Source organism: Schistocerca nitens, chromosome 6 (assembly GCF_023898315.1).
Source record: "Schistocerca nitens isolate TAMUIC-IGC-003100 chromosome 6, iqSchNite1.1, whole genome shotgun sequence".
NCBI lineage: Eukaryota > Metazoa > Arthropoda > Insecta > Orthoptera > Acrididae > Schistocerca > Schistocerca nitens.
In genome coordinates, this window is record NC_064619.1 from 530,482,283 (window position 1) to 530,626,461 (window position 144,179).

General features: G+C 42.1%; 1 protein-coding gene and 1 pseudogene across 1 annotated transcript; both read right to left on the reverse strand.

The window, feature by feature from the left end:
* Nucleotides 1-733: 733 nt before the first annotated feature.
* LOC126262312 (alpha-tocopherol transfer protein-like) lies at nucleotides 734-116,879 on the reverse strand. Its single transcript, XM_049958863.1, has 7 exons — nucleotides 116,766-116,879; nucleotides 110,063-110,132; nucleotides 90,029-90,185; nucleotides 32,009-32,261; nucleotides 18,012-18,122; nucleotides 10,194-10,299; nucleotides 734-2,108 (listed from the first exon to the last, which is right to left on the reverse strand). Exons 2-7 carry the CDS (start codon nucleotides 110,130-110,132, stop codon nucleotides 1,957-1,959), a joined length of 849 nt encoding a protein of 282 aa, XP_049814820.1. The 5' UTR covers nucleotides 116,766-116,879; the 3' UTR covers nucleotides 734-1,956.
* LOC126263967 (5S ribosomal RNA) lies at nucleotides 31,639-31,756 on the reverse strand (annotated as a pseudogene).
* Nucleotides 116,880-144,179: the final 27,300 nt, after the last annotated feature.

Consider the following 144,179-nt stretch of genomic DNA (forward strand, 5'->3'; position numbering starts at 1 on the left):
ATTCCGGTGTGGAGGAGTGGACGGCAGTTGGTTTCGTCGATCCAGGGAGCGCAGAGTGGGCTGCAGTCTAGTGTTCTTAGCTGCAGTGTACATTCAGCTACGACGGTGAATCCTAGCAATACCAAGGCACTTTCCGTAATGCGCATTACAAATGAGGGTTGCGTACTTTATGCCCACCAAAAAGAAGATTGTTAATTCTTGCCGAATTACATTAGCAACAACTTTTTAAAGAGTTTTTTTTGTAAGTAGGCTCCAGAACCTGACAATACTTTGTAGCACACTCTTAGACTATCAATGTACTTTCAGTAACATGTTCTGCAGACTTTATGAAAACGACAAAAAAAAAATATATAAGTTCCGTTCATTGTTGTTCACTTTCTCTGGGAATACTTTTTAAAGATGTGCAAGATAGACCCTGAACCTCAATATATTGAATACGGTATTCATTGGGGAAAATGATATCTACTACAGAAACTTAAATTGTTAAGTTTAACAGAGAAGTTTAAAACATATGTGTAATGTGGTGGAAGAATTCATTAAAAACAATAAATATTTTTTTTCAAAATTATAAAGTATAGTGCAGTCGTCTAGTAAAAAGGAGTATGGCTGAGGCTGGCCAAAGTATGTTACCAAAAGATCATGCTTTTCAACTACAGCCACTCACTTGTGGTTAGTGCAGTAACACTGGAAAAGTTATTTTATGTTCTTGTGTTCAGTGAAATTTCAATCTCACCTTTTTGTCGGCATTCACTGCTTCATTTTTTTTTTTCATTTCTTACGTACAGCAGTGGGTAGCTTGGGCTAGTGTGTTCGACAGCTGATTTTAGCTCTCTCGTTAAACACTTGTGTATTGCTAGTTATGTTGTCAGCTTTAGGTTGGATATATTCTAAGCTTTGGTATGCCGAATGAAACTGATTATTGTGTTTTCCTGCTCTTCTTTTACGGTTGTGTTATTGTTTTCGGTAAAATACAAAATTGGCCAACGTTATTGTAAAGTTGGTGAAATCCAAGGGGGCAGTTTATTTCATCGTTTGCTTCATTGTGTTAGAAATTCAGCTTTTGCGTTTAGGCAATTTGAGCGCTGAGCACCTAGCGTCGGACATCATGCGCATGCACTCGAAGAAGCTGAAATTGGTCAATAAATAAATGTAAACATTGTTAAGGAATTACGCACCCGCCAGGTTAGCAGAGCGCGCTAATGCGCTGCTTCCTGGACTCGGGTAGGCGCACCGGCCCGGCGGATTAACGACGAGGGCCGATGTGCCGGCCAGCCTGGATGTTGTTTTTAGGCGGTTTTCCGCATCCCTCTAGGTGAATACCGGGCTGGTCTCCACGTCCCGCCTCAGTTACACGGCTCGCAGACATCTGAACACTTTCGGACTATTCGATGGATTACAATCGTCGCAGACTGTTGGGGTGCACTAATTCCTTCCGGGGGGGTACGGGGTGGCGGCAGGAAGGACATCCAGCCACCCCTTCAACTATTATTGCCACATCCGATTAACCATGCCGACCCTGCGTATCCACGGGAAAACCGTCATAAGCAAAAGAAAGAAAGAAAGAAAGAAAGAATGTTTAAAGAATTACGCATACCAACATCCTGTCAGTTGTCACTCTCACCATTTCCTGCGCCAGGTAATTTTGTTTCCTAGAATTTTGCTACACTTCCCATTTTATTTTTGTACAAACTTTCTTTTTGTACAAACTAGTAATGATAACATATTGGTGTGTTTAGAAGGGCGACTAGATAATCTTGAGATATGCGGATATCCAACCACTAGTGAAAGCGAAGAATCGTGATTCTTGTTGAAGTAATTCTCCTAAGGTTGATGGTGCACTAGAATGTAAGCCGTCTCAGGTTATGAATGAGCTGGGCCGTGCCGGTAACTGGCTACAGCGGAAGCGAGCGTGGTACAGCGAGACAGCGGCAGAAGGCCGAGTGAGGCGCGGCGCGCTCAGTCGATGGAGAGGGCGCGGAAGGAGCCCTCCATGCCGAAGACGTCGGTGGCGGTGAGACCGCGCCCTGGCCTACTGGACTCGTCCACCCGCAGCGACTGCTCCGACAGGAACCACTCGCGGTGCTCCTTCAGCCGCTGCCGCGTCTCGTCTGGAACACAGCGGCGGACACTTGTTACAAAAAATGGCCATTCTAAGTAAGAATAAAACACGTTTGTTTCTCCAGATGTTTTTATTCTAGATAACGAAGTGAAAATAAATTTTTTTAGATGTTCTCTATTGATGGAACTTTTCCTGATTATCGGACGAGTCGTGGCGTCGTGTAGCCGCAACGTTTCGACGAGTTTCCTACTCGACATCTTCAGGTGAAGTGTCAGGTTCTTGTCCAATTGGTCTGTTTGTAGCCGCCGAAGGCCTAATGGGTGGACCAGTCGCATACCTCCAGAAAAACTGTCGCAGCTGGCAGTGGGAACCTCACGATGGGCTGGAGGTGGGTTTGAGCATCAAGGACTCCTGTTACTGCCTGTCTGTTTCGCCCGCTGCTTCTACAGCACCACGAATCGACGCCTGGACCCCTCACTAGCCCGCCGGGGGCCGATACTACCGGCATACCTCTTCCGGACGCAAGCTACTGGCCCATCCACTGACTCCTCGGAAAAGGATTCTGTAGTATAGACGCTCTAATAGAATTGAAAATGAACCTGACACTTCGCCTTAAGAAGACGAGTAGGAAAATTGTCAAACAGTTGCGATAGCAGAACGCCACGGCTTGGCTGACATCCCGAAAAAACTGTCTCGATGAAATTCCCCAAGAAATCCTGTGTTTCCAAATCTTAGGTATTTTTCTACGTAGTCGCCGTTTGTCTCAGCTCTCCACAACATTTACTATGCCTTCTGCATACTCAGTGGCCACCAAATTGGCAAATTAGTCATTAGTGTCCTATCTCATTTCTCCGTCGTTTCCACAGAGCTTTCTGCCCGAAAGATCCTTCAATTGGGAAAAAAGATAGTGATGAAATGGGACCATGTCTGGAGTACATAGTGGATGCTCAGCAACGTCCAACGTACACTGCTGAAGACAATCCTCCTTCAAAGCATCAGAATGTGGGTGAGCGGTATACTGAAGAAGCACAATGCTGCTGGACAACATTCCACGCCCTTTGTTTTGAACGGCACGGAGTTGTCTCTGAAGGTTCTGACAGTACACCACTGCACTTTGGCAAGGAAACACTGCGGCCATAACCTTTATAGCGCTAAGATTAGCCTGACATTGTTTTTGTTTTGTTGGGTATCGTGAGTGACACCATTCGGACTAGGGCTTTGTTTCTGGACTTTTATGGGAAACACACGTCTCTCCACCGGTAACAATGAGGATCAAAAATTCCTCACCACCCTTGTCGTACCGAGTGAAAAATAGCAATGGAGCTCCCACTCGTAATTTTTTTGTGTTAGTCTGCCAAAAGTCGAGGAACCCACCTGGAACACACTTTTATCTAATCCCAGTCACCACCAACATTTTTAAAAAGAACTAATCGTGAAACGAACACAATACTGAATTTTTTTCTCAATAATTGTTTTGCGTTGTTACAGCTGAAAGGTCGGCATGATCGTTCTACACTGTTTTCGAAATGCAGCTTCATTCATAGCATTTATATAAACTACTATTATCTGTTTGTAAATTTCGGTATGCTAGATTCTTGTTGTATTCAGAAACTGTGTTATACGACGATCCTCACAGTTGGTGGAATGTAATGTTTTGCCACACAGCCACCGTTGTGGCGGTTCTAGGCGCTTCCGTCTGGAACCACGCGACCGCTACGGTCGCAGGTTCGAATCCTGCCTCGGGCATGGATGTGTGTGATGTCTTTAGGTTAGTTAGGTCTAAGTAGTTCCTTGCTGTTACCGTCACACTATGCCAACGATTAGGAAGGTCTATAAACCGTAACTTCCTGGGGGGGGGGGGATTGTGCGGCTCATAGATCAAAACGTTCTTTGCGTCTAGAATGCCACTCGTATATTGTCAAGCTCACAGATGTTTGGGAATAAGCGCTGGTCACCAATATCTACAAGTAGAACACTTCTTATGTTTGGACGCTTGAGTACAGGAAGTGACACTGTCCATACTCTAATGCAAGGGAATCCTACATAACTACTAAAACTTTTTCACGTTTGATCAGTTTCCATACCATTACCAGGTAGCAATTGCAATCGGATAAAAAAAAATAAACAAAAAGGAAATGTGGGAAACATGAGAGAATAAAAATGTGTGAAAACAGGAGAGAAAGCTCTCTTAGACGTAATAGAAAAAATTATCTTGACTCTAAGACTTCAGACTGAGACACTTCTTACACGTCTTACATGTTTGCTGGAAGTTGACGATGGTATCTGAATCATGAAAGACAGCGAAGGTGATACTGCTCTGCAAAAAAGGAAGAAGAAACGTCTGTGAGAACCACAGAGGAATAAGCTTTCTAAATGCGTCTTACAAACGGTACGCAAGGAATGTTAAAAATGAAATGAGAAAGACAGCTAATGCCGTCCTAAAATAGGAACAAAATGATCTTAGAAAGGGTGATCGTATAATAGGAGCTACTATACCGCGCCAGTTAATTGAAAAACGACCAGAGATACAGTACAACCTGGAGACTCACATCGAATTCACAGATTGTGATGCAACTTTTGACAAAGAGTGCAGAAGTTCGGTAGCCGTGGTCTAGGGGCGCCGGCACGGTAGCTCAGCGTGTTCGGTAAGAGAGCCGCTTGGCCTCTGTAATAAAAAAACTGAGTGGAAGGATCAACCACCGAACTTGAACAGGATGTCTTGCGACGTCCGCAACGACCTAACCAAAAAAAAAAAAAAAAAAATAAATAAAATTAAAAAAAAGGGTAGCGTCTTTGATTCATAATCAAAACGTGTTCGGTCCCGGGTTCGATCCCCGCCCCTGCCTAAATTTTGATAAATAATCAGCATTGGCGGCCGAAGACTTCCAGCATAAGAAGTCAGCCTCATTCTACCAACGGCCTTGTCGAAGAGGGCAGAGGAGCGGATAGAGGTTCAGGGCACTCTCTTGTCCTAGGGGTGGGATATTGCCCCTAAAGGCGGAAGAATCAGCAATGATCAACGACATGAGGATGCAGAAGGCAATGGAAACCACTGCATTAAAGATACGTAACGTGTATCCACAGGACATGTGGCCTGTAATTGAAGAAGTGTCATGATGATCTCTCCATTGGCAAAAGATTCCGGAATAGTCCCCCATTCGGATCTCCGGGACTGCCAAGGGAGAGGTTACCATGAGAAAAAGACTGAATAATATAGGAAAGGATAACGTTCTACGAGTCGGAGCGTGGAATGTCAGAAGCTTGAACGTGGCAGGGAAACTAGAAAATCTGAAAAGGGAAATGCAAAGCCACAATCTAGATATAGTAGGGGTCAGTGAAGTGAAGTGGAAGGAAGACAAGGATTTCTGGTCAGATGAGTATCGGGTAATTTCAACAGTAGCAGAAAATGGTATAACAGGTGTAGGATTCGTTATGAATAGGAAGGTAGGGCAGTGGGTGTGTTACTGTGAACAGTTCAGTGACCGGGTTGTTCTAATCAGAGTCGACAGCAGTCCAACACCGACAACGATAGTTCAGGTATACATGCCGACGTCGCAAGCTGAAGATGAACAGATAGAGAAAGTGTATGAGGATATTGAAAGGGTAGTGCAGTATGCAAAGGGGGACGAAAATCTAATAGTCATGGGCGACTGGAATGCAGTTGTAGGGGAAGGAGTAGAAGAAAAGGTTACAGGATAATATGGGCTTGGGACAAGGAATGAAAGAGGAGAAAGACTAATTGAGTTCTGTAACAAGTTTCAGCTAGTAATAGCGAATACCCTGTTCAAGAATCACAAGAGGAGGAGGTATACTTGGAAAAGGCCGGGAGATACGGGAAGATTTCAATTAGATTACATCATGGTCAGACAGAGATTCCGAAATCACATACTGGATTGTAAGGCGTACCCAGGAGCAGATATAGACTCAGATCACAATATAGTAGTGATGAAGAGTAGGCTGAAGTTCAAGACATTAGTCAGGAAGAATCAATACGCAAAGAAGTGCGATACGGAAGTACTAAGGAATGACGAGATACGTTTGAAGTTCTCTAACGCTATAGATACAGCAATAAGGAATAGCGCAGTAGGCAGTACAGTTGAAGAGGAATGGACATCTCTAAAAAGGGCCTTCACAGAAGTTGGGCAGGAAAACATAGGTACAAAGAAGGTAGCTGCGAAGAAACCATGGGTAACAGAAGAAATACTTCAGTTGATTGATGAAAGGAGGAAGTACAAACATGTTCCTGGAAAATCAGGAATGCAGAAATACAAGTCGCTGAGGAATGAAATAAATAGGAAGTGCAGGAAAAATGTGAAGACATCGAAAAAGATATGATTGTCGGAAGGACAGACTCAGCATACAGGAAAGTCAAAACAACCTTTGGTGACATTAAAAGCAACGGTGGTATCATTAAGAGTGCAACGGGAATTCCACTGTTAAATGCAGAGGAGAGAGCAGATAGGTGGAAAGAATACATTGAAAGCCTCTATGAGGGGGAAGATTTGTCTGATGTGATAGAAGAAGAAACATGAGTCGATTTAGAAGAGATAGGGGATCCAGTATTAGAATCGGAATTTAAAAGAGCTTTGGAGGACTTACGGTCAAATAAGGCAGAAGGGATAGATAACATTCCATCAGAATTTCTAAAATCATTGGGGGAAGTGGCAACAAAACGACTATTCACGTTGGTGTGTAGAATATATGAGTCTGGCGATATACCATCTGACTTTCGGAAAAGCATCATCCACACAATTCCGAAGACGGCAAGAGCTGACAAGTGCGAGAATTATCGGACAATCAGCTTAACAGCTCATGCATCGAAGCTGCTTACAAGAATAATATACAGAAGAATGGAAAAGAAAATTGAGAATGCGCTAGGTGACGATCAGTTTGGCTTTAGGAAAAGTAAGGGGACGAGAGAGGCAATTCTACGTTACGGCTAATAATGGAAGCAAGGCTACAGAAAAATCAAGACACTTTCATAGGATTTGTCGACCTGGAAAAAGCATTCGACAATATAAAACGGTGCAAGCTGTTCGAGATTCTGAAAAAAGTAGGGGTAAGCTATAGGGAGAGACGGGTCATATACAATATGTACAACAACCAAGAGGGACTAATAAGAGTGGACGATCAAGAAAAGTGCTCGTATTAAGAAGGGTGTAAGACAAGGCTGTAGCCTTTCGCCCCTACTCTTCAATCTGTACATCGAGGAAGCAATGATGGAAATAAAAGAAAGGTTCAGGAGTGGAATTAAAATACAAGGTGAAAGGATATCAATGATACGATTCGCTGATGACATTGCTATCCTGAGTGAAAGTGAAGAAGAATTAAATGATCTGCTGAACGGAATGAACAGTCTAATGAGTACACAGTATGGTTTGAGAGTAAATCGGAGAAAGACGAAGGTAATGAGAAGTAGTAGAAATGAGAACAGCGAGAAACTTAACATCAGGATTGATGGTCACGAAGTCAATGAAGTTAAGGAATTCTGCTACCTAGGCAGTAAAATAACCAATGACGGACGGAGCAAGGAGGACATCAAAAGCAGACTCGCTATGGCAAAAAAGGCATTTCTGGCCAAGAGAAGTCTACTAATATCAAATACCGGCCTTAATTTGAGGAAGAAATTTCTGATTATGTACGTCTGGAGTACAGCATTGTATGGTAGTGAAACATGGACTGTGGGAAAACCGGAACAGAAGAGAATCGAAGCATTTGAGATGTGGTGCTATGGACGAATGTTGAAAATTAGGTGGACTGATAAGGTAAGGAATGAGGAGGTTCTACGCAGAATCGGAGAGGAAAGGAATATGTGGAAAACACTGATAAGGAGAAGGGACAGGATGATAGGACATCTGCTAAGACATGAGGGAATGACTTCCATGGTACTAGAGGGAGCTGTAGAGGGCAAAAACTGTAGAGGAAGACAGAGATTGGAGTACGTCAAGCAAATAATTGAGGACGTAGGTTGCAAGTGCTACTATGAGATGAAGAGGTTAGCACAGGAAAGGAATTTGTGGCAGGCCGCATCAAACCAGTCAGTAGACTGATTACCGCAGATATTGAAAAATCATGGAAGAACGGACGTATACGGGCTCGACGACACTCCGACACGCGAAAAATAGGCCACAGGCCATAGGATAGAGGTGTCAGAAGAAGGGGTGGAATGTTCTTAGGAGGGGCTGCAACGACTTACCCGTGGTGCGACGCATCCCTGATGGGTCAGAACAGTGGTCAAAATTGGTGCCAATGTAACTTAATTAACCCACCTTACAGTTCACATGAACTTCTAAGCTGTGGTAGTTTTATGGCCTGTATCGACTCTTTGCTGTTGGAAGCTTCGCTGAGCCCGAGGGTGACGTCACAGGCGCCACGCTTTTGCACCATTACAGAGGAGGATTGTAGGAACTTTTGGCCAATTTCAAACTAATATGTCCCAGTTGGAAGCAGTTGAGAGCTTTTGAAACAATGCGCCGTGTATCTCGTACGTAGAAGATATTGTTAGACAGCAGAAACGGGAAGTTAATGTGTCACGTTAAAGCCAAGACCCACAATCAAATAAATCCTCTCTTCATTACCGATGACCAGCCATTCAGAAGACGGAACATGACTTCCAGTTTGCAATTCATAATTTCTATCAAATATGAATATCATTTAAAAATGTCCGTAAAGAGCTAAAGTAGTGGCGTTTAAAGGGAAATTTTCAATACACTCAAAAACAGTACTAGATGAACAATAAACAGAACAAAGTGTAGTAATACTATGCAAACAGAAGTTATTTTGGTAATATTTTCTTAGGCTACTAGTTTCGACGTTCCAAACACGTCATCTTCAGACCTGTCACATGAATGACACCACGTACCACTCGTGCATGTACAAGACTAGGTACCAATATTAGAATCTGGTTTCGTAGATATCCGAACTTCATGAACATGTGTGCTCTACACACATATGAGCTGTTGCCATATGTGTGAAGAGCACACATGCTAATGAAACTCGGACATCTCCGGAGACAGACACGAATATTTGTTAGTAAAAATCTTCGTATTTCAGAAAAGAAACGTGGTGGAAAGTACTATCTTCATAGCCAGTCACACAAAAGCCCTTTAGGTACTATCATAAGAATATAGCTTACTTCCTTTAACAATCCTAGCCCGGTTCTTTTTCCAAATCATCCCCCGTCTGGTGGTTAGTGCAGATTATTAACACAGTCTGGCCCTTATGCAAGCAGTTATTCGGCTTTATTCGGTTGGGCATTGATTGATAGAGTTGTTGGATGTCGTCCTGTCCAACTGGCGCGTCAGATCGTAAAATCATGAGCTGGTTGGAGGGAGATCTTTCTGGCAGACAGGGTCTGTCAGCGGCAAAAATGCTCGCCATGTGCGGGCGGGCATTATCTCGTTGAAATATAAGCTCAGGATGGCTTCCCATGAAGGGCAACAAAACTGCCTAGAATATCGTCAACGTACCACTGTACTGTCAGGAATCCGCGTATGCGAACCGAAGGGTTCCTGCTATGTAAAGAAGTGGCACCCGAAACCATCATTCTGCTCGTCGAGCCATGTGATGGGCAAGAGTCAGGTTGGTATCCCACCAGTGTCTGGGGCTTCTCGAGACACGTTTCCACAGGGCATCAGGCTCATTTCGAAGCGGATCTCATCACTGAAGACAATCTTACTACAATCAGCCAGATTCCTGTCCTGTCATAAGGGCCAGATGTCGGTCAAAGCATTTCTAACTTGCTCAATTTGTGAGACTCTTTCTCTTGAGCAAATTACCCAGTTCCTCTGTATTTTTTTTTTTTAGTCTTATAGTATAGATTTGATGACGATACGATTTCAGAAAGTGCATGTTGTGCTTTAACAAACGGGGTGGTTAATTTTCTGCTGGCTGCCCTGTGTTTGTACCTTGAGCTAGTTAGCACGTGGGAGAGGGTTTTGAGAAGGGACCGGGCTAGGATTGTTAAGTGAAAGTAAGCTATGTTGTTACCATGGAACGTAAATTGCTATCGGAGATTGTACTTTCTCAGTTGGTTTGTTTTCTGAGATTCGAGTATGATGCGAGGAAGGATGACGGAAATCAGTAATCAGAGACCATTTTCGCTGACGTAGCTGTTTTTCCATCAGTAACTTACTATGGTAGACTTCGAGGCTGTCCAGTTCACCACCATAATCCTTGGGCAGAACTGATTTCGGTACGTGTTTGTAAAATTCTTCCATGTCCTTTGAATGGACAAAAAGCTGAAAAATTAGTGCAAAGCATTATTGATAGTGTTTTGAATGCTTATCAATATGAAACTTTTATGTACAAAGCATTTTATAGTTGATATTTACACGATAATGTGTAATTAATGAAATATACTGTATAGAACACGTGAGGCAATACTGACCTGACGACTTATCTTAGAAGAAAGATTAAGGAAAGGCAAACCTACGTTTCTAGCATTTGTAGACTTTGAGAAAGCTTTTGACAATGTTGGCTGGAATACTCTCTTTCAAATTCTAAAGGTGGCAGGGGTAAAATACAGGGAGCGAAAGGCTATTTACAATTTGTACAGAAACCAGATGGCAGTTATAAGAGTCGAGGGACATGAAAGGGAAGCAGTGGTTGGGAAGGGAGTAAGACAGGGTTGTAGCCTCTCCCCGATGTTATTCAATCTGTATATTGAGCAAGCAGTAAAGGAAACAAAAGAAAAATTCGGAGTAGGTATTAAAATCCACGGAGAAGAAATAAAAACTTTGAGGTTCGCCGATGACATTGTAATTCTGTCAGAGACAGCAAAGGACTTGGAAGGGCAGTTGAATGGAATAGACAGTGTCTTGAAAGGAGGATATAAGATGAACATCAACAAAAGCAAAACGAGGATAATGGAATGTAGTCGAATTAAGTCGGTTGATGTTGAGGGTAAATGGTTCAAATGGCTCTGAGCACTATGGGACTTAACATCTGTGGTCATCAGTCCCCTAGAACTTAGAACTACTGAAACCTAACTAACCTAAGGACAGCACACACATCCATGCCCGAGGCAGGATTCGAACCTGCGACCGTAGCAGTCGCGCGGTTCCGGAGTGAGCACCTGAACCGCTAGACCACCGCGGCCGGCTGATGTTGAGGGTATTAGATTAGGAAATGAGACACTTAAAGTAGTAAAGGAGTTTTGCTATTTGGGGAGCAAAATAACTGATGATGGTCGAAGTAGAGAGGATATAAAATGTAGACTGGCAATGGCAAGAAAAGCGTTTCTGAAGAAGAGAAATTTGTTAACATCGAGTATAGATTTAAGTGTCAGGAAGTCATTTCTGAAAGTATTTGTATGGAGTGTAGCCATGTATGGAAGTGAAACATGGACGATAAATAGTTTGGACAAGAAGACAATAGAGGCTTTCGAAATGTGGTGCTACAGAATAATGCTGAAGATTAGACGGGTAGATCACGTAACTAATGAGGAAGTATTGAATAGGATTGGGGAGAAGAGAAGTTTGTGGCACAACTTGACCAGAAGAAGGGATCGGTTGGTAGGACATGTTCTGAGGCATCAAGGGATCACCAATTTAATATTGGAGGGCAGCGTGGAGGGTAAAAATCGTAGAGGGGGACCAAGAGATGAATACACTAAGCAGATTCAGAAGGATGTATGTTGCAGTAGGTACCGGGAGATGATGAAGCTTGCACAGGACAGAGTAGCATGGAGAGCTGCATCAAACCAGCTTCAGGACTGAAGACCACAACAACAAAAACAACTGTATAGAACACGAGAAGATCTGTTTGCACTGACATCCAGGAATTATAAAATACCTAAAAATAAAATATTTTAAATAAAAAATAAGGACTAGAAACGGGTCTTTTCCCACTTTTAACAAAAATGTTAAACTATTACCGGAAAATAAAATAATAACACTAATCTTCGCATTCTGAGTATATTTTATTTATGAAAAAGTTATTAGAACAAAAACGGTTCGAAAATTTAATGCTACCGCATTCAAACAGCAAGCAAATGTGTTGACAATGGGATTCTGAGCCAATAAAGATCCTTGAAAAATCTTGATAATTTCGGAAACCCGCTAAGTGAGACCTACAAGAGTGTGTTCACTGCTTCTATAGCTTAAGAATGTATCAAATCACTCCCATGCTTCTACAAAATATAGTCGACCTGGGCCTCATCTGGTAATCTTGATGGAAGTTCTATGTGTCCTCCGCCTTAGATTCACATTTCAAAACGCTGCTACCAGGTGGTCTCGAATGATGTTGCTAAAGCTAGCTGGAGTTCCGTCACTCTGGAGTCATATTGTTGCACGGGTACGAAACATGTTGTTACTGATAAGAACGTAACTGGTTCTCTTGCAGATCTTTCCAACTAATACTACCAACGAAGGGCTTCGGTTTCCGCGGGAAACGGTGAATGGCTAAATTAGCTTAGAAGCTGAGGTGAATTCCATCGTCGTGCAGCACAAACAAAGTATCTGTTCGTGCGTGCGTCGTAACCATTCGATATTTTCGACAGAATTGAAAAGTTATCTCTGTTATTGTATCAGAAAATGCTGCTACGCAGCAGTACTTGAAATTTAAATATTAAGCAACTGCTAACCTTAGGAATGAGTAATGAGCGTTTACTTTCAGTGATTCACATTTGAATGTACCTGTGTATCAGGTAATCTTACGTTCTAAGAGCAATGTCCTCCATAGAAATAGCTGAATACTTTCGACGTTTACCTCCTGGTCTAAAGCACTTTGGTTTTATGTATGTTTATCTCTCGCATTGTATGAAACTATGTACTGACCAGGGTTCGTCTGTGGCAAGTACGTTAGGGGATGACCGACCATACACAGTAACAAAGTTGTCGCAGATAGGTCTCCTTGATCTCTGTATAGGAGTCTACACTCGTAGCGGTGATCATGACTACGTACTGATTTACTCACAGGATCACAATCCTGATCCCATAGAGGACAATTATCTTCTAGATAATACCACAGTAAATGGATCTGAAGTCTATAATTCGAGCATTATCATTTACTTTTTGGTGCGGTACCCATCTTCGCCCCTTACTCCTTGACTTTTTTTCTGTGAGAAGATTTTGAGACGTGGCAATTTTTGGGCATTTATTAATTTAATGTAGTCACTCGATTAGTTCTTTTTTCATGGACCTTGTCCCGTACGGATAGACGCTTCATTCATAACTGATGCCGTTATTCATATTTCTATGCAATCTGCTACATCCTTTTACTGTCTTGAGAAAAGTGCTTCCCCCCAGTTGAATTCTAATCCCTTGTAAGTTTTGACACAGTATTTCCATACAACAATGTAGGAGTAACTGTGGGCTTACAAAATGTCAATGGTGTCTCTATATTTCACCTGTCAAGCCTCTGTTAGTTGTTCCACATGTATTGTGAATTTTGCTACTTCCTTCTCGTTGTTCTTTTCAAACTGATATGTAATATCGTAGCCTGCTTAATTAAAATGTTTTGCTTACTCTACCATTTTATTATTATTTCTTCTTACAGAATCTTTTCGCTTAAAACTACAGATTTAGTCTGTCGCGTTAATGTGTATAGGTTGCGTCCTTTAGGTGTTCTGAACAATAATTCGTTCTTATAGATGATCCTCTTTTGCTGATTAAAGTATAGTATTGTCTGCCATATAAAATAGTACGTCCTTTATTGGAATAGAGAGACAAAGCTGAGCTTTCAAATCTCATAGTCTATCGTCGAGAATTATTTAAAAAATGGGTGGTTCCCTGCGCTCTGTTCAGACTCCTTGCTTACCAATGTCCGTTAGTTTGGCACTTAAATTTAGTGAACAGGCTTCTGCGGACAACTATAAAATATTGTGGATCACCAAATTTTTAATTACGTTGCACATGATTCACGTTTAGAAAATATTTTACAATGTCTAAACATGAAAACTGGTTTTCATATTATATTGCATCTATTTCCAGGTATTTGTTTCGTCGCAAATACTGCCTATCGGTGAATCTCATCATTTCTAAAGCCAACTTGTCTTCACTTGTGTCATATTCAGCTATTTTTACCCTACTACTTAGAGTCTCAGGAAGAAAATTGTATGCAGTGTCTACCTGTTTCGACGACATAATTTTTCTATTAATTTTCTCATTAACGTTTTGAAAATGTCATTACAAATACTTCTAAGAAATCACCCCCATAGTCATACATTTCAGTGCTGTTTCAACATACAAATAAATAAAGAAGCAGCCAAATAACACGAGATGTAAGCTAGTATAATGACGACATGCTTCCAAATCCAGTGACTGGTACAGTAAGAACTTTGCTCTTGCCCTCGAATAAGCCGAGATGTGCACTCCTTAAGAAAACTCATTACATTTTAGTCATGGGAAATAAACATTATCTTACAAAACTATACAAGTAATAGGTAAATGAGTCATCCCTTGTAAATAACATAAAAGACAGCAAATTTATTAGAGTTATTGTGATATGAAGAGTCAAGTACAATATGTAAACAAACATGGAACCCGAACGCAAGAAAAGTTTAAGGCCGCTACTCACAGTCGGATAGTTCTCTTATTGCTAGTACACGGATTATTCAATTACTCCTGAGTTTGAGGTACACGTAAAACAATTATCGATTGTGATCGTGAAAAAGCATGATATTTAAGGGAGCCAAACAGTGGCTTACAAACCCATGCAAGTGTTCAGCAAGTCAGTCACTATTTTATTTCCACCACGGCTTTTGGAGGGTTAAACCTTCGTCATAAATCAGTTTCACGTACTATATGTACTCGTATCTTTCGTATGTACGCCATCTGGGTGCCTGGTAGCAGAAGAGAAGAAAAAACAAAACACTAATTCAGTACAAGTTTCCAAGTTCTGTGGAGGTCTCTGACTGCAAGTACAGGGTGACAATTATTGAACTATATGAAAAACAAACGTAAATTAGTTTAAACTACGGCCTACACATATTTTATTTAACATGAAAACGTCACTGCAGATGTTCGCATTTACGTTATGACATGTTCGATATACCTGCCATTATCAGCGATGATGTGACGCAGACAAATAGCGAAATTCTGCATGACCCGCTGAAGTGTCGATGACCTCCTGAATGACTGTTGTTAGCTTAGCAATAGTTTTGGGGTTATTGCTGTATACCTTGTCTTTAAAGTAGCCCCACAAAAAGGAGTCGCATGTGTTCAGATCCGGAGAATATAGCGGCCAATCGTGGCCCATGCAGCGGTCCCCAAAGGGCTCTTCCAGAACATCACTCCCCTGCTTCGATGGCGTCGAGTTCCGCCTTGCATGATCTACATCTTGTCGAAATCATGGTGACTTTGGATAATGGGGATGAAATCATCTCCCAAAAGCACAGCACAGCTTCGATAGTCACCGTGCCATCAAATAATGTCACACGATTATTCCGTGACTGAACACTGCATACCATATTATTACTTTATTACTTTCTTAATATATCTTCGTCGTTTACCAGCCATGGCTGGACAGACTGCGTCACAAATACAACGTTTATCAACTAATATTTATACAACACCATATACAAAATTTATATTACAAATAAAAGAAAATATTTATGCAGTGCACAAAAACACATAGAACAGAGAGAAAATGAAATATAACTAAACAGGAAAGTAAAACTTCATAGCAGCAAATGAAAATACCATAAAGCAAAATGTTTACAAATCATGTAGATTACACACATAAAGTTTCGTTTTGGCAAAATATGTACTTTAAGTAAAACACAAAATTAAATGTGCAGTTAACTGAGAACATAAAAAGAAGATTAAATTTAGGCAAAATTATATATAAAACATAACAATATTTATTATTTTGTCCATTCACTACAACCACTGTTGAAAAACTCTTCCAAGGAATATAGTGGATGTTGTTTCAAGTCCTGAGCAAATTTTTTCCGAAATAATTCAGGTGGCAGGGATTTCACTTATGGAGGCAGTTGACTGTACATTTTTAGGGCGACTGTTGGAAAGCTGTCTTGTGTACTTGATAGGCGACACCTTCGCACTTCAATGTTCCTCTTACAGCGAGTGTCTTGATTACGTATTTCTTGTCTTATGCTAAAATTCCTTTGATTTTCTTTTATATAAATGAGGCAGAAAAACACATACTAGCTAAAAACAGTCATTATGCCTAGCCTGGTGAAAATAGGCTTACATTGGTCCAGCCTTTTGCTAGAGGATATGATCCTGATGGCTTTTTTTGTAATAGCAACACATCTTTGCAGCCTGAGGAGTGTCCCCACAACAACAGTCCATAACTAATGTGGCTGTGGAAGAGTGCATGGTAGACTATTGTGAGAAACTGGTCAGTTGTTACGCTCCTCAGGTTCCTCAGGAGGTATATCACACGAGAAAGTTTGGTGCATACATTTGCAGTGTGATCATTCATGGAGAGTTTGCTGTCAGTCTTGAAGCCCAGTAGTCTGACAGTCTCCATGAATTCTTGCTCTTCAATGTTGGTTACGCTGCATATGAAATGTTGGGTTTTTTCTTCATTGTTCTTCATCTTATTTATGATGAACCATTCTTTTATTTCTTCAAACATCAAATTTGATGCACCAAGAGCCTCTGCGGCTGTATGTCCTTTGGCAATAAGGGTAGTGTCATCTGCAAACTGCAACATTTGACTATTACAGCTCGTATCATTGAAATATATGAGGAATAGGAGAGGTCCTAAGACTGATCCTTGGGGCACTCCATGTTCCAGTTTTTGTTCAAGAGAAGTTGCTCCGTGCACTGATACTACCTGCTTTCGGTTTTCCAAATAAGATTGGAGTGTTGATAGAACAACACCTCCAACACCATAGCATCTTAACTTGGCTATTGGTGTTGTGTGTGAGATGAAGTAAAAGGCTTTGCTGAGGTCACAGTGTCAGTGCCACACTCTCTCTCTCTCTCCCTTCAAAACTCTGTCTAATCGTTTTTAATAAGTCCAGTGTGGCTGTCACTGTTGATCTCCCTTTGTGTTGCAGGTGAAGAGGATTCTCAATCGCGAAATGTAGATTCTCAGTACCCCAAATGCACCCGTTTTGCTTATTGACAAACCCATGCCAATGAAAGTACGCTTCGTCGCTAAACCAAACCATACATGCGCACACTAATTCCCATCATGGCCCACGGCCAATCGTGCAGTTTCAAAGTCCTAACGCAAACCGGTCAGAAGTTATGACAATTTTATTTCATGCGGTTCAATAAGTATCACCGTGTATGCACAGTAATACAATTGTAAATAGCTCCAGCGGTCACAGGCGCCTTTTCCTATTGTGTCTATGTCACGTATACTTAGTATACACTGAAGTAAGCAAAATGTGAATATTAATACCCAATAAGTGCAAAGAACGTGCGAAATACTACTGCCAACAGTAGCAGTACCACCGTTTATAATAATAATAATTATTATTATTATTACATTTAACTGATATTGTGTGTATGTATGTATGTGTGTGTTTGTATGAGAGACAGAGAGAAAGACTAAGAGAGAGAGCACTGTTTTGATTATAACAGCGCTGTGGGTTATTAAGCATATTATTGCCATTTTTTCTGATAGGATAAATTTTTACATTTTAAGTAATAGATCAGCTCCAAACACTGATCACATTAAGCTACTGCTCAAGAAAATTTTTGTTTTTCGGATTCCGCTATATTTATTGCCTGTTCGTAAGCATATTTATTTTGTCGTAAATGTGTACTTGTGTGTGTCTTATGCTGCCCATTTGTTAGAGAGCAATATATATTCAAATAAACCCAACGTTGTGGACATGGAAGCAGCCGTAATGCCCCGCTCACAATATTCCCTTTGTATGCGTGACGGCGGGGTTCGGAAAGTGTGTTATGCAGGCAAAGAATCGTGTAGCGCTGCGGGGGCTGTTCCTAATACCTCAGGGATGGCTTGCTGTAGCTCTTTCATTAAATTAATAAAGCGCCGGCGACGTAGTAAAAGTGACGGCCCTTACCTTGTCGGAGAGCTCCTTCTTCATTATGGGCTTCATGATATTAATCAACGTCTCCGTCGCCGGGACGACGTTAACCATGTGGTTACCAATTACCTTTGACGGCAGGGCATCCTGAAACATTAATTAATTAAAACTTGCCTTTCGCTGCTCAGAAATTAAGTAGTCTCCTCTTTCGAGGAAGCGGGGTAAACCAGACGTGTACAAAATGTAGGTGCAGCGAATAAATATGATGAGTCTTTTCAGCAGAGCGAATCTGTTCCGCTGTATTTCCCAGTCTGAACTACAAGACTCGTGTTCCGTTGCACGTGGACTGTAATGAGCTGTTTGCCATAACGTATACAGCAAACAAAGCGCACTGCCGCAGAGGAACTCTACGACCAGCCTGTAATTCTGTTTTGTTATTACTGTTTGGTTCCATTTACCCGGAAGACTCTGGACTGGATCTGATCCGCATAGTCAAATATCCGGATAACTGCATAAATCATGGAAAGAAGCTAAATTTGTATGTACATACTGCTGTAATGTTAAGTTCATGACTACAAAATTATGTTACTTAGATTCTGTGCAGTACTTCACTTACACACAGTGTCAGTTCTTGAATATATCAGTCAGTGAAACTTCCTGGCAGATTAAAACTGTGGCCCGACCGAGACTCGAACTCGGGACCTTTGCCTTTCGCGGGCAAGTGCTCTACCAACTGAGCTACCGAAGCACGACTCACGCCTGGTACTCACAGCTCTACTTCTGCCAGAACCTCGTCTCCTACCTTCCAAACTTTACAGAAGCTCTCCTGCGAACCTTGCAGAACTAGCACTCCTGGAAGAAAGGATATTGCGGAGACATGGCTTAGCCACAGCCTGGGGGATGTTTCCAGAATGAGATTTTCACTATTTTGGTGCAAAGATCGAATTTTCGTTCACGATGAGAGATCTGTTATTACACTTGCGTATTACAATAAGATACCAGTAGATATTTTGTACTCGAAAGTTTTACTGATTTGATAAATAATTTCATTTTGGAGCAAAGCTCAGGTTTTAGAGATACTGAATGTTACTGTCTCTCTGTGTCGAAGGCTGTCCAGCTATTGGCCATGTTGTGCTTACATCTCATATTATGACCATTATGAAGTTATGAATCTGCCAGGAAGTTTCATACCAGCAAACACTCCGCTGCAGAGTGAAAATTTCATTCTGGAAACATCCCGCAGGCTGTGGCTAAGCCATGTCTCCGCAGTATCCTTTCTTTCAGGAGTGCTAGTTCTGCATGGTTCGCAGGAGAGCTTCTGTAAAGTTTGGAAGGTAGTGTAAGTAGGCTGTTTAGGTTTTTTTATTGGTAACGCCACCTCAGTATGAAAATCACCGGCTGTGCCGTGTGCAGTCTGTGGCTGCTTTGCATTGTTGTAATACTCAACCATTGTAGTGTTAGGCAGCTGGCTGTGAACAGCGCGTAGCGCTGGGCAGTTGGAGGTGAGCCGCCAGCAGTGATGGATGTGGGGAGAGAGATGGCGGAGTTTTGTAATTTGTCATGATATCAAGGTAAATACATTGTTTGTTCTCTATTAATATCTTTCATTTGCTAACTATCCCTATCAGTAGTTAGTGCCTTCCATAGTTTGAATCTTTTATTTAGCTGGCAGTAGTGGCGCTTGCTGTATTGCAGTAGTGGGAGTAACCAAGATTTTTGTGAGGTAAGTGATTTCTGAAAAGTACAGGTTAATGTTAGTCAGGGCCATTCTCTTGTAGAGAATTTTGAAAGTCAGATTGCGTTGCGTTAACAAAATATTGTGTGTGGAAAGTCAGATTGCGTTGCGCTATAAATATTGTGTGTCAGGTTAAGGACAGTCGTGTATATTGTTCAAAAGGGGACGTTTCATATGTCGACCCTTAGCCGAGGATACCTCACTGGAATCTTCTGATTTTTTCCTTGTAGTTTGTGTAATTAGTGTAGATTTTGTTTATTGCTAGCGCGTAATTATAGAGAGAATTTCCTTTGTAGTTGTAGTTTTTCATTGTTGTACAGTAAAACAGTTGTGGCATGCATGTAGATTTGCAGCAAGTATTTCGCAGCTGCGCTTGCAATTAACTAGATATTATTTTCAGTGCTATGTTAATGTGTTTTCTTATTTTTGCTCTTCAAATTGTGTTTTTCTGTGTTGTCGTGTGAAATACTGTGACAATAATGGCGTGTGAAAAACGTAACACTAGGCTCCAAAGCAAACTGAGAAATAATAGTGACGACGAGCGTAGCTTGCCAGCACCACTGTGTAATGAATTAACTAATGTTAAAAGTAGTAATTTGGTAACTGTGCATAGGGAAATGGAGCGGGCGGCAAACAATGGTGTAGACAGCGAAACAATTAGAGAACAGGGAAGCATTATCGATCGGTCGGTCGGCAACAGCTCGCCTCAGGAATCCGAAATGACAGGACACGATCTCGCAAATACTGTAGATTCAGGATTTGGGTCCTCACTGTTTTCTCAAATAAGTCAAGACACATTTTCTGCTTGTCAAAATGTGAATGTTTCCGGTGCAAATTCACTGCCGAAAACCACTGAGGAACATGTTTCAGACACCAATGCATTGTTATTACAATTAATACAACAAATGGGACAAACACAACAAAAGCTTCAAAAGTTAGACACAACGCTCGAACAAAATCAGAAACAAATGGGACAAAATCTTCAAAAATTAGACACAATCGAACAAAATCAGAAACAAATGGAACAAAATGAGAGTCAAACACAGCAACAGCTTCAAAAGTTAGACTCAATGGAGCAAACTCTTGAACAAACACGTGAGGATTTAACTAATGAGTTACATCACATTGAATCGAAATGTCAAAAAGTCTGTAACGACGTAAAAACACAAATTTGTGAGCATTTCCAACCTATTTTTTCGCGGCATGAAAATGCACTACAGAATCACGAAGTAGCCATAAAAGAACTGCAAACTACTGTTCATGAAAATCATGAGACCTTGCAAGCTAAATTTGACTCAGTTGCATCTACCGATTCGGTTACGCAACTTGCAAAAACCCAGGAAAACTTAAAAGACACAGTAGAAAGACACATGGAGGAAATTAGTACATTATCAGAGAAAGTAGTTGAACTTTCGGATCAGCTAAATAATTTATCTACGAAGGTAGATGATAATCTGAATGACACAAAACCGGTAGTCTTTAATGACACAGAAGAGTGCGAACAAATTAGGAAATTCAAACAAAATCAGAATCAAATTAATACGCAACACCAAAGAGAAATCCGCGAAGTACAAGATCAGCTGACACAGGTAGTACAAGAATTACGTATTTCGGAGGACACTCGCGCCCCAATACGGGAAGAGGGACTTAGCAATATGGAACAGCCACAAAATAATAACACAGGACACTTCGGAAATTATGACAGAAATTGGCAAGGCACACCGAATTTTGAGATGGAACCGCCGAAACGACGTAATAATGACCGATATGCGACTCGCCGACATGATGATTTTGACTATAAGCTGTTCATTACTACACGTAAATTCAAAACATTTAAGAATTCTGGTAACGACATTCATCCACAAGCATGGCTCCATCAATTCTCTCATTGTTTTCTTCCCAACTGGTCGTTAGAACACAGATTAGAATTTATGTGTGGCTACTTAGAGAATGAACCAGCTGTAAGAATGCGATCGGTCATTCAAGATTGCCACAGTGAAGGAGAATTTTACCATGCCTTCCTCTCAGCATATTGGTCTCAAGCCACACAAGACCGAGTAAAACATGGCATCATAATGATGAAACATTTCGAACAATCTGAATTCTCCAGTCTTGTGAAATATTTTGAAGACATGTTGCACAAGAATCAGTACCTGTCAAACCCATACAGCCCCTCAGAACTCATCCGCATTTGCTTAATCAAACTGCCTGAACATTTGCGACATATTATTTTGGCAGGACGTTGCAAAGACGACATTGAAGCTTTTCAGGGACTCTTACAAGAACTGGAAATTGACACTGACAATCGCGGAACGCAGGAGCACAACAATTACAGATTACATCCGTCGCAATTCCGCGATGAAAGAAATAATAACTGGACGCGACAAGGCTATTCTCACAACACAAATCGTGACCGAAACAGACACCACCCGTATAACAACCGTTGGCAGAGTAGTAATAATTACAGGGAAAGATCACCTCTCCGCGGTAATGACTATCACAGAGACAATCAGAGAAACAGACAATATGGGAACCAAAACAATTATTATTACGAGGGACAGAATAACTTTAGACGCAACGGTCCAGCGCGCAGTTACGATTCAGGGAGAAATTCTCCACCACTTAACCGACAAGAAAGAAACCACAGAAACTACCGACATGACGACAGACGATGTGATCGTAACGACAGACCTGAATTGCATCAGAACTGGCGGGATTTAAACAGGGCAGGGCCCTCTCGGCAAGGCGAATTTGTAGAAGTTCGGTCTCCTAATCCGAATAACGACGCGCGCCAGCAAAGAAACAGACAATGACTCGCACAGCAGGCAGCCGCGTGCGCCCGCTGGCTCCGAGAAAAATAACACAGACGCTAACCTTGAGAAAAATTCCAGTATTCTTTACCGACGTATACCACTTGATAATTGCGTTAAAGTTGAAACTCTGCGTACTAGGAAGAGCAAAGGTTTACACCACATTTCACATGTAACACCGTTTATTGAGAGATAATGTGCTTTTTTAACTTGAGATTTTAATGCAACATTTTGGTTTATTTGAAAATGCATTCTGGATTTAAAGTGCTTTCTGAGAGATACTAGATGACACAGTGGTTAGTTTATGTGACAGCTACAGGATTTTATCATGACGTTACTAATGAGTGACAACTTACAATGTTGCTTTTGCGGTGTATCTGTTTTATATCTGCACAGTTTTTCGGCATTATTCAAGAAATTAAAAAATGTTTTAGTAGTAACTTTTGTGGTATAGCTACAAGGAGACAGATTTTCTGTAGCACAACAATACGTTACAGCACAGTACTTTCTTCATCACGGCAATAAGCGTAATAACTAAGATATCTATACTCGAAGCATTTCACTTTTGTTTATCATCAGGTAAGTACATTGACTTCTGCAGAACTTGGCTTTCGGAGGACGATAATTACGACACTTCCACAGAATTATCTTCCAGCAAGACGCACATTTAGCGCTATAGGACACGTATTTGAGTGATTAATTTTGTACTTAAAACATTTATTTTTAAAGATATTTGAAGTACAATGATACGAAGTTTTTCCGTTATACATTTCATTCCATTGCAATAATCTGTAACACCTGAGGGTATAATTACATTAATCCTCAGGGGGGTACACGCTTACTTTGTGTACCATGTGTTTGGCACGCACAAGGAGCCCTAGCTAATATGGTATTTGCTTATACAACTTTACACATCGGTACCATATTTCTCTAACACAGAATTACACAGCTATCTGATTATTTACCTGAGAGAGACAAACATTTATTTTGCTACATCAGTGACAGATGTTTACGTAATTACACAGTTGGATAACTTCACACTTATGAAACTGTATTTTGTCTGTACTTTGTAAACTGTTCATATTTTTTTGGAACCATTGTGATACTATGAGAGCTTTGAATGATGTATTTGGTATGAGATCATGATTTTTAAAGTACGTTTGAGGTAGATGACACTACTGAAATGAGCAGAGAATTTTTCTAGGTTTTGAAATTATTGGAGGAAGCTACGACGATTTTGAGAGTTGACTGAGGTATTATGATGTTATTTTTACGACGACGATGTGTATTATGCTGTTGAGGTATGTTTATGATTAATAAGCTAATGTTATATGAAGAATTTGATTATGCTATGTATCTAATGATGAAGTATTGAAGAAGCGTCGACGAATTTATATATGTGTAATAAGGTAAGGAATAATGAATAGTGATTAGGGCACTCTGATTTGTGGAAAAGGTTGTTGGAAACCAAGATCGTACTTTAAGAGTTATGAAATGTGTGTAAATGCGTGAATGTATCACAATGCCGACGAAAATTTTTTTGGACACTGTTATATCAATAAGATTTTGTTTCTACAGATTGGTAACGCAAATTCTCACCCTGTGAATTTTTGTAATATAAGACTGCCATTGTAGTGAAAACTGCTCTCGTAAATATTTCCGTACGAAAGTTAAGTGACCACCTGCACGTAATGCGTCACGGGCACACAGCTGAGTCAGACGCCTGAAAAAAAAAAAGGGGGCCATTATTGCGAGCCCCTTTTTCAGCGGCACAGGTAAAAAAAAAAAAAAAGGGAGGCCATTACCCTTCCTTTGTAGAGAACATCGCAAAAACGACAGGGTCGAACTTGAAAACGATGAGAAACATTTCACGGCTATTGTCGTGCTAATTGAGAGAAATGCCATATGGCTAGTGAATGACGTTTCACGCCTTGCTTTGCCCATTTTGTTTAATATCTAGTTTCTAGCTGCACTGCAGCATTGGTAAAAATAAAATTTTATAGATGTATTAATGTAAATATTTTCTGTCTACAGATCGAGTAAATAAAAAAAAAACGAAGGAGCATAAAAAAAAAATATTTCACTTCACAGGAATTGCATACGGAATTTTCGTTTCAACTACTGGGTAATTTTTTTGTAGAATTAGTTTTTGTGGTGCACCACTTTAATTACATAGACATTAAGATGTGATTATACATTTCCCTTATCTGCATTGTTGTCTTTACTGTAATATTTTTCTGCTTGAGCGTTGTCATGTTTAGATATAATTTATTGCTTTTGTTTCTGCTGTTTGCCAGGCATAATGTTACTGAATTTGACTTTGTATTACGCTGTTAAGCCAGTTTTACTAATGATTATTTTATTGTTTGCTGCGCATTGCCTCATATTAGTTGTAATGTTGAATTGCTTGGTAATTTAGATTTACTGTAGCTTGCTTTGCCAGTTTGAAATATTTGTCATTGATGTTTATTGTTTTATGTGATGCTGCATTGCCTCGTCCCTTGGTATATATATCTGAGCTCAGTAGATTTAAGTTAGCTTAAGAGGGGGTAGACTATATAAGAAACTAACTATGATGAATTGGAAGAAATGCATTGAGAAGCCGCAAGAAACAGATAGGGCCAAAATGAGTATTGTACAATGAGCCATATTTATTTTGAAAGAATTATGGTTGGAATACAGAAAAGAGGTACAGATAGGACTTTTGGAAATAATGAGGAACGAAGGGAGATCTCCAAGAACAAAAAAAGTTTTGTTCGCAAGATACTGCAGTAAAAGAAACCCTGTCCTTTCCTTGTGTTATCCCACTATGTGTTTGTGTTCCCTTGTGTATTTGTGTACTTCCTATCTTTAGTTGTTTATCTGATAAGACCTATGTTGTAGAATTTTTCTAATACCATGTTATTTACTTTGTAAAGATGTTTATACAGTATTTGTTCTGTTTTGTTTTAATGCTCATGTGGAAGTTGATATTCCAAAAGTTATTCTGATCTTTATGTATGAACTTATGTCAAAATTCCTATAACATTGATGTATATGTTTATTTCTATTCTGTTGTAAAGTCTGTACTACAAATGTTATCTGTATTGTTATGTTCTTGAATGATGTATTTTGCACCTTTGTAATTGTATTCTTATGTTATAAAATTGTAATTGACAGCAGTTCATCAAATTAAGCAACTTGTAAGTTACATTTCACTGCACACGTTTTTGTTGGTCATAGTATATGGACAATATGTGACAAGTAGGGACTGTTAGTGTTTGCACGTGTGTTAATAATTCAGCAAGGGACTGGATAACAGCATTGCTTGTTCTAAGGACAATTCCAACAACTTTGTGAGTGCACAAGTGGTGGTTATGGACTTGTTATATTATCCGCAAGACTCTTCAATGGTGATTGTGTACCTGCACAGTCACAACAGATGGCTGCTGGCCATCTCTACAAGGACTACAGTGGGTCTGCGCCTCTGGTGGCCCACCAGTACCATTATATCTCTACAAGGACTGCAGTGGGTCTGCACCTTTGATGACTCACCAATACCATTATTTCTACAAGGACTGCAGTGGGTCTGCACCTCTGGTGGCCCACCAATACCGTAATCTCTACCAGGACTACAGTGGGTCTGCTCTGTGATGACCTACCCACCAATACTCTTCAAAACTTCGACTGACTCCGCTGTGAGTTTGCTCTCTTGTGGCCCATTACCTGTCAGCATGTCGAGAGTCAGCACTGTCTTTCCGTTGGAAGGACAACGATACTTCTTCAAGACTGCATGGAAATCCACTACTTCCGTGTGCATTTTCTTTTACTGCTCAGACTTTGAGAAAAACACTGCAATGTGATGAATGATCAGGACTGTCTTTATGGACTGTGAGAAAATTTTAGCTTTTGACCAACATTGTATCAATAAGTGTGTGCATTTGATTTCTTTGTTATTGTAATTGTGAAAAAAAATTTTAACAAATATGTATTGGCCAGTGCCCAACAAAATTTGTAAAATTTTTTGTGGGGAGCATGGGGGCTATGTAAGTAGGCTGTTTAGGTTTTTTTATTGGTAACGCCACCTCAGTATGAAAATCACCGGCTGTGCCGTGTGCAGTCTGTGGCTGCTTTGCATTGTTGTAATACTCAACCATTGTAGTGTTAGGCAGCTGGCTGTGAACAGCGCGTAGCGCTGGGCAGTTGGAGGTGAGCCGCCAGCAGTGATGGATGTGGGGAGAGAGATGGCGGAGTTTTGTAATTTGTCATGATATCAAGGTAAATACATTGTTTGTTCTCTATTAATATCTTTCATTTGCTAACTATCCCTATCAGTAGTTAGTGCCTTCCATAGTTTGAATCTTTTATTTAGCTGGCAGTAGTGGCGCTTGCTGTATTGCAGTAGTGGGAGTAACCAAGATTTTTGTGAGGTAAGTGATTTCTGAAAAGTACAGGTTAATGTTAGTCAGGGCCATTCTCTTGTAGAGAATTTTGAAAGTCAGATTGCGTTGCGTTAACAAAATATTGTGTGTGGAAAGTCAGATTGCGTTGCGCTATAAATATTGTGTGTCAGGTTAAGGACAGTCGTGTATATTGTTCAAAAGGGGACGTTTCAGTAGGAGACGAAATACTGGCAGAAGTACAGCTGTGAGGAGCGGGCGTGAGTCGTGCTTCGGTAGCTCAGATGGTAGAGCACTTTCCCGCGAAAAGCAAAGGTCCCGAGTTCGAGACTCGGTCGGGCACACGGTTTTTATCAGTCAGTGTCAGTTTTTCTGTATTCAGTCACTTTTGTGCAGCCAAGTTTCGCATCCGCTTTGCGGTGAGCAGCTGTACACAGGGTGAAAAGTACTGTATACTGTATTTAAACCGACAAACTCTGGGAGGTTGTAGGGGACATTAAAACAAATATTTTTCCCTAATGTCATTTTTTCCTATGAGGCCGTATTACGCTCTTCAGTTGTTAGAGGGCGTATTACGATCTTCAGTTGTTAGAGGGCGTATTACGCTCTTCAGTTGCAGGCAACTGCTGTCCACCAGTGTAGTAGTGCATTGTCTCTGTTTGCTAATGGAGCGATACACCTGGAGTGAGTACACTGATATGCTTGGTGCGTACTACATAGCGCACCACAACGGACGAGCTGCACAGCGGGTTTATCAACAACAATATCCTAATCGCCGTATCCCACGTCAAAAAATGGCTCTCAGCACTATGGGACTTAACTTCTGAGGTCATCAGTCTCCTAGAACTTAGAACTACTTAAGCCTAACTAACCTAAGGACGTCACACACACCCTAGCCCGAGGCAGGATTCGAACCTGCGACTGTAGCGGTCGCGCGTTTCCAGACTGTAGCGTCTAGAACCGCTCGGCCACTATCCCGCATCATACGACCTTTGCTGCTGTGTACCAACGTCTGCGTGAGTCCGGGTCATTTAGCAGATTACCTGGACAGGGACGCCGTCGCACAGTAAGAACGCTGCAGTTTGAGAGAGCTGTCTTGCAGCATGTGGAGTGGGATCCTTCAATCAGCACTCGTGCAACTGCACGTAACATGGGGACGAATCAGACGAATGTAAGAACAGTCCTTCTAGAGCAATTGTTACGTCCATTTCACTTACAGCGTGTCCGCAACCTGGAACCAGTTCATTATTAACCCAGAGCACAGTATTAGAAGTGGTACCTGGGACACTGTGAAATGCATCCTACATTTCCATCCTCTGTGTTGTTTACCGATGAAGCAACTTTCGGGCGTGATAGAGTCTTCAACATGCACAATTCGCATGTTTGGAGTGAGGATAACCCACATGCCACAGTTACTATCGCTCATCAAGTGCGGTTCTTCGTTAATGTGTGGGTCGGTGTTGTTGGGGACTGTTTAACTGGGCCGCACCTGCTACCTAGGCCATTAAATGTCAGGCACTATTACAATTCTATCATCAGAGCATTGCCAGAATTTCTGGAAAACGTCCCGCTCCTTACAAGACAACGCATGTGGTTCCAACATGACGGGGCGCCGGCACATTTCAGTCGTCGTGTGCGACGATTCCTGGACCGAAGGTTCCCAGAAACGTGGATTGCCAGAGGTGGTCCTGTACCATGGCCTGCTCGATCCCCAGATATGTCCCCTCTCGACTTTTTTGTTGGTTTAATTAATTTGTCGCCAGAGAAATCTTCCTCTACCGGTTTAAATACTCCTCATAGGAAAAAATGACATTCGGGAAAAATATTTGTTTTCATGTCCCCTACAACCTCCCAGAGTTTGTCGGTTTAAATACTTTTCACCCTGTATACTCACACTCAGGCTGCCGCTCTATCCGTGTTAGTGCAGTGTCAAGACACGCAAACGCCTTACTAGCTGACGGTTTCATATCTGTTTTAGTGGCCACATCATGCTCCTGGTTATCAGATTATTCTCGCACGTTTTGAATGATTTAATCGACACCGGTATTTTGGAACCCAGGTTCTGAAGAGTCAGAGGCAAGCCACTCATCTACATCCTCTCAATTGCAGTCGGAACGTTCTGGCATTTTCAAAAGCGTCTTTGTTATATTTTCAAGCGCTATTTCGTCCTCTGCCCCTTCTCCTTCTTCGCCTTACTTTTCACTCTTCTTCTTTTCATCTTCGTCTTTCTGTGCCTCATCTTTGGTTGAAATGTCTTTCAATTTATTCCAAGCTCCTTGTAATCTGGTTGTTTTCACCAAATTCCATGTTCCCACCACAACGTAAGAGCAGTCTTTTAAATTCGAGTTATGGCGATGAGCCACCATGACTTCTTCATTTTCGCCTTCTGTCAGAAGCTTCCTCAACAATTGCCTTCAGTAATGCCTCTTCAAAGTTTCGATAACCGACTGGTCCATTGGGTGCAGCAAACTCTTCACGTTTGACGGCAGGAACAGTGTTTTGAAATGTCCGTCTTCTCTATCAAGAATGCTTTTTGTGGGCTGGTTGTGTGCGCGGTCTAGAATTAACAACACCTCACTGCCTTCTTCCCTGTGACCTTTTCGTGTTTTTTTACTTAAGGTTTGACAATTGCCACGTATCATTTTTCAAAACAAAGCAGTAGTCATCCAGGTCTTTGGTTGGTTCTTGTAATACATGGGAAGTATTTAACATATTTGAAAGCCCGGGGGTTTTTCGGTTATCCTATCAATAAAAGGGGTATTTTGAGTTTTCCCCGTAGAGTTAGCAAATTTTGGCACGGTAACATGATTTATACTAACCATAACCACAGGAGCACTAGTTTCCCTTTTAGAAGCTAACGTTGTTTCAGGTAAAGTATTCCAAATAAGGCCTCTCTCAATGCGTTGTATAAGAATTCAGGATCATAACATTATGCTTCACTTTTGAATTTTTCAGTGAACTTTTCTGCTGCTGTAGCGTCTATTGATAGTTTTTTACAACTTAAATGCAATTCGCGATTATTGTGCCTTCCTTTAAAATGCCGTAGCCAGCCATTGCTCGCTTTAAATGAAGACAAATTAATTATTTCCTCGTTTTTTGGCCATGAAAAAGGGTAACCCAATGTTCCCTGCTGCAAAAACCATGCTCTTTGTTTTCCGCTGTTTTCATCGCTAGCCACACGGAGTGGCCGCGCGGTTTGAGGCACCATGTCACGGACTGCCCGGTACCTCCCACCGGTGGTTCGAGTCCTGCCTCGGGCATGAGTGTGTGTGTTGTTCTTAGCATAAGTTAGTTTAGGTAGTGTATAAGTCTAGGGACCGATGACCTCAGCAGAATTCACATACATTTGGACATTTTCGTTCATCGCTTTTCTCGATGAACTCCCATATTTATCCTAAAGGACAGGCACAAAGTTTAATGCACATTGACCGTTTTAGGAGGATCGTCGTTAATTCTATACCAGTAAATAGCAGTGTTATTGACCATAATTAATGAAGCTATAGCCCTATTGTTAGATTTACTGAAGTATTCAAAGTAATCAAACTGATCTCGAAGATGCAGCTTCTAGTGTTGCGTTGCTGATATAAATTGCAGGTTACTCTAGCTACTGACTGCTTAAAAGCTTAAACTGTGATAATTTTAAAGAATTGTTGGTTAGAGATGATATATTGACTTCTCAGTTAGACTGTATAGTTGCAAACCTAAGTGAATGCATTTTAAAATATTCAACTGAGGCACGAGTCATTTTGGTGCCATATACTTGTATCGTTTTAAGGAAACTATTAAAACATGAAAAAGAGAATTTTTTTTCTGATTTTAAGCAACCATTAACAGTACGTAACTGAATTTGTTCGTGAAGGTGTGCTGGAAACAGTAAGTTGTGTTGACAAAGTGACAACAGTGTGCAGGCCTCAGTGCTTTTATATGTAAACACTATTTGGAAATGTGTAAATGTTTTACAAAATAGTTACAGTACAATTTAAAATGCTCCAAATATTCTGAACATTTCATACCTAGGAAAACACGCCTTTTGCAAAGATGTGAGCAACTGCGTTGGTTTTTGTAATAGTATAAACGGTGATTCAGCTGCGCCTACCGATAGGTTTAATGCAGCCTGCAACACCTTCAAAAATTATGTGTGAGATTTTCATAGTCTCATTGGCTAAGCACAAACTAGTAGTCCTACCGAAGAAAGGAACAGGACCTTTATACAGGAAATTTAACGCAGCTAAATTTTGTACCAGGGTTGCGTTTTTGCTGGAGTGCACGGATTTCGATTAATTCAAGAAAAACGCATTTGAAGATCACTTTTGCATGTTTTCCTTGAATAATTCGAAAACTACAGCCTCTAACGAAAACGTATCCCAGTAAATGTAAGTCATTAAATTTCCTATAAAAATATAATTTTCATTTTTGCTTAGGACTGTGGTTGAATGTAGTGAGTGAGAAGACAATGTGAAAATCGTGTGTGTGGTATTTGAAGGCGTTGTGTTGGGACAGCTAAATCACCCTGTATATGACGTGAACAAAATAAATCGCACACTCCGTCTTCAGGCCACGAGCGGCCTACTGGGACCATCCCACCGCCGTGTCATCCTTAGGGAGGATGCAGATAGGAGGGGCGCGGGGTCAGCACACCACTCTCCCGGTCGTTATGACGGTATTCTTGACCGAAGCCGCTACTATTCGGTCGAGTAGCTCCTCAATTGGCATCACGAGGCTGAGTGCACCCCGAAAAATGGCAACAGCGCAAGGTGTCCTGGATGGTCACCCATCCAAGAGCCGACCACGCCCGACAGCGCTTAACTGCGGTGATCTCACGGGAACCGGTGTAGCCACTGCGGCAAGACCGTTGCCAAATAAATCGCACTGCTCTTGTGTTTTCTTAACAGTTTTAGTCTCATTTCTGCATAAACAAATGTATGTGTTGCCTCCGTTAACTAGCCTCATGCATATATCGAACAGAAACTCGCTCATTTTATGAGTCGCACAAGTCTTTTGGTGTTGGCTCCTTCATAATCCGATCGCCGCTCGGCTGTGGCGTCACGGTACAGTAGTTTGGGCTCGCCTGTAGGTGCTGTTTGTTACACGGGGTTCACCGGCACTCACCTGCGTGTAGACGAGGTACTGCCTGAGCAGCACGAGGTTGAGGCGCGCCAGATGGGGCAGCGACATGCCGCTCAGGTCGAACACGAAGAGGAAGCCGGCGTTGTCCGGGTGCTCGCGCAGGGCCAGGTCCTCGCACATCCAGTAGAACTTGAGCGCGTCCGCGTGCACGAAGCGGTCCGCCGTGTCCGGCAGCAGGCGCGCGAACAGCACGATGTAGCCGTCAGGGTGCAGCACCGGCGAGGCCGCCACGTGGCTGCAACGCCAACCACATTAGCTGCCTAGCTGTTTGTCCTTCACCGAGCTCTTCTTTGCACGGTAGACGTTCAAGTCGGCAGAGTCCTAATCTGTACTACTAAACGGCTAAACCGAGCACCCTATGCAAGTTGCAGGTTGCCTATCTAACGGGTAACGGAGGCAACTAAAACTTGATTTTCAGTGTATCTTGTTGTTATTGGCCGAATTTAATAATTATTAATGCTGTCATAATCTGTTCATTAACAGGTATAATATTACGTTAAAGGTAGAACACGGTAAGTCAAATGTTAAAGTTGCAGACTTATTACTATCAACAATCAGTCTTAGGTTGCACGGTGTTACACTACTGGCCATTTTAATTGCTACACCACGAAGATGTGCTAAGTTATAGGGGACTGATGACCTCAGATGTTAAGTCCCATAGTGCTCAGAGCCATTTGAACCATTTGAATAGACGCGAAATTTAACAAACAGGAAGAAGATGCTGTGACATGCAAATGATAAGCTTTTCAGAGCATTCACACAAGGTTGGCGCCGGTGGCGACACCTACAACGTGCTGATATGAGGAAAGTTTCCAACCGATTTCTCATACACAAACAGCAGTTGACCGGCGTTGCCTGGTGAAACGTTTTTGTCATGCCTCATGCAAGGAGGAAAAATGCGTACCATCACGTTTCCGACTTTTATAAAGGTCGGATTGTAGCCTAACGCGATTACGGTTTATCGTATCGCGACAATGCTGCTCGCGTTGGTCGAGATTCAATGAGCAGAATATGGAATCGGTGGGTTCAGGAGGGTAATACGGAACGCCGTGCTGGATCCCAACGGCCTCTTATCACTAGCAGTCGAGATGACAGGCATCTTATCCGCATGGCTGTAACGGATCTTGCAGCCACGTCTCGATCCCTGACTCAACAGATGGGGACGTTTGCAAGAGAACAACCATCTGCACGAACAGCAGCATGGACTATCATCTCTGAGACTATGGCTGCGGTTATCCTTGACGCTGCTTCACAGACCGGAGCGCCTGCGTTGGTGTACTCAACGACGAACCTGGGTGCGCGAATGGCAAAACGTCACTTTTTCGGATGAATCCAGGTTCTGTTTACACCATCATGATGGTAACATCCGTGTTTGGCGACATCGCGGTGAACGCACATTGGAAGCGTGTATTCGTGATCGCCATACTGGCGTATCACCCGGCGTGATGGTATGGGGTGCCACTGCTTACGCATCTCGGTCACCTCTTGTTCGCATTGACGGCACTTTGAATAGTGAACGTTACATTTCAGATGTGTTAGATCTGTGGCTCTACCCTTCATTCGACCCCTGCGAAACCCTACATTCCAGCAGGATAAAGCACGGCCGCATGTTCCAGGTCCTGTACGGGCCATTCTGGATACAGAAAATGTTCGACTGCTGCTCTGGCCAGCACATTCACCAGATCTCTCACCAACTGAAAACGTCTGGTTAATGGTGGCCGAGGAATTCGCTCGTCACAATATGCCAGTCACTACTCTTGATGAACTGTGGTATCGTGTTGAAGCTGCATGGGCGGCTGTACCTGTACACGCCATCCAAGCTCTGTTTGACTCAATGCCCAGGCGTATCAAGGCCGTTATTACGGCCAGAGGTGGTTGTTCTGGGTACTGATTTCTCAGGATCTATGCACCCAAATTGCGAGAAAATGTAATCACATGTCAGTTCTTGTATAATATATTTGTCGAATGAATACCCGTTTATCGTCTGCATTTCTTCTTGGTGTAGCAATTTTAATGGCCAGTAGTGTATTTATTGAACGGCGGTTGGGATTAGCCGACCGGTCGTAGGCGCTGCAGTCATAGACTGTGCGGCTGGTCCCGGCAGAGGTTCGAGTCCTCTCTTGGGCATGGGTGCGTGTGTTTGTCCTTAGGATAATTTAGGTTAAGTAGTGTGTAAGCTTAGGGACTGATGACCTTAGCAGTTAAGTCCCATAGGATTTCACACACATTTGAAAATTTATTGAACGACGCGTTTTAGCCGCGAAGAGCGTCACCAGCTTATCTCGGGAGATGGCGGTCAACAATCATGTCATTAGGGTGTATATATTGTGTGGGTGCGGATCGGCGGCAGCACTTTGTTCCGGGGTCATGGTTACAGTTTACGAGCTTTGTCTTATTCTACAGTGCTATGACTGACGACCAACGTTGCACCAGATAACTTGTGATGCCCAAATCGGATGAAACGCGTGAAAGGTGGCTACACTGAGCCACAGCGCCAGAGATCGCTAGAGAGCATTGTTCGCCCGCCTCCACTGGCAGAGTGATTATTGAGATGTCGTAGTAGAGTGCTTGTCGAGGACTCGTGGTAGTCAGTTCGTGTTCAGATGTGCTAGTAGGGAGTGCTTGCTGAGATGTGATGCTGAAAGGTTCTTGTTGAGATGTGGTAATAGCGAGTCGGTGTGGAGATATATTGTAATTATGAGAGTGATTTTGGTCAATATATGAAGGTAACGAAACTTGATTTATTTTTCATTATTTCCATGTTTTAAATAATGTGTCATTACAGGTTCAGTCAACAAAGCATCTGGCTTGTGTTCTTGGATTAGAGTGTAATTGTGGTTCTCTTGAGTAATTATGGTATTTGTATTTTCTTTAATTAATTCAGTATAAATGGTATTTGAAATTCTTGTCTTTTGAAGAAGAACCGTGCCAGATGTGTACGTTGAGTCACACTCCCACACACAGAACAGTGATACTTGTGCTTTGGTTTCGTAGGTTTTATAGTTGCTGGGGACTTAATTACTTAATTAATTAATTGTGTTAATGAAAATTTCCATTTCATTCCTTGTTGTTGTTCTATGCAGTCAGATAGCGTAATAATACTAGTCAGGGCCAACCGTTACGAGACTTCGTAAACGGACAGACAGCTGCTAAAGCAAGAAATCAAAATCATTTTCATTACATTTAATTAAGCCCCCATGCACGTGGCGACCGCTGCTTCGGATCGTCCCTTGGAATTCTTCTGATTGTAGAAATAGTACACAGTAGGATTGTTGTAGTAATTGTAGTTAGTAATTGTAGTCTATATTGCATGTGTAGATTTGGTAATTAGCATTCTTCTAATGGTATTTTTCAAAATTTAATTTTTATTGCCTTGTATACGCGTTTGACGATTTAGTGCAATTATTTCAATTGTTCGTTAATCGTGTTTGAGGGAAACATTTCGAGTGAATGATTGTTGGAGATAAAGTGTCATTGTGTGCAATTTTCATATAGTGACGAGTTTTGTATATTTTGTAAATGATTACGCGATCAATGAAAAAGGCAAAAATGATGAATAGTGAGAATGACGAAATTGTTAACATGGCGAACTCGCCAACAGAGGAAAACAGTGTGATGAATAATGAAGTGGAAAACAATGTAATAAGTCGGGAAAATAGTCCGGAACCATTTCAAAATTTTTCTCAATCAGAAAATTCACAGAATATGAGATTAACGATAGAAGATTCTGAAATAGTATCGAACACAGATAGCTTTACAGCTATGACGAAGGAAACTGGTTTTGCGGGAAATGTTAGGGGCGAAAAGAATTGCGAACCGGCTACTATGGAGCAGTTGATGGGTGCAATATTAAATCTGGGATCACAAATGGGAACAATGGTAACACAGATGGGAACAATGGAAACACGAATGGAAACAATTAAAACAGAGATAGGAACACGGTTAGACTCACAAGGATCTGAATTAAAAACAGAGATGGGAACTTTACGATCTGAATTAAAAACTGATATGAAAGCAATGACAACACGGTTATGCTCACGAATAGGGACATGTTTCAAACAAAGAAATTAGAGAAGTACAACCGATTTTGAAGGCTCACAATAATAGCTTAATTTCAACAGAAATCAGACAAGAGGAACAGGACAGAGAACGGGAAGAAAAAGATCGCGTGATAGTACAGAAATTTTCAGAGTTAAATTTACAATGTGCACACGATAAGGAAGAAATATTTGAGAGAATCGCGGAATCCGTACCAAATGACAGAATAAATAACTTAACGCAACAGTGTGAACAGTTAACTACTAAATGTGACAATACTGAAACCCGAGTCGCGACACTTACGGAAGACGTAAATAAACAGAAAGAGCAATTAGATGACTTATCGGAAAGAGTTGAGGAGATTTCAGATAAATTGACAAATCTTAGTTTAAATGGGGATAGAGATTCAGATGATACAACTCCATTACCATTTGCAGAAACCGAAGAGTACCAGAACATAAATAATCATGTTGAAAATCAGGGAAAGTTTAATGAACGCGTTAAAAGGGAAGTAGAGGCATTACGAAAGCAAGTCAAACAAATCGAAGGTGAAATCGTAGGAAAAGACAGCAGAAGAAATTTAGTATCACAGATAGCAGAGGGCTTTGAAGAAGATAATTTGTTTCATTTACGGGACGCAACAAGAGAGCGCCAGGCGCGCGAACTTGACAATAATCGACATTCAAACTGGGACAGACGCGGTAGGTCTTTGTCGCCACGAGGCGGAAGCTTTGACTGTAAACACTTCTTGAGTGTTCGGAAATTTAAGATCTTTTGCAATTCTAAAAATGACATACATCCATGTGCATGGTTAGATCAATTTATGTATGCACGTCCGCCAGATTTGCCACTGAGTCACAAACTGAAATTTATGTGCAGCTATTAAAGCCCTCAGGGGATTCACTACACTAAGTGAATATGTGCCGTAGCGATCATAGGGCCCCGAGCTGTAGTGGTGCTATTTCCCTTTTAGTTTTCTGCACCGCTGCCTACTCTTTCACTATTCCTTGCATCTATAAAAACAACTCTTGTACTATCCATCTATCTAGACAGTAGGTAAAGATTAACTGGATATGACGATTTTACCCAAAAGTGACTTTAGAAATTACCGTTTGGACTTACTATATTTTCTGCAGCATTCATTCGTAATTTAAACGAAATTTTTACCTGTTTATCTTCGTGACAATATTACTTCATATGTTGACGACATTCTTATTGCTAAACGTTCCTGGAGTGAGCACAACTAAATTTTGGATTACTTATTACGTATTTTGCAAGAGTTGGCATAATAGTGAACTTAGAAAAATCTGAATTTGGTCGTTCTGAGGTGAAATTTCTCGGTCACATTATTTCTACAGAAGGTATTCTTCCCGATCCAGAGAAACTAGATGCTATTCGTAATTATGCTGTTCCTACCACAAAACGTGATGTTCGTAGTTTCCTTGGTGTCTGTAATTTTCTTAGACGCTTTGTTAGATTGGATGATTTGGCCACACCTCGTTTACACATTTCAGTTATGCACACTTTGGTCCCAGAAAATGCTTTAGTAAATTACGAGAAAATTGTTACTTCAGTAATATGGAAAAACGTATTCGACCTGTTCTTGCCAAATGCAAATTATGTCAACAGGCAACGTTAAAATTTTTTTTTGGAATGACATACTTTAGAGAAACTAACAGCTACGTAAACATGCGGAGAATGCAAGAGTACCGCGCTGTGTTTGGCGGCGGCACATACTCAAAGCAACAGTCAGTCTGCGCGCCGCACAAGGCAGTCGTTGACCGCAAACAATCACTTCCTACGTCACGCGCCTACAGCTGATCGAGCGCTCAGTGCGAATGCACTGACAGCCGTAAACAAATACACAGTTTAATTTCTCCGACTAAATTCTGTATAAAGCTATGGTGATTTCAAAAATTATGTTATTAACGTTCAGTATTTTTCAGGATACGGTTGTATAAAGTATTTAAGACCTTCAGGTAAATTCTGTGCGTGTCCGACGTTAAGACGACTTGCTTTGGAGAAAATTTTCAGGAAGAAGGTCATTTCGAAGATGAAACTAATAAACTAAAAAGGGTAACTATTAATTGAGTTTATTTTTCAGGTAACATAATTTCACTTAGGTACGTACTTTAGACGTAATTTGCTGCTCGCGATTACGTGACTCATACTTTGTGCTAATTTCATGTTCTATGAATTTACTTGTGAAGCGACGTGCTTGCGCACATTAACTGATTTTGACAGTGATTGACTAATGAACAGGGTTGTTATTTGTGTATATTAGGCATCGCTTGGCTGCTATGCTTTTTCACTGACGTCATATTTTTTTTTATTATGTGCCTGCTGTGCTTATTAATTTAAATTATAATTGTCACCTGATTAATTGTGCTGATGTGGTTAGATATGTAAGTTATACTTTGTGATTTATCTGCTTGCGCCTTCATGTTTACTTATTAGGATTACATATGAACATTTATTTGCTTATGTCGATGTGATGCTAATGACCTGTTTATTGTGTAAGGCATGTTTGCTGCTGTGCGTATGGATTGCATATTTACACATTTCTGTTTTGTTGTCATAACTACTCTTCAATCTAGTATATAGAAATGCTGATATACTGTGTACAAATATAGAGTTTAGGTTACACTGTGGTATTAATTATAGATTGTTCACTTGGCAGAGCCTCGTTGTAGGGATTGTGCTGCATCCACTTGTTGACATTCTGTTCTCTTCTGGTATATTTACTCGCTATTGCATGTTTTGCTTACGCTCAGTGCCTTATATTTTTAAGATAAGAAAATGAACTGCTATAATTCGACGAACGACATTAGTAAAAGAAAGTCATAGAAGTCACATGAGCTGAGGTTTTATGGAAGCTGTATAAATTTATGCTAATAGGAAGGAAGCTAACGACATGACATACCAAAACTAGGTTTAGACCATTGACAGTTATTACACTGCATTCTTCGTGAGCAATTGAAATAGGAAGTGACACTTGACACAAAAAAATACTCCACATGTTTGCTTCTGCTATGATTCTTGAAGTGGTGTACACACTGTGAAATATTATGATCATTCACACTCCGTAATCGTACTTACTTACTGAGAGTTATTCGAACTAAGTCTGTTAGAGGTCATGTATGCATTTATTTATTTATAATACATAATGAGTAGAAAATTTGGGTCAGATGGATTACACAGAGGTTGTGTGTGGACACTGTGTCTTCGGATTGTATGGGATGATGAATTGAAGTTGCATTAGGATTTTATGAGTACTTGTTCGAGGAGACTGACTAGAGGAAAGAGTTATTATGGAAGTGAAATGATATTGGTGCTGAGGTTATAGGTATCGACGTATTGAAGATTTCTTATTGAGGTATTACTGAGATTATGTGAAGTTGAAGAGGTATTAGTGAAGTATTGAGATTATGTGAAAGTAAAGGAGGAGCATATTGTTTTTGTGGGTTTATATGGAACAAGGAGGATGAAGATGGCAGACTAGAACACTCAAGTAGAAAGAAGATTGCCTACACACACACTTTGTTAAATCAATAAGCAGTATACATTTTTTTTTGAAGAGAGGAAGTATTTGCATATCTTGGCTCACTGACAGTTGTTCAGCAACAGTACAATTTGATTTGGCTTGGCAAACATTGGTCTTGACATGATGACTATGACGTTGACTAACTATTATTGACTGTTATACATTGCTGCCACTACTACTTGGTACACATGATGAACATCAAATCTTGGACAGAGTTACATTTACACAGTTAACACTATTCAATTACACAGTAGCACTTAATGAGGATGAAAGATGAGTGGATGTGTTTTGTGTGTTTTCCTTTCCTAATCCTACCCACCTATCTCCTAAATATTATTTTATTTGTTGGTAGTGGCTTGCACTGACACCCATAAATATTATAGGTTACTGTAATAGTTAATGTGACAATTAACTGATATCATTTGTGTGTTTATTATGATTTGTATGTTTAGTGTAAGAGCATTGATTATATTTTGTTAAAGAAATTGTATGTGCATTCAAACTATTGTTCATGACTGAACTGTCTCAGTAGTTATGGTGAATAGTATGGACTGTTACTTGCACTTTTTCTACATGATTGGTGCCACAAGGACATGTTTAATTTCTGCTGATGAACTGTGTGATCAGTGATTGTAAAAAAATTATGGACTGTTACTTGTACCTTTTCTACAATATTGGTGCCACTAGGACATGTTTAATTTCTGCTTATAAACTCTGAAGAACAGTGTGGTCAGTGACAGTGTATTTTATGGAACTGATTCTGCTGAGAAATTTGACTTGTTGCTGTGTGTACCTGCTCAGCTTTGCTGGTGCCACTCATGGACTGCTTCTACTGAAATGGTGTTACTTGTTGGTGTCTGCACCTACTCAACATTGCGGGTGCCACTGATGGACTGCTTCTACTGAAAAGATGTCACCTGTTGATGTCTGCACCTGCTCAACATTGCTGGGTGCCACTGATGGATTGCTTCTACTGAAATGAAGTCACCTGTTGCTGTGTGCACCTACTCAACATTGCTGGGTGCCACTAATGGACTGCTTCTACTGAAATGGTGTTACTTGTTGGTGTCTGCACCTACTCAACATTGCTGGGTGCCACTGATGGACTGCTTCTAATGAAAAGATGTCACCTGTTGATGTCTGCACCTACTCAACATTGCTGGGTGCCGCTGATGGATTGCTTCTACTGAAATGAAGTCACCTGTTGCTGTGTGCACCTGATCAACATTGTGGGTGCCACTGATGGACTGCTTCTATTGAAAAAATGTTACTTATTGGTTTTTGCACCTGTTGACCATTGCTGGGTGCTATTGCTGGAACTGTCAACTGCTTATTCAGGGGCTATGGATAGCGTTTATGTGAATATTTGTATAAACTGATTTTTTTGTGTATTACTGTTTGTGGAAAGTTATGAGACTCTTACCTGCACATATTCGTCATTGCTGACGCTATTGATTGAACTGTTTAACCACATAATACTTGTGTAAACTATTATGTAAAGTCACATGCATGAAAGAATTTGTATTGCTTACTGTATTCTATATAATAGGTTATTGAAAGGTCAGTGCAAAGCCAAAATTTTATCTAGTTATATGGTATTTACGTATTAATATTATCTTTTATTTTTGTCTGTATTTTTTTGACGAATTTGGTGGTATTTTCACCACCAATGCTGGCAAAAATACCATCAAATTCTAGCCGTGGAGGAAGGGCATATGAAAGGTGGCTACACTGAGCCACAGCGCCAGAGATCGCTAGAGAGCATTGTTCGCCCGCCTCCACTGGCAGAGTGATTATTGAGATGTCGTAGTAGAGTGCTTGTCGAGGACTCGTGGTAGTCAGTTCGTGTTCAGATGTGCTAGTAGGGAGTGCTTGCTGAGATGTGATGCTGAAAGGTTCTTGTTGAGATGTGGTAATAGCGAGTCGGTGTGGAGATATATTGTAATTATGAGAGTGATTTTGGTCAATATATGAAGGTAACGAAACTTGATTTATTTTTCATTATTTCCATGTTTTAAATAATGTGTCATTACAGGTTCAGTCAACAAAGCATCTGGCTTGTGTTCTTGGATTAGAGTGTAATTGTGGTTCTCTTGAGTAATTATGGTATTTGTATTTTCTTTAATTAATTCAGTATAAATGGTATTTGAAATTCTTGTCTTTTGAAGAAGAACCGTGCCAGATGTGTACGTTGAGTCACACTCCCACACACAGAACAGTGATACTTGTGCTTTGGTTTCGTAGGTTTTATAGTTGCTGGGGACTTAATTACTTAATTAATTAATTGTGTTAATGAAAATTTCCATTTCATTCCTTGTTGTTGTTCTATGCAGTCAGATAGCGTAATAATACTAGTCAGGGCCAACCGTTACGAGACTTCGTAAACGGACAGACAGCTGCTAAAGCAAGAAACTAAAATTATTTTCATTACATTTAATTAAGCCCCCATGCACGCGTCGTTCTTGAATCAGCAAAGAACACTGTTCGACCGAGGACTGGCTTTTAATATTAATCAAAATACAAGGTTGCTGTGGCGCCTTGCCACAATGGATTGAAATAAATGTTAGAAACTATGAATATGTCTTCAGGTAGGGTACCTCACCGCATAGAAATTACTCTGACTATATTCTTCCAGCATCTGAAAATGAGGGCTCCTAGCGACTAACCAGCAAACTTAACAGATAATATGTTGAACACTGCTGCGTTTCAGCAATGGCTAGAGATCAGTAAATGAATCTAACACAGCCAACCAGTTGCAACAAAAGGTTGTTTTACTCTCGTTACCGCGTGTTTTACTCTATCAATGACTGATGCACTCATCTCTTTCATTGTCACGTACGTGTTCATGCATTGCGTTTTTTACTGTTCATACATGTACCTGTGGTCTTACAAGAGCTTTAATGTAAGTTAGCTTATTACTTGATAATAGCGTCCTCTGACACTCTGTATTTCCCACTGTTCTCTCACTGCCCTCCCACGCCCTGAATGCATTTTCACTTATTAGCCATTTATCCAGCAGCGTACTTTGATCTCTGCACACGCATCACCTGCCTTGTTTTCCTGGTGCCCACATTGTCCATTCCTTGTCAGATGGTGTCCTGCTCATAACATCACCTGGCACTTTATTTCATTGGTTTTATTTCTGGATTTTAATTATTCTTATGTGACAAGCCCTCATCATAGTGGCCAGAACATTTAATAATGTATACAATGATCTGCAAAAAAATGGTTCAAATGGCTCTGAGCACTACGGGACTCAACTGCTGTGGTCATAAGTCCCCTAGAACTTAGAACTACTTAAACCTAACTAACCTAAGGACAGCACATAACACCCAGCCATCACGAGGCAGAGAAAGTCCCTGACCCCGCCGGGAATCGAACCCGGGAACCCGGGTGTGGGAAGCGAGAACTCTACCGCACGACCACGAGATGCGGGCACAATGATCTGCACTGACAGTTTATTTTCATTAGACAAATGTCAGATGGCACTAGTGGGACAACTTTTATACGGCCCCACTCTGCATTGTTGCCAAATTTATTGAAGACAGCGGTGTCAGATGTGCAACATCACAATGACACTATAGTGGGATGTTCAAATTTTGGCGGGAAAATGTTTCAACTGGGCTGCCTTCACTAACCTAACCCCTCCCCTCCCCCTCGGCTCCCCTCCCCTTCCCCTCCCCAAGAAAATGGTGGGAAGGTCAAAGTTTGGCAGGGAAAAATGTCACTTGGGATACCTCCACTAACCTAAGAAAATGGCGAGAAAGAAGGTCACTTGGGCTACCCCCACTTACCTAAGTCATTCGACCACCACCGCTTCCTTGGAACTGGTGGGAGAAGGGCTCAGCCTGTGCTTGGCTGCTGGATATGACAGACATAAGTCTTTATTTTGCTGGCAGTCTTTATTTAAACAATTTGAGTTGTCACAGGCAGTAGCTCCATACAGGGTGTTCACCATGAGGTCAGAACTGACCTAGTACACAATACTGTCACAGGAGGGCGCTGTGGTCGTGTGGCAGTTCGGGAAAAATGGCGGGAAAGGACTGAGTCTGTGTCCAGCTCCTGGGGAGGGGAAGGAGTGCACTTTCTTTATTTTGAAACAATTTGTTGAGGGATGTATTTCACATAGTATATTTATGAGACTGATACACCACTCGCTCTGACCTGCTTGAGGTCACACCACGTAGCATGTAGACCTGCAGACTACTCGTAAATCACCGAAATAATGCAGTAAACTGATACGCAGACACGCAAACAACTCCTAAATTGTAAAAATAATGTGAGATATGGTTTCTCAGGATGGGGCAGGATAAGGTTACAATTGTGGATGGGGCCGTAATCAGTTACTTTCGGATGCACAACAACTACGTAATCTTTACTTAAAATAATTAAAATTTTAGAACAATCACCAAAAAAACCACAATTGACTCTATGACAGCTGAAGTCCTTATCACGCAATAAAAATTTCACAATTTTAGGGCCGAAGGCCACCAACAATAATCTCAAACAATAAACGGCTGAAGGACTGAATTAGAAGTCAGAAGAACAATTGAAAATAGCATTTCCAAAATAAATCCCTTGCTTTTAAAACAAGTTTGCTTAAAAAAAACTTACTATAACATGGCTGAAAGCTTTATCACTAAAGAAGTGAAATTATTGCTCAGCTGAAGGCTACACCGACCATAATTAGATAATTACAAATATCCTTACAACAAACATCACAATCTAAGGAATCAGGACAAGCGGTACTCAGAAATTGTTCCAAGGGTCGACCTGGGAAGGTAACTCAAACATAAGGTATGGTGAGACAGGCAGCCAAGAGTTGTACCACCTAACAGGATGTCAACTCAGACTAGGGGCAGCTTAAGCGCCGACCGACCGACTAACCAATCTTCCTAATGTCCGATCACCGGTACAAGGATGGAATATTATTAGGCAAGGACGAAGAGACAGACAGCACTACATCTTCAGAAAACACCCAAGGCCGAAGGTAGACCTCCCCAAAAAAAATATGCACAGTATAACACAAGAGGGCCGGCCGCGATGGTCTAGCGGTTCTAGGCGCGCAGTCCGGAACCGCGCGACTGCTACGGTCGCAGGTTCGAATCCTGCCTCGGGCATGGATGTGTGTGATGTCCTTAGGTTAGTTAGGTTTAAGTAGTTCTAAGTTCTAGGGGACTGATGACCACAGATGTTAAGTCCCATAGTTCTCAGAGCCATTTGAACCATGTTTTGAACACAAGAGGCTGTCAAACTACATACCGTGTGGGACAACATCAACACAACGAGGAAAGGTACACTGACGGAAAAGTATGCTAACCTCCAGGTCAGGCAACTCGGGCGTTAGCGGTCACAAGGCCGAAAACACCACTGGTTGCACTTCACTAATAAGAATAATACTAAATTCAATGATGAATAACATATAGAGAAAGCCTGCAATATTTCACTGCCTCGAAACACTTCACTCATTGCTGCCAGGCTCAGCAGCGCTGGAAGAAACAGCCCGCCGACCAAAGGTGAGATCTCAGAATAGGCGAGGTTGCATTAGTAGTTAACTCTTCACTCAACTTAAACGTCCAGGTTTCGGTGTGCAACGAAGTTGTCGCTCTCGCAGCTACCCCTCATCGATCCAGCAGTGGCAGCACGCCATCAGCGGCCCCGGCTTGCCCTTGTGTGACACGGACCTGCTCACTGCTGCGAACCCAACCGACGTGATGTCCGTTCGCCACTAACCACCCCACACAACACGACCCGGAAATACTAGCGGTCGCTCCAAAGATAGTACCACAGGACTCGTATCGATAAGTGCTGCAGCTGCCACTCACGGGCAGTCAGCTAGCAACTGTAGTGGCGCCAGACAACACACTAAGAAAATAAGACACCAATATCGCTATTACAATATGCCAAGCTATGAACGGCATCAATGCGAGCTGCACATGGCTCATAATGCATGTAAAAGGGTCTGCAAACACTCTCACTAATTGTAAAATGTCGAAATGACGCATTGCACAGACTACAGACCAGTTCACCGAAATAATGCAGAACACTGATGTAAATTGTCAAAAAATAATGCATATTAGCGCTCTGCAAACACGCTCACTAACTGTAAACTTTCGAAATAATGCATTACACAGCCCACAGACCTGAAAACTACTGGTAAATTACCGAAATAATGAAGCACACTGATGTACAGACAACTCGTAAATTGTCAAAATAATGCACGTAAAAGGCTCTGCAAATACGCTTGCTAACTGTCAACTGTTGAAATTATGCATTGCAAAGCCTGCATACCTGTTCATAAAAAAATCCAACAGACACGAAAACAGCTCATAAATTGGCAAGAAATAATGCATGTGTAATGCTATGCAAACACACTCAGAACGGTTAAACAGCCGAAAATAATGCAATGCACAGACACTCATTGCAGGTAAAATACTATTGTGAACTATCGGCGACCATCACGTATCAGCAAACTGCTTCCTACAGAGGCTTCAACACACACACACACACACACACACACACACACACACACATGAACACACACACACGCCAGCCAAATGTGGGCCAGCGCTGGCGAGATGAACGCCGGGGAGCGAGCCATTGCTCTGATGCTGCTGCCGCCAGCAGCCAGCAGCCAGCATGTGAAACCTATGCCTATTTTTGGGTATACAGTTAGAATTCTTGAGGTGTTATACTGATGTCTCATGTCTATGTAAATAAGAGTAAAGTCACCCTCTGGACATGCTATAGAAATCTGTTGCAATGCTTCCCAGAATAATAGAGAGTGCATTCTCCCCAGTGAACCTAACAGGACAGTCTGTCCTACACGCGAGACATGTCTAACTGTGTGTACGTGTATACCAGCCCAGCATAGCTGACGCATCGCCGTGAAATGTTCGTACTGCGGCTTACCATTGCAGGTGCAGCTAAAAGGTTCTCAATGCTAAACTGATGTCACGTGGCTGTGTAAATAAGAACAAAGTCTACCTCTCATAAATAGTAAAGTGCTGCAGAAATATTTAATGGTCGCTATTGTTGGGGCTTTCGTCATGTCTCGTGGAGGGCCACCAGAGCCACATGGATACACACAGACATACAGAAAACAGAGCAAGCGCCCTGCAAATGTAGAATATGTGGGTGGAGGGGACTGGACGCTATCGAGTACAGTGTAATACTATGCCACCTGATCAGAAAAATAGTGCTTTTGTGCTGCTAGGTGTTGGCAGCTGTACTACATTTACAAGCAATTTTAGAAGACGGAACAAGACGTATTGTCATGAGTGCATGGACAGAAGTGACATAAAATCGATAAAGTTACGAAAAATGATGGAAAATAAGTATACATTGAGGGAAAATACAGCGAAAGCGGTTCTAGGCGCTTCAGTGCGGAACCGCGCGACTGCTACGGTCGCAGGTTCGAATCCTGCCTCGGGCATGGGTGTGTGTGATGTCCTTAGGTTAGTTAGGTTTAAGTAGTTCTAAGTTCTAGGGGACTGATGACCTCAGATGTTAAGTCCCATAGTGCTCAGAGCCATTTGAACCATTTGAACAACGAAAGGTGGGGAAAATGAGGATGTACTTGCGTGTCTTGTGGTTGGTGCTGAAGAATTCTTGTACTTGGGGGCTACTGTATGTCTATTGAGTTAATAGTGATACACATGAGTTAACTGCTGTTTTTGATGCTTCCCTGGAAAAACAGAACGATCTGCCTCTAAACTTACTTGCATCTGCGTTAAAGAATGACAGAGAGTGGATGGAATGGTTGGTTGAGGTGGAGTTGTAACGAGGTATGATTTAATGGTAGACTGATTATGCATTCTATAGAGAGAGACAGAGATGTTGCTGCAGGTCATTTGACCCTTTTTCCCGATGTTCTGTCAGGATGCATAAGTTGTGTGACAGAGCCTGCATTCGACTCGTATACACATGCGTGTGCTGTGTGCGTCTTAGAGCACTGTCTACTTGCGATCGTTAACAGCAAACCTCTCGGTCATCAGAAGACTTCCATCTCATGTGTGATGAAATGTGACCATCGTGTTTCGACACATTGCTCTAAACGAACGAAGATTTATTTGATGTACTCCGTTCCCCTGTCGGATCTTGGGCATAAAATCAAGACTTCAGTTTCATAACTAAGATGATTCTAAGTTAGTGACAGATGTTTATGAGGCATTGTAATCCCTGTGTATATGTTTGCTAGACTGATGTCTTGTTTACAGAGTTAGTGGTGGCATGACATGTAATTTCACATGTCAAACGGCGCTGCTATGTGTTATCTGTTTCCTTCTAAGAGGTATTCTCCATTACTAACGATCATTTTATATAGGTCTGATGCAGACATAGTTTAATTTCTGAACCGTGATCAGGTGTGAAAAGTGGACAATATACATCTATGGAAAGCTATATTGTGCTTGTATCGTGCAGAACTGATGTTTTAAGGAAGTATTTTTTTCATTTTATAGTTTCTTACTATAGTTTATCATAAAGAAACCTGTAAGAAGGATGTGTCATGTTCTGGAAATATATTTCTTAGACTGGGATATTAACAGCACTTTATTCCACATGACTGGTAGATTGGAAACTGAAGCGATCTAACATTATAGCCTGTTTTAAGTGCAGAACCGTGTAGCCTTACGAGTGCATGTTTTATGTTCTCTCTTACTAATACCTTCCTGGTACTGATCCCAGACACTAGAACAATACTTTACAGTTGATAGCGTGGTTGATTTACATAAAAATACTTCGAACTCCTTCTGTCTGAGGCTCCATGATACACAAAAATCACCCGTTTTTTGTTCTTATTAACCTTCTGCTATTACATCACATTTTCAAATCTACTACTGCTGCTAACCTCCTTAACATGTGTGCATCTGTAGAAATCTTGTGCACTTGGGTGGGTGCAGCAAGCTCCATTCATTCACGAGACGTGGAATGTAGCGGTACCTCTGGTCAGCTGCAGATTAAGTCGGTAACGGTGCTGTAGGGCGGATTGGTCAAAGACAGTGTGTGTGTGGGGGTGGGGGGTCCTGCATCTGCATAGAGCAAGATTATAAATTATGCTCTATGTCCAAGGTGTTAGAAATATTTAGAGCACTGTCTGGTATACTTTGGTGATGTGCTGTGAGCGTTTTGATGGAGGGGCAACAGCTTCTGGGGATTGCTAGCACCAGAACAGTGATCACATACACGACTGCAATGTGAGGAATCAATCGATATGGAACACAGAGTCATCAGCTATCCCGTCACTGTGACAGATGAGTTTAAATGTCAATCACCTTTGGTCAGCAATGACTCGTGCCATGGCGTTCATCTCATGGGCGCTAGCCCACATCCAGCTGGCGTCGGCATGTGTGCATGTTGAAGTCTCTGTAGGAAGCAGTTCGCTGATATGTTGCAGTCGACAATAGTTCGAAAGTGTATTTTACGTGTGATGAGTGTTTGTGCACTGCATTGTTTTCGGCTGTTTAAGTGCTGTGAGCGTGTTTGCACAGCATTACACATGCATTATTTCTTGGCAATTTATGAGCTGTTTCCGTGTCTTTTGCATTATTTTGTGAACAGGTGTGCAGGCTGTGCAATGCATAATTTCGACAGTTGACGGTTAGCAAGCGTGTTTGCAGAGCATTTTACATGCATTATTTTGACAATTTACGAGTTTTTTGCTTGTCTGTTCATCAGTGTACTGCATTATTTCGGCAATTTAAGAGTAGTTTGCAGGTCTGTAGGCTGTGTAATACAGTATTTCGAAAGTTTACAGTTAGTGAGTGTGTTCACAGAGCGTTAAACATGCATTAATTTTTGACAATTTACATCAATATTCTGCATTATTTCGGTGAACAGGTCTGTGGGCTGTGAAATGCATTATTTCGACAGTTTAAAATTAGTTAGCATGTTTGTAGACCCTTTTACATGCAGTATTTTGACAATTTAGGAGTTGTTCGCGGGTCTGCACATTAGTGTACCCCATTATTTCGGTGATTTACGAGTAGTTTGCAGATCTGTAGGCTATCTAGTGTGACCCCAAGCATGTCAGGTCGAGTGTGTTGTATGAGTCTCATAAATATACTTTGTGAAATCCGCCACTAAATAAATTGCTTCAAAATAAATAAAGTACACTCCTTCCCCTCCCCAGCGGCTGGACACAGATTGAGTCTTTTTCCTGGCATTTTTCCCCAGACCGCCATGGGATGACAGCTCCCTCTCGTGGCAGTTCTGTGTACTACGTCAGTTGGACTCTGGACCTCATGGTGAACACAGAGGATGGAGCTACTGCCTATGACAACTCAGCCTGTTTAAATAAACACTGCATGCAAAGTATAGTACACTCCTTCCTCTCTCCAGCAGCCCATCACAGGCTGGGTCCTTTTCCCGTCAATTCCAAGGAAGAGAAGGCGGTCGGATGACCTAGGTTAGTGGAGGTATCCCAAGTGACCTTTTTTCCCGCCATTTACTTAGGTTAGTAGACGTAGCCCAAATGCTCTTTTTTCCCCGCCAAAATTTGAACCTCTTGCCAGTTTCATAGGTGGGGACGGAGGAGGGGAGGCGGTTAGTTTAGAGGAGGCAACCGAATTGACCTATTTTTCCACCAAAATTTGAACTTCCCGCCATGATGACATTGTGATGTGCCACATCTAATGACAACATCTTGGATCCGCCATCTTGAATAAATTTGGTAACAATGCAGAGTGGGGATGTACGAAGGTTGTCCCACTACTGATGGCATCATTATTTAATGTTTTTCCATAGATTTGGTCTTTTGGTTATGTTTTATGACGTATCAGATATTCCCACCTCTTTGCGGGTATCTAGTCGCTGTATGACATAATTTTGACATATATGTTTCCGGGTTTGGAGTTATTGCTGTTACATTGTCCTCAGGTTACATGTATTTCTGAAGAAGAAGTCACAGTTTGAATAAAACTACCTTCTGTTGCAACTGGTCGGCTGCTTTGGTTTCTTGTACTTAACACACAATTTCAAACCTTTACGAAACCTTTCCTGGCTTCACCCCCCCCCCCCCCCTCTCCTCCAATCCTCCCGCCACACAGACACAGACACACAGTCTCACACACACACACACACACACACACACACACACATACACACACACACATTCACGCACACACCTGTGCACACACAACACACACAAAATAATGAAGGGAAAAACACAAGTTTATCATCTACTACATTTTCATGCAGTAAAACGTTAACGTCAGGCATGACACATGACAGTTTAATTTATTACTTATTCACTGCTAACTGTATTTTTAACACATTTAATGCAGACAGTATCCACACATAAACCTGCGTAAACGAATGACACTTTCCGCAACATCTCTCTAAAACAATATTCATGAAACTGTAGTTAAGACACCGGCTATGAACAGAAGTGTCAGTACCTTCATAGACCTCTAGCGGAGAAACGATGCATACATGATATGACGTCACATAAACAAATGTTTCTATTCTTATCGCCATATGAATTTGTGTGGTACACTGTAATGGCGCGTTGAGACTAATGAACTTTTGCATTAACTATCTCTTATATCTGAGACACAGACAACCACATAGGCTCAATGCACAGAAGCAATGTTTCGCGAAAAATAGATGTTTGTGAAAATAAAATTTATTGACAAAGCACTAGTCTCATAGGTCGAAACTGTTTTTTAACTGTGTTTCAAGATCCTATACTTCCAATGAAAAAATTATGTACACATCTTGTTATAAAATATTAATGAATATTTAAGATTATATTCATTATTAGGCTCAGCTGACAAAGTTTCCATCTGCAGGCTAGTGACGATAATATATGTTGACTGTTGTAAAGTGTATAATAAAGTGATATTAGAATCAGAACATTGTCCACGAGGAATGTTCTAAAAATTACTAATAAACAAGCCATACTAAAAGCAGCACACATATAATTCTGACCTGTTTCCACTCTTCGTGGTCCTCGTCATCGTCTCCGTCTACATGGATACTCTGAAATTCACATTTAAGTTCCTGGCAGCGGGTGCATTGAGACACGTTCAAAATAATTCTCTATTATTCCAGTCTCGAACAGCCCACGGAAAAAACGAACACCTATATATTTCCGTGTGAGCCTTGATTTCCCTTATTTTAATATGTTGGGCATTTCTCCCTATGTGGGTCCCCGCATTCGGAGGAGAAAGTTCATGATTGAAATTCCGTGAGAATATTCCGCCTCAACGAAAAACGTCTTTGTTTTAATGATGTCCACCCCAAATACTGTATCATGTCAGTGACTCTCTCCCCATTTCTCGATAATACAAAACCTGCTACTCTTCTTTGAACTTTCTCGATGTACTCCGTTAATACTGTGTGATAAGGATCCCACACCACGCAACAGTACTCCAAAAGACTGACAAGCGTAGTGTAGGGAGTCTCTTTAGTAGATCTGTTGCAACTTCGTACTCTGCCAATTAATTGTAGTCTTTGGTTTGCCATTCCCCATAACGTTTTCTATATGTTCTTTTCAATTTAATTTGTTCGTAATTGTAATTCCGAAGTACAGGGTGTACATATAAGTCCGCGAACACTTTCAATTATTTATTACACAAGAACCAAACGTTGTACAGATATCATACATACGTCATTTTGAAGAGAAACCCTGAAAGTTTTTTTTCGTGTACACCACCACAGCGTAGTTTGGTAATTTGCCGATAGTCGGCGCTAATCGCCAACATGGCGAGTTCAGGTGCGGAGTGAGCTGTTTCATGAAATAGCCTCCCCGATCACCCGATCTCACTCCGTGTGACTTTTTTCTGTGGGACACATTAAAGATCTGGTGTATGTACCACCTCTACCATGTGATGTAGCAGAGCTCCGGGAGTGAATACGGGAACGGACTGACACAGTCGACAATGCAATGTGGGACGGGTTTCGGTATCGTATTAACGTCTGCCGGGTCACTCATCGTTCGCATATCGAACGTTTGTAAAAAAGACTTTCAGAGTTTCTCTCTAAAATGCAATATGTGTGACATCTGTACAGTGTTTAGTTCTTGTACAATAAATAATTGAAAGTGTTTCCGAACTTTATGTACACCCGGTATTTAGTTGAATTTTCGGCCTTTAGATTTGACTGATTTATCGTGTAACCGAAGTTTAACGGATTCCTTTTTCCACTCATTTGGGTGACCTCACGCTTTTTATTATTTAGGATCAAGTACCAATTTTCACACCACACAGATATCTTTTCTAAATCGTTTTGCAATTTGTTTTGATGTGTGATAATTGTACTTGACGATGAACGACAGCATCATCTGCAAACAACCTAAGACGGCTGCTCAGATTGTCTCCCAAGTCGTTTGTATACAAACAGATAAAGAGTAGCAGAGAGCCTATAACACTGTCTTGGGGAACGCCAGAAATGCCTTCTGTTTTACTCGATGACCCTCCGTCAACTACTACGAACTGTGACCTCTCTGACCGAAATCACAAACCCAACACACAACTGAGACGATATTCCATAGGTACGCTATTTGATTACAAGCCGCTTTTGAGGTACAGTGCCAAAAGTATCTTGGAAATGTAGAAATACGGAATGAATTTGGAATCCTTTGTAGACAGCACTCAGTACTTCGTGTGAGTAAAACGCTAGTTGTGTTTCACAGTAACGATGTTTTCTAAGCCCATATTGACTGTGTGGCAATAGACCGTTCTCTTCGAGGTAACTCATGATGTATGAACGAAATACATGTTCCAAAATCCTGCTCCATATCGCCGTTAACGATATGGGTCTATAATTTAGTGTATTACCCCTATTGTCTTTCTTGAATGTTGTTGCGACCTGTGCAACTTTCTAGTCATTTTCATTAAGCTTTAGGTTCAGAGAAAACTGCCGATGCACCTACGATTGTGAAGTATTACTGCTATATACTTGACGTACGCACTAGATCATGTCGTCAATCCTAGGCAACAACTGAGCGGCGGAGAGCAACGAAATTATTCTCTTTGTTTTGGATCCTTATGAAAATGAATAAGTGACAAATGAGTGTGACAGCTTTTCGTGAATGTTCATATATACAGTGGGGGTTACAGACATAGATAAAGCTGGACCACCACGACATCAACAGCCCTCAGGAGAATTCATACATGGTACAGTCTCAAAATCGATGACGGTGTGCTTCAGGCTCTTACGGTTCTAAACGCCTCAGTTATTCCCTTATTTTTATATAATTTCCTCGATGCCTCAGGATGCGTCTCATCAGCGATCCCTACTTTAAGCCGAGTTGAGGCAGAAATTTCTTCCCAATTTCGATGGATCGTTAGTTATTCGATCTACCCATCCAATCGTCAGCATTCTTCTGTAACACCACATTTCACAACTGTGGTGTCACTGCCAGACACCACACTTGCTAGGTGGTAGCTTAAATCGGCCGCGGTCCATTAGTACATGTCGGACCCGCGTGTCGCCACTGTCAGGATCGGAGACCGAGCGCCACCACAAGGCAGGTCTCGAGAGACGTACTAGCACTCGCCCCAGCTGTACGGACGACATTGCTAGCGACTACACGTACGAAGCCTTTCTCTCAATTGCCGAGAGACAGTTAGAATAGCCTTCAGCTAAGTCCATGGCTACGACCTAGCAAGGCGCTATTAACCATATCTGGAGAGAGTCTCACTTGTATTATCAAGAGATATGTACCACAAGGAAATTAAAGTTAAGTAAACCTAAGCTCCGTTCTTTTCTTTATAGCATTCATAAGTATCCTGTTTCAGACCTCACGAAAGACGGCGTGAGTTGACGCGTGCCCTTTCGGCTACTTCAGTGTGGCGTAGCTAGCTTGTTACGCCACAACAGTTTGGCGACGAGTGTCAACGCGTTCTTTCTAATTTGTACTAATTTGCTTGTGTCATGGCTTCGCCACAATCTCCAGATGTACTGTCAGAATTTTATCGCTTGCAGAATCAGCAGACACAGGCGTTATTGGATGCCCTTGGACAGCTCGTCCGGGGTCAACGTGCGCTGCACAACGATGCGGCCGCCGCCGCTTCATCGCTACCGCAGCCACAACATGCAGTTGCACCCCCGTTTCGTAGCTTTGATGCAGCCGTTGAGTCTTGGACGGAATGGTCACGACAATTTGGATTTCATCTCGCCTACAGAATTCAAGGTAATGAGCGGCAGCCGTTTTTGCTTTCGTGTGTAGGTGTGTCCACCTACCGTGTGATAGTGAAATTGTTTCCCCGACGCGACGTAGCAACTCTGTCATACGAAGAAATTTTGTCTGCTTTAGATGCCTATTTCAAAGAAACAGTAAATGTCATTGCAAAAAGGTATACGTTCTTTCGTACAAAACGTACGGCCGGTCAGACTAATAGGGAGTGGGTTGCAACTTTGCAAGGACTTACTAGGGATTGTGCATTTGAATGTGACTGTGGACTCCCTTATTCCAATACTATGGTGCGTGATGCAATAGCACAGAACGTTTCTGATGTTTGCATACGGGAACAGATTTTGAAACTAGTTAATCCCTCCCTTCAACAAGTGATAGACATATTGGATAGGCAAGACACACTTGACTTTGCTCAGGAATCATTTGCAACTTCGCCAGCCGTGTGTCACATTAACCGGCCCGCCGGGCCCGCTGCACGGAACGCTAACCTGCCCTCGCGCATGTCTGCGCAGCCACGTGTCCCGCGCAAGCAAGCAAATGCGGTGAAATCATGCCCGCGGTGTGCAACTAGACATTCGCGTGAGAATTGCCCGTCACGCCAAGCTATTTGCTTTTTCTGTAATAAGAAAGGGCATGTTCAAAGTGTTTGCCAGAAAAAGCTCAGATCAGACACTCAAAACCATTCCAGGCCCTTTGCTTCGCGCCGGAATCGAACCAAGGACAATCGGGCTCGTGAACCTTCGCCCATGGACATTCATGTAGTTAATTCCACCCCGTCCAGTGTTCCTCTCGCTAACAGTGACTGTGTTCGTCCCACAAAAAGTGTGCGTCGACGTCGCCGGAAATCCCGTAAAGTCGCACGTGATTCTGTACCAGTGTCTGTTCACGTTGCACAAAACAGTCGCTCTTGTCATCAGCAGGACAAGAAACTTTTTGTAGATTTGGACTTTGCCGGACAAGTGATACCGTTCCAGCTCGATACCGGAGCTGCAGTTTCATTGCTCAATCACGCCACGTACAAACAACTGGGCGCACCTCCGTTGCGTGCCGCAAATGTTCAGCTCACGAGTTATTCAGGACAGAATATCCCTGTGTTAGGACAGTGCAGCCTTCTTGCAACATACAAGGGACAAACAAAACTTGTGTCTTTTTACGTCCTTCGTTCTTCTACTGCTGTGAACTTGTTTGGTTTAGATTTATTTCGGTTGTTTAACTTGTCTATAGTCAATCAGGTCCTATCAGTGAATCAGACTGTGCCTTCCGCCAGTGTTTCTCCTCTATTTGACGAATTTGCAGACATTTTTGCACCGGGCCTTGGTTGCGCTAAGAACTATGAAGCACATGTGAAACTGAAAGTAAACGCGCAACCGAAATTTTTCAGAGCGCGCAATGTTCCCCACGCATTGCGTGATGAGGTCGCAGGAGCATTCGATTCTTCCGCACTTGCTTGTATGTTCATTGATTCGGAAACCGATGACGTGGTCGAATCGTTTCCGTTTGATTTTCGTCATGTAGCTGCAGCCACAGCTGCTGACCCTGTCCTTGCTACTGTTTTGCGTTTTGTTGCTACGCAATGGCCCTTGTCGAAGTCACGGATCGAGGATCCGCTGGTTCGCCGATTTTTTGCTCACAAGGAGAGACTTTTTGTACAACGTGGTGTTTTGTTGTTGCGTTCTGATAATGATCATTCTAGGGTCGTGGTCCCACGTTCGTTACAGTCCTCTGTCTTACAGCTTCTTCACCAAGGACATTGGGGTATAGTGCGAACGAAACAACTTGCTCGTCAGCACTGTACTTGGTTCGGAATCGATGCTGCGATTACGAATATGTGCTCTTCTTGCATGGCGTGTGCCGAACAACAATCCGCACCGCCGCGGAAATTCTTTGCATGGCCTCAAGCCACTTCCCCTTGGCAACGCTTGCACATAGATTTTGCCGGTCCCTTCTGGAATGCTCGATGGTTGGTTGTGGTCGATTCTTTCAGTAATTTTCCTTTTGTTGTCCGGATGTCTTCCACGACGTCATCTGCCACCATACAAGCGTTATCCGCTATTTTTTGCGTTGAAGGTCTTCCGCAGACTATTGTTTCCGACAATGGCCCACAATTCATGTCCGCAGAATTTCAGTCATTCTGCAAGGCCAATGGTATTCAACATCTGACATCCGCGCCGTTTTCGCCTCAGTCAAACGGTGCCGCTGAACGATTGGTCCGGACTTTCAAGTCACAGATGTTGAAGTTGAAAGAGTCGCATTCTCGGGAGGACGCGTTATTGCTCTTTTTGTCCTCGTATCGCTCTCAGCCCCGCGATGGTCGCTCGCCGGCTGAGTTGCTCCACAGTCGTCCTCATCGAAACTTGATGCTTTGCTGCATCCGCCGCATCAGGTTCCTGTGCAGCGGCAGAGTCCTGCTTTTGCTCCTGGCGACGTTGTCTTCTATCGCAACTTTCGCGGTTCACGGCGTTGGCTCGCAGGGCGCATTCTTCGCTGCCTCGGCCGCGCGATGTATTTGGTTTTGGGGGCCTCTGGTGAGGTGCGTCGGCATCTCAATCAGCTGCGCCTCTGTCGTCGCCTGGGTTCTGCCGCTCCCCGTCTGCTTTCAGCGACGGTGCCGTCCGGTCAGCGCCCTGGGGACCAATCTACTGGCTCGCCTCATCCCCAGGTGTTACCGAAGCTGCCTTCCCTATTGCCTCATGGCGTCGCGCCACCGCCGCAGCCGCCGCAGCCGCCGCCGGCGCCGCCCGCAGTGGACGCATCGTTGCAGCCGCCCAGCGCCTCTTTGGGTCACGCGCCGCCGATCGCTTCCCGTGACCAGCTGTCCTCCGCCATGGAACTCTTGCCCGCTCCGGCCCAAATGTCGTCATCGCGCGTTGGATCCCCCGACGTAATGGAGGTCGACCCTTCGGCCCCTCCTGTCTCATTACGGGCGCATACACCGCATGTTGACGTGCACCCTGGACTAGGTTTTCAGGCGTTTCCTAGCTCCCCTCGGACCGAATGGCAGGGTGCGGGTGGCACGGCCTCGCCTGTTGTTAGGCTCCCCACCCCATCGCATACGTCAACATGGGGTCCTCCCCACGGCGGGCGGAAGCCTTATCACACGACCGTTCGCCGATTTGCGGGGGAGGAATGTGGTGTCACCGCCAGACACCACACTTGCTAGGTGGTAGCTTAAATCGGCCGCGGTCCATTAGTACATGTCGGACCCGCGTGTCGCCACTGTCAGGATCGGAGACCGAGCGCCACCACAAGGCAGGTCTCGAGAGACGTACTAGCACTCGCCCCAGCTGTACGGACGACATTGCTAGCGACTACACGTACGAAGCCTTTCTCTCAATTGCCGAGAGACAGTTAGAATAGCCTTCAGCTAAGTCCATGGCTACGACCTAGCAAGGCGCTATTAACCATATCTGGAGAGAGTCTCACTTGTATTATCAAGAGATATGTACCACAAGGAAATTAAAGTTAAGTAAACCTAAGCTCCGTTCTTTTCTTTATAGCATTCATAAGTATCCTGTTTCAGACCTCACGAAAGACGGCGTGAGTTGACGCGTGCCCTTTCGGCTATTTCAGTGTGGCGTAGCTAGCTTGTTACGCCACAACAACAACTTTCTCCTTTCTTCTTGTTCAAATTGCTTATCGTACACGTTTCAGTTTCGTACTAAGCTACACTCCAGACAAACACTTTCATAAAAGACTGCCTAACACTTAAATTTATACTAGATGTTAGTACCTCGTTTTCAGAAATGCTTTTCTGTATTCTATATAGTGATCTTCTGCCGTCACCTTTATTTTGCTGCTCAAATAGGAAAACCCATCCACTAAATTTAGTGTCTGATTTCTCGCTAGCAATTCCCTTAGTATCGCCTTATTTAATTAAACTAAATTGCCTTACCCTTGTTTTACTTTCATTGATGTTAATCTTACAACCTCTTCTCAGGATACTATCTATTTCGTTCAAATGCTTTTCCAACTCCTTCGCTATGTCTGACAGAATTTCAGTACCATCACCAAACTTCAAAAATTTAGTTTCTTCTCCTTGAACTTTAATTCCCTCTAATTTCTTCTTGGTTGCTTTTACTGTTTTCTCAATGTACAGAATGAATAACATTGGGAATAAACTACAGCCCCGCCTCACTCCCCTCTCAACTGCTGCCTTTCACGCCCCTCGACTCTTATGACTGCAGACTGATTTCTTTGCAAGTTATAATAAATTTTCGCTCCCTGTATTTTAACCATGTTGTCTTGAGTATTTCTAACAGTACATTCCAGCTGAACATGGGCAAAAACTTTCTCTACGCCTGGAAATGCTATAAATGTAGGCCTACTTTTCTTTGAACTAAGATGAGTTTTAGGGTCAGTAATATTGTTTTGACTCGCGTAATCCTACGTTTATCTCGCACCTGACTAAAATATTCCGCGACAAACGTGCAGTTCTTATTTGAATCCCTTGTATCTCTGTCGTTAACAAAACCTGTGAAGAGTTCCAATACGACGAGCATCAACTAGGCATTAGTCGAACGAAGGTTTTGTATATGATCTTTTCATTACACCTACTTCCTTAGAATTACTTGTTTAGTGTTACTCCAGTAAATATGTTCTTCCTTACTTCCTTCCACATAATTAGATGTAATCGTTCTACCTTCAGTCACTGCAGACATACTTCTGGGTACTTGGAGGAAGTTAGGTGCAGAGAAGAAGATCCTAGCACTTTAGTAGACAATGCTTAACTATCGATTTCCCCATGAGGATAGTTACAGAGCAAAATTAAAAGAAGACATGAATCTGCCACTCGGAACATGTACTAGAGTACGTATCAGAATTAAATGTGTTTTCAAGTAGCCTGTTACAAATCACTGAGGGAATTCAGTGTGGTCGCACTGTTGAGACAAACAGTTATTCCAAATCAGTCATAATGGACAAGACCAAAAGTAACTCGTTCGAATGACGATCAGTAGAAGGAATGTCTCACGGCTTTTCTCTTCCAAATCTATGAAAGATTTGTACTAACAAACAATTTATCACAATGTTTCCCGAAGCGCAAGAAAAAGATTTTGCGCCAATCAGCAGCTGATTCTTGACATGGATGAAAACCAGGACACCTTTCCAGTCACTTACTATAGGGAGGCGATAGCGCACAATTCTAGATGCATAAACAGGAACAGGCGAAAGTGGCTTTGTCAAGAGACGTATACTAATAAATCATTTCTTTTATCCCATATCGGAAAAGCGACACCATATCGAGATGTATCGATATCTTGTCCACGATTGATATTTTTGAGAAAGCTCATTTATTTCCCTTGTTTGTTCTAGATTACCGACTCTATCAGTAGAAAGTCAGAGAAGCTATTTCAGGCAGAATGGTGCTTTTACATTCAATACTAATCACAGTAAGAAGACTAAAAAACGGTGTACCCGACTCAATTATCTCTAGTCAGCCGCGACAACACTTAAAAATGCTGGAGAGAGTGCTATGTTGGTTTAAGAGTTTGTTCAAAGGAAGCTGTTTGTCTTAGCGAACTTTTCTCTTCGCTCTTACCGTCAGATTTATCCAAGGCCTGTTAACAACATGGCAGCGTCTTTTGCCCACTTTCAGAACTTCATATACCTCGGACTTCCTTCCGCAGAGAAACAATTTCGTGGCGAAAGGCTAAGCCACAGATTTCGAAAGTTCCTCTCTGAAGAAGAATGTACACTGTTATTAATCCTTCTGAAAAATTAAAATGGTTTAAGTGTGCCATGATCCTTAATAACGGCGTAATCTGCACAACAGCAGTAAGAAAATATTTGGAAAAGACTTTTTGAATTATTTTTTATCGACCGGTGAAGTATTGGAAAGTAGTTTGAATAAGTATAATGAATGAAAATTTGCAGTGTTTAGTGTCATCCCCTTCAAGAAAATACCTGCAAAAGTGGAGCTGAATTTTATTTTATGATACCGGGAGTTTCAAATAAGTTGAATTTCTCTGTAGCTTATATTTACTTAAAAAAGTAAACATAAGAAGCAGAGTTTTGAATATAGTTTATTTTGCTATTTTCCAGAGAGTTGCAGTTACTAGCCAATGTTTTTTAGTGTAACATTTTTCCTGTACTTTAGGTCAAGTATTTAAATCATGTCAGCGTACTCTTAATAATTTCATCATTTTTCAATAAAACACCATTTCGGAATATTCAGTTTTACCCTATTAATAATATCTTGTTGTGAGTTATAGTAGTTTCTGTTTGTTAATAACATGAATTGGAAAACGACCAGTTGAAGAACCTTATATTAGAACAGGACAAATTCTAACAGTCATTAATTTTATATATTTCTTAATTAATGCTTATGTAGAAAACGGATGAGTTAAATTAGTTAAGTAATAAGCATTAAATAAGGTAATTAGTTTATTAAAAACAGGTTTTGAAAACATGAAACTGGAAGTTTAGCTCTTCTATTAACTTTTTTATTTCTTAAAAAATTTAACTAAGTAAGTAAAATCAATAACATTTTCAAATCAGTCTGTGTGCAAATCTGCATAAATAGAATTTCTATCAATTTTAATTAGGAAACTAGAAACGTTCGAAGTTTCAGCTGTGGATCTAACATTCTGTACCAACGTAGCTGTGTTGAGATGGCATCTGTGGTGGCGGAATGTTCATTTAAGTAAGGTGTTCAAAAGAGTGGCCGATTTAGTGAAGGCGGAATTCACAGCATCCGGTGCTATAAGGTTCCTCCGTGTGCTGTTTCAAGTCGTCAGGGGTTTTGGCTTCGGTGAGATAAACACGATTCCTCAGAAGTTTCCAGAATAAGAAAACTGCTGATGTTAAATCGGGCGAAGGTGAGGGCTATTCTTCAGGATAGCAGCGACTGAACCATTTTACACAATATTTATTGTTTAGTTCTTGCACAACATGACGCACATGCTAAGCAAACATCGTTCTGCATGTAAATACGGCCTCGACTGTCTAGAGCGACACTGTCAACAAGAAAACGTAAACTGTAACCGATAAAAGCTCGATGCATCCGAACCGTCGGAGTGCCCACGAAGTAGTGTGGACATACGATACCACCTCCAGGGATTCAAGAGCACACGTTAAGGGACCACCTCGTTTGGCGATCGACTGACGCACCCACCTAGCATTTTATATGGCCCAGTAATGCATATTATGACGTTTTACGGAACCATAATTTTGTAGAATGTGCAAGTCTGAAACAAGTGATTCTACTGGCTTCTCGTAAGCGACCTCTGGACCGCGATGTATTACATGAAAAAAAGCTATATCTACATCCTAGCTTCTTGCTGATCTTCGTCTATTGCCGACGCATCTTCTCAAATTCCTTGTTTCTCGAAACCACTGTCCAGCACGCAAACACGTAATGGCTGATGGAGCTGAGGCACCTAGATATCTCATGGAATGAGTCATGGATGCTTTATTGTCACCGTATCTTCAGTCGAAGATCATCAGTAACATGTCAGCATTCTCGCCGGATGTGTGCACGACGTTCATTCGTTAACAAATCTCGGCTGTTTGTGCATTTCGATCTTCGTAATATGCGCCAGTGTAAAGGTGCAGTGTATAAAACAATCGAATACGACTTCAAACTACGCGGCAAGGAAGATTATCGCTCCGAGACAGCAGTAACTTTACATCCCATCCATAGGTCGTTTAGAAGGTGGACTGAGCTGTGCATTAATGAAAATGAGCACACTTATGAACACCTCTCTTAAATGAACATTTCGCCACAAGAAAACCTATCCGAACGCAGGCTATTACGTACAGCATGTTACATTCACGTCTGAAAGTTTGAACGTTTGTAGCCCCTTAAATAAAATCGATAGAAATTTGGTTTGATGTGTACAGAGTTTATTCAAACACATCAGCTATAGGACAGATAAAAATAATAGTCTAGCTTTTGTATAGTAGAACATAATACAGGGTGGAGATTCTTGTTATCATATTTATGCTATAGCAGTCACCCTGAAATTTGGTAGAAAAAGTTTTCAAAGTGCTTCCCAGTGTGTAGTGTCTTGAACTTTCTGTGATGAATTACTGAGGATCACCATTTTTCTGTAAATTGAAGTGAGGATCCTGGAGTATTACAGTTTTCGAAGACTCTGCCCTTTAGATAATCTCACCAGTGGAGATCAGGACTAAAAATGGAGGGTGATGGCGGGAAGGGCGAGGGAGGGGGGGGCATTCCACACCATCTTCAGCAGCTTTAACCTTTGGATTCACAGAACCCACGATGCTGTATTCGTTGACGTCCTGTTAGAGATGGAAGTATGCCTCATCACAAAACCAGATGATTAACAATTGTTCCATTTTCAAAGCCATCAATCATCTCATTCTAAAAGTATACCGCTGCTCAACGTCACTGCCTTGCGAAAGTTATCACAGTTGAATTTTTAAGGGAAAATGTTATGTTTCTGTTTCATTATCCACGGTAGAGACAGTTGTGACATCCTGAGTTGCTGTGCTGAATGCTTTCTTTGATGTAGTAGGCTCTTCACTGAATACAGTCCGTAATTCTTTCATATTGTCCTGGGTGCAAGCTGAGGCTGGATCTTCCATGAGTCATGTAGGAATCCAGATTTTCATGACGTTTCATCAGCCTGTTAAACAAACCAAGGAACACTTCCACAAAGTCCACAACAGAGGATGCTTAAATTTTGTCATCGTAATTGGATTTACTCTCAGTACTACAACCTCGAGGAAAAGTATTCATTCCGCATGGTGCTCTTCCTGGATTAACTGTGCCTTGGATGTATAACAATACATCCGGAAACAAACACTGTTCCAATGTTCGTGCTTCCTTTCTGAAAGGTGAAATGAGATACTGTTGACTGAGATACAAAATTTTCGAAGCTACAATATCACAAGGAGACTCATTTATGGCTTACGATTGAAGCACAACAGACAAACACTTTCTGATACCTACTTCGCGCCACACTGTGCTATGTTATGGAGAAAAACATCTCATCTGAGGCAGTTTGTTAATTATGTCACTACAAACACATTTCTTGTGTTTTCAGAATACGGTGCACCTAACGGGTGGTGCGTATTGTGACAGTTGGATGGTGGTCTGAATGTGTAGAGCGAAAAGTTTCCAGATGACAAAAAGGCCAGGTGACGTTTGTGATCGCAGTGCCGCGTCTGGCATTATCGACGAGTGTGATTGCAGCACAGTGTGCCCCCCCCCCCCCCGCCCCCCCTCCTACCCACCGTAACCTCGCTGCCGGCGTTGCCGCGGGTCCGGTTAAGGGGGAGGGGTGGAGAGGGGAGGGGGAGGGACGCGCTAATGGGGAGGCGGGACGACCCCCGACCTTTGGCGCGGTTTCACGCCGCGAGCCGTCCTCTGCCAACAGCGCGGTTCGCTGACCTCTGGCGGAGCTTGGCGGCCGATTGAAGGGTCGCCAATAACGAGGCCGCATCGGGCTGCATCCTCACCGCGCCGCTGACACCGGCTACGAGCCACGTTATCACGCAGGCTCAGAGCGGCCATTCAGTGCTCAACGGTTACCATCATCTCTTCCGTCTCTGAACCACTGCTGGTGTACCTTAAGCGCTCAAAATTGTGTTAATATGTAAAGGGCGAAACTTAATAGTATTGCCACACCCAAATATTCTATACTTGCATAAAACACAAGTGCTCTGCTAAAATAATGTGTTAAGGTGGGTAGGACGTCAAACGGGCCGTCTTCGAGAAGAACAGGCACCACAGGACATTTTAATTTGCACTGTCTATACTTTTGCAAGTAAATACATAAAATTTTGTCAGCAGGACCATGAAGGATTCAGGATTCACACACATAGCAGTGGAAGTTAAAAACCATGACAAAATAATTTTTTTACACGTGAAATTTCATGATTTTTTTTCACTTACTGTTGGCTGTATTTGTTGCTTTATGTACACTTTTCTTCATAAGTAAGAGAGATTCTTCGATGAATTTTGCACAGCTTACAAACCATACTTACAGGTGTATGAAACTCCAGAATTTATTGAATCTACGAAAAAGTGAATTAACTGTTACATTTTAAACTTCATGTTTAGAGAAAACTCGAGTTTTATAGTTATTACCTGAATTTTTGCCACAGTTTTTAACATATTTAGGAAATTCTAGAGATTCATACACCTGTAAGTATGGTTTGCATGCTGTGCAAAATCCATCGAAGAATCTCCCTTACTTATGAAGAAAAGTGTACCTGAAGCAACAAATACAGCCAATACTAAATGAAAAAAATGATGAAATTTCACCAGTTAAAAAAATTGTTTTGTTATGTTTTTGAACTTCCACTTCTATGAGTGTGAATCCTGAATCCTACCTGGTCATGCTGACAAAGTTTTATGAATTCATTTGTAAAAGTATAGACAGTGCAAGTTAAAATGTCCTGTCCTGCCTCTCCTGCTCCAAGGCCGCCCGTTTCACGTCCCACCCCCTTAAGTAGGCGTGTGACAATGCATCGTAGGCTTAAATGAGACAAACCTGAGCAAGCAACGTTTTAGGAAAAAGTAAGACATGAAGAAAATAGCAACTCACATAATGTTTATGTGAAGTCTCACGCTGATTTCTCATGTTTAAGAAAGTACATCGAAGTACATAGAGAGTGTAGTATGTAGTATTTCTGTGTCTAGAATGTAAGTGAAAACCGCGTCAGCACACTATGTGTCGTGTTAGAGTGATATCTCCACGTCTATAATAAGTCAAAATACCCAAAGAATGTTGTCATTTCAATAGTAGGATTACTTACGCTATGTTGCTAATGGTACAAAGTCCGCCCCCGGTAGCTGAATGGTCTGCGCGACAGCCTGTCAATCCTAAGGGCCCGGGTTCGACTCCCCACCTTGAACCAGACGAGCGGTCTGCCCGACGGGAGGCCCTCGTCATACGCCATTATTATTAATGGTACAAAGATCGAATTATGAGCGCTTGACATGTTGAGAGGTCTTTCAGTAACGTTTCACCCCTCCAAGCACCATTATAGGGGTAAGAATATGATGAACCATCTTCTACACTACAGGAATGTAATCGATGATACTGACTGCTTACTATTGCTTTATATTAAATTTTATCTATTTTTACAGCTTTCGAGTGAAGCTGCAATATTTTACGATCGGAACTATGATGCCAAGGCTCTCTTAATGGTTTTTCAAATTGTGTTTCCAATAACAACTACTGAATAATAACAAAATGCAATCACAATGCATCAAGTACAACATACAACATAGCCGAAGAGAAACGAACTGACTAAGCTCTATTTTAAAGGGGAAGGAATCATTTTTATGAAATTATTAAGTCGTTGTTTCACTTAAACTACACATCTTCGTGATATGCAAATTTAACTTCTTAATGATCATAATATGCGATGTAAACATACGAAACAGTCAAAGAAAATGATATATAAGCTTCCACACATAGAGAGAAAATATCAGGATCACAAAAATATGATCGTTGACCAGAACAAAATTATTTGTAATATATGTAAAGATTTCGAATAGAAAATACACATGCCACTACTGTCGTACATTAATTGTTCCGCAATATTAAAAAATATAGGCCTTCCATAAGAGCACTAGTTATAAAACCTAGTAATCTCCAATTGTCAACGACTAAATTTCGGTTTCTCTACCAGACTTTGGAAGGCACAATGGATTCTCATATTAAGTATTTCCACATCTAAATTGTCTGTGTTACTTATGGAATTTAAATTGTGTGCATTACTTATAAAATTACATTCAGCTAACGTAACAGCACTACTGACAAAATTTACAGATTAAGCATCATTTCTCGGCGACTGAAGTTTGACGTCTGTGCCACATTTTTCAGGGCACAGTGGATTACCAAATTAAATACTTCCACATCCAACTTGTCTGAATTTCTTTATCAAAATACACGCAGCTCTCTCATTGGCACTACTGATGTAACTTACAGCATAAAGTGCGTTTGTCGACTAGAATATTTTGATCATTATACCAAAGTAAGCAATGTTATTTCCACTTCTAAATTTTCTGTATTATTTTTCAAAAACTTCTCTTGGTTCAGCTAAAAGCAATATCAGAGTCAGTCAAATATTGCAGTCACCGCCATGTTAGGATATTAACTTGATCCTGCAGTAAAAAAGGATTTGTCATCTTCTGCTGGTAATACTGACTAATGCTGTCACACAATGATTTGATGAAATAGCATACTGAAGAGTAGTAAGACAGATTAGTATACATAAGAAATGAAGGTTGCTATACTTTCGACAGTCCACTTTCAACTACTCTTCAAAGTCAGCAAAACATTATAGTGATTCCATGCTACAGTATTAGCTTTATCTTACAATGCAAAATGATTGCTATCTTCCGCTGATAACTAACTTATGCTATCGCACAGTGGAAAGTAGAACGCCAAGCTCACAAGACAGTGATATTCGACCCAAACAGATAGGTACTGAGATCCGAAGTGGTCTTCTAACACCAGTGCTGTCACGTGTGTACCATAACTTGACAGTGATGTCAGGAAAGGAATCTTAAAACTGAACTGTAACACCAGAAGCTAACAGTATCCGTAAATTGACTGAGGTGTCAGCTACTGAATCTTGAAACTGTAGTGTAACACCAGAAGCTAAAAGTACGAGGGCCATTCAGAAAGTAACCTCCGGTTGATTTAAAAAAATACACCAAGTTAAATAAAAATATTTTAATATATACATCTTACAACTACATCTTTGCACTATTTTTCTACATAGTCTCCATAGCGATTGAGGCACTTATCGTATCTCTTCACAAGCTTTGAAATTCCTTCTCCATAAAAATCACCCGCTTGTGCCTGGAGCCAGCCTGTGACCGCATCTTTGAGCTCTTCGTCGTCATCAAACCGCTGTGATCCGAGCCATTTCTTCAAATGCATGAAGAGGTGATAATCACTTGGCGCCAGGTCTGGGCTGTAAGGTGGATGGTTGATAACGTCCCACTTGAAGGACTCAAGAAGGGCCGTTGTTCTGCGAGCAGAGTGAGGACGGGCGTTATCGTGCAAAAAAACGATACCGGAAGTCAGCATACCACGGCGTTTGTTCTGTATAGCCCGTCGTAACTTTTTTATTGTTTCACAGTACACGTCTTGATTAATGGTCGTACCACGTTCCATGAATTCAACCAACGACACCCCTTTGGCATCCCAAAACACCGTTGCCATCAGTTTTCTGGCAGAAAAATCTTGCGAGGCTTTTCTTGGTTTGGTAGGCGAATTTGAATGTGCCCACATCTTTGATTGTTCTTTTGTCTCAGGGTTCACGTACTTAATCCAGGTTTCGTCACCGGTCACGATTCTCTTTAACAATGGTTCTCCTTCGTCCTCATAACGTGACAGAAAGTCTAATGCAGAGGCCATTCTTTGAGTTTTGTGGTGGTCGGTAAGAATTTTGGGCACCCATCGTGCACAGAACTTACGGTAACCCAATCTTGCTGTCACTATCTCGTACAAGAGAGTCTTAGAAATCTGTGGAAAACCAGTAGACAACTCCGACATTGAGAAACGTCGATTTTCACGAACTTTTGCATCAACTGTCTGAACGAGTTCGTCAGTCACCAATGATGGTCTACCACTCCTCTCTTCATCATGAACGTTTTCTCGTCCACTTTTAAATAAACGTACCCATTCACGGACAACTCCTTCACTCATAACTCTTGGTCTGTACACGGCACAAAGCTCACGATGAATAGCTGCTGCAGAATATCCTTTGGCTGTAAAAAACCTTATGACAGCACGCACTTCACATTTGGCGGGGTTTTCTATTGCAGCACACATTTCAAACTGCCACAAAAACTAAACTAGCGCAGGTACGACGTTCACTCGACCACGGCTTGATGCCGACTGACCTGTTGAGTGCTTGAACGCACAGATGGCGTCGCTACTCCCCCCACAACCCGCACTGTGACCAATCGGAGGTTACTTTCTGAACCGCCCTCGTATATGTGCCATAACATGACATTGGGTGGTACTGGATCTCAATTTGCATTCTAAAAGCTGAAGCTGACAGTGTGTATGTGCTGTAGCCTAACAATAGGTGTCACAACTGCATCTTAAAACTGTATTCTAACACAAAATCTCACCGAGTGTGCACCATAGTTTCTTTTTGATAGTCTGCATCTTATTCCATCAAGGAAAATGGAATAGTCGGCAAGCTGAGATTTGTCGATGTCAGCAATTCAAGACTTGTTCCAAAAAGTAAAATGGTTATTCAGCAAACTGAGACTACAGACTAAGCATATGTACACATTCAGCACTGTCTTCCTGATATTACCTGCAGGTATTTGCGTCCATCCCCCTCACTCGATGTGTGTCTAGTCAGGAGGCTGTGGTAGAATGTGTACGTATGCTTAGTAGTCTCAACTTGCTGACTAAGCAATTTGCTCTATGGAACAAATCTTGGCTAGTTGACATCAATAAGTCTCAGCTTGCTGATGAATTGCTTCTGTGTGATAGGACATATCACAACTTGTTAGAACAAGATTATGACATAATACATTGTTAATTATTGACACGTACACTCTGTCATCTTGAGGTGTTAGAATACCTTTAGAAACCCCAGTACTAGCTGTCTTGCTATGGTACGTTCACAGTCAGCTTCTGGCGTAAGACTGTGAAACACAGTAGCTGATATCACTGTAAAGTTATGGCACATAAAGTGTCAGCTTCTGGCGTTAGAATACTATATGACATCACTTGTAGCATACACCCTCTGTTACATTATGACGCATGTACTGTAATCTTCTGCTGTTACAGTACAGTTTTAATACCCAGTTGCTGACCCCGTTTATCAGATTATGGCTGATACACTGTCCGATTTTGGTTTTTGAATTCTATTTCAGTTCTGAACGCTTACTTGTTTGCGTCAAGTATCGCTGCTTTGTCTACTTAGCATTTCAGCTTCCACAGTGCAGTAGCATAAGGTAGCATTATCAGCAGAAGATGACAAATGTTTAGTACTCCAAGATAAAGTTAATACCCTAGTACAGACAATTTAAACATAGAAATATCATTGTTTGCTTTGATAAAACGATGAATAAATACTCATCGACAAATGTGCCTTATGCTGGAAGTTATATCAGTAGTCTCAATAAGTGAGCCACATGTACTTTTGGTAGGTAACGCAGAAAAATTAGAAGTTGAAGTACTTAATTTGAGGTCCATGCAAAATGGTACATATATCACACCTTAGTCGTCGATTAGCTCTGCCTAAGTATAAATTTAATCAGTATTGCTAATAAGAAAGCTGTGTGTATTTTGATAAGTAATACAGACAAATTAGATGTGAAAATATTTAATTTTAGAGTCCGTTCTACCTTGAAAACTGTGGTACAGAAAGGGAACTTAAGTCGTCAACAAGTGCTCCGAAACAGAAAAATTTTGACTGCTGTACTGTTATGACAGCCACGTGTATTTTGGTAAGTAACACTGACAATTTAGATTTGTAAATATGTAATTTGATGGTCGAATGTGCCTTAGAAAGTGTGGCATGGGTATATAACTTCTGTCATCATTAAGTGCTGCTTAATTTTTCTCAGTGGTACTATTCCGCAGTATCTACTACACAGAATTTAGATGTCAAAATATTTCATTTGATGGTCCAATGTGTCTTGCAGAGTGTGATACAGATTCTGAATTTAAGTTGTCGAGAAGTGATGCTTAATCCTTAAGTTTCAGCAGCAGTTCTATTACGCAAGGGGTGCGTATTTTTTAAAATCTTATAGGACAATCAAGCTACGATGGAAGTGACATGTGTGTTTCATACTCAAAATCTTTGCAGATTTTCATAAATTATTTTATTTTAGTGCAAAGATCGAATTTTCGTTCACGATGAGAGATCTGTTATTACACTTGCGTATTACAATAAGATACCAGTAGATATTTTGTACTCGAAAGTTTTACTGATTTGATAAATAATTTCATTTTGGAGCAAAGCTCAGGTTTTAGAGATACTGAATGTTACTATCTCTCTGTGTCGAAGGCTGTCCAGCTATTGGCCATGTTGTATTTACATCTCATATTATGACCATTATGAAGTTATGAATCTGCCAGGAAGTTTCATATCAGCGCACACTCCGCTGCAGAGTGAAAATCTCATTCTGGAAACATCCCCCAGGCTGTGGCTAAGCCATGTCTCCGCAGTATCCTTTCTTTCAGGAGTGCTAGTTCTGCAAGGTTCGCAGGAGAGCTTCTGTAAAGTTTGGAAGGTAGGAGACGAGATACTGGCAGAAGTAAAGCTGTGAGGACCGGGCGTGAGTCGTGCTTCGATAGCTCAGATGGTAGAGCACTTGCCCGCGAAAGGCAAATGTCCCGAGTTCGAGTCTCGGTCGGGCACACAGTTTTAATCTGCCAGGAAGTTTCATATCAGCGCACACTCCGCTGCAGAGTGAAAATTTCATTCTGGAAACATCCCCCAGGCTGTGGCTAAGCCATGTCTCTGCAGTACACTTTCTTTCAGGAGTGCTAGTTCTGCAAGGTTCGCAGGAGAGCTTCTGTAAAGTTTGGAAGGTAGGAGACGAGATACTGGCAGAGGTAAAGCTGTGAGGATCGGACGTGAGTCGTGCTTCGGTAGTTCAGATGGTAGAGCACTTGCCCGCGAAAGGCAAGGGTCCCGAGTTCGAGTCTCGGTCGGGCACACAGTTTTAATCTGCCAGGAAGTTTCATATCTGCGCACACTCCGCTGCAGAGTGAAAATCTCATTATGAAGTTACGTTTCCATACTACAGAAATATGTAAGATTTCGACAAAATGTCATTTTTCCCATAAATAGTGCTTGGTCAGTTTGTTTATCTGTGGCTCTTTTGTTTTTTACATCTTGCGTTTGATTCGTTATGATTAGATTTTGGTGTTATTTAGAAGTTGATTATAGTTTTAGAGAACCTTAGCACCATAGTTCCGATTGGTAAATTTCTAAGCCTTTCTCAAAAGTTCATATTTGTATATGCATAACCTAGGTCAAATGAGAATCTATAGAGTGGTTCGCAACAGGTGGTCCGCGAACCCCCAGGGGTCCGCGAGCTATGCGAGAGGGGTCCGCAAGATTCTATTAGAATAAAAATTATATTAAATATATTTCATATGATAACAGAATTTTTATTTTGGCCGCTTCCAGCATGAGCAGAGCTTTAGCGAACGCTAACTTCTGTGTCTAGCGTCTTCCTAGAGCCAACTGACACTAGCACACTCTAGCGCAAAACTAGAATTAGATAGAGGCAAATAGTTCTGCTGTATGCCGTTAGACTGCGCGCGCTGCCTCTTTGCGGCTGACAACTGACAGTCATCTCATTGAGGACTGAAAATTAAAACTAACTGTATACTGATGGAGTACTTTGTTGTAACTGTACTTTTCAAATAAATAATACCTTGTATGAAATTAGTGTTTTCTTATTTTTCACACATGTCTACTCAATGCAATCTCAAGTGAAGTACACTTGAAAGACCAATACACTCAGTTTTCATTTTTTCCTGTCATTTTCAGTTCATAATTTTTATTTTTTAAGGAGTTTGTTGTACTAAGCAGTCAGATTTGAAGACAAAGATTTTGAGCAATAATCAAAAATTTAACAATAACAATGATGGCTTGGTCAGGTCTGTCTGCTTTAGTCCTAGGCCTGTTTAGCATGTTATTTTAGCAGAGAACATACTTTTTGTACAGTTACAGAACAATTTAGATGTGAAGGCACTGTAAGTTGCACCCCGTGCGTATTTTATGCATGAAAACAACCTTGGGATTCTTGATGTAAACGTTGTGTTACTGACACGTTTTTCGCATACATTTTACTCATGGACATACTTACACTTTGAACATGACACTAATTTACGCAATTTAGATGAGGCTTACATGTCTTGATAAATATTATGTTGTTTGGAGACTTTTTAACATGGCAAAAAATTCATGTGGTGTATGTGTGTGTGTGTGTTCTGTGTATTTAATTTGAGGGTCCATTGTGCATCACACCAAGCCTAGTACATTAATCGAAATAAGCACACTGATAAGTGCTGCTTAGCCCTTAAATGAGACCACGAGTCGCAAGTTACACTAGTGTTATAAATATCCTTACGTCTTCTTCATAAATAATCGAATATTTTTGAACACGGTGCGAATTTACTAAAAATTTAGGTGAAGTTTATGTGTTTTTGACACGGGAATATTGCAGTACTGTCGGTATCTTTAGATATTTTGAAGATGACGCAAATTTCATATCGTTTGGATACCTTTGAACAAGGCGCCCTAATGCAAACTACCGTAAGTGAGCTAATTCCTCCATCTTGACTCCTTCCAGTTTTTCAGTTTTTTCTAATTTTTGTGTGTTCTTGCTAGCACAACTGTGTTTGTTCCACGATCTTGAATTTTTGAATTTCCCATCACCACCATCTCGCATTTTGAAGTTTTGTACCAGTGCCATCTTGGATTTCTGAATTTCTTGCCAGTGCTGTCTTGCATTCAGCAACTGCAAGGCTATGACTGCAGTGCCGACTTAGCAGCCGACGCTTGAACTGTGTGCCATAACAGACAAAGACATAATTCTGTTATCAAAAATGCTTATTTAGTCATAGTATCAAATAGGACCCACTTAAGTCCACACACGTCTCCAGCTGTTCTTTCTACTATACAGTATCTATGATGGTATGATGGTGCAGGGTGGCTCTACCTTTTTGCGTTCCAGCGAAACACACACACACACACACACACACACACACACATATATATATATATATATATATATATATATATATATATATATATATATATATATATGTGTGTGTGTGTATCGATTTTTACGAAACTTATCACAGAGTAAGGATACTGCTGTAAGTCAGTTAACAGTAGTGCACTAGTTAACAGTAGTGCACTAACATGTGAGGTTAGGACTATTGCTTCAAGATCCTCTTCTCTTGCACCCTCTGTACTGAGGAAAAGATTTGAAATTGGCAGGAGAATCTCTGAAGAAATGATCACAGTATGAAAAAACCGCCATTGAATCTCAATATACATTGTTACAACGTGACATGAACACTGCTAAATGCTGTATTTCAGATGTGGAACAATGTACAGGGGCGATTATTTTACTACTTTGAATAATACTCGTAAATTATGATCTCCCGATAAGTATATATATATATATATATATATATATATATATATATATATATATATATATATATGTGTGTGTATCGATTTTTACGAAAATTATCACAGAGTAAGGATACTGCTGTAAGTCAGTTAACAGTAGTGCACTAGTTAACATGTGAGGTTAGGACTATTGCTTCAAGATCCTCTTCTCTTGCACCCTCTGTACTGAGGAAAAGATTTGAAATTGGCAGGAGAATCTCTGAAGAAATGATCACAGTATGAAAAAACCGCCATTGAATCTCAATATACATTGTTACAACGTGACATGAACACTGCTAAATGCTGTATTTCAGATGTGGAACAATGTACAGGGGCGATTATTTTACTACTTTGAATAATACTCGTAAATTATGATCTCCCGATAAGTATTGGTGCTTACTTCTCTTAAGTTAATCTGTGTGCGATATTTTTTTTGTAACCACGATTATTTGCAGCTTTCACATAGTAGCGAGGAAAATATGTACTTGTTCAACTGCTGTGTTCCGCGGTTTCTACAGAACTGGCGTACATGAAGGAGAATGGTGATCATGGATGCGACTGGGCTCGAATGGTTCCATCGAGCGTGATGACAGAGTAGTGAATCACCAGCCTCGCTTTAGGAAGGACTCAGACTCAGAAGTCCATTTAGTCAGCTACATTACGTTCAAGTGATTTACGTAAATAAATTTAGGTAAATACTGGGATGGTTGATTGGGAAAGAATACAACCGAATTCCTTCTGCAATCTGGTCATCTCTTCCATGTCTAAGGACCTCTTCGTTGATGGTACTTTAAACCACAACTTTACCTGTACGAGTGTTTGTCTACTGTTGTGATACCACGGCAAGCAGCCCGCTTTCCAACAGGGCTACGGTATTACAAACAAGAAAATAGGAGGCGAGTTTTAATATTAAATAATAGCAACCTGCAGTCCTACGCTTGTCTGGGATTCAGGCGAGCGCCATTACTGAAATCACAATGATCGCTAAAGGTATATAGGGTGGTCCATTGATAGTGACCGGGCCAAATATCTCACGAAATAAGCGTCAAACGAAAAAACTACAAAGAACGGAACTTGTCTAGCTTGAAGGGGGAAACCAGATGGCGCTACGGTTGGCCCGCTAGATGGCGCTGCCATAGGTCAAACGGATATCAACTGCGTTTTTTAAAATAGGAACTTCCATTTTTTATTATATATTCGCGTAGTACGTAAATATATAAGAATGTTTTAGTTGGACCACGTTTTTCGCTTTGTGATAGATGGCGCTGTAATAGTCAGAAACGTATAAGTACGTGGTATCACGTAACATTCCGCCAGTGCGGACGGCATTTTCTTCGTGATACATTACCCGTGTTAAAATGGGCCGTTTACCAATTGCGGAAAAGGTCGATATCGTGTTGATGTATGGCTATTGTGATCAAAATGCCCAACGGGCGTGTGCTATGTATGCTGCTCGTTATGCTGGACGACATCATCCAAGTGTCCGGACCGTTCGCCGGATAGTTACGTTATTTAAGGGAACAGGAACTGTTCAGCCACATGTGAAACGTCAACCACGACCTGCAACAAATGATAATGCCCAAGTAGGTGTTTTAGCTGCTGTCGCGGCTAATCCGCACATCAGTAGCAGACAAATTGCGCGAGAGTCGGGAATCTTAAAAGCGTCGGTGTTGAGAATGCTACATCAACATTGATTGCACCCGTACGATATTTCTATGCACCAGGAACTGCATGGCGACGACTTTGAACGTCATGTACAGTTCTGCCACTGGCCACAAGAGAAATTACGGGACGATGACAGATTTTTTGCACGTGTTCCATTTAGCGACGTAGCGTCATTCACCAACAGCGGTAACGTAAACCGGCATAATACGCACTACTGGGCAACGGAAAATTCACGATTGCTGCGACAAGTGGAACATCAGCGACCTTGGCGGATTAATGTATGGTGCGGCATTATGGGAGGAAGGATGATTGGCCACCATTATATCGATGGCAATCTAAATGGTGCAATATATGCTGATTTCCTACGTAATGTTCTACCGATGTTACGACAAGATGTTTCACTGCATGACAGAATGGCGATCTACTTCTAACATGATGGATGTCCGGCACATAGTTCGCGTGCGGTTGAAGCGGTATTGAATAGCATATTTCATGACAGGTGGATTGGTCGTCGAAGTACCAAATCATGGCCCGCACGTTCATCGGATCTGACGTCCACGGATTTCTTTCTGTGGGGAAAGTTGAAGGATATTTGCTATCGTGATCCACCGCCAACGCCTGACAACATGCGTAAGCACATTGTCAATGCATGTGCAAACATCACGGAAGGCGAACTACTCGCTGTTCAGAGGAATGTCGTTACACGCATTGCCAAATGCATTGACGTTGACGGACATCATTTTGAGCATTTATTGCATTAATGTGGTATTTACAGGTTATCACGCTGTAACAGCATGCGTTCTCCGAAATGATAAGTTCACAAAGGTACATGTATCACATTGGAACAACGGAAATAAACTGTTCAAACGTACCTCCGTTCTGTATTTTAATTTAAAAAACCTACCTGTTACCAACTATTTGTCTAAAATTGTGAGCCATATGTTTATGACTATTACAGCGCCATCTATCACAAAGCGAAAAAAGTGGGCCAACTAAAACACTCATACTTCTTTACGTAGTACACGAATATGTAATAAGAAATGGGGGTTCCTGTAGTGTTGGCAGAAGAGCCAACACCGTGTTACAACTGGAGGCCGAAATGCACGCGTTTTAGATCACGCAGGCTGGCGTGAGGAGGGAAGAACTATACTGACGTGAGGTCTGGAACATGACAAGGAATGAGAGTTCAGAAAACGGACATAATTAGTTTGATACTTAACTTTAATCCATTAATGAGGAACGTCGCTCTTGACGGTACATGATTCACAATATTATCTGTTCAGAAGACATACAGTAACTGAATATGGCGCGTTGCTAGGTCGTAGCAAATGACGTAGCTGAAGGCTATGTTAAACTTTCGTCTCGGCAAATGAGAGCGTATGTAGTCAGTGAATCATCGCTAGCAAAGTCGGCTGTACAACTGGGGCGAGTGCTAGGGAGTCTCTCTAGACTAGACCTGCCGTGTGGCGGCGCTCGGTCTGCAATCACTGATAGTGGCGACACACGGGTCCGACGTACACTAACGGACCGCGGCCGATTTAAAGGCTACCACGTAGCAAGTGTGGTGTCTGGCGGTGACACCACAGTTCCTATTTAAAAAAAAAAAAAAACGCAGCTGATATCCGTTTGACATATGGCAGCGCCATCTAGCGGGCCAACCATAGCGCCATCTGGTTTCCCCCTTCAAGCTAGACATGTTTATTTCTTTGTAGTTTTTTGTATGACGCTTATTTCGTGAGATATTTAGCCCGGTCACTTTCATACTTCGCTGCTGACCATTAAAACAGCAACACTGGGAAGGATAGCAAACAACAAACTGCTACTAATTGTGCATATCCATTGCGAAAAGGAGCGTACATTAATTTTGTAGGTGATTTGGTGATTTAAAGGGTGCAAAATTCAGTACAAGCAGCAACCAGAGCTCCAACCTGGTTGGGCATCGAATGGAACTGCGCTTGGATGACAGATGTGGGTAAGTCATTCCAAGTTCGTTCAACGCTGTGTCAGAGTTAATGAATCATAGTAGCTGGTGAATAGGGGGAAGTCCGAGAAATGAGGGAGAATCCATGTTGGAATGTTTTCAGTGATTGAGAGATCTGTAGAATACAGCCAGTGGGCCACTGCAACAAGAATGTAAAAATACTCCGTATCGAGGTAGGTGAGTACAAAATAGGCATGAGGTAGTCTTCTGATGCTTTGCTGGAAGCGTATTCAATGGCAATGCATACCGTCGCACCAGTGCTGGCCCATACGACGGTGATAAAAATAATCTATCAACATTCGCTCTCCTGAGAGCACAATAGCCTCATTAAATCCTAACTGAAATCCGGCGTTTCGACAACGGCCTGCTTCTTCTTTATCAGGAATGAAACGTACCGGTTATGTCATTATTCTTAGAGAAGAAGATCAAGTTGTAGTAGAAGCGCCATATCATTTCGATTTTGTGATGACTGACATAGTGAAGGGCATTTAAATATTCTGTATTATTCTCTGAGCAGCTGTTGTTGTGCTAACATTATTTAATCTTTTGAAAACTTCGTTCAAATTAATTTACTGAGAAAATTTGGTTGCAGTTGCTCTAAAATTCTACGTGGAATGTTGCATTGTTTCATTCTTTTGGGCGAAAGAGAAACAATTCGAACTCTGAATAACTTATAGTCTTAAATCTAGAGTTATATGTCGGCTGGCTTTCTAATATGAGAACCAACATACGCCCACATGACTGAGACGGCGAAGTAGTTACGATAGCGACAAAGCGTTAACAGAATAATCAGATATTGCGTGTTGCCATTCTGTAGGAGGAGTTACAATTGTTAGTTTAGGGCACCCCATGGCTTTTGTCAGTTAGGATCAATAATTTGAATACTTCAAGTAGCTTTGAGGATTCAATTTTCTGAAGAGATATAGCTGTGAATCTGACCGAGTCTCCACCATGGTCCTTACGTTTGGCGGGCATTTTCCTTAACAAGGTGAGTCTGGAAGGGATGACTCAAGTTGCAAGATAGATCTCCGCTAACAATCCTGGTTTGACACCCCCTCCCTTTTCCCTCCTTCTTCAGCGCTGAATCACAAATTTCGATAGCACTACGATTTATAACACGTTTCCTCGTTCCGAAGGTTGCAAGATGGATTCTGAAATTTTTTACGGTTCGGTAAGAAACATTGTCTTTGAGACAGCTTCGATTTCTATCACTGCTACCGGAGAAATGCTGAGATACGTTCCTTAAGCATTTTATTCCCTCGCAAGTGGAACCCGACGCCAAACCTCAAGCGGTAATGCTCTCTAAAAAGTGGCTCTGACTGTTACAAAAGCATCCCCAGTCAGCGACACCGAAACGGTTTTATGAGACCTACTGTATCACAGGCCGCGCAGCACTCTTTCCTCGCGGCAGACGTCGTTCCAAGTAAGAAACTTTACGGTCGACAAAAACTTGCGAAACGGGAGAGGACAAAATGGGATTTACGTAGCACAAGAAGTTAAATATTCAGCGTTGAACAGCTGCCAGGCCGCATATGGAGCGGCGCGGACGGGCGATTTGCTCTGTGGCCGCGTGTAAAGAGCGGCCTGTTTACGACCGCGGGGAGTGGACGGCGGGCGGAGCGGGTGTTACACATGGATAAAGCGCGGTTTTGTTAGCCCTCGGCTGAGCGTGCCAAAGCAGCGAAAGGGACGCGGCACTGGGACCTCGGTCCTTCCAAGCGGCCAAGACGGATGGTTTTGTTTTCTTCGCGATCTGCGGGACGGGTTACATTGCTAGAAAAGTCGTGCATACAAATCACGTTTTCGGTTTGTCAGATGTCTTGTTGTAGTTGCTTACAGCCTATTAATCTGCACTACTGGGTAACTGACACACACCGTAATTACATTGTAGAGGGCTTGTCCTAGAGTTTTAATTATCACCTCGTAAAAGTATGTCTTGAGTACTTTAGCCGTCTGGATTGGTCTGAAAGAGCAGGAAAAATTCCTCTGCTGGCCAAAAAGAATCACTGCACTATATCAATGGGCTGCGCCGTTTTGTTGGCTCCCGTAGTGGCGTGCTACGATATTGTAGGAGGCTATTTCGTTTGTACCAGGACTGCAGACACTAAGCTAAGAAAATAAAATAAAATAATACTTACCTACTTTATTTCTTACGGTGATAATTAAAACTCTTATGTCTGTCTCCCCTGCATGTCTCAGAATTCTGGCTAAACCAAAGTATAATCAAGGATTTAAAAATTTTCTCGTAGGTTAAACTCTACGTACTAAAGAGGCAGATATTTTATTATTTTACTTTCTGAGTTCTACTTATTCAGAGCCGTCGTTTCTATCGACTTTTTGTGGTAAAGCGAGCTGTGTCTCAAAGACTGTCCACAGTAAATGAGTGCCCTGGCAGGGTAACATTGAATAATCAGGTCTCATGGCATTTATACAAACTTAACATTTTATTAAAATGAGACGTGTATTAAGAGGTAGTAAGTAAGGGGCTAGTACTTTGCTGTATGATTACTAATAGCAACTTTACTACCTATCTAAATATTAAGAAACAACAGATTTTTTAAAATGAAAAACATCAATTTTTCCCCTGTACTTCTCTTGGCGTCTATTTGAATGACAAGTAGCCTATAGGGATGTAATACATGCTAGTATTAAAAAGTACCTGAACTAACTTGTGTTGTTGTTGTGGTCTTCAGCCCTGAGACTGGTTTGATGCAGCTCTCCATGTTACTCTATCCTGTGCAAACTTCTTTATCTCCCAGTACCTACTGCAACCTACATCCTTCTGAATCTGCTTAGTGTATTCATCTCTTGGTCTCTCTCTATGATTTTTACCCTCTACGGTGCGGAAAATATTAAACTGGTGATCCCTTGATGCCTCAGAACATGTCCTACCAACCGATTCCTTCTTCTAGTCAAGTTGTACCACAAACTTCTCTTCTCCCCAATCATATTCAATACTTCCTCATTAGTTATGTGATCTACCCATCTAATCTTCAGCATTCTTCTGTAGCACCACATTTCAAAAGCTTCTATTCTCTTCTTGTCCAAACTATTTATCATCCCTGTTTCACTTCCATACATGCCTACACTCCATTCAAATACTGTCAGAAACGACTTCCTGACACTTAAATCTATACTCGATGTTAACAAATTTCTCTTCTTCAGAAACGCTTTCATTGCCAATGCCAGTCTACATTTTATATCCTCTCTACTTCGACCATCATCAGTTATTTTGCTCCCCAAATAGCAAACCTCCTTTACTACTTTAAGTGTCTCATTTCCTAATCTAATTCCCTCAGCATCGCCCGGTTTAATTCGACTATATTCCATTATTCTCGTTTTGCTTTTGTTGATGTTCATCTTATATCCTCCTTTCAAGACCATGTCCATTCCGTTCAGCTGCTCTTCCAGGTCCTTTGCTGTCTCTGAAAGAATTACAATGTCATCGGTGAACCTCAAAGTTTTTATTTCTTCTCCGTGAATTATAATTCCTACTCCAAATTTTTCTTTTGTTTCCTTTATTGCTTGCTGAATATACAGATTGAATAACATCGAGGAGAGGCTACAACCCTGTCTCACTCCCTTCCCAAACACTGCTTCCCTTTCATGTCCCTCGACTCATAACTGCCATCTGGTTTCTGTACAAATTGTAAATAGCCTTTCGCCCTCTGTATTTTACCCCTGCCACCTTCAGAATTTGAAAGAGAGTATTCCAGTCAACATTGTCAAAAGCTTTCTCTAAGTCTACAAATGCTAGAAACGTACGTGTGCCTTTCCTTAATCTAGCTTCTAAGATAAGTCGTAGGGTCAGTATTGCCTCACGTGTTCCGATATTTCTACGGAATCCAAACTGATCGTCCTCGAGGTCGGCTTCTACCAGTTTTATGCCGGGATGGTTCCTTTGAAAGGGCACGGCCGATTTCCTTCCCAACCCTTCCCTAACCCGAGCATGAGCTCCGTCTCTAATGACCTCGTTGTCGACGGGACGTTAAACACTAACCACCACCATCTACCAGTTTTTCCATTCGTCTGTAAAGAATTAGCGTTAGTATTTTGCAGCCGTGACTTATTAAACTGATAGTTCGGTATTTTGACATCTGTCAACACCTGCTTTCTTTGGGATTGGAATTACTATATTCTTCTTGAAGTCTGAGGGTATTTCGCCTATCTCATACATTGTGCTCAACAGATAGTAGAGATTTGTCAGGACTGGCTCTGCTGAGGCTGTCAGTAGTTCTAATGGAATGTTGTCTACTCCCGAGGCCTTGCTTATAAATCTAAATGTTCGAGGCATTTAGCCAAGCAAAATGTCAGCTCCAGTTTGTAATGTTTGTTAGAAAGTAGGAGAGACTGTTACATTTCGATAGCTTTGGTCTCCACTTTGAATCAATGGCTGGTTTAATGTGAAAAAAATGTCCAGTCACTGACATGAGTAATATGTTTGCGCTTCTCATGAAAAAATTCGAATGCAGTTAAAACGGTGAATCTCTCCTGTGAGTTCACTCCTACCACTTTTCGATAATCTTTATGCGTATCATTATCATCAGCGAAATGACTGTGCACATCTCACTGCCATAGCTCGACGTTGTTAAAATGCTTTGAAGGCGAGCTATCCGTATCAGAACCACAGGAGACTGAACTCGGTTTATTAAAAGAACTTAAGGCTATTTGTACTATTCTGTTTGTTATAATGTCTATCCATTCAATGGGTTCGACATCACTAATTCGAAAATTCGTCAGTTTTTTTCCGAGAGTTAACAGTTGATTTGTTCAATTTTGCTTCGATGTGTCAGTGGAGATAGATCCTTTTGTGTTACTTTGCCTCTAGCTTTAATGGAGTATATTGCAGTGCCATTGACTCCAAAGTCTTTTTCCCTCTTCGCACCCTGAATGACTTTATTTTCGTCTGGCATTACTTCTAAACTTTCCATTTTATCTACCGGGTCATCAAAAGGTCAGCATAAATTTGAAAACTGAATAAATCACGGAATAATGTAGATAGAGAGGTACAAATTGACACACATGCTTGGAATGACATGGGGTTTTATTAGAACCAAAAATATACAAAAGTTAAAAAAATGTCCGACAGATGGCGCTTCATCTGATCAGAATAGCATTAATTAGCGTAACAAAGTAAGATAAAGCAAAGATGATGTTCTTCACAGGAAATGCTCAATATGTCCACCATCATTTCTCAGCAATAGCTGTAGTCGACGAATAATGTTGTCAACAGCACTGTAAAGCATGTCCGGAGTTATGATGAGGCATTGGCGTCGGATGTTGTCTTTCAGCATCCCTAGAGATGTCGGTCGATCACGATACACTTGCGACTTCAGGTAACCCCAAAGCCAATAGTCGGATGGAATGAGGTCTGGAGGCCTGGGAGGCCAAGCATCACGAAAGTGGCGTCTGAGCACACGATCATCATCAAACGTCGCGCGCAAGAGATCTTTCACGCGTCTAGCAATATGGGGTGGAGCGCCATCCTGCATAAACATCATACGTTCCAGCATATGTTTATCGGCCAGGCTGGGGATGATGCGATTCTGTAACATATCGGCGTACCTCTCACCCGTCACGGTAGATGTTACAAAACCAGAACCACGCATTTCCTCGAAGAAAAAAGGCCCGATAACGGTAGATGTGGTAAATCCAACCCATACCGTGACTTTCTCGTCGTGCAATGGAGTTTCCACGACAGTTCTAGGATTTTCGGTAGCCCAAATTCTGCAGTTGTGCGCGTTGACAGACCCTCGGAGCGTGAAATGGGCTTCGTCGGTCCACAACACGTTACTCAACCAATCGTCATCTTCCGCCATCTTTTGAAATGCCCAAACCGCAAATGCCCTCCGCTTCACTAAATCTCCGGGTAACAGTTCATAATGCCGATGGATTTTGCACGGATAGCATCGGAGGGTACGCCTAAGTGCCAACCAAACAGTAGTGTATGGAATGTTGGTGCGACGTGCTACTGCCCAATTACTGACTTCTCCGTGCATAGACGAACTGTCTCAGCACAGCAGCATTACGCCTTGTGCTCGGTCGGCCACTACGGGGCCTATCGTCTAAACAACCCGTGGCTTCGAACTTCGAAATCATTCTCGCCACAGCTGCATTTGTCAACGGACCTTTACCCGTTCGAATCCCCTTCCTATGGCGATAGGATCGTAACGCTGAACTAGCACATTCCCCATTCTGAAAATACAGCTTCACTAAAAGCGCCTTTTCAGGTAACGTCAACATACTGCGACTGCTGGCGCATCTGATTCTCTCTCCCAGTAGAGCTCCTTTTATACACGATTGTCATGCGCAGTCACTGACGTTTTGCTGTCCAGTGCCATCTGTCGGACATTTTGTGAACTTTGTTTATTTTTTTTTGTTCTAATAAAACCCCATGTCATTCCAAGCATGTGTGTCAATTTTTACCTCGCTATCTACATTATTCCGTGGTTTATTACGTTTTCAAATTTATACTGACTTTTTGATGACCCGGTATTATTAACAACCCTTGTTTCTCATTAAGTTCTTGGACCAAAGACATTGAAATAAATATTCTAATGAAACTTCCTGGCAGATTAAAACTGTGTGCCCGACCGAGACTCGAACTCGTGACCTTTCCCTTTCGCGGGCAAGTGCTCTACCAACTGAGCTACCGAAGCGCGACTCACGCCCGGTCCTCGCAGCTTTACTTCTGCCAGTATCACGTCTCCTACCTTCCAAACTTTACAGAAGGTCTCCTGCGAACCAGGAGAGATACTGAATGTTACTGTCTCTCTGTGTCGAAGGCTGTCCAGCTATTGGCCATGTTGTATTTACATCTCATATTATGACCATTATGAAGTTATGAATCTGCCAGGAAGTTTCATATCAGCGCACACTCCGCTGCAGAGTGAAAATCTCATTCTGGAAACATCCCCCAGGCTGTGGCTAAGCCATGTCTCCGCAGTATCCTTTCTTTCAGGAGTGCTAGTTCTGCAAGGTTCGCAGGAGAGCTTCTGTAAAGTTTGGAAGGTAGGAGACGAGATACTGGCAGAAGTAAAGCTGTGAGGACAGGGCGTGAGTCGTGCTTCGGTAGCTCAGATGGTAGAGCACTTGCACGCGAAAGGCAAATGTCCCGAGTTCGAGTCTCGGTCGGGCACACAGTTTTAATCTGCCAGGAAGTTTCATATCAGCGCACACTCCGCTGCAGAGTGAAAATCTCATTCTGGAAACATCCCCCAGGCTGTGGCTAAGCCATGTCTCCGCAGTATCCTTTCTTTCAGGAGTGCTAGTTCTGCAAGGTTCGCAGGAGAGCTTCTGTAAAGTTTGGAAGGTAGGAGACGAGATACTGGCAGAAGTAAAGCTGTGAGGACCGGGCGTGAGTCGTGCTTCGGTAGCTCAGATGGTAGAGCACTTGCACGCGAAAGGCAAATGTCCCGAGTTCGAGTCTCGGTCGGGCACACAGTTTTAATCTGCCAGGAAGTTTCATATCAGCGCACACTCCGCTGCAGAGTGAAAATCTCATTCTAGAAACATCCCCCAGGCTGTGGCTAAGCCATGTCTCCGCAGTATCCTTTCTTTCAGGAGTGCTAGTTCTGCAAGGTTCGCAGGAGAGCTTCTGTAAAGTTTGGAAGGTAGGAGACGAGATACTGGCAGAAGTAAAGCTGTGAGGACCGGGCGTGAGTCGTGCTTCGATAGCTCAGATGGTAGAGCACTTGCCCGCGAAAGGCAAAGGTCCCGAGTTCGAGTCTCGGTCGGGCACACAGTTTTAATCTGCCAGGAAGTTTCATATCAGCGCACACTCCGCTGCAGAGTGAAAATCTCATTCTGGAAATATTCTAATGTTTGTATAATCTCTTCCCGAGTGCTATTTTCAGCTGTTTCTGTCGTCAAATTTTCATTGTACTTTTCACATCCACTCGGGCAGAATAGATTTATGTAGCTGAGCCAAGGGCCTTACCGCAGTGGTAACACAAGTTCTCGTCAGATCACTGACGTTAAGCGCTTGGATGGGTGACCATTCGGTCTGACGAGCGCTGTTGGCAAGCGGGCTGCACTCAGCCCTTGTGAGGCCAATTGAGGTGCTATTTGACTGGGAAGTAGCGGCTCCTGTCACGAAACTGGCAACTGCCGGGAGACGGTGTTCTGACCACATGTCCCTCCACATCCGCATCCAGTGACGCTTGTGGGGTGAGGATGACACGGCGGTCTATCGGTACCGTTAGGCCTTCAAGGCTTGTTCGGAAGTAATTCTGTTTAGTTGAGCAAATTATATCATGTTGCCCTTACCATTTATCGCAAATCTATCCTCAATACTTACTTTGAACAGTTTGAGATTTTCTGTTCATTTGCGTTCTTCATACCTGCAGCAGCTTCGAATGTTCCTCTAAGTGCCTATGCTAAATAACCTACTTCTATGTTTAATTTTCATTCTTAAGACATTGAACTTGTCGCTTAATTTGATGTCACATTGTTGAACAAATTGCTATAATCTGCCTTTATTATGCGCTGTCGGATGAGTGTGTTTCTTTCAAGCATTGTCTCTACTTTTCTCTCTGCGTTACGTCTAAGGCTACGTGAAATTTTAAAGTAGTTTAAGATCATCTCATGCTATAAGATTTCTTTGTTGTTTGATAAAATATACGCACTCTGTTAATTTGCTGACGCAACCCATGTTTTCCAATGGTGAATTACTCTTTAGCTTTTTTCCCAGTTTTAAAGTGAAAATCCCTATTGTTATCTTCTAATGGTATCTGCTGTTATTAACATTTCCTGTAACTCTTTGTCGAGGCATTCTACCTCTTCATGATAATGTGCAAACCATGGAGCGTAGACCTCAATGATGGACACCAGTATATAATAAACTATCGAAATGACGGATTGATATGGCACTGCCATTAACGAATTGTGAGACTTCCTACAGAACCATACAAGACGTTGTACTTGCAGTAAGCAGCGTTCGCCGTTCTGCGAGTTACGTACAACAAATTCACAGCCACCACTGTCCAAGAACGTAAGAGTGCGTTGTTACTGTCTGAAGAATATGTTCATTTCAGTCTTTATGATCTTAATCTCGGCCGTTTTTGTTACGAATCTATATTTGTAACAATTATCTTCTCTGAGAAAGGGCAACTCGAATCATCCGTATTGCCACACAACTGGAAGTAACTGGAAGACAACGATCAAAGCCCTGTGCTATTTCCACGCCCTCAGGTTCCACGCACTGTAGCCCAGTCTGACACCTATGACTCCACATGGACCATCGTACTGGCTGCTGAATTCACGCTCTCCTATCTGTGGGATACACTGTCCTGACTCCATATAGACAGCAAGATGTATCAGCACCTCAGTGAGAGGCATCGAACTCGTTTGGCTGCACGCACTGAGTATTGTGGACTTGACATGTGCTCAAAATTATGAGTCTGTATTACTTCTTCTCTGCTAAATTCTAAAACTCTTGGGTACCTGGCTGTTGTCAAGATATTAAACACAGGACAAAAAAATGTTTAAGAAAATTTAACAAAAAACTTATAACGTAGCAGGTATGTGTGGAAATACTACGATAATAATAAGTCCAGAAGTTCAAGCTGAACACAAACTTGATAATAAGGTTTCCAGAAATGCCATTCAACAGTAGAACGAAAAAGAGGTAACTAAAATATAATAAGGAATCACATGCTAACGTACCAAATGCAAATATGAGTTTGTTGGATTCTAGAAGACAGACGACATTTTTCATATCATTTATTCAGAAACGCTTCTCGACGAAGAAACGTTTTCGGAAACAATGGCGACCCCTACTCAGTAAGGGTACTTTTGTGCTGAAATCATAATAAGAATTTTCTGTTGCTTTGCCTACTGGAGGACTATGTACAAGAGTGATTGATACGTTACGAAAGATGGCATCATTCGAACCCTGAGTGAGGCTGGGACAAAGAAGAAAGGAGTGCAGATGTGGCCAAGCGCTTGCGAAAAACGTGGTCCTGTCGACAGAGAATTTTGAAATTACAACCAGGTAAATTATTGCACTGAAAGAAGTGACGTACACGCAGATGTCGTAAGAAAGGCGAACGTTAAATATCATAGATATCTTAAGAAATTGAACAGTAGACTTTAAGCTACTTTAACATATTTCTAGAAATGGCATCATATAACACTGCAATATGCTGTGTAATTTATTCATTAGTGTGCAGCCGGTTTCGCTCTAGCATCTGTTGTACTTATATCATGGGTACATGAAAGTAGAAAGCTGAAAGCGATGTTTCAAATCTTTAGTAAAAACGCAAGCAATGCTTACAGTTTTTCGTTAACAGTAAGAGCAGGATATACACATGAAAGATCACACTTCCAAAAATACTACATTTATAAATGATGTTTAGTCATGCAGATATAGATGTTTGGAGTGGCAACTATAGACGGTCATCCAAGGAAGACAAAAAATAAAACGGCAACGATTCATGAACAAGCTTAAAACATCGCTGATATCTACATGCAGTAGACTTACTTTCGTCACCTGGCGCTCATTTGTCGAAACTGGATATAGTTGTCGGCAAATAACCATCCGCGATCCTTTTTGTAGAGAATATTTTCCGAGTGCCAATCACTGTTTTTGTTATTTGAAAATCACCTATTCCGGTCAGTGTTGCCCACAATTTCTGAAGTATTATTATTTTTTCTTTTCTTTTACAGCTAGATTTAAATTTGTTCGTTCAATTTAGAATTTGACTCTTTAGCATAATGTGAAAAGATTTCCACTGTTTTATGAGGTAAATGTTTGGAGTGTCAAGTTATAGACAAACATCCAAGGAGCACAAAAAATAAAACATCACATATTCATGAACAGACGTCAGCGTAAGACGTGGCTAATATCCAAATGCAATAGACTTTGTTTCAACCAGCTGGCGCTCATTTATCGAAATTGGACATAACTGTCAGCAGAGAACTATCCACGAGCCTTTTTGTAGAGGACCTATTTTCCGTGTGTCAATCATTGTTTTTGTTATTTTAAAGTCACTTGTTTCCGACAGTGTCGTCCAAAATTTTCCATACGTTCTTTTGTTCTTTTTTTTCAGTTCAATTTGTTCGTTCAGAATAGAATTTGGCTTCGTGGGATAATGTGAAAAGGTTTCCAGCTCTTCCATGAGGTAGATGTTCGGAGTGGCAGTTACAGGCAACATCCAAGGAAAAAAAAAAAAAAAAAAAAAAAAACAAAACGCCAAATGCTTTATGTAAAATAATAACACTGTTTTCAGTTTTCTGCATTATACGCTTTTCTTCTCTTAGACGCGTAGAAAATGTCAACGGAATACTTTTGTCAGTGTTACAATGTTCTTCGTATCGTGTAAGTATTTTTCTGCCGGTTTGTCCAAAGTAATATTTACTTTATGTATGCTAAGCCGATTACCCTGTTTACCATAGCATGAGGACGTGAGGTATTGTCGATTATCTCGTCATATGTGGTCGGTTTCCGGAAAACATTAAATGCATTACAGACTGAAACATCCAAAAAGATTATACTGTTTTCATTTTCATATTCAGTGGTACGTTTTCTACTTTTGTACAGTTCATTGCATTTCTGATGAAGCGTGGATGCCTCCTCTTTTGATACATTGAACAAAATAGCCATTTATGTAGAGCTTATAACACCTTGCCTGACCAGTTAGCATTGACTACCTTACAAGAGGATTTTTCTAAGTGATCCAGGAAATATTAGCTAATGCTGCCGCCAGACTACAGTCCTAGGGTAATAGCTTATTTTGCTTGAAGTGTTTTTCTTTAAAACTCAAATAGTAGTCGGATAAGATCACTAGTAAGAAGTTCAGTAGGTTCGACACTTCATACTTCACTAATTTTCCTGTATTACAAAGTTTGTTCCTTAGAGTGCTACTTGTTTCATCTACACGGCTAATGACATAAATTTACCCTCTGGTGGGATGATAATCTTTTTAATCAGGTCGGACATTAGAGACCACGCTGCTATCAGGGTAAATCTTGAAGAACGTGATGTATATGAAGCAGATACGATCGTCCGCGAGACCCGCAGCATAAGTGTCATACAATATTGGGTGGTCCTAAGAAAGGCAAAAAAAATTGTATTTGTGGGGTGCTCATCCTTTAGATACTTAATAAACGTGAGCATGGTCCGTAGTAGGGTATAATGCGACGTTTATGTAATCGTGCTATTAGTTAATTTCAACTAAACGACAGTATCAAGCACATTTGTAACACGAAATACATATGTTACAAATGTGCTTGACAACTACGCTTAGCTAATTGATCGATTTAAGTAAACGTCGTATTACAGCCTACTACGGACCATGTTTACGTTTATTAACTGAAAAAAAAAAATGAAATCAGCACCTGAGTTAAAATGGATAGATCGACGCCATGATAAATTCTGAAAGGTGATGGGAAGACATTTTACGAAAAGTTGAATAAGCAATTACCAGAAAGAATAGCGAGGCTATTATCGTATTCGCCATTAAGAACACCTTATACGTAACTGAGTGCAACAGTTGATTAAGCCGGATCTTGTGTGCCGTACATACTTACAAGAGTGCAGCGACGTTGTCTAACTCGGGCATCAGGGGGTCCCTGTTGGAGAACGCCTCTGGGGCGTGGGTGCGCACCGTGTAGTACAGGTCGACGCCCTCCTTTGCCTTTTCCAGGTCGCCGTCGGCTGTCCGCAGAAAGAGTGGCAGCTGCTCCTCTGCAACAACACCCGTACTCTCAGTGCCGACACAACTGCACTGTCAACCGTAAAAACTGCCATCTTTGCAGTTTGTTTCTATCTCGTAGTCTCGAGGTTGCAATTACTGCATCCAACAGATTATGAGAAGATGTTAGCAAAAAAACGTAATATGATATTCAGCTAGGGCTTAACCCGCCCGTATTACCTCGAAAGACGAGACTGTTACGATACAAAGCGAAATAAAACGTGTGCGACATTTCCGCAATTTTGTCCAAGTTACTTACTGATTTGATTTTTCCGCTTAATCTGTTATCTAGATACCAAAACAAGCCATATATACTGAGTCAAAGAAATTGGTTTTTCTGCTGATTATTGTGTAGGGCCCCCACGAGCACTCAGAAATGCCGCAACACGACGTGGCATGGACTCGACTAATGTCTGAAGTAGTGCTGGAGGGAACGGACACCATCAGTCCTATAGGCTGTCCGTAAATCCGTAAGAATACGAGGGGGTGGAGATCTTTTCTGAACAGCACGTTGGAAGGCTTTCCAGATATTCTCCATAATGTTTGTGCCTGAAGAGTTTGGTGGCCAGCGAAAGTGTTTAAACCCAGAAGAGTGTTCCTGGAGCCACTCTGCAGGAATTATTGACGTGTATGGTGTCGCATTGTCCAGCTGGAATTGGCCAAGTGCGTCGAAATGCACAACGGATATGAATGGATGCAGGTGATCAGACTTCAGTGTGCTTACGTACGTGTAATCGGTCAGAGTCGTATCTCGGCGTATCAGGAGTCCCGTCTCACTGCACACGCTTCACACCATTACAGAGCCTCCACCAGCTTGAACTGTTCCCCGCTGACATGCAGGATCCATGGGTTCATGAGGTTGTCTCCATACCCATACACGTCTATCTACTTGATACAATTTGAAAGGAGACTCGACCGACCAGGCAACATGTTTCCAGTAATCAACAGTCCAACGTCGGTGTTGACGGGCAGAGCCGAGGCGTAAAGTTTTGTGTCGTGCAGTCATCACGAGTGGGCCTTCGGCTCCGAGAGGCCACATCAGTGATATTTCGTTGAATGGTTTACGGCCCAGCACTGAAATCTGCAGCATTTTGCGAAAGGGTTGCACTTCTGTTACGTTGAACGATACTCTTCAATTGTCGTTGGTCCCGTTCTTGCAAGTTCTTTTTCCGGCCCCAGCGATGTCGGAGATTTGTTGTTTTACCGGATTCCTGATGCTTACGGTACACTCGTGAAGTGGTCGTAAGGAAAACCCCCACTTCATCACTATCACGGAGATGCTGTCTCCTATCGTTCGTGCGCCGACTGTAACACCACGTTCATCTTGATAACCCGCCATTGTAGCAGCAGTAACCGACCTAACAACTGCGCCAGACACTTGTTGTCTTATATAGTCGTTGCCGACAGCAGTACCGTATTCTGTCTGTTTATATATTTCTGTATTTGAATACGCATGCCTATACAAGTTTCTTTGGCACTTCAGTATATCTTCTACACTAATAATAAATCTGTAAAACTATCGTGTTTTTCAGTTCGTCTCTAAACACGATTATCTTCAAAACTGATAGACAAACATTAACGGGGTTTTCGCAGGTAACTTGAGCATAAAACCGTGATTTTAAGTTTTACCAAGACTTTGGTTCAAATGGCTCTGAGCACTATGCGACTTAATTTCTGAGGTCATCAGTCGCCTAGAACTTAGAACTAATTAAACCTAACTAACCCAAGGACATCACACACATCCATGCCCGAGGCAGGATTCGTACCTGCGACCGTAGCGGTCCCTCGACTCCAGACTGTAGCGCCTAGAGCCGCACGGCCATTCCGGCCGGCTGCAAAGACTTTCCCGTCTGTTTGTCTATCTGCGAAACTATTTGGGGGATTTTAATCGGGTTTTCAGTGGTTAGTTTAGCGTGGGGGTAACGTGTAGCCTATATTTAGTCAAAATCGCGTTACAGGGAAAAGATATTCAAACATATTACAAAAATTTATGTACGTTTCGCATCTACTCTGAAACCAATGGACCGCTTTCGACAAAACTGGTGCAGTTATCGCCTACTGTCTGGAAAAAATCGCTGTGGGAGTAAGGACGACCAACCTATCAAATTGGTGAGTGTGGGAGTTAAAAAGAAGTGAATACCCAGATTTTATTCAGCCAGAATTTGAGAACGAATGCACTTAGTGACTCGCAACAAAGTTTGCACATAAACTTTTTCAGATTCGCCCCCACCCCCCCCCCCCCCCACCCCGCCCCCAATCAAAAGGAAAAATTTACCTCTTCATTTTCACATTAGGTATGACTTATATTGCAGATAGTGCTTATATATATCACTGAACATACTTGCGAACCTATACGTATGTATGATACATAGCTCAGGATATGTGACATCATAAACACTGAGATGCGTGAAAAACTGTAGTATCACACACAGACATTTCAATCTATTATTACGAACCCGCTGAACCGATTTCGATTAAATTTGGTAAGAAGATAGCTTGAGTCACGAGGAAGAACATAGGCTACTTAAGAAAGTGTGTAGACAGATACTTATTGATTTGACGAATATTACGCGAATTAGATAAAAGTATGTACTCTTTGAAAAACCTATTTACTCTTTCGTATATAAACTTTATCATACGTATTTACGAAAATGCTTTTCTTTGTTGATATGTGCTTATGTGATAATATTCATAGTGACGACTGTAGTGCTTAAAAATCTTCGTTGTGTTTATTCCATACTTTCCCACTACTTGCTGCATTATGTACACTTTGCCTAATGTACAGCTACTTTTTGCACGTCCAGTATTTGAGAACGACAAAGCTTATGCCTTGCAAAAAACTTCCACATAATTTCAGACATTCACGAAACGTTTTTTCGCTGACAACTCCTACAAAATGACGAAAGGAAAAACGGCCTTCTTTTCCTACATTTTCGCTGTTCATCCAGCAAAACTGTCACCTGAGCCATGAAGTCATGACGTTTACATTTATGGCTTCTGTGCTACTAACTCTACTTGCAAGACATTTCGCAGACAGTATCCACCTAAGCTGCTGCAAGTACTTACAAAATTATTGTATGACACATAGTTCAAAAGAGAGCCCTGTGACTTGAAGAGGAGATGGACAGAGAAAAGGCAGGAAGAGATGGACTAATAGAATTGAATACTAAATACCAGGCACGCCGTGTACTCAGCTAATTAGAAATAAAACAGTGTATGTAACATTTAACAAATATATCTAATTTTATAAGAGTTATGAAGAAAGGAAAATTGAGAATGTGTTAGATGACGATCAGTTCTGTTTTAGGAAAGGTAAAGGCACGAGAGAGGCAATTCTGACGTTGTCATTGATAATGGAAGCAAGACTAAAGAAAAATCAAGTTCGTTGGATTTGTCGATCTCGAAAAAGCGTTCGACAATGTAAAATGGCGCAAGATGTTCGAAATTCTGAGGAAAACAGGGGTAATCTATAAGGAGAGACCGGCAATATACGATATGTACAAGAGCCGAGAAGTAAAAATAAGAGTGGACACACCAAGAACGAAGTTCTCGAATTAAAATGTGCGTAACACAGGGGTGTAGTCGTTCGCCCATACTGTTCAATCTCTACATAGAAGAAGCAATGATGGAAATAATAGAAAGGTTCAGGAGTGGAATTAAAATTCAAGGTGAGAGGACACTGCTATCCTGGGTGGAAGTGAAGAAGAATTACGTGATCATGGGAATGAACAGTACAAAATATGCGTTGTGAGTAAATCGAAGAAAGACGAAAGTAACAGAAATGAGAACAGCGAGAAAATTAACACCAGGATTGGAGCACAGCATTGTATGGTAGTGAAACATGGACTGTGGGAAAACTGGAACAGGAGAGAATAGAAACATTTGAGATGTGGTGCTATAGACGAATGTTGAAAATTACGTGGACTGATAAGGTAAGGAATGAGAAGGTTCTGTGCAGAATCGGAAAGGAGAGAAATATGTGGAAGACACTGACAAGGAGAAGGGACGGGATGATAGGACATCTGTCAAGATATGAGCGAATGACTTCCATGGTACTAATGGGAGCTACAGAGGGCAAAAACTGTAGAGGAAGACAGAGATTGGAATACATCCAGCAAATAACTGAGGACGAATGTTGCAAGTGCCACTCTGAGATTAAGAGGTTGGCACAGGAGAGTATTTCTTTGCGGTTAGCATCAAACTAGTCAGAAGACTGATGAATAAAAAAAAAATCATATGACCCTCCAGAAAAAGTGTGGGCTTTAGCACGCCGCTTCCAGGGTTGAGTGGGGCCCGACGGTCCTGGATCGAATCCGCCCGGCGTGCCTGCCAGCCTGTATACGATTTTTAAGCGGTTTCCCACATCCGATCAGGTGGATACCGAGCTGGTACCCTCGTCCCGCTTCAGTTACACGATTCGCAAACATTTCGAAAAAGGTTCTCACTCTTTCACATTGGCTAACACTAGACAGACGGACTGCACCAATTCTCTCCTGAAGGAGCGTGGAGGGGATGGGTGACAGCAAGAGACAGGAGGGGCATACGGTCACCTTCTACTAATAGCAGTGCCGAATCCAAACAATATGTCGATCCCGTGTAGACTCTGGATAAGGCCAAAAGAAGAAGAAATATGAAAGTTATTTGTCTTGATTACAAATTTAAACGAGGATAATCGGTTTCGATTAATATTATCATATTCAGATATTCAGCAGTATTCGTACGCTGCTCTAACTACGTACAGTATGTACTGCGTATAAGTATTGATGGAGAGTAAGCCTTAAAACCTCTTTAGAATGAGTAACTAGTCAGATGTACGTAACAGGCTACTGTGGGATTAAAACTGCGAGCATTTTGTGGTATTAGTTTCTAACAAAGAAGTAAACTTTCACCGCTACGGCCGGCCGCTGTGGCTGAGCGTTTGTAGGCGCATCAGTTCGGAACCGCGCTGCTGCTACGGTCGCAGGTTCGAATCCTGCCTCGGGCATGGCTGTGTGTGATGTGCTTAGGTTAGTTAGGTTTAAGTAGTTCTAAGTCTATGGGACTGATGGCCTCAGATGTTAAGTCCCATAGTGCTTAGAGCCATATGAACCATTTTCACCACTACGGGGTGCATATTTACTTGTTTAATTTAACATAGCAAAACATGGAAGAGCACATACAGAAAAAACTGATGTTAAAAACCTAACTGAGGGTGATAGACACATTAAAAACTAAATAATCATCAAATTTGAGAAGGTTATCGGAGAAGACAGGTAACATACTCTGAATGAGCAGGCTGATAGTTGATAACTGAAGCATAATTAAAGGTGAAATGGACAGAAGACAAGGATTTCTGGTCAGACGAGCAATATCAACAGTAGCAGAAAATAGTATAACGGGAGTAGGGTTCGTTAAGAATAGGAAGGTAGAGCAGAGAGTGTGTTACAGTGAACAGTTCAATGATACGGTAGTTCTTATTACAGTCGGCAAGAAACCAACACTAACAACGATAGTTCCGATATACATGCCTACGTCGAAAGCTGACGATGAAGAAACAGAGAAAGTATATGAGGATATTGAACAGGTAATTCAGTAGGTAAAGGGAGATGAAAATGTAATAGTTATTTGGATTGCGTTTGTAGGGGAAGGAGTAGAGGAAAGAGTTGGGAGAATATGGGCTTGAGACAAGGAATGAGAGGGATGAAAGACCTAATTGAGCTATGAAATAACTTCCAGCTAATAACAGCGAATCTCCTGCACAGGATTTCAGTTAGATTACATCATGGTCAGGTAGAGGTTCCGAAATCAATTACTGGATTGTAAGGAGTACACAGGAGTACACAGATCACAATTTAGTGGTGGCGAAGATTAGACTGAAGTTTAATGCACAAGGAAGCACTAAAGAATGAAAAGATACGCTTTATGTTGTCTAAAGCATAGATACTGTGATAAGCAATAACTCAATATCCAGTTCAGCTGAAGACAAAAAAAAAAAAGTCGTTCAAATGGCTCTGAGCACTATGGGATTAACATCTGAGGTCATCAGTCCCCTAGAACTTAGAACTACTTAAACCTAACAAACCTAAGGACATCACACACATCCATGCCCGAGGCAGGATTCGAACCTGCGACCGTAGCGGTCGCGTGGTTCCAGACTGAAGAGTTGAGGACAAATGGACCACTCTAAAAAGCGAAATCACAGAAGGTAGGAAGAAAACTGTAGGCACAAGGTAGGTAACTGCGAAGAAATCATGGGTAACAGAAGAAATACTTCAGTCCATCGATGAAAGAAAAAAGTACAGAAAGGTTCTCTTCTTTTATTTATTTTATGAGGCATATTTATGAATGCGGCAAGAGGCAGTTTCACTTAACATACTTTATGCAGCAAATAATATGCACACCCAAAATTGAGAAGGCGCACTACACACTGCTTACAGCAGAGAGATTCCTCAGTACCTATGAACGTATAGGAGCACTGTCTGGTATAATGTTGTAATGTTATCTTACGCCGTTTATCATACTACATGTGTTTGTACACTCCTGGAAATGGAAAAAAGAACACACTGACACCGGTGTGTCAGACCCACCATACTTGCTCCGGACACTGCGAGAGGGCTGTACAAGCAATGATCACACGCACGGCACAGCGGACACACCAGGAACCGCGGTGTTGGCCGTTGAATGGCGCTAGCTGCGCAGCATTTGTGCACCGCCGCCGTCAGTGTCAGCCAGTTTGCCGTGGCATACGGAGCTCCATCGCAGTCTTTAACACTGGTAGCATGCCGCGACAGCGTGGACGTGAACCGTATGTGCAGTTGACGGACTTTGAGCGAGGGCGTATAGTAGGCATGCAGGAGGCCGGGTGGACGTACCGCCGAATTGCTCAACACGTGGGGCGTGAGGTCTCCACAGTACATCGATGTTGTCGCCAGTGGTCGGCGGAAGGTTCACGTGCCCGTCGACCTGGGACCGGACCGCAGCGGCGCACGGATGCACGCCAAGACCGTAGGATCCTACGCAATGCCGTAGGGGACCGCACCGCCACTTCCCAGCAAATTAGGGACACTGTTGCTCCTGGGGTATCGGACCATTCGCAACCGTCTCCATGAAGCTGGGCTACGGTCCCGCACACCGTTAGGCCGTCTTCCGCTCACGCCCCAACATCGTGCAGCCCGCCTCCAGTGGTGTCGCGACAGGCGTGAATGGAGGGACGAATGGAGACGTGTCGTCTTCAGCGATGAGAGTCGCTTCTGCCTTGGTGCCAATGATGGTCGTATGCGTGTTTGGCGCCGTGCAGGTGAGCGCCACAATCAGGACTGCATACGACCGAGGCACACAGGGCCAACACCCGGCATCATGGTGTGGGGAGCGATCTCCTACACTGGCCGTACACCACTGGTGATCGTCGAGGGGACACTGAATAGTGCACGGTACATCCAAACCGTCATCGAACCCATCGTTCTACCATTCCTAGACCGGCAAGGGAACTTGCTGTTCCAACAGGACAATGCACGTCCGCATGTATCCCGTGCCACCCAACGTGCTCTAGAAGGTGTAAGTCAACTACCCTGGCCAGCAAGATCTCCGGATCTGTCCCCCATTGAGCATGTTTGGGACTGGATGAAGCGTCGTCTCACGCGGTCTGCACGTCCAGCACGAACGCTGGTCCAACTGAAGCGCCAGGTGGAAATGGCATGGCAAGCCGTTCCACAGGACTACATCCAGCATCTCTACGATCGTCTCCATGGGAGAATAGCAGCCTGCATTGCTGCGAAAGGTGGATATACACTGTACTAGTGCCAACATTGTGCATGCTCTGTTGCCTGTGTCTATGTGCCTGTGGTTCTGTCAGTGTGATCATGTGATGTATCTGACCCCAGGAATGTGTCAATAAAGTTTCCCCTTCCTGGGACAATGAATTCACGGTGTTCTTATTTCAATTTCCAGGAGTGTATTTTTTTTCCATCACAAATCTGACCAAAAGCGATAAATAATTATTGTCCGTTTCCCATCAAGCATCGAGATTAAAAATTAATATCGACGTCAGCAGAGTTTATGAGGAACTAGATGAAGCCCATGACAATCTGAAGCTTTCTCGGTAGCGTTATTCGGCAGAGCACCACGAGCGTAAGGTAAGGACTGAGATTCGAAACCTGATCCAGCAAAAAAGTTTTCACAGATATTCTGCATAAAGTGAAACAAGTCGTCTTTAGAACTTAGTTCTTTAGAAGCTCACAGTGTTCAACATGCATGCCGATGATTTTCACGTTTCACAGAAAGGTCGAAAGTATTCTCTGTATGTGCGCTGAATGTTATTTCTGTCAATGGCGCGAGTGGAATGTAGACTCGACATATTTCTTTGTGTTCTCCCAGTACTGAATGCCTGGTTCCATGTTCTGCTAGTTACAACATACGTCACTGCTACCATTTCTGATTTGTATGGTATTCTTGACGGCAGGATCTCAGCAGTTAGATGAATGTTGAAAAATATTGTCATAAATAGAAATTTACACTTGTTTAGAATATTGTACTTAGAAACCGCGGCTTCCTCCGGCACACAGTTTAAGTCCGTCAGAACATTTCAAAAGAACGTGCACTCTAATGCAACGTAAAAGATTCACTTTGGAATTTTTTACATTTCTGTTTTTCTGAAGAGCACTAACATAGTGCCTCATTTTCACTCCCTCGCCATCCTGTACATGTGAGTAAAAAAGGACTTTACAACTTTGGAATGATACAGAAAAATTAGTGAGATAATTTACAGAATCGGTAGATGTGCCATTTTGTAGCAAATGATCTCAAATTTCACATAAAAGTGTCACGTGTCATTTTGGTTCGATGTGACTACAATTTGTGGTGGGGCAAGCATCCCACCGGTAATCAATTTCTTCCCACAGTCGATGCAGCAAATTGGGCGTAACTTGTGCAATGGCAGCGTAGATTCGATTTTTCACATCGACCAAACTGTTTGATAGAGGAGGAACATAAAAACGGTCTTTAATGGAACCTCAGAGAAAGAAATCCAGTGGCGTCAAGTCTGGGGAGCGAGGTGGCCATGCAGTTGCCCATTCACGGCCAATCTACCGACAATGGCGAGCGATTTTCGAGGAAACTTCGAACTTCCGAGAGGTTCAAAATTGATTCAAATGGCTCTGAGCACTATGGGACTTAACTGCTGAGGTCATCAGTCCTCTAGAACTTAGAACTACTTAAACCTATCTAACCTAAGGATATCACACACATCCATGCCCGAGGCAGGATTCGAACCTGCGACCGTAGCGGGCGCGCGGTTCCAGACTGTAGCGCCTAGAACCGCTCTGCCACTCCGGCCGGCCGAACTTCCGTGAGGAAATGAGATGGTGCACCGTCTTGCTGGTATTAAACCATCTCTTCTCGGCAATCTTCATCGATCTATGGAATTAAAAAGTTTTCGTACATATCCATATACACAACACCAGAATCATCAACATGCAGGCGATGGTTCTGAGCACTATGGGACTTAACATCTATGGTCATCAGTCCCCTAGAACTTAGAACTACTTTAACCTAACTAACACCCAGTCATCACGAGGCAAAGAAAATCCCTGACCCCGCCGGGAATTGAACCCGGGAACCCGGGCGTGGGAAGCGAGAACGCTATCGCACGACCACGAGCTCATGCAGGCGAGCTGCTGATTTATCATCTCGCAGGGATCAACGCGTTTGAACAAATTTCTTGTACCAAGACTAAACTGTAGCCTACTTGGAGGTTCTTCAGCGTATTCGGTGTGATATTTTGCGCGAACAGTATTTGCAGAGTTTGTTTTATGAAACCTAAACACAGCGAGCACGCTTCCTGCAGTCAAACAAGCCATTTTAATTGCGCACTACGCTAGAGCTCCTGGTGGCGGAATGGGATAATGATGCACTACGTGATTGAAACTGGAGGTTGTTTGCTACAGAATGACGCACCTATTGATTCTGTAAGTTATCTCAATAAATTTTTGTATCACTCCAAAGTTGTAAAGTCCTTTTTGTTTCACAGCGTATTTTGTGATAAAGGAAAAATGACCAAATCATGACTCAGCGAATGAACTGAGACGGATTAAGGGAAGCCGACGTTCGTGAATTGCAACCCTAATGCTTACTGCACGCATTCTGCCACCGATATTTCTTGAAACCGTTCGTGACTACTGTAGCTAAAATATTTCAGTTTTGTTGTCCGCATCGTCGCCAAGTACTGTAATCGCCTGTACTGCTTCTCCAGTGTTGAAGCCTACGTTGTCTGACATCAAATGTACATTCGTCTTCCACAATCGAACTAGATGGCGCAGTGGTTAGCACACTGGACTCGCATTCCTTTGGACGATGGTTCAAATCCTCGTCCAGCCAACCAGGTTAGGGTTTTCTGTGTTTTCCCTAAATCAGTTCAGGCAAATGGCTAGAACTTTCTTTGGGAAGGGCACGTCCGATCGGCCTCGTACGATCCTGACTGGAAGTCCAAAGGTATCATCATTTCTCTTAAAACAAGCAAACCTTCACCCTTTCCCTACCGTCCCACCATCTTTACCACACTGTAAAGCATGGTCATCGAATCCACGCTCCCTGAAGATATTAGTGCACATAAACTTTCCTGAAACCAGTAGAGGCTCTATCCCAACTTTCCTTCCAATGATCAACTCTTGCACCTCGACCATCTCCTATACAAAAAACCTCAGCAACCAAAAGTCTACCAATTTTGTGTCTCTTGACCTCGACAATCCCTGTGAGCGAGTATTGAATCCTGGTCTTCGTAACTCCAAGACTGAATAGTGCCATTTAAATGTGTCTAGCATACTGTATCTTTCCTGTTCAATCTTCCATTCCTCTTCACCATTCAAAACACCAATTCCTAGCCTATATCATCTGTCCTAATGAAGATATTTTCAACTCTCGACTCCTACACTGATAGTACGCCTAAACAACAATGACACACCTTAATCCTCTACCCTTCTCTACATAAATCAGACTAACTTTTCCAAATTCAGCTCCAGGTCAATCAGTTCACGTACTGCTACAAGCAATGGCTTCTGAAGATTAATCTTTACAGTACCTAGGTACTAATTCAGTGGAGTGCTGTTGGATTTGTTAACGGTAGGCTCGAACAACGTGGAAGTATCATGGAGATGCTGTGGAAATTCAAATGGCTGTTCTAGGAGAAAGGGCTAAGTCCTTTCCGAGGAACACTGTTGAGAAAATTTCGGCATGCAGATCGGATTTACTGCCACCACCGCATATTTCCCGTAAGGACCACGAAGCTAAGAGAAATTGGGGCTCGCGCACAGGCATTTGGATAGTCTTTTCCCCTCTCTCTAATTACGACTGGAATAAGAAAAGGAATGACTTGTAGTGGTACAGGGTATCCTCCGCCGTGCACCGTAAGATGGCTTGCGGAATACGTATGTAGATGTAGAGTATGAGAAGAACCACAAGAATTTAAAAATCTGCGACTTCTACTTAGCCATTTTCAATAGTCGTGTCGAATTAATTAACTTGGAAAAATTTCGATCACCAACTTACATAGAAACATCACTTAATAAGGAAAAGAACGCCCACAACTGTAGAGTGCATACCTCTGCTGTTATCTAGATTTTTACACTTCGGAGTACTCTGCACATTCCGCATGCTATGGTACAACCACTCATCGTTCCCCCTCTAGTTCCAGTTCTTACATGCTTTTCGAATCTCGACCAACTTTTCTTCAACCTAACACTATATCCTATCCCAGAGCAACTTCAGACCCCAATCCCCACATAATGAAATCTTCCCCAACATATATTCTCCTATCAGATCGAACCCTTCTCTCCATACTTCTTGCAGTTATCCTCTCCCGTCCTTTCCTCCTTACGAGCATTACCCGTCTCCATCCTTGTCTGTCCCAGAATATATGATTTCTCATCCTTGCACATTATATTCATTTCCATATAGTAACCTGCTTGGCCCATCAGTTTCCTCACGTCTCGTGATATCACAAAATCAAATAGTATCTTTCCCATCGGAGGTGTCTTTTACTTTGTACAGTATAATGGAGTGTCGCACATTGTTACTTTTAATGTGTCTTCCACATCAGCAAAATTGGCTAAGAAATTTGGACTTTTCACTTCGTCTGAAAACCATCATCTAGCAGCTTTACAGCTCATGAAAACATCTCCATGTGGTTATCAGTGTTTTGTGTCGTTGTGCAGCTCACGTCTTTCTTGGACAGTACCGAAGACGACCCACTATGACGCTGCAGCCGTACACATGTCAACAATAAGTGAACGCGACAGGAGAAGAACTGCTAGTGGCCTAAGCCGTAAAGGGGCTTCGGCTTGATTTGGATTATAGGTCCTGACCCCCTTTCGTTTAGAGCTGCAGACCAGCGTTAATAAGAAGTTAATGCGGACGTAGTTCTATGTGAGTATATGAACTCGACTTTCTTTGAGAACGGCGAGAAGTGCAAGTAGATATATTGTAGCGAGTAGTCTCCCTATGCGTAATTACCGGTACTAAGCCTTACATTTTGATTGATCCATTATGATATTAAGACACTGATGCTCGTTCACACTAAAACAAGAGACTTCTATTTTGTGCAATTTTTACTTATGTATATTACAAGTGTTGCGTCATATGTGATCCTCTTGTTACCATGAATATTGTAAAAAAAGAAAAAAAAAAAGAGCAGAACCTTTCTTCCAAGCGAACTGCTTTAGACTTGCATACGAATATTTTGCATGCGGTTAGTCACTTAAGCGCTTTAAATGATTTGACATATGCAGTTTGCCTGACTTATTATTATACTTTTTTAAGCTTACGTAAAACGCAGTCCAATAGTGTCACTTTGTGTACTAATTTTTTGGAAAAATTCTATATTATAAAAGATATAACAAGTCGTTCGAAGTATTTGTGTTACCAATAAATACGATCCGAAGCACTTCAGAAGCGTGCTGCTAGATTTTTAACCTGTAGATTCGATCAACACGCGAGTATTGTTGAGATCCTTCGTGAACTCAAATTGAAGTCCCAGTAGTGAAGACGACATTATTTTCGCGTACACTACCTAGAAGTTGCATAGGCAAGATAAGAGAAACTAGGAGTTCGTTTAGGCAGTTCTTTCTTTCTCGCTGTGTCTCAGAGTGTAATAGCAAAGGAAATGACTAGTGGTGGCACATGTACCATCCTCCAAACACAATATGGTGACTTGCCGAGTATGAACGCAGACGTAGATGTAGTGTCTGATGACATATTTTTTGAATGAGCATAGCATTCTCAATCTGATGATTGTTGCTTAACAGGTAAGTAAAACGAATACGTGTTTTATGCTAATTATCAAAATTCTCACCACAGAATTTCTAGAAGTGGAGCTGAACAAGATTTGATATAATAGTTTGATAGATTTTTGCTACGACATTAAAGCAAATTCGTAATAACCGCATGCCGCAAGTGCGCAGGGACTGTCATTTTTACCGTAGGAAAACACCGTCATTTATAGAAAAATTAGAAAGCTCGAGATTTGCACGAAACTGTATAAACATGTATGAGAAAAACGGAGAATATTGCAGGGTACACCATCTTTAGAAACGCGAAGGGAAAGCATGGCATCGTATTTGTGGTGCTGGTTTCGCAGACTTACTTTATTGACTAAGCATAATGAGCTTGCGTAATTCATCAGTGTATCATCGCTATTCTCTATAAAAGTCGATGTCTACTCATAATCCGTTTTAAATGACAAGGAGATCCTGAGAGGAAGCAATCATTGTCACCATTAAGGTTTCCTCTACAGATATACCTTTCTTTGTTGGTAATTTTAACATTACCTCAATAACAAATTGGAAACTGCAGTGCTGATACACTATTAGCTCTTGGTGTTCTGACCAAAATCTGTTTATTAATTTCACATTCTCTGCAAGAAAATTTCAAGGCAATATGAATGCACCCAGGATGCAACATTGATGTCTTATTTAGTATAAAAACACCTAGAAAGACTATAAGCGATACGTCCTCTTCCCAAAGAAAGCAACGAATAATTACGCCTGTTGGATGGAACGCAAACTTCTAGTCAGTGGTCCTTGGTCTGATAGTCAATAAGAGCCTCATATTCCTTTCATGAACACAGATAGGAGATAATGTGTTACCTTATAATTTCAAAGTGAAGTACTTTCCGCAGAATACCAAATTCTATTTCAGACCGGCTCACCATCGGGTAAGTGAAAAAGACAGAATTTCGTATTACACAAAAATGTTGGCAATTAATGATAAACAGAGAAAGGAAACTTCCAGAGGAATGTAACGCAAGAATGAAAGGGCTTTATACACTCCTGGAAATGGAAAAAAAGAACGCATTGACACCGGTGTGTCAGACCCACCATACTTGCTCCGAACACTGCGAGAGGGCTGTACAAGCAATGATCACACGCACGGCACAGCGGACACATCAGGAACCGCGGTGTTGGCCGTCGAATGGCGCTAGCTGCGCAGCATTTGTGCACCGCCGCCTTCAGTGTCAGCCAGTTTGCCGTGGCATACGGAGCTCCATCGCAGTCTTTAACACTGGTAGCATGCCGCGACAGCGTGGACGTGAACCGTATGTGCAGTTGACGGACTTTGAGCGAGGGCGTATAGTGGGCATGCGGGAGGCCGGGTGGACGTACCGCCGAATTGCTCAACACGTGGGGCGTGAGGTCTCCACAGTACATCGATGTTGTCGCCAGTGGTCGGCGGAAGGTGCACGTGCCCGTCGACCTGGGACCGGACCGCAGCGACGCACGGATGCACGCCAAGACCGTAGGATCCTACGCAGTGCCGTAGGGGACCGCACCGCCACTTCCCAGCAAATTAGGGACACTGTTGCTCCTGGGGTATCGGCGAGGACCATTCGCAACCGTCTCCATGAAGCTGGGCTGCGGTCCCGCACACCGTTAGGCCGTCTTCCGCTCACGCCCCAACATCGTGCAGCCCGCCTCCAGTGGTGTCGCGACAGGCGTGAATGGAGGGACGAATGGAGACGTGTCGTCTTCAGCGATGAGAGTCGCTTCTGCCTTGGTGCCAATGATGGTCGTATGCGTGTTTGGCGCCGTGCAGGTGAGCGCCACAATCAGGACTGCATACGACCGAGGCACACAGGGCCAACACCCGGCATCATGGTGTGGGGAGCGATCTCCTACACTGGCCGTACACCACTGGTGATCGTCGAGGGGACATTGAATAGTGCACGGTACATCCAAACCGTCATCGAACCCATCGTTCTACCATTCCTAGACCGGCAAGGGAACTTGCTGTTCCAACAGGACAATGCACGTCCGCATGTATCCCGTGCCACCCAACGTGCTCTAGAAGGTGTAAGTCAACTACCCTGGCCAGCAAGATCTCCGGATCTGTCCCCCATTGAGCATGTTTGGGACTGGATGAAGCGTCGTCTCACGCGGTCTGCACGTCCAGCACGAACGCTGGTCCAACTGAGGCGCCAGGTGGAAATGGCATGGCAAGCCGTTCCACAGGACTACATCCAGCATCTCTACGATCGTCTCCATGGGAGAATAGCAGCCTGCATTGCTGCGAAAGGTGGATATACACTGTACTAGTGCCAACATTGTGCATGCTCTGTTGCCTGTGTCTATGTGCCTGTGGTTCTGTCAGTGTGATCATGTGATGTATCTGACCCCAGGAATGTGTCAATAAAGTTTCCCCTTCCTGGGACAATGAATTCACGGTGTTCTTATTTCAATTTCCAGGAGTGTAGATATCAACAGAAGCACTGAAGTAATTATGACCACATATAATCAGTGAACCGCTGCTCTTGGCAAGAAAAGGATTTCTTTGGCATGAACAAAAGATCTGTCATAACCAAAAATTAGCGCAGAATACATCTTAATACTATGGAATAAGTATGCCGGCTCCAATAACAATCGTGCAGAACCCATGAGGACGTTTGCTACTGTAGACAAGAGTCTTCTCTCTCATTCTTTGAATGTGGAATGTTAATATCTGTCAAATAACTTCTTAAGAGTTAACATACTCACCATGCTGAAACATTTAAGCACAGTGTCCATGAAAATTATAGTATCTAACTCCTTTGTAGAGGTTAAAATATTTGTTTTAGAATTCTGTTGAATGGGCTTCTCACTGTGAGAAAATAATTACAGAATCCCAACATATGTAGGTGTTTCGTTCAGCGAAAGATGATATCTCTGTGAACTTCGGAGAATGACATCTGATAGAACAACCATTAAAAAATCATATTTTCAGAGATATAGGACACAGAACAAGTTTTAGAGACAGCACTTAGAGATGGAATGAGAATGTCTGTAAGGTACTTTGGTTGTAGTCCAGAGGGACGAATTTTACCACGGCATGAATAGTCAAGTCTAGTATCAACGTCACATCTAAGAGGAGAGACACGAGTATCGGCCTTTGAAATTCAGAATACATTCACTTAAAATGTGATCTCAAATCCCAGGTGCTAAATTTTTCCATGTCGAAAAAAAAAAAAAAGGAAAGAGAAATGGTTTAAATGGGTCTAAGCGTTATGGGACTTAACATGTGAGGTCATCAGTCTCATAAACTTAGAACTACTTAAACCTAACTAACCTAAAGACATCACACACATCCATGCCAGAGGCAGGATTCGAACCTGCGACCGGAGCAGCAGCGCGGTTCCAGACTGAAGCGCCTAGAACCGCTCGGCCACAAGGTCCGGCTTATGTCGAAAAGCAAATTTGTTCAGTGGTGCTTGTGTTGCTTACATGATATGCTGCTTATGAGCCAATCATCACAATGGTGAATGCCAAACGACGCCTCGCTTGGTGTAAGGAGCGTAAACATTGTATGATTGAACAATGGAAAAACGTTGTGTGGAGTACCGAATCACGGTACACAATGTGGCGATCCGATGGCAGGGTGTGGGTATGGCGAATGCCCGGCGAACGTCATCTGCCAGCGTGTGTAGTGCCAACAGTAAAATTTGGAGGCGGTGGTGTTATGGTGTGGTCGTGTTTTTGATGGAGGGGGCTTGCACCCCTTGTTTTTTTTTTCGTGCCGCTATCACAGCACAGGCCTACATTGATGGTTTAAGCACCTTCTTACTTCCCATTGTTGAAGAGGAATTCAGGGATGGCAATTGAATGTTTCAACACGATCGAGTACCTGTTCATAATGCACGGCCTGTGGCGGTGTGGTTACACTACAATAACGTCCTTGTAATGGACTGACCTGCACAGAGTCCTGACCTGAATCCTATAGAACACCTTTGGGATGTTTAGGAAAGCCGACTTCGTACCAGGCCTCACCGACCGACATCGATACCTCTCCTCAGTGTAGCACTCCGTGAAGAATGGGCTGCCATTCCCCAAGAAACCTTGCAGCACTTGACTGAATATAAGCCTGCGAGAGTGGAAGCTGTAATCGGGTGGGCCAACACCATACTGAATTCCAGCATTACCGATGGAGCGCGCAACGAACTTCTAAGTCATTTTCAGCCAGGTGTACGGACACTTTTGATCACATGGTGTATGAACCATTTAATTACAGAAAGACGCCGTGTTAGCAGAACGGCGTTCCTCTCGCCACGGTGACGGTTTACGTCAGCAGCGCGGCCATACACTCTACTGGCAAGACTGGTGATTTTAGGGCATTTCGCTGTGGGCAGACATTTGGGTTTCTTCATCTCCGAAGTCGTGCGGGCACCTCGATAATTACACTGCTTGAGAAGCACCCAGAAGGGAAGTTTCAAGGCCCTGAGAGGGTATGTAATATTATTTCAGAGATAACAAAATCGAATCAAATTTACTTGTCAGTATGGCACTAGAACCCTTCCGATCTCAAATCGTGCACTATTTCGTTTGGGTAGAGGTTGATAATATGGTTGTATCCTTTCCTGAGAAAACTGACCCACAACCACTGTAACTGGTCCTCGATATCCCAGACAATGGCACTGGGACAAAGTTGACGACCCTGGTGGTCCCAGGCAAGTTCCATTAGAGAGAGATCTCGAGAATACCTCAGCATCATACCCACAGTTCATAGAGACACGTGGCACGTGTGGACGAGCGTTGGCCTGCTAAAAAATTACACCAGGACACTGTCATATGAAAGATAAAGCATGAGGACGCGTGAAGTCTATGACATACCATTGTACCATCAGAGTTCCCTCTATCACTACAAGACGTGACCGGAAGCTACATCCGATGGCTCCACACACCATGACGCCAGACGCAAAACCGCAGTGCTTCTCCAAAATATTGCAGTAATGGGCTCTCTCCCCAGGTTGCCGCCACACGATAACGATGACGATGGTCACCCAGCATAGTGCAGCACCACGATTCATCGCAGAACACAGTGCAACGATGTTCACCATCAGTCCATGCTCCTCAGTCATGGAATCACTGAAAATGCAGCCTTTTTTTACGTTAACGGCACTCTACGCTTGCGGCGGTATTTCTCTAGTTTGGTTGCTGCGAGCCTCCAGTCAATGATGTTGGTATTCCTCCGCCAGTTATCGGATGATAGACGCAGATGTGAAGGGGCTACGTTGTGTTTGATGCAGAATATGGCGGTCTTCCCTCGTGGCTGTCAGACGCAGTCAATCAGAACGTTCCCATGTAGTCCAGCACTGAACTACTGTCACATCCGATATGCCCCACAAATCAGGACACTGTACTAATTGGCACGCTGGTCAAATGCAGACCTCTCTTAGGAGGCGTCGCACGTGGCGTCTTCATCTCCTTCACAGTGCTCACTCAACGTCTGACGCTGTCCACACCCCTTATACAGTATACTCTACGAGATCTAATAACAACACAGAAAGCAAACAACACTTTCACTCTGGCAGCCTCTCAAAGAGTTGCAAATCATACGTGTACGAAGTTACATTGACTTCTGACCATATATTGTGCTGTTTCTCTCTTTTGTCAGGCAGCATATTTCCCACAGTATCAAAGATGTGCTGTGAGTATTTCGATATAGGAAATTTACCGCCGGAGTTAACTACCGTGGGCAACATTGCGTTGCCGAGGTGGGTCGTTGTATACTATATCGGGAGTAACAGCAGCTGGAAGGGCTATGGCACAGCAAAATACGCGCCAATACAATGCTGTTCAACAACAACAGGGGTGTAGCCATACGACGTAGCACAGGAACCAATGCCTCACAAGTGCCTTTTATCATCGCATGTCGTAAGTTAGAGACACTACCATTATGAAGGGTTTCTCGGACTGGTGAACCATTTGTTCACTCCAACGGTATGATGCATGCAAGTCGCAAACCACGCGAGACAATGGATACCGACTGCAAATAGGGCAGTGTTCAGGAAGGTGGTTGAAGTATTCTGGTGCGAGAGACGTCTACCTACAAAACGGAGTCCTTCATACATTTGATATCGTGTCTGTCTGTTGAACAAAAAGCGACTGACCGAGCATGTGCTCTGATTTGTTTGCCCTTCAGACGACCCCCATCTTCGAAATGAAAATGCACCACCCTGTAGTTACCACATCATGTCATAATGTTCCAAGGGACACGCTATGGACATGAAACCCGCGGGATGCATGCCCGCAATCCTAGTGAATGCCTAAGAGACCTCAATGGGCGAGATGTGCGTGTCTGGGAGCAATCTATAGCAATCTCCCTGAGTCTGTACGGTGGTTAAGGTTCTTGAATCTGTGGTGTTACCAGTCACTTCACGACCCACAAAAGATGTTGCACATGCTGCTTCCTCAGGGATGAACAAATCAAGACAACTGGACGGAGATTCGATTGCTAACCACAACGTTGCCTCTCTTGGAAAGTGATTACAGAACTCCTTTGTGTTATGAAGACTAATGAAACTGCAGGGGGATTTTACGACGCAGAAGTGAATCTGCTGACAGCTGGTACCTGGAGACCAGAATGGGGTAGTCCGTACCTGGCACTGGCGGCAGGTGCGGCTGCTGCTCCACCCACTCCTTCAGCTGCTGTATCTCATCCGCAGACATCTGTAACACAGAGGAGACCAACTTGAGAAGAGAATATTTTGTTTTTCCAACTTGGCGTTTGGTGCACTCCAATGGACGTAGAAGCTCCTGTTGTTCAGTTGTGAACACTTGAAAATCGCCTAAGGGTCAAGACTGACAGAGGAGAAAAATTTTGAGCAATTTGTGTCGAGATTCAATAAAAAAGGAACATAATTCAATGATTTAAACGCAATGTTCGAAGGAACTATTGGTCGTTTACTAGGATTTATTAAAAACAATCCGAATTCACGGAATGAGGCCAGTTAGGTCTGTGGAGGAGAGCTGTGACCTTCGTCTCGAAGTACATTACATAAAACAAAGTCTTGATCACATGTTACCTTACTAAAACTCAGTACCCGTTTCGGCTTTACAGCCATCATTGGATCTAAAAATTACAGCAGCCGGACATAGGTGCGTTGTCAGCACATGATTACGCGCCTACGTGACGCTGCTCTACTTTTTACATCTGATGATGGCTGCAAAGCCGAAACCGGTACTCAGTTTTAATACAGTAGCAAGTGACCAAGACTCTGACATATACAATACCATCCAAATTAATAAATTTTTACAGTAAGCGACGTTCAGACGTTACAGTTATTGTCTTTTCAAATACCAACTCCTTTCGTCTGATTGTCTAGGACACTTACTTTATTTCTTGCTGGTGTTTATTCGGAAATGCAAGAATATGTGAGAAGTGCATAGTGTCTGTGCGATAGGGAAGCACCAGAGAGACTACCTTTAATCAAAATTCGTAGCATTCATATGAACTGTATTTTCAGGAAACGATTATGGTTCGGTGTCAGCTAAGGGAAATCCGTGACTTCTCAGTTGCCACTGTGCTCTAGTAAATACTCCTAAGAAAAACTGTTACCAAAACAGGAGGTTTGTTTCCGACACACTTGGTACTTCCAACCGGATAAAAATCTATAAACTGACTAAGCAATAAACTTTGTTTAAACAAGGAAAGAAAAAGCGTACGCCGTTTCTTAATGGAAATAAGAAGGAAGCCTAGGGTATAACATCTTACTGACGAGGAACTCATTGGAGAGCATGCTCTGATCTCGATATGGATAAGAAATCAGCCTTGTCCTATTCAAAGGCATCTATCCCGGCATTTATCTTTAGTGATTTAGGCAGTTTTGACCGTCTTTCTCTTCATGATGAGACACTTCGCGCACCCATCTCTTCCTCTGTCAAGTGGTACATAAAAAAACGTGCTGCTGAGCCTCGCGGCCTTGGAAACAACTGACTCGATCACACTTACAGGTGTGAATCAAGCAGTGGGTTTGGACACCGATGAATCAAAGCTGACTCATTAATTGAAATATATTCCGAAAAAAGGTTTACAAACAAAGAGGATAACGAATGTTAAGCTCAGAAACCGAGAGGAAAGACAGCACTAGTATTCAATCCCAGGTTCACATGTGCACAAGCATCGATTAAAATTTACGCAGAAGGTGGCCGGCGGTTTTCTTCTGATGAGATCATTTACGTACCACGAAAAGTAAACGTCATACTCGATTTTAAAGGGCTGTGGCTACTCCTGCAACCGGGAGAAGCCTTATAGACAGACTTTCGCCAACATGGTTCCTAACGCGAGTTTTAATGTGCTAACCAGTGACTACGTGGACGGTACGTAGTGACTGCTCCAGGACACCAACAAAAGCGAGGGTGAGTTGTTTTGTTAGGCTCTAATTGAAATCTCGATGCTAGAAAGAAAACAGCTGTCAGGGTAGTCACTCATTTCTATTGCCGGTCGGAGTGGCCGAGCGGTTCTAGGCGCTACAGTCTGGAACCGCGCGACCGCTGCGGTCGCAGGTTCGAATCCTGCCTCGGGCATGGATGTGTGTGGTGTCCTTAGGTTAGTTAGGTTTAAGTAGTTCTAAGTGGGGACTAATGACCTGAGCAGTTAAGTCCCATATTGCTCAGAGTCATTTGAACCATTTCTATTGCCACCATGAACAGCCGTTCATACGATATGTTCGTCTTACAAGCGAGTTCTGAGGGAATTCTATAGGTAAGTTGGAATACCTGGCTATTCATAATCACTATCTCCCACGAAGCTATCACTCCGCCCCTGAAGGCCTTCTACAAACTAAGGGGCCTCTTTAACGGTCACAGCCATCTTGGTGACCATCAATAACTATAGCTTGAATGGTGTTGCATAAATTTACCTGGTTCAGTGTTACCCCTCAACAGAGCGAATGATGATAGGTAATTTCTGTGAGACTCTCCTCTGGGGGACAGAGAAAAATATGGGGAGGCAGCTGTTTTTTATTTTAATTATTATTTTAGTTTCCTTACAAAATAAAAGTAGTATCAAGCATAGCAGCACAAAGTACATTGAAAGAAGCGGCTTCCAATCCAACGTTAGCATAAATGATTGAAAGTCAATCGCTGCTACAGTAGTGGAGTGAGATAACAACTGTCAGAGGAATAAGAATATAGCGTGATATACCATACTGTGCATGTCATGTAATTTTAATACTGAATATCTGACAGCTTTAGTTACTTACTTACAAATGTAGTGCTCGGTCGGTGTACAACCTGTCTTCCTGCCAGGGGGTCTCTTACGAGATGTGGAGGAAGGTCTGTTGGCAGCGACTGAGCACACTGAGTACATCTGACTGCAAAACTTGGCTCGTGTCGACACGAACGACGCCTGCCGCCAGGGTTCATAGGTCTTCCTAGCTTCCTACCGGCGGCTGGCTGATTTGGCGAAGAAAGATTGCCTCATCCGCAGGGCGGAAGCAGAGCTATCGTTTTGCAGCATCGTTCCCAGAATCTATCGCGGCTCTCTCGTGTGGAGCAGAGTGAAAGGTCTAAACAAAAGGCTCAAACGATTCAGCGACAGAATCGGATGCAATTTTCCCGACTTCCGCTAACGGGTGAAGAATTATAGGGTTACCCTTAGTAAGTCAGACGTGCACTAAACGCAGGCCACGGCTAGTAGGGTAGCAGAGTAAGTGTGGCGTTCACATGTTGCTGTTTTAGGATAGAGAAATCAATTCACAGGTCCCATAAGATACTCTTTGAGTCCAGGCGTCGTAGCATTCGTCATAACACATCGCAGAAAGAAAACATTAATGTAGTATTAATTAACTGCAGGAGCATCTAGGTCCTGGGACCAATCTCGCTTATAAACGATAACAATGCAAACGTAGTACTAAGGTAAGAAAGCTGGTTGAAATGGCAATAAAATTCCAAATTCCGATTGGGATGTATATTGCAAAGACAGGTTGAACGCTGGTGATGAAAGCGTATTTATAGCCACAAAAAATTCAATAATATCTAGTGAGATTATTACAGATTTGGAGTGCGATAATTTTGCTCAAGACTGGATCAAACATGGTCATCGGATACTTTATAGACCCCCGCCACAGTAACAGTAGTGACGGAACAGTTGAGGGGAAACTTGGAGAATATTTAACGTAAATCTTCTGGCCATTTTATAGTTTTAGGAGGAGATTCTAACCTACTAGCTACAGACAGAGAGACTAAAGTGATTAGGACGTGGAGTAGGGATAGAGGAACATGCGAAGTTGTTCTAAAAGCTTTATCCGAAAATTACCATCAGTACTTAATGAACCGCGCAACCGCTACGGTCGCAGGTTCGAATCCTGCCTCAGGCATGGATGTGTGTGATGTCCTTAGGTTCGTTAGGTTTAAGTAGTTCTAAAGTTCTAGGGGACTGATGACCTCAGAAGTTAAGTCCCATAGTACTCAGAGCCATTTGAACCATTTGAACTTAATGAAAGCACCGACTCAGAAGACAACGTATTAGGCCTGTTGTTGACAAACAGACTTAAATTTTTCGACTAAGCGTAGAGTCGGGAATCAGTGATCATAAGGCATCGCTGAATACAACTGTAAATACGAATACAAAGAAAGGCAGGAAGATTTTTCTGCTTAGCAAGGGCGACAAGAAACAGATTTCGGATTACCTGAGTGGTCAGCACGAAAATTTCATCTCCAGCAATAACAACGCTGAGCATCAATTAGTGAAGCTCAAGAGAATATGCGTTAGACAGATATGTGCTGAGCAACGTTGTGAGGCAACGTTGTGAGGGTGAAAACGACCCGCCGTGGTTCGGCAGCTGTGTTAGAAAACTGATAAAGAAGCAGAGAGAGCTCCACTGCAAACTGAAACGTAGCCAAAGTCTGAGAGATAAACAAAAACAAAATGAAACCAATAGTAGTGAAAGGAGAGCCATGCATGAAGCGTTCAGGTAAATAGAAAGTAAAATTCTGCCTACCAACTTGACAGAAAATCCTAAGAAGCTTTTGTCTTACGTTAAATCAGTAAAAGGACAGAAGCCATCTGTCCAGATACTCTGTGAGCACAATGGGATTGAAACGTAAGACGACAGAGAAAAGGCTGAAATATTAAACGTAATTTTCCAAAACTCTTTCATACAGGAAGGTCGCACTGTAGTGCTTATTTTAAATTGTTACACGAACGAAAAAATGGTTGATATCGAAAAAAGTGAGCATGGAACAGAAAAGCAACTGAAATCGCTGAACATAGGGAAGGTCACTCGACTTGAGTGGGTACTAGTACGACTCTGCATAGAGTATACGATAGAATTTGCCCGTCTTCTATCAGCGGTGTACCATGTGTCTTTGGTGGAGCGAAATGTTCCCGACAGTTGGAAACAAGCACAGGTCATTCCCGTTTTCAAGAAAGGGCGTCAAACAGAAGCACAAAAATATTATTGCCTTCAATCTCTCACATCAGTCAGATGCAAAATTTCGGAATATGTTTTATGCTCCCGTATTACGACATTTCTGGAGGCCGGAAATCGATGTAGGAATCAACATGGGTTCCGAAAACACCGATCGTGTGAAACCCAGCTCGCTCTGTTCGTCCAAGGGACACGGAAAGCGGAAAATGCCGGCGCCCAGGTTGTTGCCATGTTCCTTTACTTCCGGAAGGCATTCGATACAGTTCCACACTACCACTTAATGAACAAAATACGAGCGACTCGACTGAAGAGTTTCTAGAAAACAAAACACCACGTCATTTAGAAAGGAAAGAAATCTTCAGGCACAAATGCAAATTTGGGTGTGCTCCAGGCGAGTGCTATAGACCCGTTACTTTTCATAATATGTAATACATAACGTTGGAAGTTCCATGAGACTTTTCGCAGTTGATGCTGTTATGTACAGAGAAATAGCGACGCTTTAAAATTTTAGCGAAAAATAGGAAGATCTGCCGAGAATCGACACTTGTACAGGGAGTGAAAAGTTGACCGTCAACATAAAGGAATGTAATGTACTGCGAATATATAGACAGAAAATCCCTTCATTACATGATTAGACGATTATGCAACAATCACTGGAAGCAGTTACTTCCATAAAATATTTAGTATGCATGTGGAGCGATTTGAAATCGAATGATCGCATAAAATTAATCGGGGATAACTCAGACGTCAGACTAAGATTGATTGGAAGAATCCTTAGGGAAATTTAGTCCATCAACAAAGGAAATGGCTTACAAAACAGCTGTTCAACCAATACTTGGAAATTGCTCGTCAGTATGGGAACAGTACCAGGTAGGACTGATAGAGGAAATAGTGAATATCCAAAGAAGAACAGGACATTTCGTTACAGATTTATTTAGTAAGCACGAAAGCGTAACAATAATGATCAATGAAATCTAGTTTCAGGCGCTCCAAGAGAGCCGTTCTGCCACAAACATATTGCTTCCTGCCATGTACGTATATCTCGCGAAAGTTCCATGAAGATAAAATGAGAGAGACTCGAGCCCACGTGGAAGTATATCGGCATACGATCTTCCCGTGAACTGTTTGCGACTGGAAGAGGAAAGGAGGGAAGTGACAGTGGCGCACAAAGTACCCTCCGCCACACACTGCAAGGTAGATTGCGGAGTATAGACGTAGATGTAGATGTCACTGTAATTACCATCTTCCGTTCACTAAGAAGAAGCTGGATATTGGGACGCATCGTTTGTTCCAATGTCAAATGTTTACTCTTCGGATCTCTGTTCCTGTTCCTCTGTTCCTTAGGTTTTATGAAAGGACTCTATAGAAATCCTGTATATTAATGACTTACAATGTAACACCTATTGTGATGTCCACAGCTCGTGGTCTAGCCGTTACCGTTCCTGCCTCTAGGCCCCGAGTTCACTTGTTCCATTCCCGGTCGGGTCGGAGATTTTCCCTGCTCGGAGCCTGGGTTTTGTGTTGTCATCATCATTTCATCATCGAGGTGCAAGTAGCCGAAGTGGCGTGAATAATTTGCACTAGGTGGGTACTCGCGGCCAATAATGCCGAACGATCATTTTATTTTTCATAAGTTGTGGTCTTAGACTCGTCGCAGATGACGCAGTTATTAATGACAAAATGTTGTAATCAAGACATGCTAGTAATGGTCATTCAGATCTTGACAAAATGTCAGTCCTTCCGGAGATAGGCATAATTGCTAGAACAGGTTAAAGATTAACTAATTTTTGAACATTTCACCAAGAGAAATGTTTTTGCGTCGTTCTAAAATCGCGAGGTGTAGCTCATATCTTATGTCCTGCGACATGCACTGCACGTTAGCTACCGGAGTGGTACGCAGATGTATTGGTGGCTCTGAAACTTCGCTTACCTCAGCTAAGTGCGCAGGACTTGGACAGCTGGGTGGGAGAGTGGTTCGCCAAGCGTTCTCGTGAGTAGCGACGGAGCGGCGGCCGCCTCCGGTAGGCCTTTATAAGGCGATTTGCCGCCCCCTCCGCCCCCTCCGCCCCCTCCAGGCACGCCGGCACCTCCAGGAGGCGACGGTCACGTGGCGTGGCGTGCGCCTCCGCCGCGTCGGACACCCGACACTGCCTGGATCGCCCGCAAGGCCGCGAGGGCGCCAGGTTTTCTCCTGTCCTGCGTCCGTCTTCAAAGATTCCTTGTGGTCCGCAATGGGCCACGTGTTTCCCGTCTCTGGAAAATCTGTCCTCTCGCAACGCGACGACTGTTTCGATAACTGGCATAATATTATTACGAATCCGAGATTCATTCACATTCGTACCTTGTACTACGGTCGGTTTTAGCGTTCCATAGCTTAGTCGTTTAAAAGGGAACCCTTACAGCAATACTTCGTTGTCTGCCTGTCTGTACGTTCCACTGTTTAAAGCCGCTTTTCTCAGGAACTGGTAAATGTATCAAGCTGAAATTTATGTCGCATATCAAGGTAAACAGTCCCTTGGCGGTGAAATTGAATCATCTAAGTCATTGCAATCAAAAGATACGGATATTTATACCACATACTTTGATATTCGCAAACTCTCATTGCTCCTGATCTACTGGGTGATCAAAAAGTCAGTATAAATTTGATAAGCTGAATAAATCATGGAATAATGTAGATAGAGATGTACAAATTGACACACATGCTTGGAATGACATGGGGTTTTATTAGAACCAAAAGAATACAAAAGTCAAAAAATGTCCGATAGATGGCGCTTCATCTGATCAGAATAGAAATAATTAGCATAACAAAGTAAGACAAAGCAATCATGATGTTCTTTACAGTAAATGCTCAATATGTCCACCATCATTCCTCAACAATAGCTAAAGTCGAGGAATAATGTTGTGAACAGCACTGTAAAGCATGTCCGGAGTTATGGTGAGGCATTGGCGTCGGATGTTGTCTTTCAGCATCCCTAGAGATGTCTGTCGATCAAGATACACTTGCGACTTCAGATAACCCCAAAGCCAATAATCGCACGGACTGAGGTCTGGGAACCTGGGAGGCCAAGCATGACGAAAGTGGCGGCTGAGCACACGATCATTACCAAACGACGCGCGCAAGAGATCTTTCACTCGTCTAGGAATATGTGGTGTTTTCTTTGGTTCTAATAAAACCCCATGTCATTCTAAGCATGTGCGTCAATTTTTACCTCTCTATCAACATTATTCCATGGTTTATTAAGTTTTCAAATTTATACTGACTTTTTGATCACCCGGTATATTAACGACATAGGAGACAATTTGAGTAATCGTCTTAGATTGTTTGCAGATGATGCTGTCATTTACGGTATTGTAAAGTCATCACATGATCCAAACGACTTGCAAAATGATTTAGATAAAATATCTGTGTGGTTCGAAAAGTCTCAATTGACCCTGAATAAGGAAAAGTGTGAAGTTATTCACATAAGTACTAAAAGAAATCAGCTAAATTTCGATTACGCGATAAGTCACACAAATCTGAAGGCAGTAAATTCAGCTAAATACTTAGGGATTACAATTACAAATAACCTAAATTGGAACGATCACATAGATAATATTGTGGGTAGAGCAAACCAAAGACTGCGATTCATTGGCAGAACATTTAGAAGGTGCAACAGGTCTGCTAAAGAGATTGCTTACACCATGCTTGTCCGTTCTATTCTGGAGTATTGCTGTGCGGTGTGCGATACGCATCAGGTGGGACTGACGGATGACATCGAAAAAGTACAAAGAAGGGCAACTCGTTTTGTATTAACGCGAAATAGGGGAGATAGTGTCACAGACATGATATGTAAATTGGAGTGGAAATCATTAAAACAAAGGCTTTCTCGTTGCGACGGGATCTTCTCATGAAATTTCAATCACCAGTTTTCTCCTCCGATTGCGAAAACATTCTGTTGGCGCCCACCTACATAGGGAGAAATGATCATCACGATAAAATAAGAGAAATCAGGGCTCGCACAGAAAAATTTGAGTGCTCGTTTTTCCCGCGTGCCATTCCAGAGTGCAACGGTAGAGAGACAGCTTGAAGGTGGTTCATTGAACCCTCTGCCAGGCACTTTATTGTGAATGGCAGACTAATCACGTAAATATAGACATAGAAAACCTATAGGGTACTTCCAGTTGACTTAGTATCATGAACCATTGCAGGAAGTAAGTAACCAGGAATAACATAAACTTGCACAAGTTTCAAAATGACAACAAAATCTTGTGATGTTTCCGAATCGACAGCATTCAGTATTAACAGTGCAGTAACATCGGCAGAACCTCTAGATGTGAGCACGTGTTGTGATTCTCCAAGAAAGGTGTATAAATGAAAACAGAAATCAAAACGTTAGTACGCGGAATTAGATACTACAACAGAGCAGACTGTCCGATGTCTTGAAAAATACAGGGTGATCTCTGTGAAAACAATAAATATTCTGGTTCGGAGACCTACGTTCTTAGTCCTCTCCGGGACTTGGTTTTTGATTCTGAAAGCGTAATGATAAACGAAAATTCTCATTGGAATGCAAACTCATTGCTGCAGCAAGAACGATGTTCTGTGTTCAATGCAGTAATCGCATTCAGAGGTCAATAGTCTTGCAGTACACTTCCATAAAACTTGGGTTTCATAAAATCATTGGCACAAATGCGTTCGCAATTTTGCTCGCCTTGAATGGAAATAGCGGCCTGAAACTACCTACGGTTACTTTTGTATACCGTAATCGGCGATTTGAGTGATGTGTGCAGTGACGAAGGGTCAGTAACAGATAAAACAAAAAAAAATTCTCGTAAATAAAATGCGTTCATATGTGACACGATACAATAATGATATCTCAGATGTTACCAAAACTAATTTCATAGTTTTTTCGCAACTTTCTCGCTGGAAGTTTCTACGAATTCTACGAAACGGAAATTCATCAGCGATGAAATTTTATGTTGTGCAAGTGGAACAGTTTCACATTTCACGAATGTCAGGGCTCCCAAAAAATGGAATTCGCGTTCGGAGCGACCGGAATTGTGTAGGGGATATGTGAGGGATTCCCAGTGAAACGTGACTGAAGCGCGCCGTCAAGTCCAAACTCACAGGAATGTTGAAAGACGGCATTATTCTGTTGCAAGACATTGCCTGCCTACATACTGCCTATGTTGTTTCGATCACGCTGCAGAATTTCCGCTGGGAAACCCTTACACATCGTTCATACAGTCCATACAGAACATATAAAATCTGTCACTGTACTTGCCAGGATAGAACTGAAAATGTTTAGATGACCCCATGGATTAATTTACAGTATCATATTCCGCACATTCACATCTACATACAGGGTGGTCACAAACAGTCTAAAAAGTTAGTAAGCCCGTTACAGGGTAGATTGTGCTGAGAAGCACTCATTAAGAAAGAACTCGTTTCCAAGTTAATTAACATTGAAGTTAGCCTCTCAGGACATTGCTTGGGCAAGTGGTTTGTTAGAGACGGTGTGGCCAAAGGCGTTCTTCGTTTGGTTTCTTAAAACCGAAAAAGAGAGCGATACAGAAATTGGGACGGTAGGAAGGATCGAATCCGAGCCAACGGTTGAGCCGTCTCGTGCGCTGTCATCTACGCTATGAACAACTGACACAGATTGTATCTGGCTGGTCGCTTGAATTTTCGCGCGCAGCGGCCTGATTTGCTAAATTCAATGCTAATGAACTCGGAAACAGCGCAACGTAACTATTTTTTTTCTTAACAGTTGTTTCTTTAGTATAGCCTACAATGAATCACCCTGAAAAACTTTGCAGGCTGTTTATGACCACCCTGTGTACAGGATTAATTATGTAGACGTAACATGTTTCTATTTCGCGAATGGTTAAATATTCTGAAAAGAAGTTTTCGGGATATGGTTACAAGTAAACGTAATTTATTTAGATGATTAATAATCTTTCATTCTGAATCAACCAAAGTCTCGAATAAGGAAGTATGTTTCTTTTATTTATTTATTTTTTCGGCAACATATCTGGAGAATGTGCATACACGTGGCGCTCTCATACCAGGTTCCGCCATTATGTATCAATCTCTTTACTTGCTTGTAATGCAATATGTGTGTCGTCTTTTAACAGCACATCTCAGCTTCAACCTTACTTGCGCAATGACATGTACGCCAACGAGAAGAAGACGGATTTGCCAGATATGTGTAGGGAACCATACTTTGTAACACAGATATCTGTCCCTAGAGCCAATGTGCGATGCACTGAACATACGAAGACTAACACGAACTAGTGCGAACGGGAAGCTTTTATGCCTACGCAGATTATAAATCCGCATGTTGCTCGAGACATATGAGAGCAGGTAGACGAGTGTCGTTTATATCTTTCATTGACATAAATTCCGTCCGCGTGCAGTTACATGGGGCACTAGCAGGTAGTGATTTACAACATCATACAGAACATCAACGGGTCATTCTGAAAAGGCTGATAGACGATACAACATTATTCAAACGTGTGCTGCTTTCGTGTAAATTCACTTTTATTAATCAAAGTGTTTAAGTTTAACGTAAAACGTACTATTGGGCGGCAGAGAATCCCCACTGTCTTCCATAGGTACACTGCCAACGTCCATGTTGCGTGAACGTATGTTACGACGTTGCAGAAAATTCATTGCGACGCCTTCTTTCATCACAGGCATGTTAAGAAGGAGTATGTGCGCGTATTTTTTGTGACGCCTTCCTTCATTGCAGGCATGTTAAGTAGAAATATGTACGTGTGCTTTATTACAAACCTTATGGCTGTTCCTTCAGAGGAGATTCTATTGAATGTACAACAGTGTGTGCTCCTAACATGATAGTCGCATAGCTCACTCCACCTATGTTGCAACGAAAATAACGAATGAAAAACTCCCTAAGCACGCAATAGTAGGTAACGTTGCTTTCGATATCTTCTTCCAACTACCACTCGCTCGCATCTCGTGGTCGTGCGGTAGCGTTCTCGCTTCCCACGTCCGGGTTCCCGGGTTCGATTCCCGGCGGGGTTAGGGATTTTCTCTGCCTCGTGATGGCTGGGTGTTGTGTGATGTCCTTAGGTTAGTTAGGTTTAAGTAGTTCTAAGTTCTAGGGGACTGATGGCCATAGATGTTAAGTCCCATAGTGCTCAGAGCCATTTGAACCATTTGAACCAACTACCACTCAGAGATGGAACCTCACCTAAGTTAGTACCTCCTTAGCCCTGATTCTTTAAAGACTAGAACTCCCATCTATAAAACAGCTTCAGAATTCTGATCAGGTTACAAGTAAGTAAATGTCTTAAACATTAAAGTATGTAAAACCTTCGTGGTTGAAGGCGCAAAACTCTATGTTGGTTTTACTACTTTCGTATTATTCACTCATAAAGACAAACAAACACCGTCTGAGCAGCCCTTGGAGGCACAACCGTACCGACCGGCCGCCGTGTAATCCTCAGCCCCTAGGCGTCACCAGATGCGGATACGAAGCGGCATGTGGTTAGAACAACGCTCTCCCGGCCGTTGTCAGTTTTCGTGGCCGCTGTCGCTACTTCTCAGTCAAGTAGCTGCTCAGTTGGCCTCACAAGGACTGAGTGCATGCCCGCTTGCCAACACCACTCGGCAAATCCGGACGGTGACCCATCAAAGCGCTAGCCAAGCCCGGCAGCGCTTAACTTCGGGGATCTGGTGGGAAACGGTGTGACTCCTGCGGCAACACCGTTGGTGATTATTTGCTCACAGACTAATGAAAAAATGAGAACCGAAACTGTGCCCCCACTATCAATCACTGGATAGGTACTGTCTGAGTTCCTTGGATTCCGTTGTATGGAAAGCTAGTTTTTCACGCATTTCAATGTTTATGACGCCCTATCTCCTGAACTAGACAAGGAAAATCGCAACACCAAGGAGTTGTGCGACATAAACGAACGTTGGTGGGCATGTTTTGACATCTGAAAGATGATGTCCTCTCATGTTTCGCGCCAGTTCCGTAAGAGTGGCACTTGTAGCTCAAAAAAAAAAAAAAAAAAAAAAAAAAAAAAAAAAAAAGGTTCAAATGGCTCTAAGCACTATGGGACTCACCTTCTGAGGTAATGAGTCCCCTAGAACTTAGAACTACTGAAACCTACCTAACCTAAGGACATCACACAAATCCATGCCCGAGGCAGGATTCGAACCTGCGACCGTAGCGGTCTCGCGGTTCCAGACTGTAGCGCCTAGAACCGCTCGGCCACTCCGGCCGGCCAGTAGCTCCACTATGAGGATCCAAGTCAGGTTTGCTTTAGATACTGTAACGGTCGTGAACTTTAGTTCCCTTTGAAATTGGACGTGGTGAGTCGATGTTAGCAAAGAATGCCTTTAAGGTGACGAAGACGCCGTTATCGACACCTGAGTTTCAACGAAGTTGTGTAATAAGGCGACGAGAAGCTGTACGTTCCTTCCACGATATTGCAGAAAGACTTGGCAGGAATGTAGCCACTGTGCATGATTGCTAGCAGCGCCGTCACGGGAATACACGGCAGCAGGAAGACCGGGCTTCGGGCGGCCACACAGCACTACCGAGAGATAAGACCATCGTATTCGCCATATGCTTCTGAAGCAGCAATTGAGCAGCAGTTGGCACCACAGTGAGACAAAGAACAGTCACAGATAGGTTACTTCAAGGACAGCTGCGATGCGAGACAGATGCTCTGTAGCGTGCATTCCACTAACCCCTAAACCACCATTTGCGACTTCAGTGGTGTCAAGAGAGATCTCATTGGAGGGCACTGTTGAGGTCTGTTGTGTTTTCTGTTGAAAGCGGACTCTGTCTTGTTGCCAGTGATGGCCGTGTGTTGGTTAGGAGGAGACCAGTTGAGGGACTGGAACCAAACTGTCTATGTGCTAGACACACTGGACCTACACCTGGAGTTATGGTATGGGATGCGATTTCGTATGAAAGCAGGAGCACTCTCGTGGTTATCCCAAGAATCCTGACTGAAAATCTGTACGTCAGTCTGGTGATTCGACCTGTTGTGCCGCCATTCAGGAACAGCGTTCCAAGAGGGGTGTTTTCCACCAGGATAAGGGTCGCTTACATACCGCTGTTTTAAATCAACATGCTTTACAGTGTGCCGACATGTTACCTTGGCCGCTCGATCACTAGGTCTGTTCCCAGTCGAGAGTGAAATTGAAAAGTAAAATAGTTTTTCCAGACTTTGTCAATGTATGCTTCAGTATATTAATGTTAACATTGTGAAGTCTGAGAATGATCTGATGAATATATTTTGCTAAATACATTATTTTTTAAAAAAATAAGTGACGGTAAACAATGAAGCTAGAAAAATAAAAATTGTTCAGCATGTGCAACTGTATGTCACACTCAGAGGTTACAAGTCTCAACTTGATCGGAGCAATATTTTGGTCAAAATCGGCGTTTTTAAGAAAAACTGAAGGTGCTAAATATTAGATTTTGAAAGACGAAAATTAGTTTATAGCCTCAGATTCATTTAAAAACATTAACTATGTGATTCCATTAACTTACCTCTATTAGTTTTCAAGTTATTATTATTATTATTCTGGATTTACAATGTGAGTACATTTTTCCAGCACCTATTTTAGATTACAGTAAGTCACTAATTATTGTTCTCCACTCTTCTCTATTTGTCCATAAATCTTCAGGAATGTTGTTCTTCCTCATTGCTGACTGAACTCCCTGTATCCATGTATCAGGTGGTCGTCCCCTTTTTCTTCTTCCAATTGGTACCCAGTCGATTATGCATTTTGGTAGCCTTTCCTGTTCCATTCGTCTGATGTGTCCATACCATTTAAGTTGTTTGTGCTCGATGAAATCAATAATTGAATTTTTACATTTCATCTTGTCTCTGATTACTTCATTTCTGATTCTTTCTCGTCTTGATATTCTTGCTGAACGTCTCCAGAAATCCATTTCTGTGGCTAATAATTTTCATAACAGTTGCCATTTTGTTGTCCACACTTCTGAACCATATGTAATAATGCTCCTAACTATTGTTTTAAAAATCCTTATTTTGTTATCAGTTGTTATGTGTTTGTCCCAGAGAATTCCATTCAATAAAGAGATTGTTGTCTTTCCAGAATTTATTCTCGATCTAATTTCTTTGTCCTGTTTCCCATCATTTGTAATTTTCACACCTAAATATTTATATTCCTCAGTAGCTGTTATTGTTCCCATCCCTTCTTCTAATATTAAGTCTCCATTCACTCCACCAATTACCATGTACTTTGTTTTATTCATGTTTACATTTAGACCTGATTTTTTATATTCTTGAATCAATTTTCTGGTCATATACTCTATGTCCTCATAGTCTTGGGCTATAATCAGTTGGTCATCTGCAAATTGTAACGAGTATATTGTTCTATCATTTATTGGTATTCCCATAGTGTGACATTTTTCCTTCCAATTCTGTAAAGTTACTTCTGTATATATTTTATACAATGTAGGTGAGATGCTACATCCTTGACGTAATCCTTTTGTGACTTGGAATCCATGTGATAGATATTTACCAATTTTTATTTTTGAAATAGAATTTTTATATAAATTTTGAATTGCTTTAATTATTCTTGGATTTATTCCTATTGATATTAAAGCTTTCCATAAACTGGATAAAGGCACACTATCATAGGCTTTTTCTATATCTATGAATACTAAATGTATAGGTTGTGCCCGAACCATTTTTTTTCAATAATTTGTTGTAGGCAAAAGATATGATCAATTGTTGATCTTCCAGCTCTAAAACCTGCTTGTTCTTCAGCCTCCTTTTCTTTGTATTCTTGTTCTAACAAATATTTAATAATTCTTCGATATAATCTACTGAAGGTATTGGTCACTGTTATTCCCCTACAATTTTTACACTCATCTTTCGCTCCTTTTTTATGTATCACTGAAATATATCCTACTTTCAAATCATTTGGGACATCTTCCCCATTTAAACATCTTTCGAAAAGGTTTCGTAACAATTCCATTAATTTCTTTGTTCCTAATTTTAATAATTCTGCAGGAATACCTCCAATGCCTGTAGCCCTTCCATTCTTTAAAGATTTTATTGCAGTTTTTACTGTCTCTATTTCCAAACGGATGTAATTCTCTGCTTGTAGATCTATCATTTCATTATATTCAGGGTTTCCCAAGTATTCTTCCCTGTTTTCTGTTAATAAACTTTTAAAATATTTTTCCCAAGAGTCATGAGTAATATATTTAATATGTGTTGCTTCTTTGGAATTCCTTCTTAAATTTTTTATAGTTTTCCATGCTTCTGTGTTTCTTTTACCACCAATATAGGATTCAATTTTTTGACATGACTGTTCCCAAACTTTGTTTTTTGCTTCTGCAACCTTTTTCCAGATTTTTGCTTGTTGTGCATTAAGCTCTATTTTATCTTGAAGATTTCTGGTATTTAACCATTTTAAATATTTTTCTTTCTTTAATTTCACTTCCTTTTTAATTTCTTCATTCCAGTAGTATAATGGATGGTTTGTACGTGTTTCTTCTGTTTCTCCTAAAGCTTCCTTGGCGGCTTCATGTAGTTTATTTACAATATAATGATATTGATCTTCTGTATTATCAAACTCTGTTTCTACCAGTTTTTCATCTAATCTCTTTTGATATAAAAATATTGTGCTTTCATTCTCAAAACTATTCAAATTATATTTAGGAATTTTGATTTCTGTTTGTATATTTTCTATAGGACAATTTCGATTTTCTTCAGTGCTTTTTCCTCTGAAGGGGAATAAAAATTTGGAATTTACCAAATAATGATCGCTAAGAGTTACCCCTCTATATACTCTTATGTCATGTATTTTTATCCTCATTTGCTGTTTAATTATAATATAGTCTATTATTGATTTTTGATTCAATGTATCTTTATGCCATGTGTATTTATGTATTTCTTTATGTTGATAAAAGCCATTTAATATTTTCAATGAATTTTGTTCACAGATATCAATAAGTCTATTACCATTATCATTTATAACATTTTCTCCAAATGGTCCTATAATTTTATTTCCAATTTTACTTCCAGTTCTACTGTTAAAATCCCCTGCAATAATAATCTCCCTGGTTTTCCCGATATCCTCTATGATTCCATTTAAATTATTATAGAAATCATCCTTTTTACAAATTGGTTCATCTTCGCTTATTCCATATACTCCTATAATAGTAATTTTGTATCCATGAATATCAATATTAATTTTAATCAGATTTTCATCAATAGGTTCCCAGTTTGTGACCATTCTTTTGAATTTGTTTTTCATCAATATCGATATCCCCCGTTTTGCTCATTGATTTTTTGGGACACCACTATAGAAATGTGTATATGATCCTATTCTTTCAGTACCTCGTCCTTTTTTCTTAGTTTCTGGGAGTATAATAATATCTTGATTTCTAGCCTCCATTTCTTTAATCACTTCTCCTACTTTATTTTGTATATTCCATACACCAATTAAGACAGTCCGTTTTCTTAGCCTTTTTCGTCTCCTATTATATCCGTCCTGCTGTAATCTTATAGGCTTTTTAACCAGTGAGGTTTTTCCAATGAATGGGGAGTTGGCCCATCACATTAACCCCCAACCTGGAGGACCAGGTAATTTTTGCTCAAGGTTTTCTTCCTTTAGCCTTTGGTAATCCAATACCTAAACTACAAGGCAGTAGTTGCTAGTTTTGGTCCACCCCGGGTATTTTATTTCCCCGGTACCCTCCATATCTGCTGGGCATTCCCCTATCCGCCACCTGGGGAGGCGCCCGATGGGAGACTAGCAACCCCACAGTTTTCAAGTTATTTACTAAATATAAAATTTGGAACATAACCATCCTTATTCAAAATAGATTAAGTATCATTTTTATTTGTTATAGAAAGTTCTAATTACAACACTCGATTATACTTTTGAAATAATACAGCTGTACCAAGTTTCAAGACTTGATTATAAATAACAAACATTACAAGGAATCTTAAAGAGGCAGTTGAGAGGTCATGCTCCACTCTCGGTTCCATTCTAAAAATTTTACAGCTGTTTTTAACTGCAGTCGAGCTAAAACATTTTTACTAACTGAAGCGGGCTTAACTCCATTCATACAAAAATGAAGAAGATTGTAAACTATTAAACGACAGAGATATTAATTAATATGTGTCCGAGAAAGGGACGATTTAGATGCAGCTACCGGTGCCTAGAGCGGTTGGCAGCAGATGTTTCATTCGGCAGTCCGCTGCGCCCATTTATAAATAAAGCTAGATAGGCTGTAAGAGGAGACACTTCGCAGTGAGATATTAATCCATCCGCAAACATCAGAGTAAACTGTGCCTCGGATGATGTCACAACCAGGCTGTTACTAAAAGTGCTTCGGTAAAAGTAGGAACTGAGCTCGTGAGGACTGTAAGTTCTCCTGGATCGCTTCTCACTGAAGTAACTCTCTGTGCGCTGCCCGTATTGTTGACAAACCGCGTAGCAAGTGGAGAGATTATTTTCCACTGCTGAGGTTTAGATTAGATTAGATTAATACTAGTTCCATGGATCATGAATACGATATTTCGTAATGATGTGGAATGAGTCAAATTTTACAATACATGACATAATTAAGTTAATTTAACAACATACTTAAGTTAATATAACAACTTTTTTATTTTTTTGTGTTTTTCTTTTTTTTCTTTTTTTGTTTTTTTCTTTTTTTTCTTAATTTATATCTAAAAATTCCTCTATGGAATAGAAGGAATTGTCATTCAGAAATTCTTTTAATTTCTTCTTAAATACTTGTTGGTTACCTGCCATACTTTTGATACTATTTGGTTAGTGACCAAAGACTTAAGTGGCAGTATAATTCACCCCTTTCTGTGCCAAAGTTAGATTTAATCTTGCATAGTGAAGATCATCCTTTCTCCTAGTATTGTAGTTATGCACACTGTTATTACTTTTGAATTGGGTTTGGTTGTTAATAACAAATTTCATAAGAGAGTATATATACTGAGAAGCTACTGTGAATATCCCTAGATCCTTAAATAAATGTCTGCAGGATGATCTTGGGTGGACTCCAGCTATTATTCTGATTACACGCTTTTGTGCAATAAATACTTTATTCCTCAGTGATGAATAACACCAAAATATTATGCCATATGAAAGCAATGAGTGAAAATAGGCGTAGTAAGCAAATTTACTAAGATGTTAATCACCAAAATTTGCAATGACTCTTATTGCATAAGTAGCTGAACTCAAACGTTTCAGCAGATCATCAATGTGTTTCTTCCAATTTAATCTCTCATCAATGGACACACCTAAAAATTTGGAATGTTCTACCTTAGCTATATGCTTCTGATTAAAGTGTATATTTATTAATGGCGTCATACCATTCACTGTACAGGACTGTATGTACTGTGTCTTATCAAAATTCAGTGAGAGTCCGTTTACAAGGAACCACTTAGTAATTTTCTGAAAGACGGTATTGACAATTTCATCAGTTAATTCTTGTTTGTCAGGTGTGATTACTATACTTGTATCATCAGCAAAGAGAACTAACTTTACCTCTTCATGAATATAGAATAGCAAGTCATTAATATATATTAAGAACAACAAAGGACCCAAGACTGACCCTTGTGGAACCCCATTCTTGATAGTTCCCCAGTTTGAGGAATGTGCTGATCTTTGCATATTATGAGAACTGCTTATTTCAACTTTGGCGAGTAATTAACTTTCTGTGATTAGAAGTCAGGGCGATAGACAGTTTTACTTGGAACTTACTGTAGAGGTCACCTCTAAACTGCTAATGGTGCTGTTTCCAAAAGGGACATAGTATTGTTTTCACGAATATTATTCGCTTGCGCACGTGAAACTTTACTCAGTACATTAATCAGTTAGAATTCAAAACTTTTATTTATAGTCACAGTTTCTTATCCCGCTGAGTAAACAGCAAGTAGGAACACTCTTTTTCAGTGAGTATGAAGAGAAATGTGGAGTTGCAGACTGGAAATTATGGTCAGTGTGTTCCCCATCGCTTTCTGGCTGACCACAAAAATAGTTATCAGGTCCCTGTAAACGGGGAAGCTCTATGTAAACAACAGTCTGCTAATATTTTGGAGCATCTAACGTGGCGACGCCGGCACCAACACAACGTACAGGGTTAATTCTGTACCACCGTCTCCCCTTATTTTTCCCAACAAGCGAAGATCGCAAGTGCCTGATAATACAGAATGTACTTCTAGTATAAATGTATGTAACAATAATTATAACATATTATATGAAGCACACAAAAATATGTTAGGTTATTCTAAGACTAGTGTACTGATTTTAATCTTCCTTCATTTTCTTCTTTGAGAGTTCGTAAGATGTCAAGTAGTGCAGCTACTATAGTGTTCATGTTTTCTATTAAAATAAGGTTATCATTGCCCAGAGTTCTGGCTCTTAGGGACAATAAGTGATCAAAAACTATCAGGACGCTGACTGCCAGTATTCTTGCTTCAGTATTTTGAGCCGTTCATGAAACAAAATGGGTGCGGCAACTCACTGGCAATACTGAGAGTCAGTGTCCAGTGCTTGGTGATGTGTACTTTGTACAAATATTAGGGACTTACCGACCTCCTGTATTCATGAGTGGAGCGAAGGAAAAATGACTATATGACTTGGTACGAACCCTAATCTTACTCTCTGCACCAGGGACACAAAAGAACTATTTTACTGTCGACGTCGGTGCACTTCTCTATTTAACTTCCTGAAGAATGGATGTTACTCTTACGTGCACTATCATTTGACGACTCTACTGCACCATTACGTAAAATAATACTCACCCTGATCCAGACAACGTAGTTATCATACACTCCTGGAAATGGAAAAAAGAACACATTGACACCGGTGTGTCAGACCCACCATACATGCTCCGGACACTGCGAGAGGGCTGTACAAGCAATGATCACACGCACGGCACAGCGGACACACCAGGAACCGCGGTGTTGGCCGTCGAATGGCGCTAGCTGCGCAGCATTTGTGCACCGCCGCCGTCAGTGTCAGCCAGTTTGCCGTGGCATACGGAGCTCCATCGCAGTCTTTAACACTGGTAGCATGCCGCGACAGCGTGGACGTGAACCGTATGTGCAGTTGACGGACTTTGAGCGAGGGCGTATAGTGGGCATGCGGGAGGCCGGGTGGACGTACCGCCGAATTGCTCAACACGTGGGGCGTGAGGTCTCCACAGTACATCGATGTTGTCGCCAGTGGTCGGCGGAAGGTGCACGTGCCCGTCGACCTGGGACCGGACCGCAGCGACGCACGGATGCACGCCAAGACCGTAGGATCCTACGCAGTGCCGTAGGGGACCGCACCGCCACTTCCCAGCAAATTAGGGACACTGTTGCTCCTGGGGTATCGGCGAGGAGGTGTAAGTCAACTACCCTGGCCAGCAAGATCTCCGGATCTGTCCCCCATTGAGCATGTTTGGGACTGGATGAAGCGTCGTCTCACGCGGTCTGCACGTCCAGCACGAACGCTGGTCCAACTGAGGCGCCAGGTGGAAATGGCATGGCAAGCCGTTCCACAGGACTACATCCAGCATCTCTACGATCGTCTCCATGGGAGAATAGCAGCCTGCATTGCTGCGAAAGGTGGATATACACTGTACTAGTGCCGACATTGTGCATGCTCTGTTGCCTGTGTCTATGTGCCTGTGGTTCTGTCAGTGTGATCATGTGATGTATCTGACCCCAGGAATGTGTCAATAAAGTTTCCCCTTCCTGGGACAATGAATTCACGGTGTTCTTATTTCAATTTCCAGGAGTGTATATAGAAACTCACTGATGGTCTGATGTAATAAGTTAGCTGTGCTGATACGAAGACTAGACCCGAATATGTGTTGAACTTTTCTGTTGTGGACATACAACTCATATCTGTGAAAGTACGACGTTACTCCATTCGAAGATAGTAGATGCTGTTACATCTTGAAACATTCAACATTGAAATGTTGGTTGTGACATGTGCATGAAAAATGAACGCTTATAGGACATTTTTCGTGTAATGCTGCTTGGATTTGAGTGGGTGAAATGAGTTGATTGGAAGTGAAATATATTGTTTCAAATGAAAACAGACTGATGCAAGAATACAGCTTGATACATCAAAATAGTAAGCTCTACTTTTAACGAATTAAGAGTAGTATCATTGCAACCTTCTACTAGCTATTCGATTCGCATTAATTTCTAAATGAAAGTCGAATGTGGAAACAATGCAACTTATTAAAATTATTGAGCTGTGTAATGGCTCCAGCCATCTAGAATGATGTACGAACAATCGTTTTGGTCATTAGTGAATCTGCAAGAGGGGGCGAACCTCATAATGAGCTCCAATATGAAGCTGTGTGCTGTGAAAGCTTCGAAAGCTTCTGCTGATGAACAGGTGGCCAGCCACATGCAGGGCAATCTCCTAAAGACGGCTTACAGTTAAAGAGTGTCTCGTAGCCACCTGCCGCTTGATTACTTCGCAAAAGCCAGTTTTGCTCCGGCCTGCGCTTATATGTACATCTATGTGTAATGCCGGCGTGTCGTGATGGGTTTGTTTATTCCCGCTAGTGATTCAACTCTTTACCGCCACGCGTAAGTTTCGCTTAAGTTTCCTTTCTTGCCAGAGTAGGCCAGGAAGCATTAGCACGTATTTCACAACCCTGATTAGCGTGTTTCAACTTCCTTGTGGTTTCGGTCTTGCAGCCAGATGACGTCGAAATCTTCTTGACATCTTGCAACGATATTTCAGCTGACAACCATTCAGTCATATTCAGGTGTTGACGCTGTCGTAGCAAGATGACGTCATGGGGAAGCGCATCATCCGGAAGCGAATCTCTGATGTTAGAACTGTTTTTCCCTGCCTGTTGTAGTTCTTCGACACTCCGTTCTACTATTCCATTTTCTTCTTTCGCTCCAAACCATAGATACCTTCTGTACGCTGGCGTGCAGCGGTGGATTTGATTAACAAAACTTAGACCACAATTCTAGAACTCATCTGAAGCTATCAGTTTTCTTTGACCGGATACTGTTTTGGGGTCAGATACATTGTGTACAACCTAACCTATTACTAATTTCAGTCACATCTACGGGAAATATGCAATAATGAGCTGCTTCACCGAATGGAGGCATTACACTGCGATCAATGAAGATGTGAAGATAGCCTGTAACGGCTGAGTCCGGTCCCGACTTCTTATGTCTTCTCCCAGACTTGATAGGAATAAATTAAGTTATAATGTTTTCTTTCCATTCGTCGCAGGTCCTTCTTGCTTCACCATTCGTGGACAGTAACGCTTACTTGTTTTAAATTCATCTGTTTTATTACTCTCTGAGTTCCCTAGATTATTATGCCTTTTCTATTGCTGTACGCTACTTTCAGTGCATCTGAATGTCAACCAGGAAATCTATGTTACACAGAGTCCCATGCTCGTTACGCGCGACTGGTAAAAAAAGATACAATTGTATTTGGAAGGTGTATGTGTGGTTTCACATAAAGCATTCTCCGAAGACATAAAAAGGAAAACTTTTGGTGCCGTCTCCGTAGCTGCCTCGTCAGGAGCAGACTGCCAGGCGGAGGACCCCGGTTCGATTCCCGGTACTGCCAGCGGTTTTTCCTTGGTGGGAGGACAGGAACGGGGGCACTGTGTCTTGTGAGGCCGGTTAGGAGTTACTTGACGGAACAGCAGCGGCTCGACGTCACGAAAACTGACAGCGGTCGGGAGAGCAATGTGCTGACAACACTCCCCTCCATATCGCATTCAATGACGTCACTGGCGGAGGACGATAAGGCAGCCGCGCGGTACCGATGGACTGGTCAGCACCTGTGGACCGAGTTTACGATTTTAAGTATTTAACGCACTTTAACTGTTGTGAAGTTACAAAATAATCTCTGAACACTATCTGATGGGGCCCTGAACGTATTTTTACTGAACTAAATATATAACTCGCATTTGATTGTGGTCATTCATACAGAGACCTATCTTCGTTGAAATCAGGATCAACACCAGCAATGTTTGTTACAAATGAAAATACCTGTCGTTCAATATAACGTTCCTGTATTATGATCGGAATTCATGAGACACAAGATCGCAACTTTCCAAATAACTTTCGGTCCTCTCTCGTACCAGTAGTGTTCACTCCAAGTTTTCCTGCGCTGTATGCATTTCACTACGGAATATCGTTTCTAAAATGCACATACTTTACGTAATTCATCACATTCAAAAATATACGTACAGCTTATGATTTGTTGATATGTGTAACTCTTTGTTAACGTTTTCACTAGTATTTGCAAATATATTATGCTTATAAGTTCCTCCCTCTCCGTCCCCGTCTCTTCCATCCTCGCCCCCAGCTGCCTTCTCGATGCAGCATTCCTTCGGAAATGCACGCATATCCTAAGGACCAGGCACTGCAGAAACTACAGCCATCAAGAAATACAGGAGATATATTCGCAAACGCTCCCACACAAATCGAGTGCAAGCAGATGTCACAGAACGTGTATAGGTTCTCTTTCATTTCTTGCCACGGCATTTCGTGGGTCAGATTGCAGCGGAATTTTCAAAGCCTTTGATTATATGTTGTTTCCTAAGCCTAATTATTGGTAATTGTGATGTATGTGTGATAGAAATTTTTGTTTCAGTCACATATACCATTGTCGGAGTTGCAAATTTCACGTTTCTAATTCCTCTCGTACGGGACGACTTTTACATTTGCTGCAACTGCACCGGTATTCTTTGATTAAAGAAGTTTTAAGGGAACTAGTAGCGGCAATATCCTGATGATATTCGTGGCGGGCCGCATCAAACGAGTCAGAAGACTGATGACCCAAAAAAAAAAACAACAAAAAAAAAAGGATTCGAAATGATATGTCCCATGCGTCGGCTCAAACCACCGTTTCACGTTCGTAGCCCGTTAATTGCCGTCCTGCGGCTATAATATTACGTTGTCACCTTTTCACATGAACCACCTGAATACAAACGCCGCCGACGCACTGCCTTTTTATTCCTTGCGTATAACCACTGTCTGCATATGTGCGTATCGCTATCGCATGACTTTTGTCGCATCCGTGGTTAGGCGTATTGGAAGGGGGCGGGGGGTAGTTCTTGGAATAACAGATCAGTCGTTGTTGTAATGCGAAAATGAAACAATTTATCTGACGTTCGAAAGAGCATGATCATTGGCTTTCGGGCCAAGAGTGGGACCATTTCCGAAACGGCTAAGTTTGTAAACAATTTGAATGTTGCCGCGGTTAAATTATACCGTGCCTGGCAAAATGGCGCTGTGCACCAATGGCCATAGATGACAGGGGTGAATGACGGCTGTGAAGATCTGTATGGGCGATCAGTCGTGCAACGGCTGCACGACTGACCGCACATATGATCCAAGGGGCTAGCAGCAGTGTCTCCTAAATGACGATTCAGCGCCGGCCGATGTGGCCGAGCGGTTCTAGGCGATTCAGTGTGGAACCGAGCGACCGCTATGGTCGCAAGTTCGAATCCTGCCTCGGGAATGGATGTGTGTGATGTCCTTAGGGTAGTTAGGTTTACCTAGTTCTCAATTCTAGGGGACTGATGACCTCAGATGTTAAGTCCCATAGCGCTCGGAGCCATTATTATTATTTTTTTTTGACCATTCAGCGAACTTGGCTCCGTATGGGCCTCTGCAGCAGGAAACTGGTTCATGCACCCTAGCTGACTGCTGTTCATGGCGAGGCGAAGACTGGAATTTGGATGCCAATACCGCATCTGGACGTCGACTGAGCGGCGACAGGAGGCGTTCTCAGGTGAATAACGTTTTATGCCCCTGCGGACAGATGTGCAATGGCGTGCGTGGCGTAAAACGTCTGAAAGCAAACACCATGCAACAATCGTCGGTGGGGTTCAGGCTAGAGAAGCGAGCATTATGGTCTGGAGAACGTTATCGTGGCATACCCTGGTGATCTTGTCAATCTGTAAGCCAGAAGTGTTCAACAGAAGTATATCTTTGGGAACCATATCCACCCTTACACACATTTTGTTGTTTTCTCGGCACGACAGCCTTTCCTAGCAGGACAATGCAACGTGTGACGCCGCTCCCACTGTACATGTATGGTTCGAGTGATGAGTTTACAGCACTCTCCTGGTCACTCCCCTGGCCATCACACACCCTGGATTTAAACTTAATCAAGTGGGTTTGGGATCACCTCTTCTGGACTGTTCCCACCACAGATCTTCACCCAATAAACCTAAAACAGCTGACGACGGCATTGGAGTTCCATTGCTCCTCCTCCACGTTGGTATCTTCCACAAAATAACTGAATCTCTTCCTGAACGTGTCGCAGTGGGCCACACTGCAAACGGTGGTTATTCAGGATTTTGGCAGGTAGACACATTAATGTGACTGGACAGTGTAATATACCATTCGTTGATAATGGAGCCAGTGCTGTTCACAGATGTTATTAGTATTTATGCTTAGAGATATACTCAAGCTGGTCTAATCGAAAGGTATCTTTGACATCAAAAGGAACAGTAAGTTTGTGTATGGAATAAAAAAGATATCGAAATAAGAACAAAAGCCATAAGCAACAGAACTGTGTAATTGGGAGGCTAACATTGAACAAGCACTTTACAAATAGTTTCCATCTCTTTGGTGAGATGATCGTTCAAGAGTAGGAAATCTTGGACTACTCATCTGGGCCGGCCGGGGTGGCCACGCGGTTCTAGGCGCTACAGTCTAGAACCGCGCGACCGCTACGGTCGCAGTTTCGAATCCTGCCTCGGGCATGGATGTTTGTGATGTCCTTAGGTTAGTTAGATACAGATGGGCCCAGTAACATGCTGAATGGACTCGTCAGAACTGGAAATGAAGTTCTATGGGACTGATGACCTCAGAAGTTAAGTCTCATAGTGGTCAGAGGCATTTGAACCATTTGAACTACTAATCTGGTGTGTCCTCGACAACGGACGCTACCGGAGCTAGCTTGCTGTGACAGTTTCCGAATGGCACCGCGGATGGCGCTTTGAAATTCGCCACCAATCACAAGCGCTGTCCAGTCAACAACCTCCGCACCGCTGCCTCATCCAGCAGCGGACGGCTTACGTTCGGCGTTGATGTCCGCCAATTCTAGTAAAGAGTTCCACGATTGCAGTCGTAGCTACAGCTCGTAGTGCAGAACAGCCTGCGAGACTTATTCTACAAGTGGAGTCACCTAAAGACTTCGCATAGGAACGAGTGTTTACTACAATGATTGATAGTATGGCACACAGGATGGACATAGACTTGTTGACTTCGTGTGCAGTGACGCACGTCTTGGCGCGCCACTCCTCAGTTGTATCTGTCTGCAAACACATCCAAAGAGTTGCTGTATAATTTTCGTTAAGTATCGCAGCACAATGAAGTGTATTTTTGCGTGTGTCACTAATTAGTTTGTGCTGTCATAGATCCTCCGTCCACCTCGGGGCATCTAAACCTAATAAGACGTGTGTGAGCCGTTCTACACAGACGACCCGTACACACGATGAACAATGGTTGACAAGCTCTGATACATCATAAAAATACTTAGGGAGTACAGTAACATTTAAACACGAATACATCCTCTATATACTCCATGCACCATTCAACTTTCCCTTTTTTGCTTAAGACACCGACTGATGACCATAGATGTTAAGTCCCATAGTGCTCAGAGCCAGAGCTTAAGACACCGGTACAGATTTCACGAACGAGGAAATAGGTTTACTAAGTAAAAGTCTTAAATACAAAAAGGAAACACGTCTTTACAATAAATCTGTAAAACAACACATAGCTTCAACAAACGTAGTAACTGACACGGCAAAATTACCTATAGGTAAACAAACTAACAGTAAAAGTAGCAAAGCTCAAAGGAACAGTAATAAAAACAGGAAAATCTACGACATAAAGATAACTACGGAACGTAATACTCTAGAAACGTACAATAAACTACCAACACAAAATGCAATTTTTGTGTCGTCATGATCAAAATATAAATACTTTCTGCTTGTTACACTTTATTTAAGACAATGGTGTGACGGTCCAGTTCAATATCTTAGAAACAACTGATCGACCCAATGTCTGAAACACGATAATCCGAGTAATATAAACCGGAACGTCAGCTGCGTAAACCACACGACAGCAGATCCCAGTGTTGCGGTTTTGTCTCAAGGCCCGAGGGTGGGGGAATTCGATAGCGACACATATACGCCGCGCTGCCTTGATTAAGTTTAAAGGCTAGCAAGGGCGTCCTAGCCTCCGTGCTGAGCACTCACGGCTTATATTTTCAGGTTATCAGGCCAAGCAATGGTGAGCGGTTTAAAGTAGTTAGAGGGACAGTTCTGTGTTTACATGGTTACTGAAATGTTAGATCTCCATACGTCTGTTTAATTTAGTAATGAGAATTAGTTCCTCGCAAAAAATGTCATCTTCTCTGCTGCACGTTCTTTAAAGCCAGAGAAGATATTAGGACTGACAATACAGTTTTATATCAGTGAAACAATCCTAGTTCGTAGATATAAAACGGAGCCCCAATTTATGTCCTAGTCTAAAGAAAAGTTGCAGGACGGTTTAACTGAAAGAATAGGGACTGTATTGATATTCTATAAAACGTGAGGAAGAGAAGCAGAGAATTGGATGGAAAATAGGGATTTAAGTCTTTGAATTTTCTCCATTGTTACTGGAATATACAGATAAGACCTTCATATCAGAAAAATTTTGAGAAATATGTGCAGTGTGATTGTATATGATCCTCTGTGCCGTTGAGAGCAAATAAATGTGACTGGCTGTTACCAATTGCAACTAGAACAGATAGTGTGTACTAGTGGAATAGCTGTAATGGTTAGTACGTAGACAGGGTGAAAATTAAATTTAGCATCTCTTAGAAGAGGATCATCTTGGAATTACAAAAGGTAAACGCCTGAGAGAGGCAGTTCTTATGTTGCGATTGATAGTGGAAGCAAGACTGTAAAGATCTAGGCACCTGCATAGGATTTGTCGACTAGATTAAGCGTTCACAATGTAAAATGGTTCTAGATGCTCAAAATTCTCAGAAAAATAGCTGTAAACTATAGAGAAAGACGATTTATACACAACACGTGCTATTACCGAGAGGGGAGAATAAAATTGAAAGGCCGAGGTTTGCAGGCTTTTGCTCCTGCTGTTAAATCTTTACATGACGGAAATATAACATCTGTTCAGGAGTCGGATTAAAGTTTGGGGAGAAAGGATATCAGTTACAAAATTTGTTGATGACATTCCTGTCCTCATTGACAGTAGGGGAGAATTGCAGGACCTACTGAATAGAATGAACAGTCTAAAGAGATTAGCGATGAACTTAGTGGCAAACTGGGGGCTCACGAAGCAGACGAAATGAAGAAATTCTGCTAAAATGAAGAATTTCTGCTACCTTGGAGCAAACTTACACATGTTGGACGAAGCAAACAGAATATAAGAAGCAGACTAGTACAGTTAAAGAGAGAAGTCCTCTCAAAAACAAGCCTGCTCGTATCAAACATAGCAGTAAGTTTCAAGAATTTCCTGAGAATGTACGTTTGAAGCGTAGCATTAAATGGAAGTAAATGACGAACTGTGGTGAAACTGCAAAAGAAAATAATCAAAGCGTTTGAGATGCGGTGAAACAGAAGGATGTTGACATTCAAGAGGACTGATAAGATATGAGCAGGTTCTCCCCAAAATTGGTGAGGATTGGAACATACGAAAATAATTTACAAGGAGGACAGACAGAACGATGGGACATGTGTTAAGACATAAAGGAATAACGTAATAACGTCCATTGTACTTGAGGGAGCTGCAGAGGGCAAAGAAAAATGTAGGGAAGGTAGAGATTGGAGTGTATCCATCAAATAACTGACAGTGTGTGCAAGTGCTGCTGTGAGATTAAGCCGCTGGCATCCATGGCGGGTCGCACCAAACCAGTTAAAAGAATTATAACAAAAAAGACAGGTTGATAATATCTGCTAATGTGCTTAGCTAGATGCTTTTGAGGACAAAAAATATCAGCGAAGGAATTAAAGCTGAGTATGGTGCAGACGTGAGTTCGGAGGAGCAAGGACAAATAAGGAGTTTATTCATGAGCCCGCTCCATATATCGTCGGAAGACGGTACTCGGAGATGAAAGAAGTCCTGACATCCTGACATCACGTACTGAGCCACATTCTTCCGAGTCGTGGCAGATATAGGGGGAAGACAACAAAGGATGGACGGTACTTCGGGGATGAAAACTGCGAACTTGTACGTAGTAACTGGAACTTCGGGGTACTACATCTACATCCATTATTCTCATGCCATTTAATGATTCTGGAAGGAAGTATTTCTCGTATCACTTACGTCCACCCACCTACTCTCACACTCACCGTCGCTCCCAGACTCTCGTATTACTTATTGCTTTAGTGCATGGTTTGCAGGAAGAATGTTTCTCAGTGTTATTTGCACAAGTGAAGAATACTCTTTGACACTGAAAGTTAATGTAAGAAGAAGATATTTTTTATATAAAACTACACTGTGAAGCGCCCAGAAGATTCTGACACGGCGCCCCATTGCAGGCTGTTACCGGAGATACGAGCGTATGGAAAAAGTTCACAAAAATTTGAGTGGTTCTAAGACTTCTTAAATAATAGAACCCAGTATGTTGTCCTCGATGGCGAGTGTTCACCAAGAAGACAAGGGTACCGTCAGGAGTGCCCCAGGGACGTGTGATAGGACCGCTGTTGTTATCAGTGTACATAAATGATTTGGCGGACAGGGTGGGCAACAATCAGTGGTTATTTGCACTGTAAGATGACCAAGTTTAGTGACTGCAGGAAGATACAAGACGACTTAGACAAAACTTCCAGTTGGTGTGATAAATGCACCTAGAGTCAAATGTTGAAAAATGTGAGTTAAAGCGGATGAGTAGGAAGATCAAACCTGTGTGTTCGGATACGGTATTGTTAGCGTCCTGCTTGCCACAGTCAAGTCATTTAAGTATCTGGACGTAAGGTTGCAAAGCGATATGAGAAGCAACGAGCATGTGAGAATTGTGGTAGGGAAGGCGAATGGTCGAATTTGGTCTCGGAGAATTTTAGGAAAGAGTGGTTCACCAGTAAAGGAGACGGCATATAGGGAACTGGTGCGACCTATTCTTGAGTGCTGTTCGAGTGCAGATCGGGTTGAAGGAAGACATTCAAGCAGTTCAGAAGCGGGCTGCTCGATTTGTTACGAGTAGGTTCGAACAACACATGCTTCGGGAACTCAAATGGGAATCCCTGGAGGAAAGACGACGATCTTTTCGAGAAACACTGTTGAGAAAATGTAATGAACCGGCATTTGAAGCTGAATGCCGAATGATTCTACTGAAGCCATCACACAATGCGTGTAAGGACCACGAAGATAAGACACAAGAAATTAGGGCTCATAGGAGGCATAGAGACAGGCGTTTTTCACTCATTCTTTTTGAGGGTGGAACAGGAAAGGATATGACTAATAGTGGTGCAGGGTACCCTCCGCCACACACCGCACGGTGGCTTGCGGAGTATCTATAGGGTGACAATTATTGAACTATATGAAATAAAATCGTCGTAACTTCTGAACGGTTTGCGTTAGGACGTTGAAACTGTGCGGTTGGCCCCGGTGAATGATGGGAATTAATATGTTCAAGCGTACGTGCTCCTTCTTGTTCTTGTCAGCCATTTGCACTTCCTTGTGAAGGCCTATAATGCGAGCAATAACAGCCCAACTGAGGCTCAATGGAAATTTACGACCGAATTCAAGCTAAGGACAACCGGTCCAAGTGTGCTAACAATCAAAAATTTGATCCTCAAGTTTAACAGAATGGCTAGTGTTCCTGATGACAGTGTTGGGAATGTCGGTCGTCCACAAATGGTGAAAACGCCCGAAAACAGCGAGAAGACACACAGTATGTTGCAAACGATCCCTAGGAAATCTGTCAGACAAGCTGCATAGCAGGTGGGAGTCAAGGGGGAGACACTGTGACAAATTGTTGTTGAAGACCTGCATCTCTTCCCATACAAAATGCCATCCTATCAGCTATTAAGAATCAGGGCCATGGAACAGGGGTTGATTTTCGCCAACACTACTGTCCACAGAATTCACGAAGAGGGTAGTGTCTTTAATTAGTAATCAAAACGTCATCGGTCCCAGCTACGAAACCCGTCATCACTTAAATTTTGATTAATAATCAGCAAAGGCTGTCTAAGACTTCCGGCATAAGAAATCACCTTCGTTCTGCCAACGACCTTGTCAAAGAGGACGAATGAGCGGACAGAGGTCCAGGGCACTCTCTTGCCCCCTGGGGGGGGGGGGACTGCCCCTACAGACGGAAGAAATAGAAATGATCAACACCATAAGGATGCACAAGACAATGGAAACCACTACATTAAAGACACATAACGTGTATCCACAGGACATGTAGCCTGTAACAGAAAAAGTGTTATGATGATCTCTCCATTGGCAAAAGATTCCGGAATGGTCCCCCATTTGGATCTTCGGGAGGGGGGGAGGGGTCTGCCGAGGGGGAGGTGAACCATGAGAAAAAGATTGAATAACCAACAAGGCACAACGTTTTACGAGTCGGAGCGTGGAATGTCAGAAGCTTGAACGTGGTAGAGAAACTAAAAAATCTGAAAAGGAGAATGCAAATGTCCAAGATGGATATAGTAGGGGCCAGTGAAGTGAAATGGAAAGAAGACAAGGATTTCTGGTCAGATGAGTATCGGGTAATATCAACAGCAGCAGAAAATGGTATAACAGGTGTAGGATTCGTTATGAATAGGAAGGTAGGGCAGAGGGTGTGTTACTGAGAACAGTTCAGTGACCGGGTTGTTCTAATCAGAATCGACAGCAAACCAACACCGACAACGATAGTTCAGGTATACATGCCGACGTTGAAAACTGAAGATAAGGAGCTAAAGTATACGACGATATAGAAATGGTAACACAATACGTAATGGGAGATGAAAATCTAGTACTCATGGGGGGCTGGAATGCATTTGTAGGGGAAGGAGCAGAAAAGAGGCTACAGGAGAATATGGGCTTGGGACAAGAAATGCTAGTGGAGAAAGATGTATACTTGGAAAGGCCGGGTGATGCAGAAAGAACTCAATTAGATTACATCATAGACAGACAGAGAATCCGAAATCAGACACTGGATTGTAAGGCGTACCCAGGAGCAGATATAGACTCAGATTACAAGATAGTAGTGATGAAGAGTAGTTTAAGACATAAGTCAGGAAGAATCTGTGTGCGGATGCGGAAGTACTACGGAATAACGAGATACACTGGAAGTTCTCTAAGGCTATAGATACAGCAGTAAGGAATGGCTCAGTAGGCAGTACAGTTGAAGAGGAATGGACTTCTCTAAAAGGGGTCATCACAGAAGTTGACAGAAGAACATAGATACAAAGAAGGTAACTGCGAAGAAGCCATGGGTAACAGGAGAAATACTTCAGTTTATCGATGAAAGGAAGAAGAACAAAACTGTCCCGGAAAACTCTGGAATACTGAAATATAAGTCGCTGAGGAATGAAATAAATAGGAAGTGCAGGGAAGCTAAGACGAAATGGCTGCATGAAAAACGTGAAGAAATCCAAAAAGAAATGTCTGTCGGAAGGACAGACTCCGAATACAGGAAAGTCAAAACAGCGTTCGGTGACATTAAAAGCAAGGGTGGTAACGTTATGGGTGCAACGGGAATTCCACGGCTAAATGTAGAGGAGAGAGCGGACAGGTGGAGAGAGTACATTGAAGAGAATGAGTGGGAAGATTTGTTTGTTGCACCAGAAGAAGAAACAGGAGTCGATTTAGAAGAGATGAAGATGAATTATAGAATCAGAATTGAAGACGATCAGTTTGGCTTGATGTTGCCGTTGATAATGGAAGAACACTTAAGAAAAATCAAGACGCGTTCATAGTATTTGCCGACCTGGAATAGGCGTTCGAAGATGTAAAATGGTACCAGATGTTAGATATTCTGGAGAAAATAAGGGTAAGCTATAGGGAGAGACGGGTAATATACAACATGTACAAGAGCCAAGAGGGAATAATAAGAGTGGACGACCAAGAACGAAGTGTTCGCATTAAAAAGAGAGTAAGACGGGAATGTAGTCTGTGGCGAAACAAGCGCTGTATCATTTGAGAGATACAGAGGGGAGTGAGTGTGCCGGGACTTACCCCAGTTCACTACTACGAGCGTCTCGTCGTCATAAGGCGCCTAACGCGCCTGCGCGTAGCGTATAAAGTATTGCGCCATAATCTAAGGATGAAATTAAAAATTAAAGTAGTTTTTCCAAACTCTGTCAAAATGTGCTTCAGTATATTAGTGTTAAAATTGTTAAATGTCAGAATGATCAGATGAATATGTTTCTCC

Bases quoted from the DNA above. Each gene is read 5' to 3' on its own strand.
- LOC126262312 (XM_049958863.1), bottom strand. From the start codon at position 110,132: ATGTCTGCGGATGAGATACAGCAGCTGAAGGAGTGGGTGGAGCAGCAG. The intron at 90,186-110,062 runs GTACGGACTACC...GTGTTGTTGCAG, and splicing joins GCACCTGCCGCCAGTGCCAG to AGGAGCAGCTGCCACTCTTT. The intron at 32,262-90,028 runs GTAAGTATGTAC...TTGGCGTTGCAG, and splicing joins GACAACGTCGCTGCACTCTT to CCACGTGGCGGCCTCGCCGG.